Raw genomic sequence first — 121,896 nt, 5'->3', positions numbered from 1 at the left:
TCAGCAGCTCCTACGGCACAGAGAAGAAAATGCCCGTTCTTTACCAGGGCCTGGAGGGAGTTCCCTGCCCAGCTCCTGCCTAACATTTGGTCATCTTCCCCCAGTCCCGTGCACCTTACGATCCAGGAACACCAACTTTCTTTGGGTTCTGTACCTACTGCGTCATGTTTAAAGGACCAGATGCTTCTATTTGTACAGTTTCCGTCTATGGTGATGATTTCTTTGCTTCTCTTTGTTGTTTTACCATGTACACACACCAAAACAACAGTTTTGTTTGGTTTTAAACTTGTACGAATGGAGTGATACTGTATATATGCTTCTGTATCTGGCTTCTTTCAACCAACAAGCTCATGGAAGTCATCCGTGTCACATGTAGCTGTAGTTTGGTCATTCGTTGTGTGTGTGGATGACTCCAGACACCACAACTCTTCCGTTCTACTGTAGTTGGGTATTTGAGGTGTTTCAAGTTTTGGGGGAGGCATTAGAGGCAATGCCGCAATGAATATTCTTGTACATGTCTTTTGGTGCATGAAATTCTCATTTCTCAAGGGCATCTATGTGCCTGAGAGCGGAAAAATGTTACCTCCTAAGGTAGGCATTGATTTGACCAGATGATACCAACCGTTCTTCAAAGCAGCATAAGAGAATTCCTATCGGCCCACAACCTTTTCAATGCGTGGGATTGCCAGACTTTTAAAAGTTTTGCCCATGTGGCTGTGGGATACTATCTCACTGTGGTTTGAATATGCATTTCCCCAAAGACAGATGCGACCGAGCTCCTACCTAGGCTTCCTACCTTTCCAAGACTCAGTTCTTTTTTTTTTTTTTTTTTTTTAATTTATTTGTCAGAGAGAGAGCGAGCAAGAGCGAGCACAGGCAGACAGAGTGGCAGGCAGAGTCAGAGGGAGAAGCAGGCTCCCCGCGGAGCAAGGAGCCCGAGGCGGGACTCGATCCCAGGACGCTGGGATCATGACCTGAGCTGAAGGCAGCTGCTTAACCAACTGAGCCACCCAGGTGTCCCTCAAGACTCAGTTCTGACTGCGTTCCCAAGAAGCTCCTCCCTGACCTCCCAAAGCCCTCCCTCTGCCTTTGTCTGAGTGGGAGGCACCCTCCCTGCATGGGAATTAGCCGTTAACCCAACAGTCTTCCCTCTAGGCCAGGTGCTCCTCGAAGGAGGCCACTGTTTCACTCATCTCTGTTTCCAAATAAAAATGACAAACAAACAAACACGAAACCTATCCGTTTGATAGTCTGTGGGGATGCCAGATAGTATAGTGTGCAGCACATACGGCCCCAGTAAATAGCGCCCTTTGCTCCGTTTAGGGACCAAGGGAGTTGAAAGCACATGGTCTGGCTTTGGATGATGCCAGGATAGAAAGGAGAGCCAGAACTGGGGGGAGGGAGCCAAAGGCAACTAAAAGGTTGGATTTCCTCTGAGAGGTCACAGAATGGACTGAGCTGGCCCTTACCTAAAGTAACTGCATGGCTGGTGATGGGCGAGCCTAGCGGTGTCTTGACCTCTTGCACCCTGCTTAGACCCGAAGCTGAACAGACTGCAGTGCAGTGGGCATGATGACGCCCCCTCCCCCAAAACATGTCCACATCTTACTCCCCAGAACCTGGCAGTACGGTAGCTTACACAGCACGGGGGTATTAAGGTAGTGGGGGAAATTGAAGTCACCAGTTAGCTGGCCCTGAGATGGGGAGACTGGCCTAGGCTCTCCGGGTGGGCCTGGTATGATGCCAGGGGCCTGTAAATGTCAACGAGGCAGGGAGACGAGTCAGAGTCCAGACATTTGAGATGCTGCTGGCCTAAGAGACAGGGGAATGGGCCACCAATCTGGGGAAGCAAGCAGCCACGAGGGCTTCCAGAAGGAACACAGCCCTGCCGACACCTTGACTTAAAGCCAGTGAGACCAATTTCAGACTTCTGACCTCTAGAACTGTAAGGAGGTAAATACCTTGTAAGATAATCACCTCTAAATGTGTGCTGATTTCTTGTAGCAGAAACAGGAAGCTAATACGGGAGGCAAATGTTGTTTTGTGCCATAAATCTTGTATGTGCACGAGTGATTAAAATGCATTTTCTAGGAAGGGCTGTTTGAACTGGAAGGAACCTTCGAGAACGTGAAGCCCATACCCTAGCTGAACAGATGGACACCGAGGCCTCCAGATCCATCACTTCTGAAAGCTGGGAAGGCCTCAGACCTTCCAACTGCCCCAGCAACAGTTCCAGAGCTCAGGCAGGAGCCCAGGTCTCCGCGCATCCCGGCTAAGAAAGTTTGTGGGATCAGGGCCCCTGACACGAGGTGAACAACTTTTTTTTGTGATTTCTGTGGAATGCACTGGGAAATACATTCACTTTCAGAAGCACATAAGTATTACCAGCTATAAATGAGTAAGTCATGTTGTCCAGAGCTACTGGAAAATAAACCATTAGGACTAACAGTCATGGGCAAATGTGTAGCTACCCTACCTAGGCGGTTAAACACATTATCGTCTTCGCAAATAAGGACTAACCTGTGTCTGAATCTAAGCCTCCTGAGGAAACGAGCATGCTTCGGTTTGCTGAGCTTTCATCTTCCACATACATTTAATACAGAAGACTCTGCTAATCATTCTTTAATGCAGTTGTGCACCCACCAATGGATGTCGGCGGATTAGACTCACTTCCAATGAGTGATTCTGTGAACCTCCAACAATTCGACTGCAATCTATTTCAACCATAGTATTTTCCTGCAGATGTGCTAATCCTCGTTTGTGGGACACACCTTGCATATGTTTCTTATTTGCTCTGGAGGTCCCCTTGCTTCTGCTTCTGGCCGTGTCTTCCAGCCACAGATTTAAGTACTGTGTGACAAAGTCTCCCACTTAAGAACATTCCCTGCTTTTGTCTAATGCCCCAAATGCCACAAGAGTTGTCCAAATGAGCGACCCACAAATCTGCGTTCTGTACACAGGGCTGCAGGTGATGAACTACTTGGAGAGTTCTGAGTATTATTCCTACCAAAAAAGCAGACGGATAAGCTTCACTGTGTTACCTAAGTATATCAGGAAGGGCTAGGACCATAGTTCGGGAAAACTGTCACATTATCAAAAATCTCTATGACTGCAACTTATTTGAAGGGCTTTCCCAGAAGAGAGATGACTCTGTTTCGTTCCAATTGGCAGAGCTATAAGGCTATGCACTGGAAACTCAAGAGACGCGGACTTCAGTGTGACACCTGTGCACATTCGTTTCAATGCTGTGGGACTTTGGGGCAACAACGCTCTGCAAAGAAACTTAATCTTTAAAGAGTCCTATTCAGATTTTAAAAAAAAAGTTAATTTTAGTTTACTGCTTGAACTATTTAGCATTCTTAGAATGCACATAATTTCCAACCAGCTATACTATTTGAAAACAATTTTGAAATCTTAAGCACAAGAGACACCGACTATGGCTTACTTCCATCAAGGTCTCACCATCCCTTAATGGCGGCCGCTGTGTTCTGCATCCGGAGTCTAATGTCTCGCGTCCACATACCCTGGCTCTTTTGCGGAAGCTCTCCGGACTTTAAGACAGCTACGGCTTAAAATTGCCACTGTTAATACAGTCAAATGGACCATACTGCTGCAGTTTGGGGAGAGCCCTGCAAGGCTGCTAGTAAGACCAAGAGCATGTGACGTAGAGGCAGGAGAAGACAAGACACCCATTACCTCCCCCAACAACACACACACGGTTATACTCCCAGAAACAGAGTGCTATTTTAGTTAATACATTTATTACAGCAGGTCTTTAGTCATTATTGTCATGATGATTTTCATGACATTTCACAAAATCCTTTAAGCTATTAGTATTCCTTTTTCTTTTTATGGAGTGACACTTTGTTAATTTATGAACTATTTACAGCGTTTACAAAAAGCAAGAGAATGTCTAATAAAATTTCTTATACATACAAAATTTTATACATGATACTACTGTATTTGAGATGTCTTATTTGGTAGACCAATTAAGCTGTGACATAAAATAATTTACAAAGATATATTTAATCTCTCTTAATTCATTGAAAACAAAACCATATTAGCTATAAATAGTCCTTTACAAATCACTTGAAAACATTAATTGTTTTAACTCTAGCCTTAACTTTTACAAATATACGTAACTAAATGAATTAGTTCAGATATCAAATAGAACTGTATTTGAAACTTCATTTACCACTAGCACTACGACTACAAAACAAAAACAAAAAACAAAAACAAAAACAAAACGAAACTCCCCAAAAACCTGAAAACACAAACTGCCGGGTACATTTCAAGTAAAAATGTGTAGAACCAGTTTAATGCACACTTGGGGGGAGGGGCATCCAACACCACGCACGCTCGACAAATGTACATCTGCAGCTTTAATTTCAAAGGAAGAAGCTCTAGCGACAGCTCATGCATCCTAGATGGCCAGCCCTACGCTTTGGCGGATAAGCTGGTCGGACTAGAGCGATGTTTGCAAAAACATTCACCTAAGCAGCACAGTGCCCCTGACATCTTCCAACAGTGCTAAGGGCTTTTCTACAACCTGAAAATGGGTCAGAATTTCAGGCAAGCTGATAGAAGAACTTAGAAAACAGAACTGGCAAAAAGTTGAAAAAAAAATCAAATCATATTCGACTGGGCCCCATCAGTGTAATATAAAAATATGCTCCTCTTGAAAATTACGGGAAAACACATCAGATTCCAAAATTCCAAAAGAACGAAAAACTCATCTACGCAGCTATTTCTCTTTAAGCCACCACTCACGATGGTATAAAGTTTGGCAATTATTTCAACACCTTGCTTTTGGATGACGCCTCAGAGGATGAGCTCGATTTGGTTTTGGCAACAACATCTCTCACATTTGGGCTCGTTTTACACCAAAGCAACTATGAGAAGCAGCCCAAGGAAAATCCGGTTCACAAACCTATTTTTTTTCACTTCAGTTTAAAATAATGCCGTTCCAATTAGGCTCACAAAATACATATTGTAGACACAGTATTTCGAAAGAGGTCAACTCAATTTCAATTTTCTCTTTCAAAAACTGTCCTTGAAAGGTGTCCGGATTTTCCACTTGGCTAACCATCTTGGTTCCTTTCTTCTGATTGCCCTGTAGACACTAGTTTTCTTGTAATATGTATTCTAGAAGGCACATATTCAAGAGTTTAAGATTATGTTAGTTCAAGTTCTACACGGAGGCAAATGTTTTAATCTACTTTGTACAGAGGCCCCCAAGTGAAAGTCAAGTCTCTCCTTTACTCGGAGCTCTGGCGCAGCCCTGGGGCTCCCTCCTAGAAGTGAGTGTGCACGTGGGGCATCATCTGGGCAGGACCGGACGGCGAGGTCGAGGGGTCGGAGAGCTTGGCGGAGCTGGCGAGCTGCAGCTCTTCGAGCCGCTGTATATATTCATCACGCAAGGCCAAGAGCTCCACGTAGCGCTGCTCCACAGGGTTAGGCTGCTGCAAAGAAGCACAGACGGGCGTTAGAGCTTTTCCCAGGAAACCCCCGGACTGACCTTCAGCGTTGGTCAGAAAGTACAAAGGTCAAAAGTTTGGTCAAAAGTACAAAGGGTGAGACACCCAGCTCTTCGCCACCAAGACATAAGCTCATGTACACATGGCCTTGCATTTGCCTCACCATCTTTTTAAGGTTTATCAACCCAGACACGGCTCCGGTCTCCTACGTGTCCCGGCCCCAAGCCCACTGCTCTTTCGTTTCCGGAGGCCACAACTCTCCTCCAGCAGGCGCATGGCCTTCTTCCCCGTGTAGATTCGTGACACTCTTCCTATACGTGCGTATTGGGAAACGAAATACACCGTTCTGGTCTCTCTTGTCGAGGCCTGCGTTGATGGTGCTCTTCTGTATTCTGTCTGTATTGACTGGCGTCTTGACCCGTGTCTCTGTGCTCGAGCCCAGCTGAGTCCCCGAGTGAATAAGGCACGGCTCATCTCTGCACTCCCGCAGCGACCGAGAGTCGGGGCTCCCGGGCCCGTCAGCCTCAGGGGCGAAGCTCGGGTCTGCCTCTCAGCAGCCAGAGGACTTAACCCAAGAGTCTGCACCTCCCTGCCAGGGAGATGGGAGTGGGACCGGCACAGACCTCACGGGGCTGCTGGTAGAGCGAGGTCAGCCGTCATGGTCGGTGTCGCCGTGCCGCCCCTTTCCTTCACGGGTCAGTGGGGGTCTCGTGGCACTGCAGAGGTTAGACGTCACGCGGGGACAGAATGTGATTCTCCCCAGCATGCCAATTCTTTAAACTCCTGTACTGATACATACATTATGCCGGGAACGCAAACCAATCTTGAACTGGTCAGCTCAGCGAGCCTTTACCAGATGTGCACTAATGCCATCACCCACCCGGGCCAAGATACACGACACGACAGCCCCCAGGAGGCTCTCTCACCAGCATGTTGTGAGTGATCAAACGCAAGCTTCTAGAAAGCTTGAGCAGTCTATGAAGACATTAAGAAAAAGGCCAAAAGGCTACAGAAGTCCCTTCCTTTGGCACCAGTGGCTTCTGGGACCATCCTGCTTTCTACCTGGTAGGCTCTGAACCCCAACAAGGGAGTTGAAGCAGGCCGTGCCCTGGCCTTGGCCCACAGTGTGGAGGACAGCGGGCCGGGTCATGGCCTTCAGGAGGGCACGGGAGCCCCGGGGGTTAATACTATGTCTGAGCTCCCTGGGGCCACCATAGCAAATGAGCACGGCCCGGGGGACAGCGGCAGTGCTTAACGCAACGGGGGCACTGTGCTGCCTCCGGGGGCTCCAGGGGATGCTCCTTCCTCTCCTCTTCCAGCTTCCAGTGGCATCAGGTGTCCTTGGCTTGTGGTCACATCCTTGTCGCCTCCTGTCTTCACAGGGCGTTCTCTCCACAAGTGTCTGTGGCTCAAATCCCCGTCTGTTTTCTCTTATAAGGACCCCTGTCACACGACGTAGGACCTATTCCAAATCCAGAGGGATGGCATCTTCAGATCTTTAACTAAGTAATACCTCTAAAGACCCCTTTCCCAAATAAGGTCACATTCCCAGGTTCAGAGTGGACATGTCTTTTGGGGGTAACACCAGCCCACCCCAGCGTCTGCCAAGGAGTGGTCGACAGAGGCCAGGTAAAAACGCCACGCATTTCCAGTGGCACTGGGGTTTCTTTTTCTTTTCTTTCTTTTCTTAAAGATTTTATTTTTAAGTTACCTCTACATCCAGAGCGGGGCTTGAACTCACAACCCTGAGACCAAGAGTTGCATGCTCTACCGACTGAGCCAGCCAGGGGCCCGCACCGGTGTGTCCATCAGAGCTCTAGTTACAAACGTCCACAGGCTGGAGGAGCTCTCCTCCTTGCTCCTAATCCTATTCTTCCTGTAAGCCCTATTCCTTTACTGGGGCTGCAGAAGGTGAAATTTTTCAGAAAGGCACACGTGGCATTAGAACAGGAATGCTTGGGGGCGCCTGGGTGGCTCAGTCAGTTAAGTGTCTGCCTTTGGCTCAGGTCATGATCTTGGGGTCCTGGGATGGAGCCCCGCATCGCATCGGGCTCCCTGCTCGGCGGGGAGTCTGCTTCTCCCTCTCCCTCTGCTCTCCCTGCATGTGTATTCTCTCTCGTGCTCTCAAATAAATTAAAAAAATTTTTTTTTCAAAAAGAGCAGGAGTGCTTGGTAGAGCACGTTAACACCCAGCAGGTACTGTGCACAACCTGCTACTGTCTTTCGTCCATTTTTCTCTATGTATTCTGCTGCGGGCAGCTGCTGTTCTGGGCACTTGGGACCCCTCAGTGAACGAAGAGGCCCAAATCCCCATTTTTTTTTAAAGATTTTTATTTATTTATTTGACAGACAGATCACAAGTAGGCAGAGAGGCAGGCAGAGAGAGGGGGAAGCAGGCTCCCCGCTGAGCAGGGAGCCTGATGCGGGGCTCCATCCCAGGATCCTGGGATCATGACCCCAGCCGAAGGCGGAGGCTTTAAGCCACCGAGCCATCCAGGTGCCCCCCCAAATCCCCATTTTTATGGCATTTTCCTTCCAGCAGAGGGAGACAGACAAATGAAGAATACCACCAGTCTGAGTGACAGGGGCTGTTCAAGGGCTAGGAACGCTCCGGAAAGGGAGCAGAGCAGGGTTAAGAGGGGCAGGGCTGGTGGGGCGCTGCATCAGGCCGTGGAAACTACTGCAGGGACCTGGACTTTGTTGTCTGGTGAGGTGAGCTGCTCCCGGGACAGTTTTGAGTGGAGGGGCGGTGGGATCTGGGATGGGCTTTATTTGCAAGGACCACTCTGGCCACCATGTTGAGAACAGACTGGAGGGAAGGAAGGTGGAATTCGGGAGTTCAGCTGGAAGTCTAGGCGGCACCGCACGGCCCGCACCAGGCCAGCAGCGGGAGGACTGGTACGGAGGGTCTGGGGTCATATGGGTTTTGAAGGCCAAGTCCAGCGGGCTTCACTGACAGACCACATAAGGGGGTGCAAGAGAGAAGGGAGTCGAAGAGGGCTCCCGGGTTTCTGGCCAGAGCGACTAGGATGGAGTGTCCAAGAGCCACAATGGGAAAGATGGCAGCAGGAATAGGTTCTGGGGACCAGGGGATCCATTTTAGACACGTCCACTTTGATCTGCTGTGCAAGGACGGTCTGTCCTCTGTCCCCTGCGTCACCTCCCGGGGCTCCCCATCTGTGCCGTCTGCTTCCAGGCTCCACCCTTGCAAAGAGCAGGGCAAGTTCTTCCTCGATATTCTCCTCCAAAGCTGTCCTGGCTATTTTTAAAATTCCGTGTTTTCGGATGACTACCAGAATCAGTTTGTTACTATGCCAGCAAGGACAATTAGACAAGAAAAAAGAATCGGAGGTAAAAACCATTTTTGTAGATGACAAGGCTGTATAATTAGAAATCTCAAGAGAGCAGACCGAGGAATGATTCCAAATAAAGAGAATTCGGTCTGCTGATGGGTACAAAATACCCAGAAGCCATTAGCCTACAGACAAACACAAACCATTGAGAGGATATGAGGAAAGAGTCCAAAACACAAAATTATAAGAAATGAAGTTGAAAGTCAAGTGGCTGCAAAGGCACAGCCCGGCCCCTCCCCCGGACCGAACGTGGAGCCCCGCGTGTGCTCTGCACAGCACACTACAGCTGGTGAAGAGAGGAAGCACCCTGGCCTTTGGGCAGTTTTTAGGGTCACATTCCTTTTGGGGCTCCCCTCAGAAATGACTTAAGCGCCACACGGGTCAGCCTGTTTCTATGTGACTGCCCCTGTTCTCACGCTTTGGCTCACCCTTTGACGATTGCGGGGCAGACAGGAGCGCGGCACCGTGCGCCCGCGCAACAGCCGCGGGAGTCCCAGAGGAGGCTCCGGGGCCGCCCGAGGCCTCATTCAGGCTCTTAACAGGACTCGTGGGATACTTCCGCTTCCGGGATGAGCAACCCCTCATCTCAATACGTGCACCACATGGGCTTTGCGATAGCTCTTCAAAGGTAAGCATTGCTCTTTCCGTCAACTCCACTGAGTTTTTATGTCGCAGCAACGGTTGGTGGTTCTTGCTTTTAAAACGCACTCGAACCCTTCCTTCTTCTAGGCCAGAGCTCATGTGACAGATGGGCTGTATCTGCTTTTGTCGCTTTCAGTACTGCTCGTATATATACGACAGGTACCTGGTAACTGTCTGTATACCAACTGGGCCACACAACTGAACAACAATTGAACTTTTAAGTGGTTAAATATATTCCTTGAGGTTTACAATTTATAATTTAAAAAGTCCTACGTGATCCGATTTAAATCTATTTCTGTACGAAATAATGTTCTAGGGGAGATCTTTAAGGAAATGTAAAGCATTTAATTCACACATCCATTATGACATTTTTCCCTGAGCACTATCATCGGCTCATGTTCCGGGCACCCCCGTCAGCCTGGGAGGTCCTGGGGCCAGAGATGACCTCTTCTTAATCTCTTAATCACCCTCCCACCCCACCACAGCCCTGAGAATACAAAGATCCGTGTAGTACCCTCCACATTCCGAAAATCTATATGGAAAGGATAAGTTACTTTCCTTTTTGAGTAAATTTCACAGATCATAATACAGAGCAATTACTGTCTCAAAATAGAAACCTCTATCAAGAAATGTGTATTCCTATCTGGCCCAGTTCCATTTTGCTAAGCTCTACAAAAATAAAGGGGTAGATACACTGTAGTAAGTTATTCTAATGATTTTTTTCCTACTTGTCACACAGTTATTACCTTTATATGTTCAGAGGTGAATTGCTCTAAATTCCTTGAATTTTAAGAATTTCTCCAGTACAAATGGGTGAGGGGAGATTAGAGAATCTGTACAGAAATTAGCGATACTTTCTAATTACTAATGTTTTAAAAAAAGTCACAATAAATACAGAAAAGGATCAGATTATAGGAGACACTGCACATCTATATAATATATATGTATTTTTTAAAAGATTTTATTTATTTATTTGACACAGAGAGACCACAAGTAGGCAGAGACGCAGGCAGAGAGAGAGAGGGGGAAGCAGGCTCCCCGCTGTGCGGAGAGCCCGATGCGGGGCTCGATCCCAGGACCCTGAGATCATGACCCGAGTGGAAGACAGAGGCTTGACCCACTGAGCCACCCAGGCGCCCCTATATATATGTATTTTTTTTTTTTTTATTAGAAAAGGAACATGGCCCCTGTAACAGCAGTTAGAACCCTGGCAAAATGCCTGTTTCCTCTTTACTTGATATTCCAAAGGCTAGAAATTCCCTCACTGTGCTTCTCAAATCCCCGACTAAGCAAGCGAGCGTTCTCAAGCCCTGAAATTTGTCACTTTCCAAGAGATTACACATTTCCACCATTCCTGAATGGCAGAAGCCTTTCACGGGAGCAGCAGAGACCTTGAAACGAGAGTGCCGGCTTGAAGCGGGCAGTCCCCAGCAGAGAGAGAGGGCACAGCCTGGCGTGCGGCCAGCTGCACGAGTGGGATGAGCAGTCTAAGAGACAGAGCGCAGCACCCGGGCCCGGCTATCACCCCGCAATTTCTAGCGGGATTAAAGTTGGCACTTTTACAAGACTGGCCCGTGCGAACAGGCAGCTCGCCATCCAAACCACAGGAGAAGGTGAGAACCTTCACAAAGGAGCAGCTGCAAATACGAAGTATTTATAACACTTCAAACAAGTCACAGACCAGAGGCCCTTCTGAGCCCTTACACACACAGGCTATGCTTCCCGTCCGCTTCTGGATGGAGTGAAGTGGAGAGTGGAAAGCCCGAGCCTGTCTTCAACAAGATACGGACTTTTTTGCCCAAAAATCATTATTTCCCTTTTTGGTTGCTGAATGGCCAACCGAATGTACTACCTGCTGACAGATCAATTATCTTTATTTCAGAAGCAAAGGTCCTCAGTGAAGTGCACTCTGATGTCCGCTGACCTGGTACAGACACGTGAAGCAGACAGAAGAAACTGCTTTGTTTCTTCTAAGTCCACTCACTTGAAAGAATTGTCTTATGTGCAACAGTGTCCACTACTTGAAGCAAATCCTTGGCAAACAAAACCCAAAACTTTTCCAGAGCTTGCAGTTCACATTTTAGTAAAATAAAATAAAATAAAATAAAATAAAATAAAATAAAATAAAATAAAATAAGAATCGAAGTTTAACACCAATCAAAATAAGTGACTTAGTAATTAAAACCAATTTTTAATTAAAGTTACATTTGAAAGCAAGTATGATTTTTTTTAGTTCATTTCCCCTCTCATGATATTAAAACAAAAGCACTACTGAGTAACATTATCTAAACCCAAAGGCAGACTATTAATAGCACTGCCTTTCAACGACCTCCCTTCACTTACTTGTTGCTTGATTCTGGGGTTCCATCTAATGTAGTAATTCACCCAAAGCTCCAAGTGGCGCATACTGGCAACTGGATATAAAACTCGATTGATCTCTTTAGTATAGAAAGGATTTTTGTACGTGTCCTTATTACTGTTGATCAGCGACCACAAAGATACCGTTCGTTCTGTAACTTTCTACGGAGAGAGAGAAAGCAGGAAGCTGAAGTCAAAACACACAAGTACACAAACCATCTTTCAGCCCGTGGCACTACAGTTGAGCCTCAACTCGAATCAAACATTTGCGTTAGCCCCAGAATAGCTCAAAAAGCCTCATGGGCCAGTGAGTGTTCGGCAGCCACTTACTAGTATTTGCAGAGATAATGGCCTAGCTGGAGAGCCACTGTTTCTGCCAGAAGACAGAGATGCAGGACGCTGTCTCATTAAATGTAATTCACTGAGCTAAGACGACACTTCCTGGCTAGGTAAAACATCTGGGAACAGATAGGCAGTATGTTCTTTGTAATTCAGCAGAGAGAAAAACGATCATACGATCCTGTCGGCTTTCTTCATTTCTGTATATGTTAGAACTGTAAAGTCTTAACCTGTGCCTACTTGACAGCAGGGACCCAGATAGGAAGTTGTTTTTAACCAAGCATCCAAGCATCCAGATGTTCGCTCGCTATCACGCTAACATGCAGATATGTGAAAACACCTGGATAACTGACTTCACTGAATCATTACTTTCTCACTTGGTGTCCATGATCTCATGTAGAGATCCACGTTTTCACTGTTTTTTGGAGATCTTTACCGATTCTGAGCATAAACTAGAAAAAAAAAAACCCCAAAGCTTGGGAAATAAAAGGTATGATTGTTAAAATTACCAAAGGCAGACTTTGAGACTCTTCCCAGTAATGACTTCAATAAGCAAGGACCAAAGAGCTAAAACTGGGAGCTAAAAAAGAACGGCTTGAAACAAGTGACTGAAGAAATGTCTTTAACATACATATTTCATTAATGTGAACAAGAAATATGGCAGCATAAATTTGTCTTCCTTGGAATCCACCTCAAATTTCATTTACTGGTACCTTTCCGATGCCCCAAGCTATGCTGGGTTGTATTCATTTGCATGCTTGCTTTTAGTTTTATACATGCACAGAGTTTAATAATTTTTAAGAGATTTTATTTATTTGACAGAAAGAGACATGAAAGAGGGAACACAAGCAGGGGGAGTGGGAGAGAGAGAAGCAGATTCCCGCTGAGCAGGGAGCCCAACTCAGGGCTCGAGCCCAGGACCCTGGGATCCTGACCTGAGCCGAAGGCAGGCACCAAGCGCCCCTGCGTGCACATAATTTAAAAGGTCACATAGCCTGCACAGGTTTGTTATGGATAAAAAAAGAAAAAAGAAAAAAAAAACCTCAGCTATCTCTCAGCTCCCCACAAGCAACTGTGTTTGATATTTTTAAGTTGATTGCTTTGACTATCTGGTACTTAACCTCCGTATCTCTAAATAATATGCTTTCCTTGCCAGCCGGGGGGCCATGCGGCTCTGGGCACTCACGCTCTCTGTCCTACCCTGTGCTCCCAGCAGGAAGCACGGCTTTCAGGAGGCTGACATTTAGTGTCAGATTCCTGTGACGAAGCAAATACTACTCTCGGGCAGGCCCTGCATCCCTTTCTGTGACTTCTTCTCCTGCACGAATTTTGTCATCTTCCCTCCATCTAACTATCTATTCTGCGTATCCTATTATCTGTTGTTGACATTTATTGTGAATTGAACCCCGAACTCTTCCTCCAACATCTCAAACTTCTGTCAAGACACTCAGCACCTCAGGCGCTTCCCGTTTCTTCCTCAGGGGAAAGCCAGCCACACACCTACGATGGCGTCTCTGTTTCGCCCCAAGCATCCCCTGTTGCCTCTCTCCGAGCTGCAGCTCCGGCTTCCTGAGTTCCACAGTCTTCTTTCTTGTTTGCATGGAGCCAACACTCCAGGAGCTTCCAGAGAAATGGTTTGGTGTGGGAGGGAACTCTTGGTGCCATGCATGTCTGAGAATATCTTTGGTCCGCCTAAACAGCTGGCTGACAGTTCAGTGTTTAGAGAATTCTAGGTTGAAATCATCTTCCATTAAAATTCTGAAGGCAATGCTCTACGGACTTCCGGCTTCCAACACCGCCATTGAAGGATTTTGCCTTCTTGATCTGTTTCTATCTGTTTCTTTGCAAATGACCCATTCCTTTTCTGTCTGGAAGCTTGAAGGATCTCTTCTTTGTCCCTGGTGTTTTGAAACCTCACAAAGACGGGCCTTAGCTTGGGCCTGTTTTGGTCTGCCATGCTTGGGCATGTGGCAGGCCTTTCAGTGTGGAAACTTATATACTTCAACCCTGGGAAATATTCTCATATTATTTCGGTGACCTCCTGCTCTCAGGTCTCCCTGTTTTCTCTTTCTGGATGCCCTATGATCTAGAGATCAGACTCTAGGACTGGTCTCCTGGTGTGCTCACCTCCCTTCCATCTTCTACCACCGTCTCTAGATTTCCACTTCACCTTTCAACTCTTCTTCTGGATTTTTAACCTCTTTTCATTTCAAGTTGTTTTCTGATCTTTACATAGTCTTTCCAAACAATATCCTGTTATTACATCACAGTACCAACATTTACTTATCTTTCTGGGGATATGTGATACTAGCTGCCTGTCTACATCTCTCCCCTCCCAACCTGGTAACCATTCTGTCCAAGTGGCTTCTCTCCCTCCAAGCTATCTGCTATTACTGAAGAGCCGACTGGAAGCCCTGGGACCACAAGGCTCAGCGCCGGAGCCGCACTGTGGGGAACCACAGGTGCTGGTATCTTTCGGTTCTTCCTCTCTTGGGCTCCGTTTCCCCAGGGATGATTTTTTTTTTTTTTTTTTTTTTTTTATCGAGGTGGGGTTCATGTACTGTAAAATTCACCACTTTGAAGTCTACAATTCATTTGTGTCACAGCCCCCCTCTCCAGTTCTGAGAGATCTTCAGCACCCCGAATGGAATACTCAAACCCACTGAGCACACATTCTGCTTTCTCCCCCCACCATCAGCCCCCCCCCCCCCAAACACTCATCTGCTTTCTGCCCCGATGGCCTTGTTATTCTGGACATTTCCTAGCAATGAATCATGCCATCTGTGAGCTTTTGCATCTGGCTCCCCTCATGAGCATGTTTTCAAGGTTTGTCTACATGGTAGCCTGGGGCACAACTTCCTTCCTTTTGCTAGGCCAGCGTGTGGCTAGGTTGCGTTCTGTTCATCCTGTCATCAGCGGATGGACCCGGGGTTGTTGCCACCTTTTAGCTCTTTGAACATCTGTGTGCTTTCGTTTCAACTCCTGTTTTCATTGCCCTTGGGTATGTGCCAGGGAGTGGACTTGCCGGGCCACAGGACAACTCTCTGCTTAGCTTCTGGGGAACTGCCAGCTGGGGCTCACTGCCATTCACCTCACCCCCTGATAACACGCAGGTCCCCAGCCCACTCTCGTGCTCTCTCAAGAAGAACCCTCTGTCAGAGTCCCCAAATTTGGTGCCTGTGTCTCCTTTCTCATCTTCTTTGTTCCTGTAGGTTTGTGCCTTTAAAACAATGCCCTTTCCTGATGTTTTTATGGTGTTTTGGGAGGGGGACCTTCTATACCTTTAAAGTCATTCCTACTCTCAAAGTCAAAGTCTAACCCCCTCCCCCACAGAAAATGCCAGACACTCAATAAACCCTCTACATTTCCCACAAACCAAGCTATCAAAAAATAAAATTTGTTTTCTATTTCATGGAAGACACGACACAGTTAACTAAAAGGATGAGCATTTCCACTCACCTGTTTCTCTCTCGCAGATTCACAGTTGTATAAGAAAGTCCCAAACCGGCAACTATACAGATGATCCAGAATTGTAATCAAAAATCGTTCATTGAACTCAAAAGCTGTAGGGAACTAGACAAAAACAAACACGCCCACAAAGCATGAAAACTTGGGACTAGCAGAGGCTGCCATTTGCATACGCCCTAGAGCTCACTGCTCAGTGAGCGGCACAGGACCGAGGAGTTCGAAGGAGGGTCAAGGAAAGGGATCAGAGGAAAACCAGCTGACATTCTGGGTTCTCCCGAGCATACAAGGCACACTGGGTAGTTTCAGCACCGACGGGGTCTTAGGTGCACAGGCTGGTCCCAAGGCAACGGAAAAGATGAGTTGGGATTCCGTTAGGAGAGAGGACGCAGTTAAATACTGAATTTTTAAAACATTACGGAAAATCCCAGGCATAAATAGCTGCGAGAATAAAAGCGCAAACCCCACGTACCCACCACCCGACTTCAGCAATGACTCGCGTAGGGCCGGACTCATTTCATCTCTCTCTGCCCTGCGTACCGTGAGGCAAATCCCGGACATTAGATCAAAACACTTAAACGTGAAGTCCAATGTAATTTTATCCCGTACACATCCCTTACCTGTTTTGACATCTGCCATACACAGTCAATAAACTGGAGGAAAATAGGAGACCGGTCAGCGTCGGCGTGGTTTTTATCACCATGGCCTATTCTCTGAAACGAAAGGATGGAGATGATTTGTTTTCAGTTACGGGTACAAAACCGAGAAAGCATATATAACCCACAAAGTGTGACAATACAACTCATCAATCTGCTTTCCAAATGCCAAGTTTCTCAGAGAGTAAATGGTGTCTGTTTTTCCTTGGCAATATAGAAATGTGCAAAGGTTTAGGAATACCGGAAGTCAAACATAAACGTCTATACTACCCCAATGCCATCAGCTCAGCCTGCCGTTAAGTTAGCAGTGCTGAGGGGCCAACCCTCACGGCCGAAGCCTCAAGACCACGTCCAAAACAGTGCGGTCATTAGTAAGTGAAGTTCTTTCTCTCCTAAGAACAAGACAAAAGCCTCACCACTTATTTTTATTAACAATGACTCTTTCTACTTGAAAATGTTCTTCACATTCCTTCGGAAGTGTGGATGATCATCTGAGGGAGCTTGTTAAAAAGGCTTCTTCAGGGGCACCTGGGCAGCCCGGTCAGTTAAGTGGGTCTGACTCTGAGCTTCGGCTCTGGGCATGAGCTCAGGGTGATGAGATCAGGCCCTGCGCCAGGCTCTACGCTCAGCGGGGAGTCCGCTGGAGGCCTCTCTCCCCCTCCGCCCTTCCCCCTGCTCATGCTTGCGTGTGTTCTCACTCTCTCAAACAGATAACTAAATAAATCTTCTTTTCTTTTTTTTTTTTAAGGCCTTTTCAGACCTGGAAATATGAATTTTAACAAGTTCTCGCAATTTTCAAATTGTGCGTCAGGGAATAGTAATGATAGTAACAATAATAAAGCTTTGAACGAGTCTAGCGGCTCTGTGAAAGGTATTTGGCTCTAATGGCTATAATTGTAGCTGAGAAAGAATGGTCACACAGTCTCAATTTCAACCCTTCTACGCAGGCTCCTGCTCTGATTTTCAAGTCAAACTGTAAATAGGGCAGATGGAGAAAGCGGTCTCCGGAAACAACTTTGACGACCCCCAAGGAATCGCACATACTTTTCATTTGACTCCTCAGATTTTCTTTTCGAAAGCAAATATATGGCTTAACCACCAGTCTCTCAATCTCAAACATGGACATGGAACACGTCGGCTTGACTGTTCACTTACAGATGCAAATTTATGTCCGAAACTTATCCATTCTTTCTGTACCAGTATTTCAAAGCCCTCGATGCTCCGATAGAAGCTGTCCAGCATCAGCATGGCCAGGGACGTCAGCTGCGCGGTCCGGTCCCAGCCGTCGCTGCAGTGCACCAGCACCGAGCTCTTCCCCGAGGAAACTTTGTCTGCTACCTGAATGGCTCCCGTCAGGACAAGCTGGCGAAGAAGAACACGCGATTAGTAGGCAACTGTAAGATATGGCTAAAACTTGAAATAATCGGTTTTAACTCCAGAAAAGGTCATGTTTTCAAAAATTACTATTGTCTAGAACAGAAAAACTTCTGCAAATGGAACAGCAGGGGCTCTGGGGCCCGCTGCTCTTGCTCTGGGGCAATGGCATTCCGATGAGACTAGGTCATAACAAAACAACAAACTCAATGTCCACAAGTCTAAACGGCATTTCAAACCCATTTTTATGCCTGTGAGTACATTAGCGTACGAGGGCTGTCTTTGCCAATGACCACAGCCTGGGGCTTAAACCACAGGAGTATATTGTCTGGCTGGAAGGCCTACACCAAAGTGTGGGCAGGGCCTGGCTCCCTCTGAAGGCTCTAGGGAAAGACCTGTTCCAGACCTTCTCATCGCTTCTGGTAGACTTCCTTGGCTCGTGGCAGCAAGACTCTAGTCTTCACGTGGTGTTCTCCCTGTGTCTGTGTCTCCGTGTCCAAATTTGCCCTCTGCATAAGGACACCAGTCTTACTGAAGCAGAGGCCCATCCTACTTCAGTATGACCTCATCTGCACTCACCGCACCTCCGAGGAACCTAGTTCTAAAAAGGTCACACTCTGAGGTACCGGGAAGGGGGGGCGGTCAGGGTTTCAATACACGGAATTTTTTACGGGGGAGGTTTCAATTCAACCTATAGCAGTGATCATTTTTTTAAAAAACATCACCGGCCCAACAGGTCTAGTTTAGACCTTAAAGGCCCGATACAATGGAAATCCCCTTTTATCCTTTAAATTGACAAAATATGAACTATTCTGTGGCTTGTAAGTGGAATACTTCCATCAAGATAAAGTGACAGCCTTCTTGTAAACATTTGAGACTGAGAAATACTACGAAATTTGTGTATACCAGGAGTTATTGCTAGGATGTCATTTTTGGGTGACTTAGGTATTTATGGACTTATTCTGTATGAAGCACAGAGTTCACCCATCACGAGTGTGCAGTGTGATAAGACCGCACACACGTACACACAGCTGCGTAGCCATCATCGCAAACCAGCTGTAGAGCGCTTCCATCACCCCCAGAGAGTCTCATGTGCCACCTGAGGTCAAGCCCTGCTCCTGCCCTCAGACCCCGGCAGCCACTGATTTGCTTCCTATCTCTACAGTTCTGCATTTACCACAACCGTCATCTAAATGGAATCACGTAATAGGTGGGCTTTTATGTCTGGCTTCTGTCACTTGGTGTCATGTTCTTAAGGTCCATCCATGTCATAGCCTGCATCAGTACTTCCTTCTTTTTACGGTCAAGGCATATGCTGTTGTACGGACAGATCACATTTTATTTATTCACTCCCTAGCTGATCAACACCTGGTTGTTTCTTGCATTTGGTTACTACAAATGATGTTGCTGTGAACTCTAGCACGCACAGATTTGTAGGGACTTAAGTCGTCATTTCACTTGGGTAAACACTGACGAAGGAAATGGCTGGATGACACAGTAAATGGATGTTTATTTAACTTTTTAGCAAACTGCTAAGCCGTTTTCCAAAGTGGTTGGACCATCTCTCATTGCCACCGTCAGTGTACGAGGGCTCCGTCTTTTCATGTGCTCATGATGCCATTTCTGGAGCTCCCCAAGCCCTAACAGCTCTGCAACAGTCATGCATTACAGTTGTTTTCATGGACTCAAGGCAAAGTCGGACTAAGCGAATGATCTGGTAGAGAAAACTTTAAAGACACATACTTTTTGTTATTTTTTTAACTGGATTTACTTATTTAAGTCAGCTCTATGCGCAGTGTGGGGCTTGAACTCACGACCCTGCCATCACCAGTCCCATATCGCACCCACCGAGCCTCTGAAGATCCGCACCTGCATTATTTTGATATAAACAGTAACTGCAGATAAGTGCCCAGAAGGACAGGTGAGGGGACCTCCATTATTCATACAGAAGTCACTGCTTTTAACTGACTAGAGTGGCTTTAATTCTTCAAGTGTTTTAAGCATCTCCTCAAAATCCTGTTTACAAATTTAATCTGAGGCACTGCTGAGGAAAGGGCTGTTGGATGCGACTAAAGGCAGCTTCACCCCAGACACTCCCCTCACCATGAGAAAGGGAAGCGGCCTCAGCCTGTGATCTTTCAAAATATTAGATGTTTTCCCCCAAAGTATGAATTCCCACCACTGCTTCTCGACAGGAAGGCTGCTAGTTATCTCAAGAAGTGAAATTAGATTTTCAAAACCATCACTGGCAACTGTTGTGTAATCAGACGGCCTAGCGGCTGACGGGGAGGCAGCGTGTGGCGCTGGCTCCGTGGCCCGAGGCCTGGGTGTGAAACCTTCCGCCGCTTTGACCCGCCACACACTGCGCCAGTCACAGAGCCGTGGTTCCTTTCTCTCTGAAGCGGGAGGAGGAATGGTAGCCCCAGCACAGCCTGTCTTGGCCCGAAAGAAAGAATCCCCACGAAGTGATGACAAGGAGGACAGGTTCGGCGAACGCCGGCTGCCGTCTAGCTGCCTTCTCAGAAACACACAGTGACAGGTCACTTCCAAATGGGAAGGGCTACCGGGCAAGAGTGTTGAAAAGGACAGAGAAAAACCATATGCTCCAGAAACCACAGAGACATTCTACCCTGCTGGGGCTCCAGGGGCGGACTAGAATGGGGGTGGTCTTGCCTGTGAAGCTTGCCCTGTTTCGCACACAGTCGTGAGCCCACTTCGCCTGAATGCAGGTTCGTGGTGGCCATGCCATGTGTCTAGCAGCAGCTCTGGGGCTGCAAAACAGTGTGCGAGGCCGAATAGTGGGTCAGCCAAAGATGCCCCGGTCCTGGCCCCCAGATATCTGTGAATACCGCCTGGCATGGTAACAGAGACTTCGTAGATGTTATCAAGATAATGACTTCGAGACGGAGAGATTATCCTGGATCGTGGGGGAGGGCACTAAATTACATCCCACGTATCCTGATAAGAAGGAGCTGAGGGAGATTTCACAGAGAGAAGGCAGTGGGACCACAGGAGCAGAGAACGAAGTGACCTGGCCATAGCCAAGGAATGTCAGCGGCCACCCGGAACTCGAAGACAGATGCTCCTCCTGGAGCTTCCAGGAGCACAGCCCAAATGTGCCCCCCACTGATTCTGTAAGGTCCGGCTCAAGGCTACCCACATCTCTGCTCCCCCGTCCTCTGGCACGATGGGACTGAGGCCTGAGCAACCCTGAGTCAGAGGTCATTAAGGTGCCCGTCTGGCACCCCCATCACAGGTGGCCTCCTCAGAGAACACTGACAGTTTCTTTCATTTCCTTTCTATCTCCCTCTGTTTGGACAAACCTATAAAAATTGACAGGGGCCTTTTATAGCCTTCTCCATATTCTGTAGGTCCTAACTTCCATTCCACATCTTATAAAGATGGCCTGGACTCCTAATCTCCTCAGATAAGTCCCCTCGCCCCTTCTGCTTTCAAGCCCCTCAAATCCCAAAGCCCCTTTCCTTCCACTGCCTTTGCTACGAAGGCTTGTGGCATGTAACACACCACACGGTGGAGCATTAGCTCTCCTGTTCATGAGCCTGTCACCTCTTCAACCGCAAGAACCTCCTGGAAGGCAGGAAGTACGTCTCGTATCTTTTTCCATTCATGGGGTCTAGCGCGCTGCTTTGCCTGCCTTTAAGAGTGCGATAATTTCTAAAATTAAATGTTTTATTTTAGAATAGTTTTAGATGTATAGAAAAGTTACAAAGATACTGCAGAAAGTTTGCATATACTCAAGTACATTTGCCACAACCTGTGAACCAATATTAACATGTTATGAAATTATTAATAAACTTACTAACTTATTTATTTAATTTTCACCCAGTGTCCTTTCTCTAATCCAGGATCTCATCCAGGACCCACATTCCCTTACCGGTTACAATTCATTGGTTTTGCAATTTATCTTTGAGAATGACAAATTAAGAAAAAAATGAGAGGCCAAATGAAAATGCGATTCCTATCAAGTCTGAAAGTAAAATTTGACTAGAAAACAATTTATATTAATAATGCACCTATTTAAAGTAGGCTTTCTGTTTGTTTCCACAACAAAAAGGGAGCTTCTAAAGGTGTTAGTTCCCTCAGATAGCTTCAAGTACTTTTAAAGACTGGAGGGGTGTTGCTGATTTTATCAAGATGAAACACTGAGTATAATCGAAACACTAAGTTCATTCTTTAAAGTAAGTCAATTTGAAATTGGTTTCAATGAAAAAAACCCTCTCTCCAGGGCCCTGAGGGTCGTACCCAGCAACAGTTGGATAAGTTGGCTGTCTCTAAACAAATCCACGTGAAGACAGAACTTACTATTGGCAAGATGGAAAGTGACCGCTCCACAGACTGTGAAACTGTTCTGGAGTGAGATGCTGTGAAATCTTTAACTTAAAGGTAAGCACACTCTGAAGAGGTACGGAACTATCAAATGTAAGAACCTTATACGACAACTATTTCAGCTCTCACCGCTCAATTTTAGAATGGAAGGTACTGAAACAGATCCCTGTTCCACTGAACAATGACTTTCTTATTTAGGTATGGACATCTTTTTTTCAAAAAAAAATATACTTGAAAAAAAATATACAAAAAAAAAGATACTTGCCTTGATGTGTTCTAACCAGTGAGTAGACTCCAAACTGGACAGCCAGTGAGATTCTTCCACATTAGGATAGACAATGTCTTTGACTTTTTTTAAAGATTCCCGCATGACATGAATGTTATGGATGTCTAAGAAGAAAAGTTCGGTGTTATGGTATGCGTCATCACTTTCATATCCTCCTCCTGTTGCCTGAGAAACAGCAAAACATACAAATAGTCAGCTGGGTTTTCTAGTTCATCAGAGAACTTACATGAATATTTCAAGTTCTTGGTCCTCCAAATCTCCACCTTCCAGCTTGCACGCGGCGATCGACGGGACCTGACTTTCCATCCAACACCAAGCCTCAACGACATCAGTCACACACTGAGCTTGGGTGGGGGGGGGACAACAACAGAAAAACCACCCAGCAGGCTGGCAGTTTGCTGGGGATCTGTATTTGCAAGGAAAAAAAAATCACTTCAAATGTTCCATAATTACTAGCTCTTCTGGGCCTGGAAAGGCAAGAGCGGTTGTCAAGGGTCCCTTTCCTTGATGGGTTCCGTGGCGGTACTCTCAGGCAGCGGGAGAGGGCAGGCACGGCGCTGACTCTAACAGCCCTCAGCTCAGCCCCACTTGCTCCGAGACTGAGGGGAGGCACTCAACCTCTTGGAGCCTCGGAGACTGGGCAGGCTGAACAGGTTTAAAAGGAGTCACACTCCACCACAGTGGACCCCAGCCACCATTCAGTGAGCCCCTGCCCCCCGCTTATGGCCATGCCACCAGAGAGAGAGTACTATCCCCATTTTGTCACAGATGAGAGATGCTATTTAACTATCCCCAAAGTCACACGGTAATCAGTAGGACGCCACGTGTCTGAGTTCAAGGCCCACACCTCTTCTAGTGCGCCGTGACCATCTGTCCGCCCCGCGGACACCAGGGACAGAGCGCGGCACCACTTTCCAGCACGGCAGAGACACCCATTCTCCATATAAAGCAAAAGAAACGGAATGGGAGGAACCTGGCTACACTCTGCTTCACGTTTTAAAATGCCATGGAACATGTGGCCTCTGGCCCTTTAAGGAAAAGTTAAATAATTCAGAGACTTGCCAAGAAAGCAAAGTTCTCCAAGCTGAAATGGAAGGGGGAGGCATTGGACAAATGTGCCGTTGCTACATCTTGCCTCTTTTGTTTTTATTTACAACAATACAAAGAATATCTAACTTGTAACTCAGAACAGAAGGGCCAATGCATCCCATGTTTTGTGTTTTTTTTTTTTTTTTTTAATTTTCCCAGGGTTAGTCACACAAGTTTCCTATGCAATGAAAGGAAGGCAACCACTTGAATTTCAAACCTAAAGTCCTCCGTACAAGCCAAAGGTGTTGGTCTTCCTGGTCTCTAGGTAAGAAAATAGGTTTTATTTAGAAATACGTGTCTAAAGCTTATGACAAACAGCATCAATATAAGTAGAAAACACACATTCAACCTTGTTGTTTTTAAAAAAGTTATTAGCTAATGAATACCTAGACAGATGAGCCCTATTTCCCTCTCCTACCCATGCGTCAGGGCACATAACACCTCGAGGCTCTGGTCAGAGGCCCACAGAGGTGCTCCTACCCGCCCAGCAGTCACTCCCGGAAACGGCAGGTGCCCGGCTTGGGAGCAGAGAGCGAGCCTGAGTTTTGCCAGAGCTGCGAGCCACTAATGCAATGATAAGTCACCCTCGCTTGGATGACCTGCTTCTCTACCCTTATGGTTTTTAAAGAGTTAGAGCGATTTTCAAGAGATTCCCAACGCTGGAGTTTCTTTCGTAAATAACTGAAGATAACATGCAGACAGATGAAAGGCAAAATGTACTGATCGCTCCTTGCCGAAGCGAAGGACGTTACTGCCGCTCTACTTTGATTCATCACGGTCAGCTGCGGCAAAACTGAAGCAGCCTGGTGCAGGCGCTTGTCAATGCCTGGGTTTTGCTTACTTTATAATGGTGTAATATTGCTTATTACATGGGGGGGGTGTAAATTTCTAAATATCCACGAGGGAGGAACAATCAGGTCCAAAGAGAGCAGAAGTCAGAAGGGTAAAAATCAATTAGCCAAGCATAGATTGAGTTTCCAAAGTTCAAATTCTCCATCTCTGGCTAGTTTTGAAGTCTTTTCAGTTTCCTTCTCTTCAACAAAAAGGAACAACCCTGATTATCGAGTACGGCGACACAGAGGTTCAAGGGCCTGTTGCTATGGATATAGATGACTAGGGGAGAGACACAGCGGGGGAGGAGGGAACGAGAGCTTGGGTTTTTCCAGAACGCCACAGACATCTTTAAAGCCTGGGTTTTTTCCCTTCATTTTTTCCTTCCCTTCATTCCTAAGAGCACTAGTAACACAGGCATATTTCCTGAGTGTTTAAGAGGCATTCAAGAATTCTGCTGCTGTGAAGCTGGGCGGGGTGGGGGGCTAGATTCTACTATTACAATAAGCTTTAAAGTTAATAGATGAAGGTAATCACTTTATATATTTTCATATTTTAAAATAATCTTTCTAGGGGCACCTGGTGGCTCAGTGGGTTAAGCCTCTGCCTTTGGCTTAGGTCATGGTCTCAGGGTCCTGAGATTGAGCCCCACATCGGGCGCTCTGCTCAGCAGGGAGCCTGCTTCCTCCTCTCTCTCTGCCTGCCTCTCTGCCTACTTGTGATCTCTCTCTCTGTGTGTCAAATAAATAAATAAAATCTTAAAAAAAAAATCTTTCCAAATACCTCATTACAATTTTACATCATATTTATTTCAGCCTAAATGTGTACATAGAAATACTGCTTTTTATAAACATATTCAACTCTGAATTATATAGAAGGGATGGGTCAGAAACATCTAACATTACAAAGAATGCAAGATATTCATCTTTAGACTCAATTTCCTAAATGTTTTAATTCTACTTCCCAATTTACTTTGATTGCTTTACCTACAATTTCAAAATCATTTCCACTACTGAAACAAAAATCAACTGCAATTAGCGCAGAGCTGGGCCAAGGGACCCCAGGGAGCGGAGGGAACTCGGCAGGCGCGAGTGGGTAAGATGCACGATCCACGTGCAAGTAACAGTGAGCAGAGCCGCTCACACACCCTTCCATTTAGGAAGCTGCTGCATCTCTCCAAGCTGCGTGATGACTTGTTTAGCTTTCAGGTTCTTGTCTTGTGCTATGAATAATTGAAAATGCCAGAAAAGTGACGCATCTAGCGTGTCACTGAATATACTCACCTTGTTGGCCACTGCATTTACGTTGGGTCTTGCATCATAGATTGTGAGTTTAGAAATTTGTCTGTTAGTCTCCCTGATAACATCGAGATACTTCTCATCGTCTTTATTCCGTTTACCACTCATACCAACGAGGGGCTGACTGCAACGCACGATGACGGTCTTGTTTTCTGGATGAATCCATGACAGCACCTATGGTGGGTTCAGAAATTTTAAGCTATCAAGAAAATGGCCAATCTCAAAACTATTAGAAATATAAAAAAAATAAAGCACTAACCATCATGATGCTGTGAGTCCGATTTGGCCAAAACAGAAACTTGTTTACCTGTGATTGCACGGTGTGTGCCTAGCAACACACGTTTAATGAGGACTGTTCAGAGACAACTAGAATAACCAATTTCATTAACCAGTCTTTTCTTAATTAGCACATCTCACAGAGTTCTATCACTTCAAGGGAATAAAAAGCTTCTGATACTACTTCAGTTCTGTAGCCTGCCCTGGATTTCTCTGACAGAAACAAGGAAATCACCCTGGTACAATATCTTTATATAATACCAACTCACTTCTACAGGTCATCTACCCAACAGTCTCAATTCTAGGAAAAGAGAAAAAAAAAGCTTTCAGGATGACCACAGGGCTGCCAGAGTTCCCACAATGAAGCTTAGGGAGCCGTACTTTGCACACAAGCCTAGCACAGGGGCTACCTGGTTTCGAAGCTCGCGGTGCAGGAGAAACAACACCTGTAGAGGGAGCTAACAAGTAATACAATAAGAGCTATAGAACTGTCCACTTTAAGTGGGTGAATTGTTTGGTAAGTGAATTAGATCTCAAAGCTGTTAAAAAAACAAAAAGGGAGCCACAGTGTGGACTCAGGGCGAGGCACACCTCTGCCATCGCTGTAACCTGGGCACAGAGCTCACAGCCTCTGCCGCTCCCCTCTCCTGCTTCATCAGATGTGGGGGTGAACGTGACTCCATGGCCCTGCTGGGGGGATGACGGAAGAAAACATGTAACGTACGTTCGAGGGACAGGCCAGGTGGCCTGTGAAGTCAGATACAGAAAACCGTGAAAAGCAGACACAAGAACCAAAGAACTCCGTTACTACAAGGCCAAACACACTGTCATCTCCAAAGTCACCCCCTCCACGAAGGCATGACAGTGAAAACAGGCTACTGAGAAAAGATCATTACCACAGCGTGAAGGAGTCTTTGTGCCATGCCAGAGACCAGTAAAAACACCACTGTGGCCCCTGAGAGTCCAAAGGCTCAGAACTGGGAAGCCTCGGGATAAGCACTGGCTCCCCGGGACCTCCATTTTCTAACCAGCAACGTGGAGGTGACACTGGCCCAGCTTGCCTCCTATGGCCCTTGCTTTGAGACAGATAAGAGACAGGAGATCCTTTTAGGCAAGTATGAATGTATTTTAATTTTTCAGGTTTACTGAGATATAAGTGATCTACAACACTGTGTAAGTTTAAGCTGTATAAGACGTTGATGTGGTGCAAGACCACTTTTTTTTTTTAATTTCATAAACACCGCAGCAACTTTTAAATTTAAATCAGGTCCTAGGCAAGAAACTGCCGTGTGCCACCACCAGTGGCTTCCCTCCCTCCGCCCCTCTTCTCCCGGCCTGGGAATTTAAGGCTGCAGTCACCACGCCATTAACAGACAATACTTTTGTAAGCTGGTTTGCTTCTTTCTTTTCTTTTCTTTTCTTTTCTTTTGGGATCTCCACAACCTTCTTAAAAAGGATGCTTGCTGTTTGGCTCAGAGCTATAAAGAATGGTCACTTCACAACACCAACTACCGTGACTGCTTTCAAAGTATAGGGTACTGTCTTAGGCTGTTCTGATTGAGGTTAGGATCTAGAAGCCAAAGATAATTAAGGATGTGCACACATATTGCGCCACCAAAAAGGTGTTGATCGCAGCACTGTGGATAATAATAAAAGATTAAAGGGAACCCAGATGTCTCACAACAGAAAATGGATAGAATACATTACGGCACACCTACACCCTGGCATACAGAATAATTTCTTTTTTTTTTTTTCAAATAAAAATATGTTTCCATGGAAGGAAGTTTGGAAGGACATAGAGCAAAATGTTAACTGTGGTTCTCACTAGGTGGCAGACTCCTTTTTGCTTATCGGCATTTTGTAAAATGTCTAAAATAATTATGTTACTTATATGTCAAGGACTCCTGTAACTTTAAGACAAAGTAACTGAGTAACTGAGTTCTTAGAGAACACAGGAATGCATATGAGAGCAGATGTATGCATTCATGGAAATACTGATTCATGCAGATCATTTTGTCATTCAACAATATCTTATAATCGTTCTTGTCCTATTTATACACACAATAACAAGAGTGCTTTCTCATCAACTCTTTTTGTGTTTTTATATGGGCTTTTAAAAAAGAACTGAATATCAAATATTAATGATTTCACATTAAAAGCAAATACATTTTCTGGTGTACAGTTGAAAGTCAGGTGGTCAGAAGGTGTATCAGAAAGAGGATATCATCTATTATTAAATATTCTTAAGCATGGTAATCTATAAAGATACAGACACGATGGAGAGCTTAGCCTTCATTTTATTAGGAAAAATACAGGTAGATTGGTGGCTGTTATGAAGTAATAAGGACCAATAAAATGGCTAAATAAGTAAAAAGCTAAGCATTCTACTGGCTCCACAGTAGACTCTCGCTCACTCAGGGTAGCAGAGACTAGTAGGTCCAGATGGTAGCTGAGCACAGCAGACTGGGCCCAGTTGTTTCATCTCTTCTCCTGCCCTAAATCCCATGAAATTCTCTCTCTTGCTCTCTCTCTCTCTCTCTCACACACACACACACACAAACACACATACGCATGCACACACACACACACTTGACATGGTACATGTTCAACTGAATGAAGGTAAAACAAAATCCATCCATACTACCCTAGCTTAGTTCTCCTGTGGATGAGACAGTGGGCACAGAAAAGTATGTCACAACAGAGCAGAAGAGGAGTAAGTAAACTTGTAACTCTAGCCTCGTTGGCACAGTACTCTAGCAAAACGAGCTAAAGAACATATGTTCAAGTATGGAACCACCAAGAGATCATTAACATATGAACAGACACTCATAATCAGAGGAGCGAGTGCATTTTAAAAGTTGTGATTCCTATTATGTTGACATTCTACAAAAGTTTCACATGAATGTCCTTTTAAGGACAAAAAATGTCTAGACTTGGAGTTAAAGGCAAGGTGACATTAAATCTTCATTTCTTCAATCCTTGTTTTTCCAAAATCTGTTATTTAGAAAACTAAAACAAAACAATGTACTTATTATGACATGTCCTAAAAATTAAGAGGGGAAAAAATTCTCTAAATTTTTAGTCAATAAAATTTATGCACACAAAGTAGACAGTATGACTCATACATAAATATTTAAGAGCCAAAGAGAACTTTGTGAACTAGGTCCAATGATACCGTAAGTATACTGTCTGGAATAATCTGCACTTGGCTCCAGTTTGCTAACTGCATTCAGAGAGCTTGCAAATGTGATGAGGATAAGCTAGACCTACTAAAGCTGCCATGTGCTCTATGTCATTTCCAGTATGATTGAGCCGACGCTCATGGAAAGCCCATCACACGTCACGTACAGTATTACAAAGGTGAAAACCAGAAACCCTCCTCTTTCCCTCTTTCCTTCCAGCTAGCACTTGGTTGACTTATGCATTACTTAGACCCTCTCTCAAATAAGAATTAGTTTGCACTCATTCTCTGACCTTGATTGTGAGCTCTGGAAGATGGGTGCTGTCTTAGTTCTTTTCCCAGCAGGCGTAGCACTTTGCACTCAGAAGGCACACTGTGGCCTGCAATTCCAAGAGTGTTTCTCTGACCTGACTATTTTTATGGGCTAAAAGGCAATCTCTGACGAAAACATTAACTGTAGTACTCACTGGAATCCGATTTCTGGATCTAAAAGTTGCAACTCTCCTGAGATCGTCATCTGAGGCACGATATGGAACCACCAAGAGAGCAGGGTAAGTGTCACAGAGTTCATAGCACTTATTGATAAAACTTATTCTCCAGTGGTGATTGGGCAAGCCCTGTAGGAAAAAAGGAAGTCTAAGTCAGTACTCCATGACTTTGTACCTGGATTTGGCCTTGGGTCTCCTTTCTTCTTTCTAGCAGAATCTGCACATGCTTCTTTGACCACAGGGTAGTGACCGTCTACCGATTTATACTAAAGGGAGCCAAATCCATAATCCAGACAACATAAGAACACAAAACAAAACACTGGTGGTTCCCACAATTCTAGAATATCATTGATGAATACAGATTCTCTTGAATTTGAGATCTTCCTTTATTTCATGTCAAGCTATCTCTTACTACTTGTACAATAAAGATAAACCCAAGTTCATCCCCCACCTGTATACCCCACCCCCACCCCAAAGAAAAGTGCATCATGTAATTTCAACCTGTGTCTAACTGAGGATAGAAAAGAGATTGGGCAACTCCCTCTCCCTGCTCAAAACAGAGTGAATGCTTCAGTCTGCTCCAAAGTAGAAAGAAGCTAAGTTTATGAAGAAAGTCACAGAGGGGAAATAGAGGAAAACCCCTCTGGGGAGGCTCATTTCGCCACCTCCTAAAAGTTTTTTCAATCAAGTGGTTTGGGATTGGTGATTGCCCTATAGGGCTGTGTGAGAAATACAGTCATCTGCATTCTAAGCACACTGCTAAGGCGACAGGGAGACAAGGCGTACACCTCCCGTCCTGTCATTCACCCACAAAACCGTATCTAGTATGGACAAGATCCAGAGGTGGTGGAATATTCTCTCCCCATACTCACAAATACACAAATACACAAACAAAGGTGAGCTATGTGGGTGCTTGCTTTGGGGACAGACATTGTACCTTTTCCTTAGGTCTGGTCCTATAGACCACGGACCAAACAGGTGAGTCTGATGCTGAGTCCAATTAGAGAGTTATAAGTCCCATGAGAAAGTTATAGGAAGAAAAGATGAAATATAATGGCAGTCTAAAACAAGATACCTTTCAACAGTTTATACATGCATGCAATCTTAAACAGGAACTGTCTTGTATCAAGCTAGGAACACTGATCTAAAAAATAAGTCTTAATATGTCAGTAACACTCCAAAACTAAGATACAGATATTTAAATACATGATGCTACAGAGGTCTCCAAAACATGCAAAATGTTTTAATGGTCTTTCTTCTGCCTCAATAACTGACCCAGAACAGAGGTCATTAAAAAACGAGAGGTATAGATAGCCTTCGGAAACTCAACGCTCTAAAGCTGACTTCCGGAAGCATAGGACATACTACCTCATACATGGGATTTAAACTCCTGCACCCACATTCCTGAGCATCGAATCTGCTTACAAATATGCACACCACTGGTCAAGACTTAAAAAAAAAAAAAAAAAAAAAAAAAAAAAAAAAAAAAAGAGAGAGAGAGAGAAGAGAAAATCAACACAGGTCCTTGGTAGTGGAGGTGGTGGCCAGAAGGTTCTTCTCAAGTCTAGGGTTCTAAGATTTTACTTTACCTTCACTGCCTTTTCACATAAGGCAATCAGGCTTGATCTGATTCTCAAAGCTCACCCGACAAAAGTTCCCAATTATTTTAAGAGCTGTGTAGGATGAGAACTATGAAAAACTCCATCACATAACTCCAAGCTAGCCTACAGATTTGGTTAAATCAGAGGTCAAATTGTGGCTTTTGGACATAAAACACACAGGCTCTTCTTCACAAAAGTGCCACAAGAGACTTTTGTCCCTGAATAGCAGCACTGTACCACCGTGTTTCTTACAGCACAACAACCATGCACGTGGGTGAGGTTTACAGAAGAGAGCAGCAAAAGCAATTTGAATATCCATCCATCAAAGCTTTCTTGGAAAAGACATCATTACAGGGAAACCATTCTAATTCATTTCAATCTGCAAATCAGAATAAATATAATTTGAATCTAGCTGTCAGTGATAGTCAAGCTCCCAGGTACGTAAATATATAGTGACACGAATTCCTAAAGAGTAAGGTATAGAAGTTTGACTCCTCTAAATTCCAAATATTTGATTCATTTCATATGTCTGCGATTTGCTACATAACTTACCTGCCTTCTGTATTCTTCGACTGGGTTATAAACCATCCACCCATCCACGTTAAACTTTTCTTCATTTAGAAATGCAAATATGGGCTAGAAAAGGCAAAAGGAAAAAAAAAAGAATTTCAAGTTCCACGTGACGGAATTGATAGTCTCCTAATTCCATGTCCTCTGGGTTTGCCTACCATGAAATCACAACCCAAAGCGAGACTTTCAAAAAAAGGAGTAAGAGTGGGAAATGAAGACCAGATTTAAGGCTACCTTCTAGCTTGAGTAAGCATTACTTCTGAGACCTCAATTTTCTATGGCTACAAACATCTTTTCATTTGTTCTTTTTAAAAAATGATGTTCCACAAACATCAGATTTCTAGACCAAAACATACCTATCTATTTTGAACAGCATTAGCAATTGATCAGGTAAAAGCCACTTAAAAAAAAAAAAAAGAAATTCAGGAATAATCACTAAACAGATGACTGTCTCACAAGGGAACAATACCATGTTTATATCTATTTTAAAAGGGAAAGAACATTAGGAAAATTCTTAATTAACTGTTCTCAGTGAGTTCTGAATCGATGCCCTGACCTCCACGCAATGATAGGACGTGGCCCTCTCTGTGTCCCTGTGCTCACTCTGGAGGCGATATTGATGAATTTTACAGCTTCAAATGCCATCTGTATTCCAGTGAATCCTAAGTATTTCTGGCTCTCCAGCCCCGACTTGGATCTGCACACCTGGCTGTCCAAGGGACCGCTCCACAACTCCAGCCTGCCTCCAGAGGCATCTGGAAGACTCAGAAGTTAACACGTCCAAAGCCAAACCCATCCTGCTCCTCTCACAGCCTCCCCACTTCGGTCGATGGCAACCCCATCCTTCTAGTTGAGCCCAATACCTCGGTGCCATCCTCATCAGCTCACTGCCACCGCCCTGCTCTAAGCCTCAACCATCTCTGCTTGCATCACTATAACCTCCTAACTGGTCCCCTACTTTGCCTCTTAACCTCTAAAGTCAGAGTAACAGTGTCACAACCTAAGTCAGCCCGAGTCATTCCTCTGCCCCAATCTTCCTGTGCTTTCCATCTCACTTGGAGTCAAGGCAGAAGTCCGCCCAGTGGCCTACACACAGCTGTTCGCCATCTGGCCACAGTCCCTACCAGGCCTCTGCTCTCCCATCGCCCCCTCCGCTCCAGCCCCGCCGACTTCCAGTTTCGCTGTTCCCCCAAAGCACCCAGCACATGCCAACGTCAGGGCCTTTCCACCTGCTGTCTCGCTGCCTGGAATCCTTTTCCCCCATGGTTTTCCCTTTTATTTCTTTCACATCTCTGCCCAAATGTAACCTTAGTCAGTGAGACTTATTCTGACACCCTACAGAGAGACTCCATGCTACCCCTCCCAGAACAGCACCCCTCTTCTCCTTCCCATCTTATTCCCCTATTACCTACGACCATCTGACACACTGCACGTTTCCTTGTTTGTTTACTGTTGGACTCCCACTGTTCCCTGCCCTAGACCATGGGCTCCATAAAGAGAGACACCTGCTTGGGTCACATCCTGTATCCTCCGTAACCGGAATGGTATCTGGTCCACAGTAGGCAGCATACATACTCGTTGGCCCAGAGAAAATGCCCAGTCTATACAGCCCCTGTACAACCACGTTCTCGCGAAGCACCGGGTTTGGGCACTTTTTCCTCTCGGTTATCTTCCCCGCCACCCACTCTCCTCTGCTGTCGTCCTGCAACTGTGCACGCCAGCCTCCCCTCCCCTACACTACACGGCATTTCTGGAAAAGCCTTGCTCGGCAGCAACAGCTTTATGTATTCAAAAAGCCAGAGGTTTAAGGTAAAAACTGACTAGGAGACTGCTCTCCGGACTGTCTTCTTGAACTCTCTGAAGCACGGGGGCCCCCCCAGCAGGTCTCAGGGCAGGCAGTGGTAGGCCCAAGCGCTGTGTAGTCTACGGCGGGCAGGACACCAACCACATGATACTGAGCTAGCTAAGCAATCCGCCGAGGCTTCACACGGACACGGAACCCCCGGCAGTCCTTAATTATTCCTACCACTGCGGGATATGAATGATTCCTGTTACTTGAAGTTTAACGCAAAGGCGGAGGGACTTTTGATGGAAACAATCTGTAGCACGCATCAACGTGCTCTGCTGGCGACCTCTGGCACTGGAGAGCGTATGATCAGCTCCGCCCGCCACTGCGCTGCTCACATACGTGTAGACGGCGGTGGTCTGAGACACAGGGCTCCTACCCCCTTTACAAGACCCATATGCTGCTTTCTTGAAATGAGTTCCTGACTTCCACGTTGTTGTTTTTTTTTTTTTTTTTGGTTTATTTTGTTTGTTTGTTTTTAGTTATTTGCCGCTTTCCCATGCAGCTCAAGTGAATATGGCAGCCTTTTAAAAACAGAATAAAATGACTAACTTGAAGGCCAGATAAAGCTTTCTCTCCAGAAAAATTGTCATGTGTGTTAATGCCATCAGGACCCTTTGGCTTGCCAGCAGCATTTTCAATGTAACTGTTTCTCAGTTACAAATAATAAAGCAACTCCTTTCTTGCTTCACATATTCTCTTGTATCTTATATTAAAATTACTGAGGTATATAAGTTCATAAAATCATTATCAGAAGATGAAAGTTATGTAGCCCAAACCAAAATTATCTCTATAATTTCTTTTTTTTTACGATTTTGTTTATTTATTTGACAGACAGAGATCACAAGCAGGGAGAGAGGCAGGCAGAGAGAGACGGGGAAGCAGGCTCCCTGCCGAGCAGACAGCCCAATGCGGAGCTCGATTCCAGGACCCTGAGATCATGACCTGAGCTGAAGGCAGAGGCTTAACCCACTGAGCCACCCAGGCGCCCCTATAATTTCTTTAATAGGTTTGCTTTTAGGCAACTCTGAATACAAGTAATATAAAAAATTGTCATTAATAGGAGAGTGGGTCCAGTGTCCTTGTGGTAGCAACATCTCAGGCGGCCTTTCTCAAGAAAGCATTCTGGAATAACACTGCACATTCTAAATGACATCTAGATATACAGGATGAGTCAATGAACTGACATCCTTTACCTCTGAAACATGCCTCTGAGAACTCTGTGATGGAAACAACTCCCAGGTTAAGAGCTAAGAGCCGGACCTGGAGCTCAGATATTTCAGGAAAATTTATGAATCAACCAACAGCCAGATAGTCCTGGTCATGAAATAACACAGGAGCATATCAAATACTGAATTGGAGCTTAAGGTCGAAAAAATATTTTTAAAAAACTATTACTTGTTAGTTTTTAAAGAAAAACACAATTCAAACATGAAGTTGTTGGTATCTGGCTCCCCTGAGGCAAGCTTTCCAAAAGAACCAATGCGGATGTTTTCTAAAGTTGGATGTACCCAGACTGATTTCCCAGGTTATTTTCATTTTTATCTATTTTTTTTTCCTCTTAAAGATTCAGGTAAGAGAATGAAGCAAGAGTTTTAAAACAAGCTCTCAACAGGATAACATATGTGGATTATTACCAAAACTACTTACTAAGTATTAAAGCAAAGCAACAAAACCCTTCACCTGTACCTCATTATTACAGAGTACAAAATTCCCCACAAGTGGTGACTTGTGACAAGTCTTAAGCTCCTGTCCGAACACTGTTAAAACCTAAGGTTAATGGGTTACATGCCTTGAGATTTTTAGCTGTCATTGATTTTCTCTTCTTTAAGGCTTTGAGTCTTTTCGGACTTTAGCAGAGGGCTGCCATTTCCAGGGATTCCTAACTCTATCCCTGGATCGCCTGAGAGCCTCTCTTAGGGAACCAGAAGTGCCATGAAGAAAACTTTCCTTTCTGAGGATGGAGCAGGGAGCCGGGCGCGTAAGCCGGGTTACAGTGAATCCATCCTGGCAGTGACATAACTTCAGGGCCTGGGGACCCTGCAGCAGGAGTGCAACTGTGTGTGCGTGGGCAGGGGTGTGTGGGGGGGGACAGTTCCGCCTCTGGGCCCAGAACAGTTCTGCCCCATGGGGGCTTCAGGAGGCCCTCCACGGGGCTGGCCACACCCTACCTCAGAGTCAGGCTGGGGCAACAGGGGCGGGTGCCCAGGGGTGCCTGGGCCCCACCTTGCCCTCCCTCCCCACGGAGCCAGAATTTCCAGGGGTGGGGGGAGGTGGGGGTGGTCGCCCCTGTTCAGTGCCCTGATCCTGAAGAGCCACGTGCCATACAGGATACAGGACCACACTCAGGATTACAGCCCAAGGCTTCTATGTGCACAGGCTAGCTGGGGGGCTGCTCCACTATTTTTTTTTTTTAAGAAAGTAATTTTGAAATACTTAGAGATTCACAAGAAGTTACAAAAATGTACAGGGAAGTCCCATGCCCCCTTCACTCAGCCTGAGCCATCAGGAACACCTTGCACAGCTAGAGCACTGTATCCAAACCATGAAAGGACACTTGCGTGCCTACCCTGGCCTCAAGTGAGCAGGCCTGCCTTCACTTGGCTCTAGACTAGTATTTGGGCAATTCACCAATTCAGATTCCTACTAGTTAAGAGATACCATGCATGGAGACTTAAGGAAAAAAAAAAAAAGCAATCATGTGCATTTTTTCCAGGATTAAAAATAGCACAATGTAACATTTGAAAAATGTTAAAGGACAAAGTTGAGATGAAAATCTCTGATTTCACACTAGGGATAAAAACAGCTCTGACAAAGAGAATGTAACTTGTCATTTAAATTTTCATACATTTATCACTGTTGTTGTCTTGTGGGGTGGGGGATAAAACCTGAAGGACAACAGGTTTTAGATTTCATTTAATTAGCCATTATTTAAAACAGCCCCTATGTGAAGATGCACAAATTCACTTAAAACACCTAGATTGGATTTACTGCTATTTAATAGGCTCTATAAATACTGAGCAACTCGCTTAGTTTTCTTCTTCAAGGTGGGAGAGCTGTCTGTCCGTGAATTAGAGTTTCTAGATCTCATGAAGCCCCTCTCAGACAGCCTCTTCCCCCAAAGACTTGGCAGGTTGTGTCTCAGAACTGGAGGTTGGAGAGTCAGATGTGTAAAAATTAAATACCATTCAAAAGGGAGGCAGTTACAGAAGAAAACTATTTTCATAGTACCCAAGGGAATGAACTGATAAGCTATGCAGATTTAACGGTGCTTTCAAATGATGCTGCCACCAGGCATGGACACAAGTTTGAGGAAAAGCAGACCCTTTTTAGGAAACAAGCAAACTCTCTGAACACCCAGCACTAAACATCTAGGGGGCTGTTCACTCACTCCTTTCCTGATGGAATTCTGCAGTGTCTGAACAGGAACTTAAGTGGCCATTTTTAAAATTTCGTTTCTGAAATTGAAGACACCTGCCTTTTTAAAAGATTCCATCTACCATTTCAGGGTGTCGCAATGTAAAATCACCTCATTTTCATCTTTCGGGTTACACTTAAGAAACAAGACCTCTTTGTATAAGGAAAAAGAATGCTTTCATTAAAGTTGGCGCGGGGGGGGGGAGCCCAAAATTTTGAGATAGAACTATAGGAGGTAGTGAAACTTGGAAATTTTTCAGTTCAAAGTAACATCTTTCATGCAACTGCATCAAAAGTAATTTCATCCAAAAGTGTGACAAAAGCCTCCTAGGTCAAAAGCGGCTAACACATAAATGACCATTTACATCTCCGTTGGCTTCAATAATTCTCCTAGTCCTCTACCCGACAGTGCTAACAGCAGTCATTCTGCTCGTCTTCCAGGATTCACCTCCTCCAGGAAGCTGTCCTTGACACCAAGCCCCTTACTTCCCCCTCCCCTGATATCCCGCGCACAGGCGTCTGCAGTCCGTGCGTCTGTCTGTCCTCCCGACAAGCGGGCATGAGCCCAGCTCCCCGCACCTAGCCATAGGCCGGCAGGCATTGTGTAAGCGCCGGCAGAGCAAACACAGAGAGGAAAGGATGGAACGGAGGAGGGCGGAGGAGGGGCCTGACCTAGCAGACCTTCCATTTTCTAAAGCCTCAGTGGTTAAAAGAACGTTACTGGTACCTGAAGGGTGACTAATGCAAGAAAAGAAATGTTCCAAAATCAAACACAAAGAAGTGTGTGTGATAAAGGTGGTATCGTACATGGGAGCCCTGAATAAATTCCAAATCAGTGAAATATTTACATTTTAAAAAAGAAACTGAAGTTTTAAAGGAATATCCTAGGGAGAATTATTCTACAACTCTGAGCAGGGAAGACATCCCTACCAGTGATGTAAAACCCAGAAGCTATGAAAGGAAACTCCGCAGACAAGAGTTCAACCTAGCAGGCCCGGCTGCTCTCCTGAGACAGGTCCGCTCGTGAGGTTGGCCCTCGGCTGGCCCCTGGGAAGCTGGGTTCTCGGGAGAGTTCCCATAGCTCCTTAACTGATAAGAAGGGTTTATGGTGCCTCAACTGTATAAAAGTGTTTTATTTTATTTTATTTATTTATTTGAGAGAGAGAGAGAGACTGAGAGCATGAGAGGGGAGAAGGTCAGAGGGAGAAGCGGACTCCCCTTGGAACTGGGAGCCTGATGCGGGACTTGATCCCGGGACTCCAGGATCATGACCTGAGCTGAAGGCAGTCGCCTAACCAACTGAGCCACCCCGGCTCCCTGTATAAGCATGTTTTATGCTTAATCTCTGCTTTCCTCCTGAGATGCGGTGATTCGGGTACCTGCTAGGCAGATGGCGCTGCACTTTCCTGGTTGGTGACACTTCCCATGTGTTGTCTCAAGTTGTTGCTGTAGGAATAAGGGTCTCCCGTGTGACTCTACTGGGAGAAAACTCTGGAAGTTTGTGCCTGGTTTCCCCCCAGACTTTACCCATGTGCCTTTTCCCTTTGCTGCTTTTCCTCTATACCTTTTTGCTATAATAAATCACACTCGTGAGCATGACTGTATGTTAAATCTTCTGAATTGTCTGAATGAATCATTGAACTTGGGGTGGTCTTAGGGACCCCCATCGGAAAAAAAATGATAAATACAAAGATTTTTTAAAATTCCTATAGCAAAAGCCACCATAGTCAGAAGACATATGGGGAAAATATTTGCAACTCGTAATATGAGTATGGCCATTACATAAAGAACTCCTACAATTAACAAGCAAAAGACCAAAATCCCAAAGGAAATATAGGCAGAAGCTACAGACAATCAATAGAAATACGAATAGCTCAAACCAAAAAGTATTTAATTCTGGGGCACCTGGGTGGCTCAGTGGGTTAAACCTCTGCCTTCAGCTCAGGTCGTGATCTCAGGGTCCTGGGATCGAGCCCCGCATCGGGCTCTTTGCTCAGCGGGGAGCCTGCTTCCCCCCTCTCTCTGCCTGCCTCTCTGCCTACTTGTGATCTCTCTAGAAAAAAAAAGAATATTTAATTCTAGTCAAATAGGATAAATACAAAATAAAACTATGAATCCACATTTTCACCTATTAGATTAGTGAAGATAAAAAAATCTGGAAGTAACCTGGATTGGTGCAGTGGGCAGAACGGTCCCCCAGAGATGTAGTCCTACTCCCCGTGACCCATGTTACGTCACCGTGCGTGGCAAAGAGGAATTACGCTGCCAATGGAATTAAGATTTCTAATCTCCTGACTCATTTAAGAAAGGAAGAATACCCCGGACATCGCAAGAGTGCCAATGTCATCGTAAGGGTCCTGAGATGTGGAGGGAGTCCAAAGAGTGGGAATCAGAGAAGGAGAGGGACGACGGAATAAAGTTAGCAATTCGAAGGACTCCACCACTGCTTCGGCTCTGACGGAGGAAGAGGCTGTGAGCGAAGGAACGTGGGTGCCTCGAGAAGCTGGAAAACACAAGGAATGGACTCTCCCCTAGATCCCCAGAAGACACACAGCACCACACCCCTTGACTTTAGCCCAGTGAGACCCATTTTGGACTTCTGACCTCCAGAACTGTAACATGACAGACTCGTGTTTTTCTAAGCCTCCAAGTTTGTGATCACGTGTCCTCGCAGCCACAGGAAACGAACGGAGTTGGAGGGGAACAGGCGCTCTTGACGCACTGCATGTGGGGGGCGAAGCCAGTACATCTTCTTTTCCTGACAGTGGTAACAGCAGCCACTCTGCTTCAAAGGACTTATCCTACGACATACACGAGCACGTACAAAATGATGTATGTGCAAGGTTACCCACCACAGTTTACGTAGCGGCAGTCGCCCGGAGATGACCTCGGTATCCATCCATAAAGGTCATAAAGAGGGCGAAGCGGCCCACTCATCCGGCAGTAGCTTTTGGTAAATGTAAAAGCAAGGTATGGAAGAACACAGAGCTTACTCCCGCCAGGGTCAGAGGGGGACAATACGACTAACAAGTTACATGACCAGGCTTAAAGTACCACTGGGTGGACAGTAACAGATGGGCAACACGGGTCATCTGTGAGGAGGGAACGGGACGGGTGAAGGATGCTGGGAGCGGGCTAGTCTCACAAAACACCTGCCTTAGTGGAGCCGGGGTGACAAGTTACCACAGACGGGCTGGCTTAAAACAATGAACATTTACTTCTCACAGTTCTGGAGGCTGCAAAGTCTAAGGTCCAGGAGTCACCATGGCTGGGTGCTGGTGAGACCCACTTCCTGGTTTACAGAGGGTGGCCTTCGTGCTGTACGTGACGTGCTGGAGAGCACAAGCTCTCGCCCCTTCCTTTACCTGTCAGGTCAGTGATCCCATCCTGGGGCTCTCTCCCCATAACCTCATCTAAGCCTAATCACCTCTCCAAAGCCCCACCTCCAAATACCATCACACTGGGGGGCTTGGGCTTCGGCACGGGATTCTGGGAGGACAGAAACATTGAGTCCGTAATACTACCTTCTAGAGGTCCCAAGTTTTCAATTATGGACACGTATTAGCTATTTTTAAAATTATAAAGTAGCGCTTGTTGAATAAATGCCCTTTCTAAACAGAATATTCTTACTGATAACTTGGTTGCTGCTGGTTCTTAATTCAATCACTCTACTGACCTTAGTATATTATCAACAAACATTTACTGAGGACCCACCTCAGTACAAGGTATTAAGTAGAGAAAAAGATGAGTAAGACACAGGCACTGTCTTTCACAGGTCAGAAATTCTCCAAAGGACAGTGACCAGGGCACAACTACTGGTCACGAAAAGTGGAGAGCACAGATAAAGCATTTGGGGCTCCAGAGAGAATGCCTAGCTTACTTCTAGAGAGATGGGCCTGGAAGGGTAAGATGACCTTGGACATGATAATAACAATGATGACAAAAAGGCGTAAGTGGTAGCTAAACTCAGCGAATACAAGGCCAGAGTGCAGGAGGGGGTCGGAAAAAGTGGGGACAATTGAGAGGTGAGGCCACAAAAGTAAACGCATTTACACGAACAGAGAGGGAGGAACTGCCAATGTCTCGGGAGGTGGGGGAATGAGAGCCGAGTCCCAGGGAGAGGACATGCAAGGGGGGACTGGGTAGGAGACAGACAGGAAGCAGGAAAACCAGCCCAAGTACTATTCTACCACTTGAGAAAAAAAGAGACAAAAACCCTGGGTTCAGTAAACATTCAGGAAAAGGGAAATCTTCCAGTGGTGGCCTTGATTTTGGAGGAAGAGAAGATACCATGAGAAAATGGGAGCACAGAGAGCAGGTTTAAGGGAAAGAGGAGAGATCATATTAAAGGAACATTCTGGTGTCAGCTGAAGTTCTAGATTGTTAAAGGGAAACAGAAGCTTTGGATCTGGCAGGTCAGACGGGCAATGCCGGAAGACAGGAGAGGGAGAGCGACTGACGAGGAGATGGTACAGAGCAAGAAGGAGGGGGTAGAACCGACTTCTCGAGGACCCACACTTGGACAGCAGAAGGAAGCAGTGGAACCTGCAAGGAAGCTAGAGAGGTAGAGGGCCGGGCACTTCCCGTCTCAGAAACGACCGGGAGAGGCATCTGGTATAGATGCCCTGAGCCTTCTGCTGGAAGCATCTTTAAATGCTGGATAAAACAGGAACCTTTTTAAAAATGCTCTACTGAGCTAGCCAGCGAGGAACAAATACTCAGAAGCTAAATACTAACCACAAACAGGGGGGAAAAGTGCTGGCCTTTACCTCAGAGCGCTCACAGAATAGATTCTTCACAGCCTCTTGGAGTACAGGAGCTGGAGGCCCAGGGCCACCCAAGATGCCAAGACGGGCATCAGCCTGCAAACCGCCTTCAGCAGAGGCTGGCCTCCTCCCAAGCGTGCACAAGCTCGCGTGAAGGACAAGCAGGAAGTAAGCACCTGGGCCTCCGAGGAAATCACCTGTCCAGATCAGGGGTGTTGATCGAGGGAGAAAAAAAAAAAGTCTCCACTGCTGTCCCCCACTGGCAATCTGTAGCCACAAAGCCGCTCTGCAGAAAACTTGGATGGTCAAGAGCACATCAAACAGGGAATCTAGTTTGTAACTGCCCCACGCCGGCAGTGCCCTAAGATGCCCGGCGGAAGGAAACGTCAAACCACCTCCGGTCCTGGCCTCTGAGTATTCCCGCAAAGGTCCGAGGAATAGGAGTTCAGAAGCAAGAAGCACAAGACATTTCGGGAAATGAGGCACTGCGAGCCAGCAGGTAAGAACTCGGCAGAGCAGGCCCGGCCGAAGAGCGCCACAGCGGATAAAGTCAAGGCCACAAGATGACACCCCGGGAGCCGGAGGGCACTCCGGGTATCAGACCACCTCCCACTTCACGTGTTTTACAAACATCCTCTTGTGGCTCCTCAGTAGTTCAAAAAACCTTTGAAAGGAGAGGTGGCTTGCGTACTTGCAGGGTCTTGAGTCCCATTCAAAAGAACAGCTCCCCTGGCGTGGGAGGGTGAGAAGCAGAAGAGCTCTGTAGGGAACGGCTGCCGAGCCGTGCGGGCAGGCAGAGCACGCTGGGCTTCTGACCACGGAGGGCCCCGTGGGGCCCGTCCTGTGGGCAGCACAGTGCCAGGAGAAGGGAGGGACTGAAAGAGACTGAAAGAGACCAAGAGAGACCAAAGAGAGACCGAATGAGACCAAGGAGCAGGGCCTGGAGGGGGCAGGAAGCACGGGGAGACCCTCAGTCGGCCACTTACTGCTTATCCAAGAAAAAGAGTCCTAGGCAAAGCTGCATCTAGGCTGAAAAGCAGGTAGGTGTGGTGTGTGTGTGTGTGTGTGTGTGTGTGTGTGTACATGCAAGGTACTGCTTCTCATTTCAGCTGCCTTTTGAAAATGAGCTATTTGCTTTTATCTATTCCGTGGCCACCCTAGAAAGTCCAATAAATTTCAGGCTGAGATTTTTAAAATCTCAAAGCAATTTAAAAAAATGTCCCCAGTTTTGGACTGAAAACGGAAGGGCCGGGGAAGAGCACCCTTGCTTTAATTGCCTATTCACAGGATCCTCTACTCTCATTTGGGCAATTGAAGAGATGTGCGCCCCCATCACCCGCTTCGGTAATTTTCATGCAATCATTTTTACAAGCAGGTACACTTGGACTGGAGCCAGAGTGGACACAAGGTGGAAATGACACAGTGCTTAAGTGGTGGGGGCAAGTTTTGATGTGGTTCACCAAAGTTAGGCAAAAAGAAGTGAGCGGCTAAGATTTTGAGAAGCGAAGGCAGCAATCTCAAATGCCGGCATGCGCAGCGGTACCCTCTCCTGGAAGGCACGGCGGCCGTCTCGAGCACCTGGCCCCCCCGCGCTGCCCGCCGCAGTTAGCGCCACGCCATCCATCTGCGGAGGGCTGCTGGTCTCCGCAGAAAAGCCTCCGACGCCCAGCTGTTTCTCGCTCTCAAAAGCACAGCCAGTAGTCTGCTCTCCTGTGCCTATTCCTACCACCCACCCAAAGGTCAAGTTTACCAAAGCAAACAAAACACCAAAAACCTTTGCAACCACACGAGTGCTAATGAGCTCACAGTGTAACAAGAGGCAGAAAACACTGTGATGCCCAAGAGCTTAATCCAGAATGGCACAGGAAAGTACAGAGCGCGAGGACATACACACCCAAATGCGCCGCACTACTCTGGAAGCGGGAGGCCTGCCCGGCGTCCAAAGGTGGACCGAAGAAACAATGGGAGGCCTTTTCTAAAGACGATCACTGCTGCCCCTATGTCACATTTCTAGTTAAGATGCTTTCTGCACTTAACACACTGAAATTTAAGACTTCCAACCAATCCTTTATCCAAGTACAACCAATGGTTTCTTAATAAGGATAGAAACCTTATCCACATGGCATCCTTCTTTTACGGGCCTTAAAGTGTCTCACATATTATCACAATTATTTTATTAATATTCTGGGGGGAAAAAGTGTGTTGGGGCAATCATCCTTCTTCTCTGCACCTGCTGGGAAAATGGTGTGCAACTGCATAGTGGACATTCAAAGGACACTTAACTGTATGCCAGGAACTTGTACACAGTTTATGTTTAATCCTCACAAAAACTCTATGGGGTGGAGATGATTATCCCCCATTACAGATGAGAACACTGAAGCACGTAAATATTACACGGCTTCCCAAGTTGTCAAGCAGGTAAGTGACTGAGCCAGATTCAGACACGGGCCGCTGGACCGCCCAGCATGTGCCGTGAGCACGCACCTTGCTGCTAAACTCTGTAAACAAGTCCTCTTCCTGGCTCTCGCCCATCCGTGGCTGCCCTGAGTGTGGAACCGCGCCCCAGGCTCCATTCCTTCCAGCTCTCCACTTCCCTATGTGAGGCTCCCCACTCCATGATTTGTTTTTCAAATTTTATTTTTTCCAGTGTTCCAAAATTCCTTGTTTATGCACCACACCCAGTGCTCCATGCAATCCGTGCCCTCCTTAATACCCACCACCAGGCTCACCCCATCCCCCACAGCCCCCCTCCAAAACCCTCAGTTGTGAGTTGGGGGAAATCGGAGGGGGACACAAACCATGAGAGACTGTGGACTCTGAGACACTCCATGGTTTTTGTCAAAACTCAAGCCCTTCATTTCAACAAAATTCAAGAAAGTCCATGCAAATGCTTACAATTTTAAAAAAATCACTAAGATAATATGCAGCTCATTTAACATTTTCAATAATATTAACCAAGTGACGTTTTTGAAGACAGTTGTCAAGACAGATGAAAGTGCCTTTACTGACCTAAATTTACTCAAGCCCATTTTATTCTATGTATTTGAGCATTACCTAAAAGGTTGTTTTTCAAACTTTCTAGATTAACATAAAGCCATACACTTTGTACCACGACCACCTCCCTGCACACACACACACACACACCACACCTCTGAAACAATGTCTGACAAAACCACATGTGCCCATGGTACGTATTGTGCTCTTAGTACTTCTTCTTCTAGGCCATTTAAAAATGCTGGTTGCAACCTAGTAAATGGATTTCATGATTCAGTAATATGTTGGGATTAACAGTTAAACACTCATCTGAAATTTATATTCTCTCTGGTTATCCCAACTGGGTGGGAAATGAGCAAACAATAAAGGAAATCAATGAAAGAACTACTCTGGCATTGAATGAGCTGCCCCAACAACTAATTACTCTCTTTGGTAGCTCTGTTAGGCTCTAATCAGATCTATACAGTTTTCGTTCTCGCCTTTGAAAAATTACGTCAGAACCATTGACACATTTCTTTTTTTTCAAGACTTATTTATTTTTTGAGGCAGGGGTCAGGGCAGAGGGGAAAAAAGAGAGAGCACCTCAAGCAAACTCCCTGATGAGTGCAGAGACCGATCCGGGGTTCAATCCCAGGACCCCAACATCAGGATCTGAGCCAAAACCAAGAGTCAGACCCTTAAGCCACTATGGGTCACCCAGGCACCCCAACATTGTCACATTTCTTATGAAAAGGTATCATTGACCTAGAAGTAGTGTTGAGTCACAAGGTAGTTTGTGAACTTGGTACAATTTCTAGTGTTCATAAGACAAGATAGAAATAAAGCAAGCAAAAACACTTGGGCTGAAGTAGAAAATGTTATGGGAACAACGTCCAAGTCTGACTGGACCGACAGAATACGGAAACCAGCAAATTAATAGGCTAGGGTTGACTATGTGTGGCTAACCTGCTCAAGTTCAACTCAAAGTTTAAGTCCCGACTTGAACACACTGATTGGTGAAAATGCTAATGGGTAAGGAGGCCAGACAGAGCCAAAGGGAGGGTCTGAGAGCAAAAAGCCCACTCGTACACCATTCACCCTCCGGCTGGATTCGGAACCCAGCTCTTCCGGCTTTCAGACACCATTTCACGGGTACAACAGCAAGCTTACTTCTGCCCTCAAATGCTTACAATTAAAAAAAAATCACTAAGATAATATGCAGCTGATTTAACATTTTCAATAATATTAACCAAGTGACGTTTTCGAAGCAGGGCCGTTTGTCCTGTTTGATGCAATCCGGCTTAGGTTAGGCTTCCAGGAAATCCCTTTCTGGCGCACTCTCGCACTCCCCACGGTGGCAGTTTGAAAACTTTTCTTTCTCTCCTGTCTCAGAGGAATACTTGTTCCTTCTCCTTTCCCAAACTGGGCTTAACCCCATCCGTCTCTGCCTTGCCTGGGATCCTGCTTCAGAAAGATCCCTTCTCTCTGTTGCGTCAAGAAGAGGCAAGGCTCCGCACAGATAACATTCATTCGCCTTCCTCAGCTTCTAAGCGAAACACTGGTTTGGACTTCTCTGTTACACACCAGTGTTACTTACCTAACCTGGGACCCACGGATGAGCTTCAGAGGGGATGGAACCCTAAAATTCTATGTCAAGTTTTGTACTTAAGTGCATTCTTCAGGGGATGAGAAACTATAATTTGTGTCATGTTATCAAAGGAATGCATAGCTCCGAACATACTAAGAACCATGATTTCAAATCTACATCTCTAGACCCTTTTCTGAGGGGCAAACCCAAAATCGCTGCTGTCAATTCTGTCAAAAAGTCACAACGCTAACGGCCACACGAACAAAACACAGAACTCCCCATCCCTCCCTCCTCGCCCTGTCTTCCACCTGTTTCCCCAAACAAAATCCCCGTCTGGCATTCCTGCTCTGTCGATAGCGCCCCATCCGCCTCACCACTCAACCCGCAAACCCCAGAGGGAAGGATGATTCATTCAGCTTCTCTCACCAAACTGCTGGTCGTCCTCCACCCCGCCTGGCTACCGGCACCGCCGGGTCCTAGGTCGGGCACTGTGGACCTCTCGCCTGGCCCTCGGACCGCCCCCACCTTCAGGCTCCACAATCTCTCTGCTCCGGCCTAGTCATCATGAGCTTGTGTCCAGTTCTCACTCACTCCAAAACCGTCCGCAGGTCTCCACCCCGTCTCCGGTTATTAGCTCCTTCCCTAGCCAAGCTAAGACCATCCACCGCAGGAGCCCAGAGCTCCTCATCCCGACGCTCCGACCAGAGAGCCCGGCCACCCTCGTGAACACCCCGCAGTGTGCCCTGCTTTCCTCCGCTGTGCCAAGGGTCAGGGTCTCGCCTCTGCCTGCAACTCCACTTCCTCCACTGGAAAGGATGGCCATCCTTCGAGGCTCAACCCAAATGACTCAAACTTCATGCAGGCTTTCCCATGCAGGCTGGACGTGTTCTCTTCTCCCTGGGACTCCCCAGTGGACTTCCTGTGCATTTCTCTTACAACATGAAGGTAACTCTTCCATTTGGGGGCCAGACACACGTGTCCTAGCACTTCTGTCACATCCCCGAACGGGACTAGGTATTATTCCCTCAGCCCCTCCTCCTGCTCCTCGTCTGCTCTCCCTGCTCCCCGGCACCACCCAACACAGTATCCCGAAATGAAGCTGATTCATGAGACAGTTGTACACGGTGACTTGAAAAGCAGGAACAGACAATCCAAAAGCCATGGCAATAGCTGATCTGTTTCTACCTGTATCTTGTCTTGTTTCAGTGACTAGTTTAATTTTTTTTTTTTTAGAGATGACTTTGAGTGGTTAAAAGTAAGGGGATATAATTTTCCAAAACTTTGTATAAGCAATCTGGCTGACATTTTTTTCTCAAGTTTGTCACTTCCCAAGGAAGAAGCAGGGATTTCTAGTGCAGGCACAAAAACTGATGCCAGGAAGCGCAGACAAGAAGGCAACCCTGTGCTGACTGCTCCAGCGACAGCGCCCCGCACCCCCAGACTCTGGTGCTAAATCCACGACATCTAGAAATGTGTCCTGTATGCTTCCATAAAATGGATTTTTCCTTCACTTGCTACTAAACCTGAGTTCAATGAAAAAAAAAAGCCATCATTATACAACCCCCATGCATAAGTCATTATGGTGAGGTGAGAGAGAGAAATAATGACAGTTCCCCGCCTTGATAAGCCCAGCGTATAGCAGGGGGCCAGGCAATTCCTACATAATTATTAGTAAGGCGGACTGAGGGACGTGCTCTCACAGAGGGACCTGCAAAGCCAGAGGCAAGACAAATCCTGCAGGGGGAGGGGGGGGTGGCACCACAGGTATATAAAAGGACTTAGGGCTCAGCAAGGCAGTGGAGGATGGGCTTTAAAGAGACAAGGAGCCTGCAGGTACAGGGGACAGAGAAAGCAGACTCCGCTCTGAGAAAGTTCTGTGTATATCGGAGGAGCACAGGCAGTCCTGTGTGCTTGGAGTGTACAGTATAAGCTGTGGGAAGTCGCCGAGTTTGTTTTTGTTTTTACGAAGAGTGGGGCACTGTGACGTGATTGCAGTTCAGTGACAAAACCACTGGCAGCATCGTGAAGGACAGAAACTGAAAGAAGAGAAGCCAGTCGGGAAGCGCCACCTCAAACAGGAAGCCCAAGGAGAAATGGGAAGAACCATGGGGGAGTCACTGATGAGGAGAATCTACAGGATTTGGAACAGATGAGGCTCCGGGAGGCAAGGCACAGGGACAAGAAGACACTTGACTTTAAGTTCTCAAACCTGAGCAACTGGGGATCCTGCTCACTGAGCTGTGGCATGTAGCGGTGAGGGGGCTGGGGGAGAACAAGCCTGTGAGGCTCGAGGACTTCCAGAGGAAGATGTCCGAGAGTTAGGCTGGTGACGCCCACCAGAGGCCAGTGTCGGGGCTGGATTTCGAAATCAGCCACACAGCAGTGACAGCTTACGCGATGGGATGAAGCGAAAGCATCAAGGCAAGCAAGTAAGGTGAGTGGGCGGCTGGAGGCGACCACCGTAGAGATGGCCCACGAAGGACAAGACAGGAGCCGTGGAGACTGGGAAGGGCAGTCAAGGTAACAGAACAACACGGAGACCAGGACTGGCTGGAATGGGGTGCTCCAAACCACTGAATGCCGGGGCAAGAGCAAACAGCACCAAGACTGAAGTGAGCCACTCGATTTGGCCATTAAGAGGGCCTCCGTTCCAGGAAGGGGCCTACAGTGAAGCCGGATACCGAAATGCGTTGGAGGAATGAATAAACCAGAGACAAGAACAGACTAGAATGTTCTTTCCAGAGGTGTAGTTGGAGGCGAGAGATGGGCCAGTAGTTTAGGAGAAAGCAGGTCTAATACTTGACTTTTTAGAGGAGTAAACCCTAAAAGAGACAAAAGATGTCAGAGAAAGGGGATCTTACAAAAGACGGACTGAGGCCTCTGCTTCTTCAAACCTGCTGTGTGAGCCCTTCTTCAAATTTCTGATAATTTGGGGCCAGATACGCAAAGCTCAAGAAAGAACGTGTTCCCTAACTGAATTTTCATGGATAAGACTTACATTCTCACTTTCATAAATATTCCAAAGATGTGTTCTCATAAAACTGTTTTGCCCTAATCGTTAAAGAAATTGTTAAGTACTGAAATAGGTTTTACATCACACATTTCATCAAAAACTGAGAAAAGGCTGAAAATGTGTTCAACTCTGTATCATTACATTTGTTTTAAGCATTACATTTGAATCTGTAATCAACACATGACTCATGAGGAGTACTTCCTAAATCTTTCTAGACCTCCAGTCTTTGTATAATTGTCCCTTCCATCAACCATGAATTTCCTTTGCCCGGAACAACTGCTGATGAAATTTGGGAAGAGAGAAACCTTGTCTCACCAGGAAAAAAAAAATCTCAGGCCCTTATCACCAAAATACCTAAAAGACAGCCTCAGGAAGAAGGGCTGCGTTACCAATGGTCCCCTTCATCCCCTTCAGTCTGTGCAAGGGCATGGACTTATCCTAGACTCACACGCATATTTTTTTTTTTAAAGAATTATTTCCTTGTTCTTCTCTTGTAGGCAGTTGCCTCCAAGTCCGTTTAGAGCCAAGCAGGGGAGAAGGGGTGGGGAGAGAGGATGCAAGCAAGGCCTGGTGGCCGAAGGAAGGTCCCCACAGTCCGCCTCACGGCCTCCTGGCTTTGCAGAGGATGAGCCAGGGCTGGGGGCGCGCGCGGGGAGGGAGAGCACAGGCTGCCATGGGTGACGCTTCAGTCACCTGGGCCGGGCCATCCCACACAGACTAGCAGAGGAGAGGCCTGCTCTGCCTGGGAATGCTTTAATAAACACCCTGGCACTCACGGCAGGCCGGGGAGCGCGGCGCAGAGAGTAAATGAAAGGGGAGACACCCGAGAACCTCCCGGCGCTGCAGAGAACCCTGGAATTTACCAGACTGTGGGCCAAGGGGAAGGCGTATCTTGTGAGGATCTCAAACATATCCCTTCTGCTGTGGCCTTCCTGTTTCAGCGCGAACCTCAGGTTTCTCATGTCCTGGGGGGAGGAGGGGAAGCAGAGAAATTTGACAGTTCAGTCTTCAGATCAAGTGACAATCCTTAGCAAAACATCTCTTCAACTAAAGGAGCGGAAGATTCACTTACCTGGAAGGGCAGTTAATCTAGATTACTAAGAAAATCACTTTGTTTTTGTGTGACATTTGGAAATATCCAGTTTAAGAACACCTCAAAATACTCCCATTGCGGTCATGAATGTAAAGACAAAGCAACTAGTGTTAAAGAGAAGACAGAGCTAAAATCATTTTCTAACAAGAAAAATCAAACCTGGCCTTGCGTACCATCTACGGTGTCTCCTTCAACTGGTTTCTGTGGTATTTTAACTATTGAAGAGTATTTTATTCACAGAACTTTTCAAGTGCGTACCTGCTATCACATGTGAGCTCAAAATTGTCAAACATGTCACGAAAAGACGGAAGCTCTCTCCCTCTCCCTCATGCTCCTCTCACGTCTCAGTCTAACAAATCAGGAAATGATTGGCACCGCGCTCTCATCCAGGTGACGGAACATTGTTCTTCCCATCAAGCTGTCTTGCACAGTGTTCTACACAGACCACAGAGGAATACCCTTGTGCTTTCATGAACTAAACACTAACACTCAAAACTGGATTCTAAAAGGGGCTTTCAATACATATCTCTTTGCTAAGCAAGAAAAACTTCTCATACACTGAAACCAAACCAAAAACGACAACAACAAAAGCTCCCTTAACTATCAAGTTGCATCACCTATCAAATATATAACGTTCTGCCTTCCTTTTAAAGCCAGAGTTGTTCAGGTTGTCTCCTGAATCAATCACGGTACTGTGATCGAGTGGCTGAACAATCAAAACACCAATTCAATTCGGAAAAATGAGCTCCATCCTGGACCCTGGGGGACTTCGGGAAGGAGGCGGCTGGGTTGGTCCCTGTCCTTTTGGATGTCACGATCTTTACATTTTTTCAGTGTTTTTTAATGTAGCATCTCAGGAGCACGGGTAAAGCTCCCTAACCCTTTGGCACAAAGGACTAGCAAAGGCCTTGCTACATACGGGGCATCCCAGAATGCCACTGGCAGCAGAGGTGGTACGAAGAACTAGACCCGAAGACCTTGACCGAGTGACCCAAGACCGCTCGCTCTCTATACAGATGGCACCTTCTGGGTCTTGCCACCTCTAGGATTCTGTGCTTTCATTTCTAGAAGCACAGAACTGAATAAAATCCAAAAACCGATTCACAACATATTCCAAGGAAACCGGGATATTAGCTGTTGGCTCATGATGCAAATCGGTAGTCAAATGGAAGGGAATAATCTTCAGGGGGATGACACACCTCCAGAGGATTTTACAACTGAGCCACCAGCACAGCGCTGGGCAGCCGAGGCTCCATGGGGCTCGGAGACCTGTGTGCAACTTTCCTCCTCCCAGTCTGGGGTCAGCTGATAATTCCGCACCATCACTGTACGACCACCTGGCCGGAGTTTAGACCATTTCTAGATAACCATTTATTCTGAGCCATCCGTGATTCCAATAACTGCGTTCTGTGTGCCAAAGCGCAAGTGATTCAAGCAACTTCTGGTTGCCATCTGATTCAGATGTAATTAAAGGACAGAAAGAATTACTACCTCATCTTGCCAACAAGAAAATTGAAATGGAAAAGGCAAATGACTCACGGGCGGCAGCTCACCAAATCTACGACAGAAATATGAGCATATCCTAAGTGGTAAGTTCCACCTGGTCTCCTTAAGGCTGACTCGTCAGGGGAGGGCCCCTGAGAAAGAGCCTTGCGGCCAAAGAGCCTCACAGCCCCACCTCGGCCTGTCTGACAAGTGGGTCACGTGGCGATGCACCAAGCCTCGCTGTAATAAATGAGTCCGAGTGAACAACCCCCTGCCACGCAACCATACAGAAGGGCTGCTTTATGGAGACATCATTCCTATAACGCATCTCTAGAGAAACACCACCCATTGCGGCTGACCTCAAAATACCACAGCCTTTAAAGCGAGTCAACAGGGGCGAGGCATGGAAGACGACAGGAGGTTTGTTGGTGGTTAAGGTTCAGCTTCATCTCTCCCGCCCCTTAAGGCTCCAAGTTGTCAGCAGGGGCTGGTGCGGTGCCTGGGGGTAAACATTCACATATTCAGAGCTATCTCGTCCTCTGCTGCTAGAGGACATCCACCGGGATTTACAGCCCCCAGCTTAAAGGCACTGCTGACCAGCAGAAATCCCCACACCCAGAGCTAGTAGGACCAGATCTGTAGGGTTTAGAACAACCCGTCTCCCTGGAGCAACATCGGTCTTAGGGCTCTAGACCCCAGCTGGGGCTGACCTCTGCGAGACCGCCCCGCCACAGCAGCTTCCTTTTCTATAACCTTCGGGTCTGCTTCTGAGGACATGGGACTTGCCTCTCTCAAGGAGATAAAGGAATGAAGAGGCTGAGCTCCACCACTGTTCTAGGCCGTCATCTTTGGGCTCAGCGCTAATTCCAAAAATTACAGGTCTGTGTAACATCTGCGAGTCATGCCTGGTGAGTTGTCCCGAAGCCCCTTGTCTTTATAATAAACAGCCAAAGGGTAAGAATGTGCTTTATCTTATTAACTTTGGGGACACTGATATTTAAATACAAATTCTTTCTATTGACAAGACAACAAACAGCACTTTGAAAAAAAATTGTTAGAATGAAAGTCACTTTCAAGGTCGTCAATGTTAGCAACCCCATTTCCCTTTAAGTACTATAACATAACGCTCTACTCCCAGGGATGCCTTTACGCAAAGTGCAAAACTTTACTTCCTTCAAAGTAAATCCCTGTATTTCTAGGCCCCAAAGTGAAGACAGTAGCTGGGATCATAAATAAGGCATTTAAGGTAGCCTGGATTAAAACAAAAACCAAAAGAAGCCAAAGTGGGTAGTGATAGAGAATTTCAGTTCAGGCTTAATGACCACAGAATCCTTTGCTTTGTGATGGAGTGTACTAGTCCATCTTCAGCTTTTATAAACTGGAGACAGTAAAACGAACATACCATATTCATTATCAAAACAAAACTATAGGAGATGAGTTTTAAGAAATCACAGTGCCTGAGCCAAGGTCAAATCTCCCAGATCTAGCTGTGAGAACCACTGAGACCTCCACACCCCTTCCAGCTCCTTCTGGGACTGGACATTATTCTATTCTATTATTATTCTATTCGGATTGTACCATCTGACTTGTAATACCTGCAAAGGACATATTCTTGCCAGAAGGGTTATCCCGTTGTCTGCAAAATGTATTTGGATCCCAACCTTGACATCTGTCGGGTAATCTCAGCTCAGTGACCGAACTCTTCTTAGGCTCAAGGCTTCATAAGGATAAAATGGAGACGCCACCTAGCACGTGTGTGCACCGACACAGATGCTCAATGAGCAGTTACTATTACAGCTGAGTAAATGGTATTATCATTAAATCTCTGCTACCCACTGTGCCAACGCAAAATGGCAGGCAAAACATTACCTCTGAAAACTCAGCAAAAGTTAAAAAGGTTGTTAGAGGCATATCCTATTCACGGAGGGTAAAATCTCTCGCAATTTTCTTTCCTTTCATGGTGTGAAGGTGTCCAGCTGGTAACACGTCACATAACGGGACACTGGGAGCAGACTTGGGCAAAAACTAGAAAGTGAGAAAATTCTATCCATAAAGTCTTCTTCCCATCCAGTCAAGCTGACAGAAGGACAGGTCTGAGTCCCCGCAGGTCTCTTCAATAGGAACTACTTCCCCAGGAGGTTTTAGAAGCCTGATCATGAGGGAAGGACCATTCTTGGGCCTTAGATGAACCAGGGTCTTTGATTTTTTTTTTTTTTTTGTAAACCCCCATTAACTGTTACTCATCATTCAACACTAATGTGTCTTTTTTCACATAAGAAAGTACTGAATCTCTTACTTTACAAGTAATATCTAGACCATAGGAATTTTCGCCTCTACTTGTCGCGCCTCCCATTTTTTCAATTCTGGAGATCACACCCAGAGGAACATCAAGTATTAGAGCAGAATCCTGTAATGGACAAAAATGCAAAAGTCAATATTTCCGTCAGTATCATTAAAACACCAAAACCACTTTCAAAAAACCATATGCTTTAGGGTACTTTTACCTTGGCCCCTTTTACCACTTTCTATGAGCAAAAACAGGGTACAGATCACACATGAAAGGGCAAGCATGAGAACAGCCAGTTACGCAACCAAGACGCACCCCAGAACATCCGCGGCACCTACAGAATCAAGACCAAACTCCTAGGGACACAATTCCAGGGCCCCGTGCTGTCACTTTCAGCTGGCCTCCGCAGGCTTCTCTCCCACGCCGGTGCACACTCCCAACTACGTGACACCCTTCACTGTTCCTCAAGCACAGTCCACAGTCAGGCCTCTGCGCTTCCGTGCATGGTGTTCTCTTTGCAGAGGGTGATCTTGGTTCCCCAACGACCAAATGTCTCCTCATGGCTTAAGCCCTGGTCCGGCAAACACCGCCTCTAACAAAGCTCGGCTTCCTGAGTAGACAGAACACAACCGACCACTCCCACCTCCGAAGTTCTACAAGGCTTGGTTCAGACTGCGGCTGCGCCACGTGCTTTCCCGTATCTGCTGGAAATGCACAGGTCCGTGTTCTCCCCACACCTGGAACCAAACATCTGGAAGTAGTGCCTAGCTGAGGCCTGGGTGCATCTCCCACCCGAGAAGGGCCTGGATGCACAGCGGTGTCTCTCTGTCATTCCTCATCCAATGATGAGTGCAAGGGGTCCGTACAGGTGCTGGCGAGCCAGAATCACATTCATGATGTCACACCACAGTCATCACGAGCTGCCAGCAGCTGCCATGCATGGAGTGAGTTGCCTGTGCCAGGTGCTGCGACGGGGGCTCCGCACGTGACGGGGGCTCTGCATGCCTCATCACTTGGATTTTATCCTCCCAGCCATTCCGGATGTTGGTGTAGTATTCCCGTTTCCCAACGTGGCAATCGAGGCTTTAGAAAGCTTCAGTAACTTGCTTGGTAAATAGGGGGAAGGGTTGAGATTTGAGCCAAGGTCTGGGAACACACATCAAAAGAGCCAGACAAATGGTCCCAGCCTTTTGACTGCATAACTGCATTCTGAAGAGCTTATCTTACAGCTACTGCACAAGAGGACGAACAGTCACATGTGTGGAGATGCTCAGCGGAGCCAGAGGGGCCATCAGCATGGAGAAAACAACGTCACTCAGCTTGAAGGACGAAGCCTGCAGCGCCGAAAATAATCACAGTGCGTGGAAAAATAAGCTTACGTGGAAAAAAGCAGCACACAAAATACACTGACTACAGTAATGTAAGATACATATCCACATGGACAAAGATAAGGAGGCCTACAGAAATTGGTTAAGTCCCATGTTTTCCTGAGTGCTGTGATGACTTTGATAATAAAGAGAATACTTTCAAGGTGCTTCTTGAAGTTTTGTTCTTTAGAAGATGTTCCTTTGGGGGAATACAAATAAAGTTTGGGTTCTACTTGAAATCCTTCTCCTTTGTACAGTACAAAAACTAAGCATTTCTTTACAGAGCAGAAATATAGCTCATGGGTATTCTAGAAATTCAAAAAGTCTAAGAATCAGGTGCATCCATGCTATGGCCCTACTACTCAGCTACACAAACACAAGGAATTATGGATGCACACGACGCCACAGAGGGCTCTTAAAGGCATCATGCCGAGTAGCAGACAAGGCCAATTTCACAAGATCACATCCTGTAGGAGTCCGTTTATGACATTTTTGAAGTGATAAAATTAGAGAGATGGAGAACAGAGAAATGGTTGCCAGGCGGTGTGGGGAAAGAGGGTGTGATTATACAGGGGCAGCAACAGTCGCAGATCTCGATGGTCAGTGCATGACTCCATGATTTTATACATGAGATCAAACGGCAGAGAATTAAATGCAGAAACCCACGAGAAAATGAGTGCACGAAACAGTGGTAAAGCTCAAGTACGGTCAGAGTCTCAGTTAACCATACGGTGCCATTAATTTCCTGGTTTTGATCAAGCAATATAGTGACTGGAGAAGCTAGGTAATGCAGTAGTTTTCCAAGTTCTCAAGCATTCATAACTATTTCAAAACAGAAAGTTAAAGAAAGCGCAAGAGCGCAGTCACCGTGGCATAGGGAAAAGAGAGCGAGCTCCTACACTGAACAAAATTGGTTCAAGCAGAGTTTTGACATTTATTAGCTGGACAACCTCTGCAAGCCACGTTTATCTGTAAAGTAGGGATGATTATAGATCACAGACTTAGGCCTGTCACATGGTAGCTAGAAAACAATGAAATTCATTATTATTATCACAAAGAATAGGTTTGTGTTTGGAAGACGTAACTGTGCTCTGCGAATGCAGCAGATCTGTGCACTCTTGCAAGCAGCTACGGGTCTTTCCCTTTGTACCCCCAAGGAGGCATTTTTTAGTTGTGGCCGTGGGGTGAGACACCTCACTGTGTGACTGAAAGCCAAATGCCTAGAGAAAAAAAAAGACACTGCTCTATATGTAACTGTGTACATATACAGCTGTGTTTTATAACGTGTTTACTTCTCAATACAATCTAGTTATTAAAAACATACCACCAGGAAATCTGTTCTGTTTGGATTGAGATTTACAAGTGCCCAAGTGTATTCCTAAATGTCAAACTTATACCTGGAAACACACAGATTAGACACTAAATAAAGGTCCGATACTCTAAGATCAACATGGAAGCAAGAATATAAACAAAAAAGATGAGACCTTACCGCTCTTTGTCCTCAAATAGAGAAAATTCTATAGCTCTGATAACCCTGACCCAACACAACCCAGAAAATGGGACATCTGAGGACAGCTGGCCAGTTCCTGACCACAGGCGCCCACAGCTTAATGAGGCTCCTTGCCATGCTCTCCCCGAATGACAGGTTCAAGATCAGACAACCCAGCAGGCCAAACTGGAAGATCCAGAAATAGGAAAATTAGCTTACCTCTGTAGAAACCTGAGTTGTTACTATCTAAGTATCATTAAATATTGAAGAACTCTCAAAGGTCCTTTGAACTCAAAATTCTGCACCTCTAAGGATCTGAAATAGTAAACAGAACAATCTAAAAAGATGACTTCATTTACCAACTCTCTCGAGTGTTTACTGAATAGCAGAAACCATCCTGGATACTAGGAAACACAGAGATAAATAAGATACAAGTGCTGTGCGAATGGGAGATGGGACACGTGTACCTGAAGAGCCGCGATGCCAGGCTCCAAGTACCAAAAGCCATCAAAACAAAGCAAAACACAGCCCACGTCCAGACTAACAGGATGAGACATCAGAGGAAGGCAGAACAATTTCCTATTGATTGGCTTTCCTGAAGGTTCTGTGGCAACGGCAATGTTACAGACGAGCCTTACAGGACGGAATAATAGCAAGTGACAGTGACATCAGCCACACATGTGGGAAAGCATGGGAAGTTTATAAAAAATAAAACACAACACTTCAAAACAGCTGGTCAGGCTTATGACAGGGTGGCAGGGGAATTCCTTGGGAGCACCCCAGGGCTTGGATCAGGGTGACTGGGATCCCTGGAAGGTGTTTCGAGAAGAGGAGCGCAAGGACAGACCGGTGCTTTCTGAAGATCCCTTTGGCAGTACTGAGCGCTGTGCAGTACCAAGGAAGGGACCACACCCAATCCTGGGAACCCTGGAAGCTACTGATTTAAGGCAAGTTGAGAAGACAGGAGAACCCGAATGTGGAGTGACCTAAGAAGGAAGCAATAGAAGGAGACGTGAGCCACTGGGGAAGCATCGGCAAGGACCCAGATTTAGCCTAGACAGGAGATGTGATCCCAGCAAGAGATGGGAAAAACACAGAAGGGGGCTTTGGAGAAAGATGAACACTGTCACTTTGAGACACACTGGCTTGAAGGTTATGATAAATTAGTCAAGTACAGATAACCAGGAGGCAGCTGGAATTACAGAACTGGGAGAGATTCCAAAGGTCCCTCAAACTCCAAATGTCCCGAACTAATCACATGATGTTTCTCTTCGCATCTCAGTGGCTGCTGCTCCATCTGTCCCATTACAAAGGCTGGAAACCCCGGAGTCATCCTTGGCATCTTCTCTGCTATCCCTCATCCCGTCTCCCACATTCACCCCTTAAATCTATCTTACCTCTTAAATCTATCACCCCCTCTCCAACTTCCCCGGACCACTGGAACAGGCACAGTGGTCTCTTTGCACGGACTGGTGCTCCCCTTGGAGTCTGCGCTCCGCACAGCGGCATAGGCGATCGCTGACAGAAGTCAATCCGATGTTATCATTCCTTTGCCTAAATCATGTCCAAAGTTTCTTGCTGCTCAACTCCAAACACTTCCATCCTTAACAGGGTCTACAGGCCCTTGGTCAGCTGCCCCCCCCCCACTGCCCACTCATTCCTTGCTGTTCTCGCTGCCCCCAACCCAGCCCCAGGCTCATCTGTTCATGTTCCCCTTGGTCTCAGTGCCTCTAGCCATTCCCTCAGCTGGTCCTCCCCACTCAGGCCCTGGCAACCATCTAGGTCATTCCTATTCATTCTTCAGACCAGAGGCCAAACACCATTTTCTCAGAACCATCTCCCAGGCTCCTCGAGCAGCTGCATTCCTGTACTACTCGGTCCTGGGCTCCTCGCGCTCGGCACAACTTGTTGTCATACCCCGTGTGATTATCCGATCACTGTCGGCCCCATCAGCACGGAAGCTTCATGGGGGACAGCCTGCGCCTGCCGTGCACACCACTAGCTGAAACCACAAATGGACGATGCGGAATGACCGAAGGCTCTAAGAGTAAAAGACGAAAGGAGAAAAGGCTCAAGGAGGGGAATTTGATTTTGGAAAAAAGGCAACGAGGCCCCTCCTCTCAGATGAGGAGGAGGAGAACACGGGTGGACACAGCAGCAGGGGGTGAGGAGCGCGGTTTCTGGGAGCTCAGGGACGAGGGCTTTTAAGTGCTCCGCGGAACAAGACCGGAAGCCGGCTGCAGCCCATGGAGGGTGGCTCAGTGAGGCAGTCGGGGAAGGAAGAAGTCAACCTGAGAGGAAAAAGAACTGCCCAAGGACGGGGAGACTCTGAGGCCTGAAAGCCTGCACTTGCGAGGGAACTAACGCATTAAATGCATGTGACTTGCACAGCAGGGCCCAGTCACCCACAGCCTCTCAAATCTGGGCACAGCGGGCTGGGAAGGACACACGGCAACAAGGGGCGAGGGAAGCCAAGGGGCCCGCGGGCATTGCTTCCTCTGCAAACAGCGCACATCCTACAGCAGCGGTATAAGGAGCTTAACACAATACCTCCGGTCCGACCCCAGGTTCCCACTGAAGTCCTACCTACAGACACATGAGGATGTTTTATTACAGTCTTTTTGTTTTTTTTAAAGATTTTATTTATTTATTTGACAGAGAGAGAGATCACAAGTAGACAGAGAGGCAGGCAGAGAGAGAGGAAGGGAAGCAGGCTCCTTGCAGAGCAGAGAGCCCGATGTGGGGCTTGATCCCAGGACTCTGAGACCATGATCTGAGCCAAAGGCAGAAGCTTTAACCCACTGAGCCACCCAGGCGCCCCTTATTACAGTCTTTTTAGCCTTATTTCAGCCCCTTTGAAAGGAAAAGAGGTGCGAGATCTACTAGTCCGGAAGAACTTCAAGAAGGACAAAATCTCACAAATCTCCATTGTGTTTTCATGAAAAGAAAAACCCTCCACGAATCCTGTTGGTAGTCCCTGTAATGAACTGGATGCACCCTCCCCCCCCCCGGAAAGAATACAGATCTGCCTCTGAGGGCGGCATTCAAGGCTCGGAGCTGCAGCCAGTGAGAGCAACCACCGAAGCTAAGCGCCGCCCCACCTGTGAGACGCCCAGCTCGAGGTGGCGGACACCTAGTGCCGGCTCCCAGCTCATTTCAGAACCGAATGTCTGAGAAGAATCTGACTGACACACAGCCGCCCTTCCAGCTCACCTGTCCAAGCCCTGTCTGCACGCTGGTAAGCCGTCGGAAGGCTAAGTAAACAGACCTCATTTTTCTAGTCCCTCGAAGAAATACCTTACCAACTACGGAGGAATGTGAGTGCCATCTTTACAGAGGGTCTTAAACGGTACTAAAGAATCTTCGGGTGATACTCTGCCTGAAAAATGCAATCATTATGTTCCTAGCTTTTAGAGACATCTCGCCTTGAATTGAATCCAGGAAGAACACACTGTTTCTGACTTACCGTCAGAAAATGATGGTAAGTTATTTGACGTTTGTCATCTCATCAGCATTACTCAGTCGGAAGGCCTAAAAGCCTCCACTCTGCTAGCTACCACACATCGGCCACAGCCCGTTCTAGTTTCAGGCTGTGTGGAGTGACCGCGAGCGAGAAATACCCACTTTCAGATGGGATCGTCTCTGGGGCAAAGGGGCGATGGTTTCTTTATAAAAATCCTATCTTAAATATTTCAAAATAACTTTTCAAACGGGGTGGGGATGAATGTGTGCTCTAGGTGGGGGAAAAAAAAATGGCCTGAAGGAAAGTCCGGAGGAGAAAGCCTAGGGCTTCAGGAGCAGTCACTGAGTAGGGCACCTGAGCCAGAGCATGGGCTGGGCACACCGGAGAGAGGTGGGAAGGCGCCGGGCCTCCTACTCCCCAGCTAAGGCCTGGGAGCTGAGGGAGGAAAGGAGCCCCGGACAGCTTCTGAGCACGGGGACGGCACAACAATAAAGATGACTTCAGGAGCCAGAAAGCAGGAAGTGGGGAGAAGCAGCGGGCAGGGAGGCCGATGTGTGGCCCCTATGACGGCCCGGACAAGACCTTGGACTGAAGGGGGGGCACATGTGAAGACTGTGGAGAAAGGAAGACAGGGGCAGGGATTCCAGGGCCACTGGGGGACAAGCAGCACCAGCCCGAGAAGCGAGAGCGCCAGAAGAATGCACTGGGGAGGGAGGAAGCCAGACTCCCGCCTTGGCCCATGCATCTGGGGTGCGAGGCGAAAAGCCCAGGGCTCTTGAGCAGGCAGTAAGAAATGAGAAAGCAGGGAGGCGCCTGGGTGGCTCAGTGGGTTGAACGTCAGACTCTCGGTTTCAGCTCAGGTCCTTATCTCGTGGGTCATGGGATCGAGTCCTGCGCCTGCTTTGTGCAGCGTGTTTGGGGATTCTCTCCCTCTGTGCCCTCTCTCCCTCCTAGCCCCACCCCTGCTCTCACTCTTGCTCTCGCAAAAATAAATAAATCTAATAAAAAAAAAAAAAAAAGACTAGAAAGGGGCCAGAAGAAAGGCAGCCCTCAAAACCCAAGAAAGCCCAGGAGTGACAAGAGGACGGCTCTGCCTGTCAGTGCAGCCAGACGGGGGAGGGCACGTGAGGAGGGCGGCCAGCAGGCAGCAGTGTCCTGAAGAAGACACCGCCGCGGGCGGAGGAAGCCCTGCGGAGGAGCAGCACGAGGGAGAAGCTTGCTGCCCTGCCCGCCGCCGCCTGGAGAGTGGAAGGAGGAGAGAGGGGCCGATCAGACTGACGCATCCACAGAACGGGTTCCCACCCTGGCTCCCAGCAACCTAATGACTGCCCTCTGTGGCCTCTGCTCATTCATCTGCCCGGGGACCGCCCCCTTCTTTTCCGAGCCTCTTCTCTTCTACCGACACCCACCAAAGCCTTCGCTCAGATTTTCTCCTGCTCCCCGACCCCGGTCCCACCCCGGGAGAATGTTCGTGCCCCTCAGTGCCTATCTCCTTGTCACATCATCTTCTCAGGTAATTGTGCGGATGTATGCAGCTTGCACCAACACGGACGTGCTAACAACTTCACCAGCTTCGGAGTCACGTTTCCAAATGCTTCGGAGACATCTCTTCTCAGTGGCTGTACAGCTATTAAGGCCACATTTTCCAAGAATCTCCGGGGGCTCATCTCCGATGTGTTCCTTCTCCCGTGAGGTCCATTTCAAAGGCAAAGGATCACAGGCATCACTCTAGACTCGGGTCCATCCTCCAAATCCCGCCTCCAAATGGCCATGCCATGCTCCCGAACCTTCTGCCCTCTTCTCTCCTGGTTGTGATGACAGCGGTGCGAGGCCCCAGCTGCCCACCTGGGCGACTAGCTTTTCTATCACTCTCCCAGCCTCCAGTCCCCCTCCCTAATCCACCAGACATGCTGCAACTGGTGTCCCTTCCAGAAAGCCACACCCATCACATGGTTCTGCCCGTAAGCTCTGCGCTGCTGACCTGTGACTTGCGAGACTCTTGGGGCCGGCTCTTCTTCAGGCTTCAGCTCCTGCCACCCCACGTCCCCTCCACCCTGTGCCCCAGATCCGACAGACCACCCAACTGTTGCCACCGTGTGTGGTGGTCTCCGCATTGTCACACAAGTGAGAGGGAAACGCCCTACCTGACACGCTCCTCCCTCTCTCCCCTCCTGTCCAGGAACCTGTTTCCATTCTTCAAGACTTGCTTCATATATCACCTGCTCCACAAAGCACGCTATGACTCATCACTCGGTGAGTCACGGTCTCCCTCACAGCCTCGCAGTGTTATGCAACCACTAAAGGCTTTGTCATATCACACCCCAATTAGTCGCCTCTGTGTTGTTCGTTCACCGAGCTCGGAGTTAGTTCACCGCGGCATGCTGAAGGTTCCGGAATAAAGTTATAAGCATCTGAACGCACAAAGGGTTACTTTGCCTTTCTCACCTACTATAGCAACTGAGCCCAAGGTGTTTCCTAGAAAGGAAGCTGAAGCCGTCTTCCCCCTGGTAGTCTACGGATTACAGAGTATTACATGCCTAAAGTGCCCCCACTGTGGTCAGGAGATCGACCCCAAGCCAAATTCCTGAGCCCCCTCAAGGTCAAAGGGGGGCGATGAGACTTCCAAACTCCAGAGCAATGGTGGTATCTGAGATGCCTCAATTTAGTGAGGTCCGCATGGCAATCGAGCCACAGCGATGAAGCCTGTTCCCTCCCGAGTTCGCTCACAGAATATGTTTTTACTGAGCTCCTACTGTCTGTTGGGCTCTGTGCTAGCCAGGCACAGAGGACCAAAAGGACTCAGCATTAGTAAAGGCCAAACACAGACAGACAAGCATCCCTGGCCTCATACAGCCACGGAACAAGGGGAAGCAGTGCAGGATGGCAAATCGGAGGGGGAGACAAGTGCTCAGGAGAAACAAACAAACATGGAAAGGAAAGCGGGACAGGGGGCAGCTCTCGGGCACTGAGCACTACCAGAGAGGTGTGGAGAGAGGCTCTGCGGACCCAGAGAGGGAAGGGCTCCTTCCCGGGAAGCTGGAGGAGGCTCCGAAGAGGGTGTGGCCATTCAGGTGGGTTCTGAAGGACAAACAGTGGCTTCCAGGCCCGGTGAGAACAGCAAAGGCAATGCACTAATACAGAGGCAAGGAGGGGGCTCCCGTGTTGGGAGAAGGGAAGGTCATGGTCTTACGACAGCACCGGCAGCAGCAGGAATCGAAGCAAGAGAAGTCATGAGGCTTTTTACGCCACGTGGGGGACAATGGATTTCATTCTCTGGGCCATGGGGAGCCAACGGAGCTTTAGACTGGAGAAGCTGGAGGCAGCATGCAGGGCAGAGTGGAGAGGGGATGGCCATGAAGCAGGGCCACACTGACAATCCAAGGAAACAACCACTGTGCCTCTACTGTCCTGGGGAACGGGGCAGGCAGGAAACCTTGCCCTTGACACCCCGACGAATGGGACAGCGGACTCCCCAGCCAGACCGCGCTCCCACTGCAGTGTTTACCTACCTGAAACGAACAGGTGTCTGCTTCAAAATGCCAGTAAGAGGACAGCTCTTTGTCAAACACAGTTTGCAGCAGAATCCACAACTGATGTTCTTATTGAGGGCTTTAACACACACTATGCTGACTATGTTTTAAGGTTTTTGCATGACCTCTTATGTGGCTTTCTTTATAGGATGTTTTCTGCCATTAGCTTCTTGCTCTTATACTTGGACTAAATGTTATAGCCAATTGGTCAAAATGTTTATGTGAAACAGTAGAAGAAGAAACAAGTTAGTAGTCAGTGTCTAATGGGCCTTTGACGTACCCATTCAGTGCTAACCCCCACCTCCTACCGTGCCACAGGAAAACCAGCTAAAGCTTGCTATGTGCTTCCCCAATTAATTACCAAAGTTCCCCGTGCTCATTCCAAGTGGAGGGGAGAACACAGAGCATGCCTGAGTCCACTCTCCAGATGTCCCAAATACTGACACATGTGCTGCTATTTCCTTCCGGCCTCTTTTCTACAGACTGGTTTTTTCCTGGGTTACGTAGCTGAGATCATACAAACTTGTCATGGCACCATGGTTTTAAAAATTCCCCCAGCTCATCATCAGTGACAGCATCAAATGGCACCGGGCACGCGTGGCCGGCCAACAAAACAAGAGTCTCAGAGGGGAAAGGCACTGTAACACTTGCTTTAATTCTCATTTTGGATGACTCTTGCATATATTAGCATAAAATCTCTCAATCTGTCCCAATTTGACTCTTGGGAGCCATACATTCCAAGGCAGCTCTGTCGTGCCTCCCTTCCATCTTCTTTTCTTCAGATGAAACTTATTTTGATCAGTGCTCATACTGCAGCCCCTTCGCAAGCCGGGTTCCCTTTGTCTGAACCCTCGCTGGTTTGCCAATGTCCCTCTTAAAACATGGCACCTGGATTTGCACACAACACTTGAGACGGGACTACTGTCTCATTCTGCTGGCTATTACGTTAAACTTTTGTTAGCTGAATCTATAGGGATATTAGCTTTGTCATAGATCATGCCCAATTCCTGGATTGAATAGGGTTAAGCTTTGTATAAAGTAAATGTTAGCTACACGAGATGTTGTATCAATTAGGTTCACTCCGATACCCTAGTCCATTAAGACAGTTTCAAATCTCAACCCTGCAGTCTAGCACAGTCTATAACTCCAACTAGATGTACCACCACCGTTTGGCCCATGTTTCTTAGTCATATGCCTCAATTTAATCAAGATAAGGTGTTAATAACATAGTCATAAAGAAATTATGGGGTAAAAGCAAAGACACACAAGCTGGAGTCCCCCAACAGTCTCTATATCGCCTGTGCATAAACTGCTGTTGGGCTACTCTTCCACACACCCTAGACCTATCCATTCCTCCTCGGACCATCCCCCAAGTACAGCTACCACTTCAGGCTGGCCCGGACAATGGCGACCCACTGTATCTACTGTAGGTCCTTCGGCAACAGCCACGGCAGCTCTTCACTCGTCTCTTCGCTTCTGGAGCACCTCGTCTCCATCTCTCATTATTCCACCAGTGGCACATTCCTTGAAATGCTAAGGCACAGATTTCATGGCCATGGAATGAAGAGGTAGAAATGGCACTAAGTCATCCCATAGGCATTCGAGTGCTAACCCTCTATCTAGTACTATGTGACCACTTGGAAAGTTCTGGAGCAATGCGCCTTAACAAGGGATTCGCGTCAGCATCCTCCTCTGTGAAGTCTTAAAACTTACAACTGTACCTGGACTATGGGCCTGGACGCTGTGACACGGAACACCTAGGGTATCTGTAGTGTCTGTTAAGCTTCTGATAAAGAACCACTATTCTCTACTAACTCCTCCCAACTAGTAAATAGGTCCAGTTACCAACCCCTCCCCAGTGTTCAGAGGACGAAAACTTCTTACTTTTTAAATCCACCCTATTCCTATGTATGCAGGTGTCAGTCATGAATGAGCTCTGCATAAGCCAAAAATTAAGAGCCAAGAAGCGAATACATCCCCCATGTTAATCTGATCCACAGGCAATGCTGCCAGGGAGAAGAGACACAGTTTAGCATTATCTTTAACAGTTAGGGTCATCTTTATGGTCTTAGATTCTACTTACCGTTTCCAAACTTCTTAAATAAAGACGATAATTTGTGATGTAAACTCTTCCCTTAATGGGGCCATTGAAAGGACATATGTAAATAACTTCTTTGTCTATTAAGATAAAAAAAGTACCCTAAAATAATGGAAATATATACCAAGATACACAACAAATGGCACTCATTTAATATCAACTATGTGGCTAAGAATAACTACAGTAAAAAAAAGATCCCTAAAAAGGTCAAAAAGCGGGCACTGGCCATGTTTCTACGTTACTGTGCCAGGTCAGGTGGGGCTACAGGCACTGCTTCCCTGAGCTTGACCAAAATGCTGGCACCACTAGGGGCAAGGTGGTAGCAGCTGGAGAGCAGAACTGAAGGCGGGGCTGCTGTCACTACCCCCAGTGGTTGTACAGGTAACTAAGGAGCTATTCAACCAGAGGATGGCCCTTCGGGCAGGACAGTCTTGTGGACTAACCACCAGATAGGGCTTGAGGATGGCCAACCTCTAATCGCGCAAACATCACGATGTTTTAAATAAACGAATGTCAGTGGTAGAACTATTCCTACAGTCTATTCTTTCTAATAGTCCAGAGAAGAGTTTTTAGCTGGATTCATTTCGATCATTTAAGGGATAGAAAACAGATGGCCAAGAGCATAGTACATCTTTAGTAGACTCAAACATAAGGAGAGACTAAATCAGGAGACTTAATTTATTATCATAAAAAGATCTTTCTGTTATCTTTCAAGGATGTCCTTGAATGTGTTAACAGCTTTTAATTCTTCTTAACAATTTTGAAATCCCATTCTCCTCGGGTGTGAAATGAAAAATACCCAGTAAGGCGACTTCATGCAAATTCAATATAGGACTACCTCAGTTAAGCTTTTGAACTGAGGCAGAGAACCAAAATTTCATATATGAAGGTCACCCAAAGTAAGCCATCCACTTTGCTCTTATCCAGAAATCAGGATGGATGCATGCCACTGGTTTTCAAGACTAGCATCATGTGCAAGTCTGTGGACATGGAAGAGTGTCTCATGGTGCATGGCTAACTAACTCACAAAGGCACCATGTCTTACACCATGTTTTAGCCACTGAAGCTAAACGATCCAGACTTCAGTGAACACACCAAAAGGTTCCCTGAAACGATGGTAACTTTATTACCACCCAATACGTGCTAGTCTGAGGCAAGGGTGTTGACCCTAATATAAAATGTGAATGCCCACAACATCAGCATTTGGCTTAGAAGCTGCCAGATCCTTCAGTATCCTTAAGTCAGAATGATCTGGTCCTTCCAAAGTACATCCCTTCCTCTTAGGGTGAATTTATCATGAAAAAATAAGCCAACAATTGAAATACTGCATCAATATTACTAACTCCAGTTATCAGACAAATGAAAGCTATTTAAGCCAATGTGGTCTCCTACATTACAAAGAAAAGACTACTTAGACATTAAGTCTTCATGTTGATCATTTTAAAGCACACATCCTAGGTTGGAAAACCTTAATATTATTTTGTTCTTATAACCTCAAACCATGAGAGGATAGACTTCCAATGATGGACATTTGAGACAAAATCTACTCCCCACCACCGTAAGTAATTCTCAGTCTTGGGCAGAGAGGGAAAAGTATCAGTACCCTGGACAGCGTGAAACTCTTCGAAGAACTCTGTTCAAGAAACTAAGGCAAAGAGTTCTCCTTATGCTACCACTTTCAGACAAAGCTCGCCTGTGTGCCTAAATCTGAGTTCTAAAGAGAAAGAGGGATTGAAACCACCTGTTCCTGCTGGGACTCTCATCGAGTCATGCAAATCCTAACTTCACAGGACCCTTACCAGTGATGCGAGTTTCTCCTGGAAGTCGAGGAACAGCCTCACTGAGGTCCCGATTAACTCCATCCCTAGAAGTCTGGAAATGAAACAGTGACATCAGAAAGAATGACATTACATTTGCCCAGATTTTTAAGCGATGTGGAACACAAGCAATCAAAAATATCCTTTGTAAAGAAAAAATTAGAGTGATATTTACCATTACAGAAAAGTGGTACAGAAAAAACAAACCACCAAAAAATACAACTTAGCGTCAATATTCATTAGCTGTGTTACATTTTAGTCTGTAAATAATATTAGCACACTTTTCAGTATTAATTTTTAAATACCCTTTCCAGGCGCTTTACAGTGAACAGTGTTCAGGAAAGTGATAAAAAGTCAATATTAAGCATATTCTATAGAAACACGCATACTTCGGCAGCTTTTTTTCATATTAAATATTTAGTCATCTTACGTTAACAGCAGAAATGAAATCTTCATTTCAAGGGGGCCTTAACTGAATAACAGTAATTACAGACTCTTCCTATAATGTCAGAAAATTATTTCTTACACATCAGGTTTCTTATTTTACTGAGCTCCTTCCTCACATAGGTCACTGTATAAGAGGAAAGGGTGGCGGAGCATTTTTACTAGGAGGGCAATCACTTCATGTGCAAAGTTAGTAGATACTTCCCTCTGAGGGTTTTTGTGAATATTAAATGAAACAAAATGCACAAGTACACTTTTGGGAATTATCACGGGCTATGTAAACATAAAGTATTATGCAATAAGAGAACTGTGACTACGTATTTAACTAAGATATAAGCTGTCAAAGTTGGGTGCCCTGCTGGATTTTTAATTGTTTTATCATGTTTATTCAGGCGCAAAATAAAAATTCCTAGCCAATTTTCAATGTTTTGGTGCTTGCAAGTTAAGCATTTTAACTAGGAGGGCAAGACCGATTGTTGCCAGCCAGGAATGCCTTCCCTGATGGTCAGTGAAACCACACAACTTACATGCATGAGAAGACTGGACAGAAATCATCAGCATCCTTTAACACTGCCTCTCACTAACTAAAAACAAGTATAACAAGCAAATGTAATACTCACTATACCTTTTAAGGACCACAGTTTGGGGTCCGGAGAATTAGGTACAATTCAACCACAAAATTGGGGAAACAGGTCTTTGATTAACACAGGATAACATGGGATTAATACAGGATATATTTTATATTAGAGTCACATTCCACAAGGCTTAAAATCAGCTTCACGAAGTAACTCTTGTGTTCAGAACTGATCCTTGACCATAACAATACTATTACAATAGAAACTTAGAAAATCTTGGGGATGAAAAAGGTTGTAAACATGACACCCAAAGCCGAAAACATGAAATATGAAATACTGATAGATGTGATCAAATAAAAAAGTTAAACCTCTGTGTTTCAAAATCAAAATGCCACAAATATAATTAAAAGGCCAATGATAAGCTAGGAAAAAGACCTGTAATGCCTACTATAAAGAGCTGATTATCATAATATGTAAGGAACACTTATGAATCAATAGAAAAGTATCCTCTCAAACACCCCAAAAAGCAAACAGGCAAAGGACATGAACAGCCACTTCAAAAAAGAAATACAGATGGACAATAAACACTATTCTTTTAAAAAAAAAAGCCACCCTCATTAGTACTCAGGGAGGTACAAATTAAAAGACACTAGCTGGCTCCCTTCTGATTGTTTAGGCATCCCTGTACACTGCTGGTGGGAGTGTCAATGAACCTTCCTGGTAGATAATTGGTAAATGTATCCAAGGCTTCAAAGGGCCATGAATAAAGCTTGTTTTAAATTCACCCCTTCCTTTCAATATATGTTTCAAAATCGTCATCTAATTACACAATTTTCTCCTCCATACCTTGAACAATTTTTTTCTTAACGCTGTACTCATTTCGCTCACACAACTATTTGATCACCATAATTAGAACATAAGGCCAATATTTGGGAAGGTGTGAGGAACTGCTCAGTGGGCCCTGGCTTTCCAATACCTCCTTCAGAAAGCTTTCAAGGCCCAGAGATTGCCTAGTATCTTAAATATAATGTCTGGCAGCAGTCCACAAAACAGAGGTTCTCAAAAATGAAGTTACATGAAAGGATTTACAAATGCAAAACTTACGTAGCACATATATGGCATTTTGTCTTTTCTGGAACAAGGTAGGATAATAAAGAAAACCACATATACTGAAGAATGTACATTATGTAAATAATGAAATTAATAATTCAATAAGACCGAAATGACCACCTAACAGGCAACTATGAGAAGAGAAATACAGAGAAAGGGGTGCAAATTAAATCTGAAAACTTACCCTCTTAATAGACTCATTCTCCAAGGAGTGTGAATTATATTTAGAAGCTGGTGCAGAAGCCATATTGGAAACTCTAGCAAAAAAAAAAAAAAAGACAACATTCAGTATCAGTGGAATTTGTATGCGATTTCCAACAAAGCGGCATCTGAGATTTAAATATTGCAACTGAGAACAAACAGTACTCTGCTGGACAGGCCCCATTTCCATAGTAGTCTCCAGTGGGAACGAGACACACAAGGGACTAACCACAGCACACAGCACAGGTCACATGAAAGAGTTCCAGCAAAGGTACTGGGAACCAGGCAAGAACAGGAAATGGCAGCTAAGTGTACTTGGGGGAGCTCAGTGGGAGACACTATGCACACTCCCAGAATGGTTATCTGTAGAGTTCAAACTGCCACCTCCAAAAATGTACTGCTTAGTAATTGTGCACCAGGCCTCAAATTTCCCCACTTCTTAATTTTTAAAGATAATTTAGAAGCAGCCAAGCAGATTAGTAAAAAGGGTAGACAATTGAAGTCACACTCTTTTCGCCTCTAAGAATTCAGCCTTCTCCAAATTGAGGCAATTTAAAGTGGCATGGACTTGATGGAAATCAAATTAGCAAGATTTGATTTGATCAGTATTTTCCAGGGAAAGTTTATCCTTCATTTAAATAATGCATATTCATCACAATGCAGGCATAAACGAAAGCATCGTATTCAGAACATACACGATATTTTAATACAGGGATTTAGATGTGTGAAGACTATTGCAACAACAGAAAACTAACTGATGCTTTAGTTATTTTATTTTTCAAAGTTAATGACACAAAGAGACCCGTATGAAGTCACTGGGAGGTGAACCGCAGCAACTAGGTGATTATGGACATTTATTGGATCTTTTTGCGGGGCTCATTAAAAAAGCAACCACGCAAAATCTGGCATGATGAATATTAACACACGTTTGCACAAAACCTAGTGATCTGAAAGCTGCACAGTGCCAGTCACTGTCCAGAAGTAAGGCCCAAGAGAGGTGACAAAGATACAGGCAAGGGTGACCAGCAGGATAATGAGGCAAGAATGGCAATGTAAGGACAACCTTAGAAGATCAGGACTGCCAGGCATCCCCCAGCAGAGTTCAGCTCACCAAGGACAAGGCCAGGCATCCATCTGGGTCATGGCTGCATCCTGGCACACAGCTGGCACTTGTAACTATTTGGTCAACGAATGATTATATACAAGACACACGATATTGTGAAACATCATAATGGGGTAAGCTTGTACACTGGTTCACCAAATCCTAAAACAATGGACCTAGGGTGCTACCCTGAGGCTTAAAATTTTAAATTATGGCAAAATAAAATGTTTCTTTATAAACTCAAACCTGCAACTATTAAGAGATAGCACAACCTAAAATTAGAAATAACTTCTTAGAAAGATTAATGAATAATTTGAGAATTAGTGAAATTCAGATCAAAGCTCAGAAAAAAAATACCTTTGAAAGACCTTCAAGTTCACATCCAAGCGAAATAACTCATTATTCTCAGAGACAGCAGAATGGATGAGACAGACTAGTGAGAGCAAGTCAGATGTTTCTGCCCTGAAATTAGTCTATGCACTAAACAAGATTATACACTTGGGGGATTTTCTTCAGTAACAGATATGAAATTACTTTTTAATAATCAGACATCATAGTATTTAAAACGTTTTAATAATAATAAGTCAATGTCTTCAAATAACATTAAATTACTACTGTTGAGTCAATATAAGAAATTTAAAATGCTGGGTTATACAGTCAATCCAGTCTTCACTTTCCTGTTCATGTTTAGAAGTCTCTCATTCTCACATAAATAAATAAAATCTTTAAAAGAAAATAAAGACTTCAATTTAAAATGAACTAAATACAACAGAGGAAAGTCCTCACATCCCCCTTAATTCTAACTACCGAACAAGATACAACAACTAACTATACAAGTCACCCTTTTCAAGGGACAATTATATAAGGAATTATTATATAAGGAAATATATTCCGGACATTTATATAAGGAATCATATACAGTTCACCCTTAAACAACAACGGCTTGAACTGTGTGGGCCCACTTACAAATTTATAGTAGAGTACTGCAAGTGTATTTTCTCTTATGACCACTTAGTAGCATTTTCTCTAGCTCACTTTTATTGCAAGAGTACGGAACACAGACAACAGACAAGCTATGTGCTAGTCAAATCTTAACATGCTTACATGTGCATTTTCAACTGCATGGGGGCTGATGCCCCAACCCTCGTGTTGTTCAAGGCTCAGTTGTAATAGGTGTAAAGTCCTGATTTTTTAGAGTTACACCAGACACCGCTACTATTAAAAGTTGAATCAACACAAATCTGAGAAATCCAAGGGTCCAAGTAACATGGGTCGGTTCCATGAGGCTCCCTTTAAAATGTTATAGGCGAAACTCTCTGTCACACCGTTCCAACTGCTCCCTGAGAGGCACAGAAGCTGGGACGCCATAATGACGGAGAGCGCGGATGTCAGGGTCAACTCCGTTCAAATCCTCGCTCTGTGACTCACTATGTGGCCTTAGGTGGATGACCCACCCTCCTGCTGTTCAGGCCTTTGGCTGCTACTGTCTCCGTGTTTTTGCAGCACAGATGGGCGAAATGTATAAACTAATACATAGGATGGGCTCACAACAGGGTTGCTATGGTACATACATTAAAAAACTTTTCGCGGGGCGCCTGGGTGGCTCAGTGGGTTAAAGCCTCTGCTTTCGGCTCAGGTCATGATCTCAGGGTCCTGGGATCGAGCCCCACATCGGGCTCTCTGCTCAGCGGGGAGCCTGCTTCCCTTCCTTTCTCTCTGCCTGCCTCTCTGCCTACGTGTGATCTGTCAAATAAATAAATAAAATCTTAAAAAAAAAAAAAACTTTTCGCATTTTCTCAATTATGGAAGGATATTTATTGAATGCTGACATCGTAACAAATTATTCTACAAATTAGTCCTGACCCTATAAATACTAGGTAGAAAGTTAACTAGCACAGGGATAGTGCGTGGCTGGTGGTGACCTAGTTATAAAGCTTCTCTTTAAAAAGTGCATGAAAATACCCTTTTTGATTATATTTTGCTCAGGACCCCTAAAGATCGAGTTTTCGTCCTTCTTATTTACAAAACATTGAATTGAAGCTACCCTGGCTTTAAAATGAAATTGAAACTTAATTTCTGTATCTCTAGCTACACACACACACACACATACACACACACACACACACACACACATTGCAGGAATCTAACCAAAGGTAGACATCTCTCATTTTTGATCCTGAATAAAACTTCTGTCATGCTCACAGCCCAATCCTCTCTCTGTGACAGAGAAGATGACCAGATGAGCCCAGAGGATGTGTGAAAAGGCCCGGTGCCAGTCAACGGCAGGGTGGGTCAGCTCTAGCCTAGGCCTCTGTACTCAGAGTGGACTGTCCACCTAGGGAAAAGTGCTTTCAAGTGTCTCTATTTTGAAGAAAGCACGCTGGATGTGACTGGTGCCAATCCCAGCAGAAAAGGAGTTTTAGACTAAGGAGTAGTTAAGAAAACTCAACCCATCTAGGCAAACAATCATTGGGGGCCCCGAACTCCTTCAAAGAAAGCTACAAAAAGGTGGCATGATTGAATCAATCAAATGTGAATATCACAACAGAGCCTTAATTGGATCTCTCTTCACATTGGAGACAGCTGAACTCAAAGGTCTCTGCTGTCCCTCTCTTTGCCCCTCCTACGCTGTCCTCGGCTCTCTTCCGCCCTCCGACGGTCTCCCACCCCCCACCCTTCTTTCTCTGCGTCTCTCTGTCCCTCTCTTCTCCCTAGCACTTACCACCTTGAAGATAATGCGCTCTTTCTGCCCGCCTGCCCGCGGCAGGTGGGGGCTCCGGTTGGCTGTCCGTGCCGCTGCAGTCACAGCGCCCGTGGTGGAGCCTGGCACCCAGCAGGTACTTAGTAAGGAGGGGCTCAGTGAATAAATGGACTGGGCAATAAAGAGTTGGCCAAAGAGCCAAACCATTGTTCACCCAATATTTCACGTGAGCCAGAAATTCATGCAAGCCTAAGAAAATGGCAGAACAAATCCTTAGCTAATCAAGACGCTCGGGGCAGGGTGGCTCTGGGCAGAAGGGCGGCCCCATTAACTGAGCTGCTGTGCAGAAATTTGCACCACAAACTACTGGAGTGCTACTGGTCCCCACTACAGACTTTTCCCAGGAAACAGACCTTCCAAACTCAAGTATGGAAACTTCTTCCACCACACCCGGCTTCCAGACTAAGAACCTAGTCCCCAGTCTGTTGCATATGAGAAACGAAATTCTAGAAAACACGTGCAGCAAACATAACTACAGACACTTTCAAACAAATGTGGGCCATATTTACTCTTATTACAGAAATCTAGAAAGAGTAGAATCAGAAAACAGTTTTCTAAAAACAAACAGAGTTTTGACCTCCATCTCATAGGGCCTTTGTAAACAAAATCTAAACTCCAAGGAAAGCTCGAGTTTGCATGGTCACCTCACTGGAGACCAAGGGCCCTCAATTAGCAGTCTTTGCCAACTTTCCAGGTATAAACAGTGACAAAAACAGCCCTTCTGTTTGGATTTGACTCAGTGTGCTTTCTTACTCTGTGTTGACCTGCAAATGAAGGTTTTTTTCCAAAGATTTTTATTTATTTATTTATTTGACAGACAGAGATCACAAACAGGCAGAGAGGCAGGCAGAGAGAGAGGGAAGCAGGCTCCCTGCCAGCCAAGCATAGAGCCTGATGCGGGCCTTGATCCCGGGACCCTGGGATCATGAACCCATGAAGGCAGAGGCTTTAACCCTCTGAACCACCCAGGCGCCCCCAACATGTAAATGAAGTTTAAAGATAGTCTTTCTCTAGAGGCTCCCTTGAAAGCTGTGGAAAGCTACCTAGTCTGAAAACCCACTTCTGAAACCTGCCAGTGAACAAAGGTGGTGCTTGGCAGCCTCTGGGTCCAGAGTTACAAATGTTTCTGAAGGCACCCTCTTTTCTTGGAAGTCTGTTTTTGAAAAAAAAAAAAAGCCACAAACTTAGGACAGTGCCACTCAATACCACGAGACCCAATGACCCCTTCATTATTAAAGCAAAGTCCTGTAGACCCCCTTTGCTAGCCTGAAACAAAAGTCATAGATATTATCAACCTAAACACAATTTCAAAAAATCATCAATATAGTACCTAAATTCCAGTATAAAGGAGGAAACAAAAAGACAGTGATTTATAATAAAATAATGCATTTTTCTTTTCAAAAATTTATTTTTTAAAGATTGATTTATCTGTTTGAGAAGGAGAGAGTGGGTGTGCGTGTGAGCAGGGGGAAGGGCAGAGAGAGGGAGACAAGCAGACTCGGGGCTCGATCCCAAGACCCTGAGATCATGACCTGAGCTCAAACCAAGAGTCGGAAGCTCAACCACCCAGGCACCCCTGAATTTTTTTAAAAAATAATGTGTTTTTTCAATACATTACACTAAAAATAAAAGCACCCCCATTTCCAATTTGGCCTCTAGGGGGAGTGTCACCCCCAATGAGAAGTACTGGAGAGTTCCCTTAGGTACTTCGATAGCCCATACACACAGAATTTACTATATTAACTTATTCTGATTTTTGCATTACAGTCGCTTTGACTACAGACCATATAGGAGGCAAGAAAATGAAAAGGATGCCGTGAGAAACCACTCTGCACGGAAGAGGAATGTTCATATATCAACAATTGTGAGACCGGATACATGATCAATTCAAGTTCCGTATGTGCTCAACCCACATGAAAACAAATGATGCTCTGTAAAACGAGTTTATTTCACTTTTATACATCTTCCTTTGCACAGAGGTTGGCAAACTTTTTCTGTGCAGGGACAGATAGTAACAATTTTAGGCTTTGTGGGCCATATGGACTCTGTTCCGGCTCCTGAACTCTGTGTCATAGCATTAAAAGAGCAAACGGCAGGGGCCTTGCTGGCTCAGTCAGTAGCGCATGCGGCTCTTGATCTCGGGGGCATGAGTTCAAGCCCCACGTTGAGTGTTGAGCTTACTAAGAAAATAAGTAAGTCAAACAGCAAAAGGCAATACGGAAATGAAGGGCTATGCCTGTATTCCAGTAAGATTTTATTTACAAACACAGGCTGTCACCCTCTGCCTTAAACTATTAAAATATATGATTTCTAAATGAGCTTTCTCTGCCCAAAGTAAGTAACAATCGTGTCTTTTGAAACTAAAATATAAGCTGTTAGCCACCCCCCCCCCATCCGTAGCTTATACCTTATAAAAGTGCACTCTGACCAGCTGCCAAACTGGGTACTATGGTAGAAAAAAGAAAAGGATTCTGTGTTCAGACCAGTTTGTGTTTCAAACCCCAACACTGTCCCTTGATCAATAACAGTTATGCACCGTTGGACAAACAACAGTTCCTGGTCTGTGAAGTGGGCACGATACCGCCACAGCAGACGGCGACATGGAGGCATTCAGATACCAAGTGTCCTCGTCCTCCAAGAGGTGTCTGATGAACTCGAAGTGATTCCTCAAACTGGTGCTAATATACTTGGTGGCATTTTCCATAAAACATATGATGTCTGACACTGCCTAACCATTCTGCATTGCTAAAAGCTTTCTAAAATGATCCACCTGATCTTGGCAAGGCTCTGAATAGCCTTAAATTAGTTCATCCTCAAAGCATGCCGATTTCCATTAAAAATATAGAAAAGCAGAACACTCAACTCCTAGCCCAGGGAAACTTTCCACAGGATCCCTAATACGAGGACCTCCCCTCACCACATTCTGTTTTGGCTCAAGGATCTAGAAACATCCCAGAGGTTTCTCAGAGTAAATCTCTGTTTATTCCAGAACAGTACCTGCCCGCCAAGCCAGCTGGCTTACTGTTCAAACAGAAACAAGCCACCCGCTTGCCTCACAGTTCCTTGGTCTCAGCCACAGCAAATCTCAGAGCTAAAGGGCCTTCATTTTGAGGATTCTTCTTTGGAAAGTATAAAATGTTAAATAGTATTTCATTTAGAAACTCACCCTTTGTGCCAGTTTGATTTTTACTATTCATTTTATTTAAAAAAAAAATTTGAGAGACAGAGCAATAGAGCGTGAGCAGGGAGAGGGGCGGAAGGGCGGAGGGGCAGGAGGAAGGACAAGCAGACTCTGCACTGAGCCTGAAAGGGGGCTCACCTCGGGGCTCGATCTCACCACCCCGAGATCACGACCTGAGCCGCAATCAAGAGTCAGACACTTAACCAAGTGAGCCACCCAGGCGCTCCAACTATTCACCTTAAAGATCACAATACACTTATTTCTACTTCTTCAAATGTTGCAAAGACCTCTGGCTGAAAGCAATACAATTCAGACCCAGTGCAGAATGCTTTCTGAATCATTTGTTCCGGTGGTTAGTGACGGATCTGAACCGATCCCCTCGCCCTGTTGCTTGGTTGCCCACATGACAAATGGCACATCTTCAAGACCGCTGACCGGCTTCAGCAGCGGGAGCTGTGGCCGTGGCCATGGCCAACAAGGTAACTTTCAAAACGCTTCTTGAATTGAAATCGTTACGCTACATAAACTCTTAGAAAAGTCGACTACCAGCAGGTTAACTTTTTTAATGTAAAAAGGCTACCTAGTGATATCGCCTACATTTAAACAAATCATTAAATCCACCAATGGATTTTGTAACTGTCAAATACCCACCAGTAAACAAAGTTTTAAAAATAGGAACAAGATCAAGTTCCCCGTCCACCTGCCAATTTCAGAACTCATGAGCCCAGCTAATGTGCTGCATGATACAACTTCATTGTGCTGAACTATTTTTCCCTGTGAGAAACTACTGCAGAAAGGTCCATTTTCAATTAGTGAGTGAAAAGTCCCTTCTCAAGCCAACATTAAAACTGTAGTTGAAAGTCAAGAGTAAACGTATGGAAAGAGTCCCAACCACAGTAGTCACGAACATGCCGGTCCGGCACATCTTACTCTCCAAGGACCTTCTCGGACTGGCATTCCTGACAAAGATTCCTCCAGCTGGGATCAGTGGTGAAGGGGGAGGAGGAGGAAGGAACTAAAGAGCAGATGTGCAGGTTCTAGAAAAAAAGGGAGAGAATGAAAGGCCGGAGATGCTAACCTTCCACTCAGAACAATTCCTCCAGGCACTTTTGACCAGAGGAGGAGCGGGGCGGCTTTGTTGGTACTAGGTCCTTAAGTACCGCTTCAAGACACAGGAAGCTTTCCCTGACTTCCCCGGGGGCACGTACACACACACACACACACACACACACACACACACCTTGCTTCTCTGTACACCGTCCAGATTTCTAATATTCCACTTCTAAGACTATACTGAGGCTATACTATCCACTGATGACTTGTACTGTTCGATCTGCGCTTCGCCAGAGCGAGGGCTGTTTCCCCTTGTGGCGCCGGCATGCGGCAGCCTGGGCACTCAGTCTGCGAATCCATGAAGGCAGTATCACCCGCACAGACTTTCGTGACTTTGGAGATGTTAGTCTTCAGCTATTAAAGGTATGCCGACTTCCCTCCCTAGGGCCGATGTGTGAGTTTAGAACTCCTTTGCATATCTGTGTCATTTTTTGTCAATGTAAATAACCCTGAATGATGTTGCTTTCGGCCTTTTACACATAAATGGAATCATTCCACATTCTTCTGCCCGTTGCTTTGCTCGCACGGCATGGTCGGGAGAGCCACATCATGCAGCCGTGCGGAGCTGTGTGCCCCATATTTTCACCGCATCGTACAAGTCCGTTGCTCCACACTGTCTTCCGAACTGGTTCCAGGTTTCCCTATTACAAACCGTTCTGCTACAAACATCTCATAAATGTTATGTCTCCCACTTCCGGCACAGTTGTAGGAGAACTGCAATGGTATTTTTTTTTTTTTTAAGATTTATTTATTTGACAGAGAGAAATCACAAGTAGACAGAGAGAGAGAGAGAGAGAGAGAGGGAAGCAGGCTCCCCGCTGAGCAGAGAGCCCGACGCGGGACTCGATCCCAAGACCCTGAGATCATGACCCGAGCCGAAGGCAGCGGCTTAATCCACTGAGCCACCCAGGCGCCCCTGCAATGGTATTTTTATATCAGATTTCCCAATACCTTTGTCTGATTTGCTGTAAATATATTTTTTAATTATATGGAGAAGATGAATAATGGATGAAAATACAGGCAAACCGACCATTTGAGATGAAATCTTAGAGTTATCAATGCTCTGATTAGAGCAGCAAGGGGGGAAAAGGCAAATTAACAGGTGCAGTCTCTGAGTTTCCTGGGGCTACTCTAACAAAGAACCACAAACCAGACGGCTTACAAGAGAAATTTCTTCTCTCGAGTTTTGGAGGCTGAGTCTGAAATAAAGTTATGTGCAGGGCTATGTTCCTTTGAAGGCACTAGGCAAGGATCCTTCCTTGCTTCTTCCTAGCTTCTGGTGGTCGGCAGTCCTTGGCATTCCTTGGCCTGTAGCTACATCACTCCGATCTCTGTCACACAGAGCTGTCCCCATATGTCTGTGTCTTCACATGGTCTCCTTCTTTCCTATAAGGACATTAGTCATATTGGATGAAGGGCCCACCCAACTCCAGTATGATCTCAACTAGTTATACCTATAAAGACCTTATTTCAAAATAAGTCCCATTACAAGGTACTGGGGGCTAGGTCTAGCAACATATCTTTTGGGGGGATGCAATCCAACCTCTAACAGGCAAGAAATTAACTAGAGAATTAACAATCTACAATACAGTCACATCAACGTATGGTTACATTCGGAACAATTTAGTCTGTCTGTCCATCTCTAAAAACTCACTAAATACCCATTAAATTAACCAGCACTAAAATATTAATACAGCCTCTGAGAAGAAATAATGAAATGACACCAAGCCCACTATTTCTGAGACACTCCTTGCTCTGTGTATGTCATTACTTCCAAAGAGGTCCAAAATCAGTTGATAATTACATACTGGGCAACTACTCTGGGGCACAGCAGGAAGTTCTAAGAAGAAACAAAGATAGATCTGCAAGGAGCTAGCAAAGGAGTTGGGGAGATGATTAAATATAAGTAAAATAGCAATAAAGACAATGAATATATAGAAACTAAAGAGTAATAAAGCCAATCATACAGGTGGCACTGCACAGGTAAAAAGCAAGGTAGAATATTCGCTCATGGATAATGATCATGGCTTCCATTTACCGACCCCCTACTTTTGTGCCAGACACTGTTCTAAGCACAGAGGACCTCATTCAATCCCCCCCAACAACCTTATAACCCTACTATTACTATCTTCATATCAAAACATCCCACCCCAGGGAACAGGAGGGTTAAAGAATGTGTCCACTGAGAACTGTCAAAGTTAGAATTCAAACCCAGTTAGTCTGGCCCTCTTGCCCACTAACGGATATTGGTGGCTCTGGTTCTCTAGCGGACGGTCAAGTGAGGAATGCCTCATGCTTTCACAGCTGGATACAAAGGTTTTCTTGGAATTCCATCTCTATGTGAGAAAATCGGATGGTACAACTAGGAACCCTAGCCTCCATTTTACAGAAGAGTAAAGAAACAGTGCCTCCTCCCCCACGCACATGTGTGGGAGGCACTGAACCAGTACCTTCCTTCTTGGCTGCCCACTTCGATAGCACTTTGTATCATGGAACAGTGTTTTCAGAGTATATCGGAAAGATGGAAAAACTTCATTATTAGCAGACAAAAATCAAATAAAGACCCCATGAAGTACAACTGTGATGTAAGGAGGCGTCGTTAAAATGCCTATGAGGGCATATGTAGCTGGAGTTCTTCAAAGCAGTCGCTTTCGCTGGTACGCCCTTATTCCAGTAACATTGCCACTATTCGACGTTGGGTTTTTTTTTTTTTTCTAAAGATTTTATTTATTTGGCAGGCAGAGATCACAAGTAGGCAGAGAGGCAGGCAGAGAGAGGAGGAAGCAGGCTCCCCGCCGAGCAGAGAGCCCGATGCGGGACTCGATCCCAGGACCCTGAGATCATGACCTGAGCCAAAGGCAGAGGCTTTAACCCACTGAGCCACCCAGGCACCCTGTTTTTTTTTTTTTTTTAACAAGATTTTATTTATTTATTTGAGAGAGCACATGTGAGAGAGCATGGAGGGGGCAGAGGGAGAAGCAGACTGCCTGCTGAGCAGGGAGCCTGGTGCAGGACTCGACTCCGGATTCGATCCCAGGATCCCGAGATCATGACCCGAGCCAAAGGCAGAGACGCTTAACTGACTGAGTCACCCAGACGCCCCACCACTATTCACAGTATCCTTCCAGTTCTTCTCTTGAACTGCTTTTAGAGTTTAGAGGGACATGAGACATTGTCTCATGACTCTTACCATATCTCAGTTCTTCAACGAAAAGTAATGCTTCCCACAGCATGGGTGCCCACTCTGTTTAACAAATGAGCCTCAAAATTATTTTGGCCTGAAGCCAAGTGCCCAGTCCTCACTCAAAGATTCAACACCACTGAGGATATCTTTTAAGTTGCCAGAATATTGGGCTGGATAGTCTGCAGTTTCCGGTCCCTTCTCTACATGGGCCAGAAGGAAAAAGCACAAGTGAGGTTTTTCAATGTGGCCAACTGTTGCAAATGCTATGCATGATACATCTTTATTGGTCCTAATTTATAAGAGCAGGTTGACCTTGAAGGTTAGCAGAGATCAGCAGCAGGGCTAGCTAGCCTGCCGAACAGGCAATTTGCCATAATAGTTAAGAGGAGTGTCCAAAGGGATCGCCAAAGATTGGCTTCATTAGATGCCTGAGAGACTCAGAAAGAGAATGACAAGCAGTGACCCCGAGTAGGGCAATTAGTCACAAATACAGTGGTCATTCACCCATGCTGCACAAGAAGGTGAAGGCCTGAATGCATGAACACACATCCACTTCTCAAACGTGGCACTATTATTAGCAGGGGGCAGATTTTCATAGATGTGAGAAAATAATCTAAGGAAAAAGGCAGAAATAAAAAAGGCAAGGAGATAAAGAGAAGCCAAAATGAGTGTGAGAAGGATAGCAAAGATGAAGAAATACCAGTACTAGAACAATGACATATATGCATCTGACGGAGAATTTCCATGGCTTTTGAAGGAGCAATATATGCTGCTCTGTAAATGAATTAAAAAAAGTTCCCGTGCTCCAGAAGGAAATTCTGTTATCAACACCAGGAGGAAAAGCTAGATAGTGATGGCTGGTAACGGAGAGTAATCTGGTGATTATGTCGAGTCGACAAGGCTATTCGTGACGTACACTATCCTCCTAAAGATTGTATCTGAGACATGGTTTCCACAAACATAATGCAACATCTAATCATGATTTAAAAAAAAAAACCCTCAGCAAACTAGGAATAGTCAAGAGCACCTATGAAAAACCTACAGCTAATATCATACTTAATGATGAAAGATGGAGTGCTTTCCATCCCAAGTGTGGGAACAAGGCAAGGGCGGTTGCTTTTATTGCTTGCATTCCATAGCTCTCAGAGATCCTAGCAAGTTTTTAATAAGGTAACAAGTCTAATCCTAGCAAGTCTAATAAGGTAAGAGATAAAAGTCATAACATATTGGAAGAAGTAAAGTCATATTTGCAGACAACATGGGCACGTATGCAAAAAATCCCAAGAATACTATAGAAGAATTATTAGAACTGGTAAGTAAATTTAGGAAGGTTATAGGATATGCAGGTCAACATTAAAATAAATGATATTTGTACTGCCAGCAATGAACAAATGGACATGAAAGTGTTAAAAATCATTTGCATAATATAAAAATATGAAATCTTTAGGGATACATTTAACAAAATGTGTATAAGAACCATGCATGGAAAACTATAAAACACTGCTGAGGGAAATTAAAGAAAACCTAAATACATGAAAATATATATCCTGCTCAAGGATCAGAAGACTCGATATTGTTATGATGGCAGTAACGATCTAGAGATCCAATGCCAGGTCTATCAAATCGCAATGGGCTTTGTTGCAGAAACTGACAGGACGATTCCAAAATTTACATGGAAAGGCGAAGGACCAAGAATGGCCAAAACAACCTTGAAGGGGGCAAAAAAAGTTGGAGTTACCTCCATTATCCAATTTCCAGGCTTACTAAAAATGCCTCAGTAATCAAGATAGTGTGATATTGGCAGGAATAGTTAGCCTTCTCCAATAGGCAGTTTGCCATCATAGTTAGAAAAATGTCCCAAGGAATTGCCAAAGACTGGCTGCAAGATTAGACCCATTTTTTGAAGGTCCTAGCAACAGTCGATTGATCTCCAACAAATGTACCAGGGTAATTCAGTGGGAAAAGGATAGTCTTTTCCACCAATGATGCCGGAACATTTTGATAACCACGGTGAAAAATAAGTGAATACTGACACTTACTTCACAAAATATACAAAATCAAGTTGAAATGAAGCATAGAAGTACCAGTTTTAGGGGCACCTGGGTGGCTCAGTCGGTTAAGCATCTGACTCTTGATTTTGGCTCAGGTCGTGATCTCAGGGTTGTGACATCATCGAGCCCCATGTCAGACTCCGCACTCAGCGTGCAGTCTCCTTGGGATTCTCAGCCTCCATCTCCCTCTGCCCCTTCCCCTCCCCTGCTTGCATGCGCTTACTGGCTCGCTCTCAAATAAATAAATCAATCTTTTAAAAAAGTGTTAATTTTATATTGCTGCATAACAAACTTAGTAGCTATAAACAACACACATTAATTATCGTGCAGTTTCCATGGGTCGTGGGTCAGGCGCTGACAGTGCAGCTGGATTCTCTCCTCAAGGTCTCACAAGGCTGTAAACTCAAGGGAAGGGGATTATACAGGGAATGAACCTGGGGGAGTGGGGAAGACACAAGACATCTAAACAGAAGTGCTAAAACTACAAAAGTCCTAGAGGGAGACATGGGAAAATCTTTGTGAAACTTAGATGGGGCAAAGATTTCTTAGAACACAGAAAGCATAAGCCTTAAGAGGAAAAAAAATCATAAACCTGACTTCATCAAAATTAAAAACCTTGCTCTTTCAAAGGCACAATTAAGAAAATGAAAGGGTAAGCTGAAGTCTGAGAGAAAGTACTTGCCAATCACAGATTTCATAAAGGTCTTATAATCAAAACATATAAAGAACTTTGTAATTTAGTAAGACAGGCAACCCAATAAGAAACAGGCAAAAGATTTGAGCAGACATGTCACCAAAGAAGATATACAAATGGCCATGAAGACATACTCAGTAACTGTCATTAGTCATTAGGAACATGCAAATTAAATTCACGGTGAGCTGCCATCACGCACATACTAGAATGGCTACAATTTAACCAGACACACAATAACACGAGTTGATGAGGATAGGGCCCAAGCAGAACTGTCATACTTTACTTTGCCAGTGGGAACACAAATTGGCACAAGCACTTTGGGAAAGAGTTTGAAGGTTTCTTGAAAAGTTAAACATACACTAAGCACACTGCCCACCAATGCCACGCCTAAGTATTTACACAAATGAAAACACAAGTCCACACGAAGACTTGTAAGCCAATGTTCATAGCAGCTTTATTCACCAGAGCCCAAAACTCAGCCAACTCCAATGTTCATCAACTAGTGAATAAACAAACCGCTGTGGAACACTACTCAACAACAGAAAGTCACCAGCTGTGGGTCTGTGCGACAACATGGATGAATGTGCAAAGCATTATGCTGAGTGAAAGAAGCCAACCACAAAACACTATATAAACCTACCCTCAACACGTCTCAAAAAAACTACTGGTCTTCAGACCACAGCCTCTAACCATAATGTAGTGAAGTTAGAAATCAGTTCTAAAAATACCTAAAAATGTATTTGCAAATTTAAAAAAATCTATTCCTGAGCCCAAAGGTGAATGAAATAATCACAACAGAAATGAGACTATACTAAAACTAAAGAATAATAATTCTAATGTTTTGAAACATCCAAACCACAAAATAAGTCCAAAGAGAGGAGAAAATAAAGTGATTTCCAGAACATATTTTAAGTGAAAAAAAAGAAGAGAAAAGAGGCTGAATAGTGTATATAATATGCTTTTTCGGTGTAAGGGGGGAATGTAAATGTGTGTGTGTGTGTGTGTGTGTGTGTGTGCACGCGCGCACAAGCATACAGAAGAAACAGAAGACTGCTCACTTTGGCAACACATATACTAAAATTGGAATGGTACAGAGAAGATTAGCATGGCCCCTGCACAAGGATGACACATGAATTTGTGAAGTGTTCCATATAAAAAAGGAAGAAACAGAAGAATAAACTAAAAACTGATAATGTTGATTACCTGGGATGGCATGGAGGAAACAGAATGCCTGGCAAGAGGCAGGGATGGAAGTAAGGCTTTTCGGAATACACGCTGATGGAAACTTAACTTTAAAATTATATAAAGTTTTTACTCATTAAAAATTAAAAAGAAACTAGAGAATAAATTATGTTCATTCATTTGCACATACTGACAAACACCATGCTGCATAACCACAACTGACAAACCTCTGGTAAGACTAAGAAAAAAACAAAAAGATGACATAAACAATATTAAGATTTAAGAATGGAAAGATGGGGGCGCCTGGGTGGCCCAGTCAGGGAAGCGTCTAACTCTTGGTTTCGGCTGGGTCCTGACCTTGGGGTCCTGATCTCAGAGTCGTGGAATTGAGCCTGGTGTCTGGCTCAGGGCAGAGGCTGCCTGGGAATCTCTCTCTCTCTGCCCTCCCACTCCTCCTCTCTCTCTTTCTCTCTCTCTCAAATAAACAAATCTTTAAAAAATAAAAAGAATGAAAAGACACACGTAACCGCAGAAATGGCAGATATTAACATCTTCCCACACTGAATCCACCAGGCCCAGGTGGCTCTAGGGGCAAGTCCTACCCAACATTCAAAAATTCAGGTCATTTCAATCTTACAGCAACTTCCAGAGACGAGAAAAAGGGAATGCTCTCACTCGCTTTGCAAGGCTAGCAAACCAATACTAGGCAAGGACAGTACAGGAAAGCCAAATCTCACTCTCAAATACACAGATGTAAAAATCCAGAAGAAAATACTACAGATCAAGCCCAGCAGTAGGAAACACCCTGGTGTCACACCAGCAGGCAAACCAGGTTAATGCTACAACCTAGTATTAGAAAATCCCTTAAAATACCCCATCAGCTTAACAGGTCCCAAGAGGGAACAAAACAGAGCTCCGTAAAGGCAGAAGAGGGGTTTGATATCATTCAACACCCGCGCAGGCCCAAACAAATATACACTAGAGGTGTACCTACACAAAACCTAAAGTAAACCTAACTACCTTGTGGCGTAATAGGGAAAACATGGTGCCTTCTCAAGTGCGGCCCCTGCGCCCCGCCCCACACTCCCTGAATCAGAAACTCCAGACTTGCCGCCAGGGAACCTGCCATGTGGGAAACGCCCACAGGTGCTCCTGGGGCAGCTGGTTACCCAAAGTCAAGGCGCCAGTGACGAGGCCTGGGAGGTGCGGGACGGGGCGTCACCTGGGAGCTCACCATAGCTGAAGCCGGCAGGAGAGCCCGGGAGACCGAGTCAGAATCCACGTTTGGACCCAGAGCGTGGGTGGTTCTCGGCCCACCCAGGTGGGAGACTTGCTTCTACAGCAGCTGCTCTCGAGTTAAGCGAAATGCACACGTTTGCTCTCCCCCAAGATCAAGTGCATCTGAGCATCAGTGGGTGGGCCCCCCCATTGGGTGCCCCCCCCCCCCCGTAGCAGGTCTTTAAGGCTCCCGGGAGATTCTGTTGAGCGGCCGTTGTGGCCAGCCGCTGACCTGCAGTATTCCAGCACATGGAAACTTCTATTTAAGGACTCCGCACCCTCCTGGGGTGAGCCAGAGAAGAAGGCCCTGATCCTCGAGTTCTCTGAAGAGACACCAAGAAAAGAGCCTGCCTTGCACACCCACGCCGCTGGCGAGTTCTTCATTCTTCAAACTGGAACGGGGAAGCCACGGTCTTCAGTGACGTATGGATATTGTGCAGATTCAAATGGGACACACATAATCACAACGGCCAAAGGTCTGCCACAGGCTACGTGGGTCGTTAACACAAGTTACTACTGAGGCAAACCCCGCCTCTCACTGCTCTCCAAGCTCTCACTGCTCTCCAAGCGCTGACAGCAAATCTGATGACATCATCAGCAGATCGAGGCCAGGATGTATTTTCAAAGCTGCACTGTCCAACATGGGGCCGCTAGTCCACATGGCCCCTGAACACTTGAACTACGGCTAGTCCAACGTAGGGGGTGCTGTCAATGTAAAGTTCGTGACAGATGTTGACAACTTCGCACAAAAAGGCAGGGGGAGACCTCTCACTAATCATTACACTGATGTGCATGTTGAGATGACAATATGTTGGATATACTAGGTTAAACATATTATAAAAATTGACTTCATCTGTTTCTCTATTATGAGACTACTAGGAACATGGGTTACACATGTGGCTCGAATTATCTTTCGAAGGGACCACAAGGTCTCGAAGGATCGTGGGGAAGCCAGGATGTGAACTACTACTTAAGCCAGCCTTCTCAAACTTTAATTTATGTACAGATCACCTAAGGATGTCATTAAAACACTGAATCTTGGCTGGGCAGATCTGAGTGGCCTCATATTCTGCACTTCTCCCTAAGCTCCCAGGAGCTGAGGAAAGCCAGGAGCATCAGGAAAATCAGCAACAAGGAAAAACTGTTTTGTGGCATACAAGTGATGGGGACCTCTGGAGACATGACCGTATCATGTCAGAGCTGATAATAGCAAAGAAAGGAAATGGCCAGCAGGGTTTACTTGGCCTCAACTTTAAAAGCTCAGCTGTTCTGCTCCCAGCAGGAACTCCAAAGAGGTGAGGGCCAGCTCCATTTGCCATCCATCGAGGGACTCCCTTTCTCTCTCAGATATGGAAGCATCCGTGTGTGCATGGAACACGTCAGGACCAGAAAGCTCAAAACGGAGTGTTCACTGAAGTTTCACGTATCCTGCCCGCCACCTAACTAGTGTCGATGGTAGTGTACTCCTTGGGTCTCCCTGAAACTAAGTGTGGATCTTGCTTGTCACTGTGACCCACCAGCACTACTGACAAGCCAAGGCTGGGGGTTGCTTCCCTGCAGGTGCATTTCTTCTTTTTGCAAAACAAAAAGAAAAACAAAACCAGCTCGGGCTGGTTCCCAGACTGCTGGAATGAACCCTGACAGCACAGTCCCTGTTCTCCTGATTCCCCACCTAAGTCATCTCAGGGCTATGGAGGAACTTAAGGGTTAGATGAGGGCATTTCGGGTGCCACCATCTAATGCCACAAATCCCCTTCACGACCAACTCTGCCTCAAGAGCTCCCCTGAAGGGGAATGCATAGCGCCAGGACGTAGCAGCCCATTCCTTCCTAGGACGCAGCAGCTTGTTCTGTTTGTTTTTTTTTTTTTAAGATTTTATTTATTTATTTGACAGAGAGAGATCACAAGTAGGCAGAGAGACGGGGGGGTGGGAGCAGGCTCCCTGCTGAGCAGAGCCCCCGATGTGGGGCTCCATCCCAGGATCCTGGGATCATGACCTGAGCCGAAAGCAGAGGCCTTAACCCACTGAGCCACCCAGGCGTCCCCAGCTTGTTCTGTTTTAAGAGGCTCTGGCAACAATGCTTCCTTCTCGGAAAGCCCAAGGACATGATATCAATATATAACAATTAACACAAGCTAAACAAAGGACATCACTGCATTGTCAAGGTCTGTCCTCAAGGGAATAAGGACAGAATGAGTTACAAACCAGTTACTTTTATTTTTACTTCCAATGATTACCCTTCAACTTCCCTCACTTCTTCCGGCCCCCAAAAACACCAACAAGCAAAGCAAAAATGAACCTATTCTAAAAGTGTGCATGACAATAGTCCAAAAAGCCAGAGGTTGGGAAGGCAACGTGTGAGACCTCTCCCATCACTGGACTCCAAGAACTTTCTTGCTCATTTGCTAATTGACCACAACAAGGCTGAGTGAGAGCTACGTTTCATCTGGCAGTCAGGGGATATGGTCTCTGTACATACAACCGAATTTGTTGAAATGAACACATCCAATCAACTCTGAACTATATCACCTCCTGTCCAGTTCAAGTCAAAGAGCATTTACTCAATGTCTGCTGTGGAGGGAGGGCCAAGTTAGGCTTTACTTGCCCAGGACAAAAACGTCTCCAACCTCAGCCCCCTTTTGCACAAGCTTGGAAGATGAAACAAGCAAGACTGAAATCTGCAGGTATAACATATCAAGACAAAGAGTGGAGGCAGGGCAATACTGAACGAACAAACAACTCCAATTAACAAGAAAAGAGCACTCGGTTCTGTTGGAATGTGAAAGGCAGCAGAGACCTGGAGAGCAATCAAGGCCTTGCGTGTGTTCCCATCCTAAGCCCCTGAGTGAGAGTATCCAGTCTAATACGGACGGAGGAGATTGGCAGGGCCTCAGGCTGCATTAAGGAGCTAATGTAAGGTGCTGATTCGAAAAAGGAAAGATTTTCATTCTGAAACGGTTCAGAAAAAGGCTGGCAATATTCCTTGGTACAGAGATTGCCTTGCTGTCGCCCTGTGACGGCTGGTTATGCAGTATTACGTTTTAAGAATCAATAAAATGGAAGCTCGTAAGAACCAATGGCTCCAGGTGCATCTGACAGAGGCAATCAAACACTTGCATACTTCCAGGCTGACAGAAGAGGGAAAGCAAGGCAGAGAGGCCACACCTACAGCTATGGGGGAGGAAGACCAAGAACAGGAAGGACTCTGCTCTCTTACACCAGTTCTCCCAACAGCAACGGCCTATATAATTCATGTAATAATTATTACACGAATGTAATAATAATAACGCTGCCCAGCCTACAAAGGGGCACTGATGTGTATTCGATTCTCTGGAAAGTTCTGGGAGCTTGGCAGGGCTCACTGCTCTGTCTTACAAATGGGAGAGGCAGCAGGGGTGAAGTAAAATGACTTATCCAATGTCACAGAGTTAAGAAGGGGCAGAAATGGGACTCGAACCTGGCGTCCGGAATCCAAACTCAGGAAGCTTTCAGCCACCTCACACCAACCAAGGGCTCCTTAATGATTCCTTGCTCCTCAGACAGAAACAGAAAGAAAGTGCTAGTGCACGGTGCCAGTATTCTAAAGAGGTGCTGGCTGCATTCTTAAAAAGAAAAGAATGAGATTGTCCAGGTGCTCAGGTGGAAGACTACATTGTAAACATTTAACATGAAAAACTGTCCTCCAACTATAGGGGGGCAACTGGGTCTCACTTGACCAACTCTCTGCTGGGTCTCCTGGTACCCTCCTGCTTTCAAAGCAGAGGAACTAGAAGAAGGCCTTTCTTGCTCTAGTCATGTTTGTAGAAACAAACAAAATATGGCCTCAAGTAATTTCTGAGTCCAAATAGCAAAAGGAACTTAACACTGCGGGAACTGTGGGCACTGCTGCCATTGTCACCTGAAACTAAAAGCTCGAGTCAACCATGAAATGCAGAGAAATGGCTAGGAAAAAAAAAATCACACTTACTGGACATCCCAAAGTGTATTAGGACACGTCTAGAATCATTTCTTTTTCTTTAAAAGCAAACAATGGGAGGGGTCCCTGGATGACTCAGTCGGTGAAGCACAGGACTCCTGATTTTGGCTCAGGTGATCTCAGAGTCCTGGGATGGAGCCCGGTGTCGGGCTCCACGCTGAGCAGGGAGTCTGCCCAGGATTCTCTCTCTCTTTCCCCGTCCCTCTGCCCCTCCCCCCATTTGCTTTCTCGGTCTCTCTCTCAAATAAATCAATCAGTCTCTAAAAGCAAACAAGGGAGTTCCATGCAGTTCTAGTCAGTAACAGTTAACTTTTCTTGAGTGCCTACTATGTGCACGACACTATTCTAAGCGCTCGGAATAGATTATCATTCAGTCTGGCCAACATTGCTTTGAGGCCGGTGCTGTTTGTGTTATTATTCTCATGTTACAGGTAAGGACACTGAGGCACAGGGGTAAGTAACTCACCCAAAGTCACACAGGTAATATTAGAGCCAGGACTCAAGTCCAGAGTCAACACCTTACACGCAAATAGCAGCCCCTGTCCCTCCCCCATCTGCCAAAAAAGAATAATGAACTGAGAAACTAGAAAATAAAGCAGAACTTCAAAGAGGTCAGATGCAGGGAAGGGGAATTACTAAAGAATAATGAAAGCAACCTCTTATTCTTCTATAAAATGAAAAAAAAAAACTGTAGAAATAACATAAAAAACTCTGGCCTTTGAAATCCTTTGGCCACCAGTTCAGAATGTCGCCTACTAAGCCTTGAAGACGCTCTCCTTTTCTCTTGATTTTGGAGCCCTTAATGAGAGCAAGAACCACATGTTCTTTCAGTGGTTTTTAAAGTAGCTACATTTTGTTAGTCCTCCTTTCATTTTGGAACAAAGAATATTTGAGTATTTTTTAATAACTTTAGTCATTTTTCAGAACCTGTAAAAATGTAAAAAATTTGCTTTGAAGCCATTGGACATACAGCATGAGAGAACCGAAAAGGTACTAAACAGACGAACTTTCACAGTAAGCCATCATGCATGCCATTTGACTAGCCCTTTAGTTTTTAAAAAGTTGAATGCTTCTTTACGCTACAGCTAACATCAAATAAACTTGTCTCTTTACAAACCGCACACCCCTAAGAATGACCACGGTTTCAGGTGGTAGGTTCTCAGTATACACCAGAGTGCAGGAAGAAAAATCCCTGTGTAAGGTAGCCTGAGGCAGGCAGACACTGGCATGAAATCAACAAGGAATACAAACCTCAGCAGAGCTGTCTTTTTAGCAAGAGTAAGGGAACTACTGAGACAGGGAGTGATTGGAAGGTCACCTCCCTAGGTGTCAGAAAGCACTTACTGTTTGCATGTAAAAGAAAAAATGCAAAAATGAGGCTGGGGTGAATTTATGATCCAAGAGGCAATCACTGGAGAAGCAATGACTCCATAGAACCTCTTTGATTTAGACAGATTTACTTTTGGATTTCATTATTTGCTTTAATGGAGCAGCAGCTGACACTCTAAAACTAACAATTCAGTGTAATTCCTAAATCAATCTCAAACATGCCAGCCTGTTTTATTGACATTTATTTTTATTTTTATTTTTTTTTATTGCATTTAGTGACTATTTTTCTGCATAGCACTCTTGTCTACTAGAAAATATATCATTACTTTTTTATTGTTGTAATTGTTGTCTGCTTCCCCACACATAAGTTCTGTAAGGCAGGGACTTAGTGGTGCTATTTGCTGTCTTCACCGTACTTGGGACGCCGCAGGCACACTATGGGCATTCTGGGTTTAAAGGGTAAATGAAGACGCTGACAACTTGGTCAATATATGTTAGAACTTTAAGGTAAGGAGACCCAATTGTTTAATAGCATTTAATAACTAGAATCTAAAAGACCCAACGAATCTTCTCTACGTTCAGTGGCTGAAATCTACTCCATGGTGCGGCATCTCTCAAGGATACATTTGGTTTTGTGAAACAGCCAAAAGTCATTGAGTCAAATCTGGTAATAAGTGATTGTGCCCAAAATATATGTCAGATGAAAGCAAAATGTGTCTATAAACTAACAAGCCTGTCTTATTTGGCTGGTAAACTGGTTTTGAAGGAAATTCAAAATAGTTTGAACTACAGCAAAATCAATGGCTTAATCTCAAGGCTCTAAGGTGGAGACTTCACAAGGAACCAAACTAAGCTGTAATAAAATAAATAAAAAAAATTAAAAAGTGCCCGGGTTCCACAGAAGCCAAGATACTCCCCAGAGACCTGACTCATGATATAAGCTTTGCCATTAGGTTGCCCAAATCCTGGGTCCTATTATTATAATATCATACAGGGTTACACTCTCTGGGCCTCAGTTTCCCCATTCTGGAAACGAACTACTATGAACTTCAAGGTCGAAGTCAATTCTAATATGCCATGATTTCATTATTGTGAAGGTCTATTATGTCTATTTAAAAACCAGTCACAAGTCACTCCACCTCATACTTTGTATGCGTCTATAAAGCACGCAATATAATCTTTACAGCAGATTCATTTCATATTTGCTTAGGCAAAAACTAAAATTAGTTTTCACTTCCTGAGCACAGCAAAAGACAGTTAAGGGAGGCAACCCGGCAAAGGGCGCTTGCTCGTGCCTGTGCACACTTCCGACTGCGTATCAGGGAACTAACCGTTCCCTCTCAGATCGCCTCTCAACTGTTGCAAAAACAGATAAACCTCCCGTGCGTGACACTGAAACTCTGTTAGAGAGACCCCATGGGGCTTCCCGGCCAGAGGCAGGCTGCGGCCGCTCCGCAGGACCCACGGGGATGCGACGGGCACCCACCCCAGGCGGAGGGCCAAGGCACGGACCAGCCGCGGCGCGTCGCCGGGGAGGCAGGACGGCAGCTCAGCCCGCTCCCGCCCCAGGACAGGGAAGCAAAGTCCGGGGAGCGGCCGCGACGCCCCCAGAGTCCCCCGCTCGGGCCCGATCCCAGCCCCGACCTTCGCCCGTCGCCGGCCCGGGACCCTGGGCGGAGGGAACAGGAGGAAGCGGGAGACACCTGCCTGCAGCTCCCCGGCCTCACTCAGCCCTAGCCGGCAGGGACAGCGAGGCGCTCGGGCGAACCTCCCCCCCCACACACACACCCCCGCCATCTACACCCGCGGGTATGGCGAGGACCCGCCGGCCCCGTCAGCCCAGGGAGTCCCAACTTCCTCTTCCCGGCCCCCCACCGCAGGTCCCCGCAGCGGCCGTCTCTGAGCCAGGCCTGCCGCGAGCGCGCACCCACCTCGGGGTCCCGGCGCCACCGCCGTTGCCAGGCTGCTCGGCTCCCGGGCCCCGCTCCGCCCCCTTCAGGGCCCGCCCCCTGCGGCCTCCCCGCCTCTGGCCACCGCCCGCCGCCCTCCTCCGCGCGCCGGTTGGCGAGGGTGCGCCACGTGACATGGGTGAGACGGGCGGAAGGCGCCGGGAAAGCCTCTGCGGGCGTCCCGAGGGGCGGGGCTCTTCACCCTGGAGGCTGCTGGGAAGCCCTCTTTGAAAGGTCCGGCGCGTGAAGGCATCTGGAAGTTGTAGTTCTAAATGCGATGCCAGGGGGCCGGGCGCAGACGCTAAGGAGCCGCCCCCGCGAGGGAAGTTGGCGTAGGAGCCCGACGGAGGCCGCTAGGAAGCGTAGTCCCAGGACTCCTCGGAGTCCCCTTGTTTTCCTTCAATAATGGGGAAATCCACGGGGAAAACCTCTCTGGATGAAACTTCAGCAGATGTCACTAAATGGAGCTGTTACCGGGTGCGGATGGGGGGCTGCGTGAAGCTGAGATACCATTAGGGGAAAAAAGAAGGGGTGGCACTGACGCGGGCGCGGAATCCACAACTCGCGAAGCGAACGAGCCGCTGAGGTGTATCTCGTGCTGCGTCAGCATCTTTCCAAGAACTCTCTTGAGACTTAGTGAAAGAAAACATTTCAGGACTTAGTCCCTTCTGCTTTTTTGAGGTTTGGGGGCAGACGACCATTAACACAGTAAAAAGAAAGGAAAAGGGGGAAAAAAAAAAACCCAGAAGGAAGACAACTTCAGGAAGAGAATTCCGTGTGTAATGAAATAAAACAAGCTTAACGTGACAGAGAAGAATAGGTGTGATATTCCTTGGGCTGCACATTAATTTACAGATAGATAGATAGATAGATGCACAAACACACACACACACACAAACAGTTCAAGTAAACGATGGTAAATAGGAGCACTTAAACATCTTTTTGCTCTTTAGTTAGTACCCCAGCATCTAAAAACAATGTTTTACCTGATACTAGTGTGTGTATTCATATTTATATACAACTATATATCACTATATGTATACACACAATACACACACATACACACACGCACTAAACTTACTGCAGAGTCCAGACTTAGGTGAGTAACAAGGCCCTTCAGAGTCCAACCCTCCTACTCTCCCAATGTGCCTCTTCTCTCTCCTTGCTCCAAATTCTGGTCTAATCACAGAAACCTTCTTTCTGTTCTCTGGATGCACCATGTTCTTTCCTCCTTCCAGCCCCCTGCGCTTTTGCTGTTTCTTTCTGCTGGGTTGGCCAAACTCCTGGAAGGGCAGCAGAAGAGCACTTGTTCCTGGGCCAGGAAGAATTAGCCCTCCCAGAGCCCTTCTCATCGCACTGATGTGATCATTTGCTTACATGTGGCCTTGCCAACTCCCCTCACATTCATTGCTGTACTGGATTACAAAAAGCACTCAGTAAATGCTTCTTGATTGTATGAATTGCATGCGAGAGCAGCTCCCTGCTGGGCTCCTGACTGATGATCTGTGAGTCCTGGAACGAGGGAGAGGCGGATGGAGAGAGGGCAACCGCCGGAGCGGGGAGAGCTTGCCTACAGTAGGCACAATACTCAAGGATGAGGCTGAAGCCCTCTGCTCAACAGGGACCTCAGAGCAAGGACATTGCTCAGCCTAAGGAGGTTACCCCAGCTCCAGCTCTGAAGGACACAGCTCAGGCAGAGAAGTCCAGTGAGAATGCCAGTGTCTGGCCTGTGGAACGCAGACAGTGACCCCTGCCTTGCGCTGTGGGTGTGACAATCAGCTGAAGGAAGGGGGGTAGCTCTTTGACCACCTTGCTATGGAGGAGGTTGTGGTATTGTGGTTTGTTGTTTTAAGATTTTCTTTATTTATTTATTTATTGAGAGAGGGAGCACACGTCAGGGCCAGGACCTGGGCTGAAATCAAGATTTGGACGCTTCACCAACTGAGCCACCCAGGCACTTAGCCCCCAACCTTTTGAGAAAATATTGAGTTACATATTTGAGAGAGAGAGAAAGAGAGCACGAGCAGGAGGGCAGAGGGAGAGGGAGAGGGAATCTCCAGCAGGCTCTACACCAAGGGCACAGCCCAACACAAGGACGGATCCTAGGACCCCAAGATCATCAGGACCTGAGCTGAAATCAAGAGTCAGTCACTTAACTGACACCACCACTCCAGTGCCTGAGTTCGAAGTATGAGTGTGAGTATCTGTTTGTGGGTTCTCCAGGCTTCCCTGCATTTTACACACACACACACACACACACACACACACACGGGCACATGCACATACACCAAAGGCATGGGGGTCTGTTGGGGAGTGGCTGGTTCCAGGACAATAGGAAGGGGGCAGCAAGAGACGGGACATAATGCTGCTTCTTCAGTAACCTTCCTGGGTAGGACATCCTGCACCCATTTCCCCCTCGCCAAGGTCCCCCAGCTTTGGCTAAGACCTAGGCCAAAGAGACCTCCTGTCCCTGGGGCTTCAGCCTGTTCTCCCAAATCTGGGCAAGTGGAGCAGACAGGACCAGCAGGAATCTACATCCATGGCCCGGCCAGGCATACCTGCGCCCCCCACTCCCAGCCTCCTGGGTAAGAAGCAGGCCTGAGAAAGGCAAAGTTTTGCTTCCTGCTTCTCTCCAGCATCCTCACACGCGGCCCTGTGCTGATGCTCTACCCTACCAGTCCCCACCCTTGTTGTAGGCTGGGGACTGCCACCACCTTGTTCTAGCAGGTTCATTACACTGAGCCCAGAGTGGAGGAAGGGAAGGGGCATCCTTGTCAGGAGGAGCAAACTGTTGGTCTTGAGAAAGTTACTTCTAATCATTAGCTACTGCCTCTGAAAAAAGGAGTCAAATGCCAGTTCTCATGGTCGCTGTGTCCTAGCATAGTAAGGATCCAGGTGAAGGTGGTCTAGAATGTCAAGGCAGCAGTGTTCCACAGGCTGGCCAGTGGGAAGAGAGGTGGGAGAAGGTGGGAGAAAGCCCCTGAACTTCCCAGCTCTTCCATGTTTGTTAGGTATGTGGCTTTGGGGAAGTACATCTCTCTAAACCTCAGTTTCCTCCTCCGGGAAATGGGGATATTAGTACCTAATTTTATAGGCTTATTGTAAGTGGCTCCACCTCCCTCCTCCTCATGCCTACCCTCCCTCCCTCCCCTTTTCTTCATTTCTTTCCTTCCCACTCTTTATTTAAAAAGTAGCCTGAGAAGAACGATGCAACCACTTTGGAAAACAGTTTCACAGTGATTTATAAAGTTAAAAGTACACAGGACCCAGAAATACCACTCTTAGCTATTTATCCAAGAGACATGGCAGTGTATGCTCTCAAAAAGACTTGTATACAAATATGCAGAGCAGCCTTTTAAAATAGTAGTCAAATAGATAAACAATTCAAATTCCCATCAGCTGCTGAACGGCAAAACAGTGATATGCACAGATAATGGAATACTACTAAGCAATACAAAGGAAGGACCACTGATACACACTCCCGCATGAATGAGCCCCCATAACCATATGTTGAATGAAATAAATAATATACAAAATATTATACACTGTATGATTCCATTTATATTACATTTGGAAAAAGGCAAAGCTACAGTGATAGAGAGCAGATTTGTGGTTGTCTGGAACCAGAGATGTGGGAAGGGAATTGACTGTAAAGGGGCAAGAGGGAAGTTTTAGGGGTGAGGGGAATGTTCTATACTTTGTGACGGTGATTACATGATGGTATACAGCTGCCCAAACTCATTAAACTCTAAACATGAAATGAGTAAATTTCATTGTGGATAGGTTATACTTCTATAAAGCTGAGGTTTAGAGGCGTGTGGGCAGGAGGGTGAGTAGCCTCTGGTAAGTTTCCGGTAAGCCCAGAATTGTCAGTCTGTTTGTGTTTGGTTGTTTGCTTGGTTGTTTTTAAGAGGCCCTGGTTTTTGAATGGGAGAAGGTGGTAAGGCTTACCCTACACATACCGAGGGTGTGCTACAAGGCAAGAGATTGGTTGGGGCTACGGAAAAGCCCCACTGGAAGAAGATGGTGGCCAAGCCCCATGGGGGTGAAAAGGGGAGTACTTACCTGGAAGGTGAGTCTGAACAGAGGGAGCATGACACTTGTAGACTCTAAAAACCAGAAGTTTCCCCCATCTTCTCTCTTTGACCTATGAGCACACACATGGAGGGGCTCCAGAACACCCAAGGGTCAAGCTGGACTCTGTTCACAGCAGAGGAGAGCGCTCTTGCTTCTTGCTGGTGTTTGCCTTCTACTTTCTCATAAAGCTCAGTGTTGAGTTTGGGACCTCTTTGGAGAGGTCCTGCTGGTCAGCAGGGTCTATTTTCCCAGGTGCTGTAGAAGTTCCATCCAAGTAGTGGAACGTGAAAACACATAAAAGAGAAACACAGATTTTTTTTTTTTTTTTTTTTTTTGGTCCCAGGGCCTCTTGGACACAGAGGCTAGACATGCAGAGATTATTGTTATGACATCACAGGGTTTCCAAGGGCCAGCCTTGTTTGTATCCCTCATCATTAGATAAATGTAGGGTGTTTAGGGATGATTTTGAGGTCTAGTCTACAAGCAGCCTGGTGAGAAAATTGCCCCAGGTTCAAGTCATATCACAAATCAAACCAAAGCAACTGAAAAGAAAGACCAACTCACAAGATGCCCACCCTCTCTGGCCAATTATGAGTTTTTTTTAAATCTCAGTCTTACACTAAAAAATTTTTTGAGGAAGGAAGCCCTATGAGGAACTGTTTCATGATACATTCGAGTGTGTTTTACTCAAAACAGATTTTTAAAAAGAGCTTTATCTTTGACTTTGAGGGGGCTGCCTGATTCATGTTGAAGTGCATAGTATGCTATTTTGCAAACTCTGAAAGAGTTGGATACCCAACATTAAACTTGAAACAGAATATGTGAGAAAGGAAGAAATGAAAGAGGAAAAAACCCAAATGTCAGCAAATATTTGTTGAGCATGAATGACATTTTGTTATTTAGATTAATCAGTCAAAAAGAATAAAATACTTAAGAATAAACTTAACCAAGGAGGTGAAAGATTTGTACACTGAGAACTATAAAACATTGCTGAAAACAGTTGAAGACAGAAATAAATAGAAAGACATCCCATGTTCATTGATTCAAAGATTTAATATTGTTAAAATACCAGTACTATCCAAAGTGATTCAAAGATTTGATACAATCTTTATCAAAATCCCAATGATGTTTGTTTTGCAGAAATAGAAAAATGCATCCTAAAATATATATGGCATGTCTAGGGACCCCAAAGAGCTAAAACAATCTTGAAAAAAAGAAAAAATGTTGCAGGTGTCACACTTTCTGATTTAAAAACATATTACATAGCTATAGTAAACAAAACAGTGTGGTACTAATATAAAGAGAAAATATAGACCAATTGTACAAAATAGAGAAGTCAGGAATAAACCCTTACATAAATGGTCAAATGATTTTTGATAAGGGCACTAAGACCATTCAATAGAGAAACGATAATCTTTTCAATAAATTGTGTTGGGAAAACTGGATATCCATGTACAAAAGGATAAAGTTGGGTGCTTACCTGACAACATATACAAACAGTTAACTCAAAATGGAGTAAAGACCCAAATGTAAGAGGTAAAACTATAAAACTCTTAGGAAAACACTGGGGAAAGGCTTCTTGATATCAGATTTAGCAATGATTTATGGGCTATGACACCAAAAGCTTACGTAACAAATGTAAAAAGAGATTAGACTACATCAAAATTTAAAACTTCTGTGCATCAAAGGACACAACCAACAGCGTGAAAAGGCAACCTATGGAATGGGAGAGAATATTTGCAAATCACATATCTGATGAAGGATGAATATACAGAATGTATAAAGAACTCCTACAACTCAATAATAACAACAACAACAACAACAAATCAAATAACTCAGTTTGAAAAAACACCCAACGAGAGTGCCTGGGTGGCACAGTCCATTAAGTGCTGGACTCCTGGTTTCCACTCAGGTTGTGATCTCAGGGTTGTGAGATCGAGCCCCACATCAAGCCCCACATTGAGCCCTGTGTAGGGCTCCGTGCTCAGTGTGGAGTCGGCTGGAGATTCTCTCCCTCTCCCTCTGCCTCTGTCTGTCTCAAAAATAAATAAATAAATCTTCTTTAAAAACCCAGCAAAGAACTGAAATTGACATTTCTCCAAAGAAGATATACAAAGGGCCAATAATCACATGATAAGGGGATCTCTGCCACCCATCATTAGGGAAATGTAAATCAAAACTACAATGTGATACCACCTCACACCCATTAGGATGGCTACTATCAAACAAACAAAACCCAAAAAACAGAAAATCACAAGTGTTGGTGAGGCTATGGAAGAATGGGAACCCTTGTGCACCCTTGGTGGGAATGTGTGAAGTGTGCAGCCACTGTAGAAAACAGTATGGTGTCTCCTCAAAAAATTAAACATAGAGTGACTATATGGTCCAGCAAGTCCACTTATGGATATATACCCAAAGGAATTGAAAGCAGAGTTGCAAAGAGGTATTTGTATATCCATGTTCACAGCAGCATTGTTCACAATAGCCAGAAGATGGAAGTCACCCAAGTGTCCAACAATGGATGAATGCCTCACAGAGTGTGGTCTATCCATACAATGGAAAGTTATTCAGCCTTAGAAAGGAAGGAAATTTTGAGACATGCTACAACATGGATGAATCTGGAGGACATGATGCTCAGTGAAGGAAAGCAGCCACAAAAGGACAACTATAACATCATTCCACTTATTTAAGGCCCCTAAGTAGTCAAATTCATGGAGACAGAAGAATGGCCATTGCCAGGGGCTGGAGGAAATGGGTATGGGAACTTGTTTAATGGGGACAGAGTTTGTTTTTCAAGATGAAAAGAATTCTGGAGATCGGTCATACAACAATGTGAGTGTACTTAACACTAGTGAACTATAGACTTAAAAGTGGCTAATATGGCAAATTTGGTTATATGTGTTTTATTACAGTTGTTTAAAAATATTAATTAAGCCTCCACAGTAATCTGAACTAAGAGGACCAAGAACCTAGACTCCGTAGTTCATCTCAGATGTGATTGATTGTACCCTGCAAGGGGTTAGCCTCCACCTAGGACAGAAGGTCTTGTGTCCCACTTTAGAAACAAAGCTTCCCCCAGGGAGCCAGAGGTAAGCAATTGTCCAAGTCCCAGAAAGATGAGGGAAGGAAGAACACGGGTCCTTTCCAAGATAAACACTACTACCTCTTCTTTGTGTCACTGCCAAAAACTCATGGGCGTTGTTGGGGTGGGTCCTTTCCCAGAGTGACTTCCTAAACCCTTCCTCTCCACTCAGAAGAAAACATCAGGAAAAAGGCTGGGGTATGCAGGAGAGCAACATGCAATGGAATTGCCCTAGAAACTGCCTCCTAGGGGCTCCTGGGTGGCTCAGTTGGTTAGACATCTGCCTTGGGCTCAGGTCATGATCTTGGGGTCCTGGGAGTGAGCCAACATCAGGATCCCTGCTCAGCAGGGAGTCTGCTTCTCCCTCTCCCTCTACTCCTACCCTCTACTCATGCTTTCTCTGTCAAATAAATAAGTAAGCTTAAAAAAAAAAAAAAAAACTTCCAGATGGAGCCTCAGCCGCTTCTCCAACTGTTAACCCTTGCCTTGGTCGGGGCCCTGAGGGAGTAAAATACTTAATGTTTCTAGTGGCAGTGTTTCTAGGGACACCTGCAGACCACTCACGTGCCTTTCCTCAGCCACGGGGCTCATGCGAACAAAGCCGAAGTGCCAGGAAATGAGAGGGTTGGCAACTTTTCAGACAGGGAATGGAGCTCTAGGAAAGCCCTGCCTGGTCTCTGTGCTGCAGGCGGAAGCCCGCTTAAGCTAAGCTCCCCTTCCCCAATCCTGAACCTTCATCCCTTTAACCCCTGCCCCCCAACACAGAACATTGCCTGTGCTCTCTCTCTCTCTCTTTCAACAGCTTTATTTTATTTTTTTAAGATTTTATTTATTTGAGAGACAGAGATCACAAGAGGCAGAGAGGCAGGCAGAGAGAGAGAGAGAGAGGAGGAAGCAGGCTTCCTGCTGAGCAGAGAACCGATGTGGGGCTCGATCTCAGGACCCTGAGATCATGACCTGAGCTGAAGGCAGAGGCCCAACCCACTGAGCCACCCGGGTGCCCCTTTTAAGAGCTTTATTGAGATAGTGTGTACACAATAAAATTCACCTATGTAAAGTGTACAAGTCAATTTTTTTTTAGCGTATTCACAGAGCTGTACAACCACACTATCTAAATCCAGAACATTTCACCAGTCCCCAGAGAAACCCCATACCCATGAGCATCCATTCCCCATTTCTACCTCCTGATTATCCTGGGGCAACTACCATTCTACTTTCTTTCTCTATAGATTTGCCTATTCTGGACATTTCATCAAAGTGCAATCCTACAATATGGGGTATTTTGGGTCTGGTTTCTTCCACCAACATCACTTTTTCAAGGTTCACCCATGTTATAACATGAATCATTACATCATTGTTTATATATACACACACCACACTTTGTTTATCCATTCATCCTTCAGTGGTCATTTGGGTTGTTTCTATCTTTTAGTGAATAATACTTCAAGATCACTCATGTGCAAGTTTTTGTGTGGACCCATGTTTTCATTTTTCTTGGCTACACACTGGTTGAATTGCTGGATCATATGGTAACCCTATGCTTGGCATTTGGAAGAACTGCCAAACCGTTTCCCAAAGTGGCTGCACCATTTTTCATTCCCACCTGCAGTGTATGAGGCTTCCAATGGCTCCACATCCTCTCCAACAACTGTTAATTGTCCTTTTGATTCTCCCCATCCTAGTGGTGTGAAGTGGTACCTCATTGTGATGGCTTGGATTTGTACTTCTTGATGACTAATGATGGTGACCATATTTTCATTAGCTCACTGGCCATTTGCATATTATCTTTGGAGCAGTGTCTATTTGGATCCTTTGCTCACTGTTGAAAACTGAGTTATGTGTCTTTGTGTTAAGGAGTTGTAAGAATACATATATAGTGGATTCGACCCCATACATATAGTGGATTCGACCCCACTATAGAGAAATGATTTGTAAAAGTTTTCTCCCATCCCCTGGATCATATTTCCACTTTCTGGATGGTTTCTTTTGAAACACAAATGCTTTTCGCTTCAATGAAGTCTAATTTATCTATTTTTTTCTTTTGTTACTTGTGCTCTTGGTGCCATATTGAAGAAACTGTTGTCAAATCCAAGACCATGAAGGTTTGCCACTGTTTTCTTCTAAGAGTTTTATAGTTTTCGCTCTCACGTGGAGGCCCGTGGTCTACGTTGAGGTACCTTTCACATACGGTGTGAGGTAGGGGTGCGACTGCATACTTCTGCTTGTGGATATCCAGTTGTTGCAGTATTATTTGTTGAAAGTACTGTTCTTTTCCCATCGAGTAGTCTTGGCACTCTTGCTGAAAGTCGGTGACCATACGTGTGTGTATTTATTTCTGGGCTTTCAATTCTATTCCACTGATTCACATGTCTATCTTAATGCCAGTACCATACTTCCTTCTTTCTTTTTAAACTCTCTGGGTTTATTGGGAAGACCACCTCAGAAGGCCCCTAGTATATCCGATGCTTTCAAGTCCCCCAACCACTCTCAACCCCTCTTGTTACCTGGCCTACCTAACAACTTTTGAAGACAAATGAATAAAGTGATCCTCCCTCAATTACAAATGAGGAAACCAAGGCTCAGAGAGGCTGCAGGGAGCTCAAGGTCACTGCACTGGTAGACGGCAGAGTGGAGCACACAACCTCAGTTGCTAGCTACAAAGCTCCCTCCTGGACAGCCACCGGCATGACTTTGAAGACATGCTATTTGACATTTTTAAATAAAGGCAGTTTCCAGCCCTACTTTTCCTACCCTAGCTAGTTCATAAAGGTGTTGATGTAGCTCAGATAAATTTTAAAAACCTTTCATAAATTCGCAGTGACTGAATTTATGGGAGTAGTTACTCGTTGTGCATTTCTACAACAGCTCTCCCCTGAAATCATCCAGATCAGAGGTTGAAATGGGCCATTTCCCACATCCTCTCTCACATTGCAGCTATACTGGGCAGGAGACTACTATAGCAATATCATCTTACTTTCCCAGTGGAACAGTCGCTCTGGGAGGGATCATCGTCCCAGTCGTGTTTGTTGTCCAGAAAGACCCCAATATCATGTGGTATCCCTTTAAGGAGGGAAGCAAATAGTATTCAGGTATTGTACAGCCACTGAGTTATGTTCCTAAATTAAATTAAACACTCTCTCAATAAGCAGGCATTGAGAACCTCTGATGTTCTAAACACAGTATGAGGCACTAAGGGGCGGCACAGAGAAGATGAGGATACAGCCGAGACAGGCAAGAACTGACAGCCTCACAGGGAACGACAAACACTTAAAGGAATGTGCTTTTTCATTCAAATTGTGCACCAGGACACAGACGTGGTCCCCAGCGCCACAGGTTAGGGGTGAGTAATAGGTTACTGTAATGGACATGAACTCCCCCAGCTAGCTCATCACAATCTGGACTACAAACCACACAGGACACCAAAAGCAGTGACCAGGGCACTGGGTCAGTTAGGGTGTTGGGGAGGCATCGCTGAGAAGATCACGTCTGAGCTGCCATGACGTAGTAACTCCCTGGGAACCCAGAGGGTGAATGGATGACATCTTGGAGGAGGTAGGGTATGCTTCCCAGAGGCAGGGATGTTTGGGCTGGCCTTTGACCAGACATGGAACACACGGTCCACACCAGGATACTTGTGAAAAGGGGCACTATTCACTATTATGCTGGGACAACAAGTAGAAGTTGGGACTGGCCCTGGTAACCCTGGAGGCAGGATCCCTGCCCCCCACCCTGCAACCCAGCCAAAGCACATGACGCCCAGTGTGCAGAGAGTATTTAGGGAACAGAGCAGTGGGAGGGCGGAATAGGGGGTAGAGGAAGCGATCGGGATGGAAGGTGAGTGCGTTCCTTTCCTCTGCGCTGCCAGGCTGCTGGTTACAAAGCACAACACACTGAATTGTTTAAGCAACAGAAATTTATCCTCTCATAGTCCTGGAGGCTGGAAGGCTGAGATCAGGTCGTTGGCAGAGCCCTGCTCTGCGCAAGGTGCTAGGGAAGGAGCTGAGCTGGGCCTCCCGGCAAGCTTCTGGTGGTTGCTTCACTCATGACAGCAGAACTGGGATCTTCACATGCTGTTCTCCCTGTGCGCCTGTCTCTGTGTTCAAATGTCCCTTTGTTAATAAGCACACCCAGTCATATGGGGTTAGGGTCCACCCTAATGACCTCATCTTAACTTGATCATCTGAAAAGATCCCATTTCCAAATAAAGTTCCATTCACAGGTACTGGGGTTTAGGACCTCAGCATCTTTTGGAAGGACACAATTCAGCCTTTAAGAGCAAGGCAGAAAATGGTGACAGCTGCCAAAGAATGCCATGCTAGAGGGCCCAGACAATCCTGAAGGTCATGGGGAATTACTACCACTTGGCAAGCTGGCATGCAGCACGATCTCTTTCAAAACAGTAACCCTAGCAGCCCAGATCCTCAATTTAGTCCAATTAGACATGGACAATGCTTTTTCCTCGCAGTTTCAAACATACCTTTTTAGTATTACACTTCCCCTCTGGAAATCAAAGAAAACAAAATATGCATCCCCAAAACAATAGGGTCCCTTTAGTAGAATGGGTATTTCCTCACTCTCAAGCCATTTTCACCACCCGGCTTGCAAGACGACAATTGTCTCTCAGTAAATGCTTGTGGGGTGGAATAAAAAGCTGTTTAATTTTCCAGAGTGAACTTTAGGGGTGGTTGTCAATGGTGCTATGTGCAAGGTATCACCAGTGCTTAAAAATTTCATTTGCCTCTGATTCTGACCTACAATACGGGTTTCCACATGGCTCTTGGTGCCCTCAGATGTACCCTGGGGACTGGAGGAGGCTGGGTGGGGCAGACCAGAGAGGCTTAGCTCGGACTGTTTTTATACTTGTTGGATGTGTCTGAAAAATACTTTCTGTAAGAAGTTGGGAAAACCTAGGACTTTGTGCCCACTGCCAGATTCTCTCAGCCAAAGGGCAAGTCCGTTTGGGCACTAAATGAATTTCATTATATTCATTCGTCCAACAACATTTATTCAGTGCCTACTTTGTACCTGGTACTTTTCTGGGGATTGGCATAGAACAGTGAGCAGGATGTTTTTGTGGCTATCCCTTCAGAGAGAAGTTTGGTGAGAACAGAAGCTACTTTTTAAAAAAAGATTTTATTTATTCATTTGAGAGAGAGAGAGAGAGAGAGAGAGAGAGAGAGAGAGAGAATTAGCAGGGGGAGAGGCAGAAGGAGAAGCAGACTCCCCACCGAGTAGGGAGCCTGATGTGGGGCTTGATTTCAGGACCTGGAGATCATGACCTGAGCTGAAGGCAGATGCTTAATGACTGAGCCACCCAAGCGTCCCTTCGAAGCTACCTTGAAGCACATTTTGCTCAATCAGCAACATCCTCCTAAATAATACCTAATAAAGATAATTCCCAAAATGTCTACATTAGTGCAAAATTCCATTAGGAATGTGTAGTGGGTTGAATAACATCTCCCCAAAATTCATGTCCACCCAGAACCTCAGAAGGTGACCTTATTTGGAAATGGAGTTTGGGCGGATGTAATTAGTTAAGGATCTTGTGATGAAATCCCCCTGGATTTAGGGTGTGCCCTACGTGCAATGATTAGTGTTCTTAGAAGAAGCCAAGAGGACCCAGAGACACACAGAGAAGACCATATGAAGACTGAGGTGGAGATCGGAGTGATGGGGTCACAAACCAGGGAGTGCCCGAGGCTACCAGAAGCTAGAAGAGGTGAGGAACCATGACCCTGCCATCACTTTGATTTTGGACTTCAAGCCTCTAGAACCAAGACATGACGTTTCTGTTGTTTTGAGCCACCCAGTTTGTGTACCTTGTTCTGGCAGCTCTAGAAAGGCTTTCCATCGAGGCTTTCCAGACCCTCTATTCAACCTTCTTTCAGAAGAGGAGGTACAGACTGCACAGTACTTTCCCCACACCTCAGGATGAACTCTAGTACCGGTGCTGCCACCCCAGAGAAACTGGCTGCTTTCTCACTTCTTTGTCCCTCGTGCCTTTTGGCTTCTCAGCAAGGGCTGGCCACGAGTGCTGGAGTCCCGCAGCTCTAGAAGGCCACCAGGAGAAGTCTCGACAAGAGCAGGACGACAAGTTGGGATGGTTTCTGCTCCCCTCCCCTCCTTTCTTTTTTCTTTTTTAAAAAAGATTTTATTTATTTATTTATTTGACAGACAGAGATCACAAGTACGCAGAGAGGCAGGCAGAGAGAGAGGAGGAAGCAGGCTCCGCACTGAGCAGAGAGCCCGATGCAGGGCTCGATCCCAGGACCCTGAGACCATGACCTGAGCCGAAGGCAGAGGCTTTAACCCACTGAGCCACCCAGGCGCCCCCTCCCCTCCTTTCTTAAGGCAAAAAGGTGTCACACACAGTGGTTTCAGCAGCAGCTCTGGCCCTTCGGTGTACCGCAGCCTAACCATCCGAGGCTGGCCACCATGACCTTGGTGGATGAACATGAGCCAAAGCAGCCCCGTTCCCATCTTCCCACACCACACCGTCCACGCTGCACTCTCTACCTCCAGGCAGCCAAGACGCAATGGGAAGTGGGGCGTGGTCAAGCCCATGCCAGTAGGTCCAAGCAGATCTAACTGGGGAGCCACTGTTGGGAAACCCCAAATGAGAGCTCTGCCTTCAGTGACATGCGAAGAGAGAAGAGTGGTCACTATGTGAGCAAAACACCTCTAGCTCGACTCCCACTGCTTCCAGGCTGAGGGTCATTTATTAGCTCTGTTTCTGACAAGGGTGTCCATTTCTTGAGTCCTGAACCTATCTTCCCACTTATTATCTTATTAAATTCTCATCACTACCCTGCAAGGTTAGGATGACTATTAACCCATTACAGAGATGAGGAAACGGAAGTTCACAGAGGCTTGGGGGGGACCTTCCTAAGGTCACACGGCAATTTGACCAGCAGACTCTCCACGGAGCAGGGAGCCCTACCCAGGGCTCCATCCCAAAGTCCTGAAATCATGACCTGATGCAAAATCAGGAGTCAGAGCGCCCCTGGTCTTGGTCTTTTTAACGTTCACCTTTAAGACTGATGGGCTGCTTTCCAAGGCCTCCAACTTCTGGAGTGAATTTATGAGACCTAAAAAGAAGGCACTGATTGCCTCAATCATCCTTGGGGGTGTGCCTGCTTCCAGAGAGATCTGGACTTTTCCAATAATTTCCCCTCTGAATGCCTCGAATTTGTCAAAAAGCAAACAAAAGCCCTGAGAGTTTGTCATTTCTTCCTGCGCACAGTGGCTAGCATTTTTATTTTAGGCCACATTATGTGGACTATGTATATTTGTGTGTGGGGCCTTGTATAACCCGCGTCCAGAGAACATTGGTGTCCAGGGACCCCGGATCCCCCTTCTCCGTTTCCCACGATTCTCCGCGTTTAGATAGCTGCTGGGCTGGGTTAGGGTCATCAAGTGTAGTTCATAGAGCCTCAGTCAAGGAGCCCCAGTATGGGAATAAGTCCTGGCAACTGTCTTTTAGAGGTTCCATTTGCCCTGCAACCAGCAAGGGGAGAGCTCGCAGGACAAGCACGCCAGGTCCGCTGAAGGTAACCTTGGAGAGGAGACTAGAGGAGGCACAAGAATCAAGAGCACGGCTCAAGGGCAGGGCCTTAGGGTGTCAAGAGGGACAGCCGCCTTGGGCGCTGCTGAGGTTCCTGGGGCCACACCTGCACCCCAGAAGCCCTGAGTCCTTGTTGGGGCAGAACCAGTTCACACTCCCCTCCCCTCCTGGACACAGAGCCTGCCCCCTCTAGTGCCACCCTTGGGCTCCCTTTTGCATCCGGCACCCTGAAGGGGGGGCAGCCGACAGGTGGCCAATGAGAACAACTGATTCCACACCGGGAGTTCTCAGGGCTCTGTGCCTGCTGTGGCGCTCTGGAGCCCTTTTTAGAAATCCTCCTGAAAGCATCTAGCCCTCAGGCCGCTATTCCTTGGGTGGGACTCATCATACTTCCTCTGTTCCGTCCTTCCCCTGCGGGAGGCTGCCACTCCTTTATCACGCTGAGTGGAGCAAACCACAGGCTGGACACCCGTGGTCAGCACTTGCTCTGCGGCTCCAAGACGCTGGGGAGACGCTCAACTGAGGGGAGCACCATCCTGGGGACTCTGATCGACGCTAGGGCTGTAGTCTGGTCGCAGGTGAATCATTATTATTTTACCCTTTTGTTTGCTTATTCATAATTCCACTGTGACCAGACTTCCTATTGAAACTCCCATTCCCCCACCCCATTCAGCAGCCCCCTGAGCCACACCCCCAGGGCAGCCAATCAGGCCCTGGCCCGCTCTGGGGACGAGAAGACCCGGGTGTTGGCGAGCAAGTAGGAGCTTTGCCACCCTTCTCAGCGAAGGGCTCTGCTCCCACTCTCCGCACAAGGCTGGCCTGCTCCCACGGCCTCCTTGGGGCGCACAGTCACGCCTCCCCCAGCAGCACTTACTGGCTTCCAGTGTAATTACGGGTTTTCATGCGGTGTTCTCGCCTGGGCTTGGAGCTTCTTGCGGAGTGGTTCATCTTGCTCCGGCTCCTCCACCCTCTCCCTTTCCGTAGGGTGCCCCGCTGCATTCGGGGCTCAGGGCGGGGTGAGCTCAGGGACGCCCTAAGAGTGGAACATCCGCTAGGACAAACGCCTCTGCTCACATAGGGGGTAACTTGTGACAGGCGAGGCCTGGCGTGTCTGGCTTTATCCACTAGAATGGGCAAGAGCCTACCTGCTTCCCTCCCTACTCTGTGTTCAGGGCCTGGCGCGGGGGCTTGACACCCTAAACCCGCGTTGCCCGACTCCGCAGTTGTGTTCCCGGTGACCGAGGCCCACGTCTCCCAGATGGCCGGCCCCGGCTCCCTCGGGATGAGTGAGCTGGGGTGCCGGCGACCGCCACCACGGGCTGGAGGGAGAGGAGTCCGCAGGGCAGGGAGCGCAGGGGACTGTGGGCACCGGGCGCGGGGAAGGAGCGGCCCCCTCGGGAGGGAAGCGAGCGGTGGCTGAGCCTAGGGGAGCGATCCGGGCCGTGTGCCGCGGGAAAGGCCGGGCGCTGGGGAAGCTTCCCCGTCCCGGGTCCCCGTCCCGTCCCGTCCCGTCCCCGAGCGGGCCAGGGCGTGAGGGCTGGCTTCCAGCCCGCGCCAGCGGCGGGGACCGGGGTCGGGGCGGTGCTCTGGGCGTTTGGTGGCCGGCGGGGCTGGCGGTCGAACACGTGACCCGCCCGGCCAATAGCGAGGCGGCCGGGGCCGCGGTCAAGGGCCCGGGGTGGCGCGGAGGCGGGCGGCGGCGGAGCCGGGGGCGTGGGGGGGGGGGGCGCTTCAGGGCGGGGCTGGGAAGGGGCGTGGGGGGCCGCGGCCGCGCGCCCGGGAGGCTGCCCGGCTGGCACGAGCCCAGCCCCGCAGGGCCGCTGCGCGGGTGGGTCGGGCACGGTGGCGACTGCCGGGAAGCCGGCGGGGACTCCTCCCTAGAGCCAAGGCCCGAGGGAACGGGACGCTCCCTGACTCCCTGGGCGGCCGCAGCGGGAGGCGGCCCCTCAGACGCCCGCCTGGGGACCCAGCGGGGCAGGCCTGCTACCCTCACGCTGCCACCCGCCAGGGACCCCACCCCCACCCCCCTGCGCCTGCCTCCCCGTCCGGGGAGCGCCAGGGGGCAACTGCCTCACCTAGCCGGACCCCGGACCCCGAGAGAGCGCCCGATGGAGGGAGAGGGGCCGGAACCCTAGATGAGTTTAGAGAGGGAGCGCCGCCGTGGTTCACGGTCAAGGCTGTATCTCTCACCGCACACCTAACACGTCACGTCACTCCTACTAGGTGCTTCGGCGGGGTTTGCTGCTCAAGAAACAAAGGAGGGATGGAGGAAGCCAGGAAGCCTGGCAATTGTAGCTGAGGCTGAGGACTGGGGCTCTGGCTGCCTCCCCACCGTGGGGGCCCCCACCAGAGGGCCTGTGAGCTCTCAATTGCGATTGCAGTGTGGCTTTTAAAACCGGGCCTTGGCAGAGGAAGCTGTATGTTCTCTCCTGCTAAGGAGGGGTGAGTCTGGGACAAATAACTACAGTGTTCACTTTAAGAGGACACCGTAAGCCCGAGCGATTTGATAAAAACAAATCTCAGCGTCCACTGTTTCCAGCATCACTGTCCTCCCACTGGCACTCTCTGCTCTGGGAGTGAACCTTGGATCCCTACTTCCATGGACTACCGCATGGGCAAGGTTCTACAGTTCTACAGGCCAGCATCAAAGGCCTCCTTATTTAGAAACCCCTTGCCTCCTTCTGTGGAGGGCCACGGACCCCTCCCTCCCCAGGACATCCCCGAACACTGGTGCAGTGGTTCCACCCTCTGGGCACAGTCCTGTATCCTGGAATCTGAAAACCCTGGACTGAAATCCTGGCACCCCCACTTCCTAGCTTGTCTTTGAGCCTCTTTGTCTGTATCTATAAGATGGATGACCATAATGGCACCAGGATTATTCCAAGGCCCAAACACAATGTCTCCTATAAAAGTGTCTAGCACGGAAGTGGTCCTCTGAATATGGTAGTCCTCGGGCTCCTGGAGGGTATGGACTGTACCTTCTTTTCTCCCCACTCTCTCTAGCTCTGAAGCCTCCCAGATAGCTTGGTGCGAGTAGGCACTCCAGGAAAATCTGTTGTCACACTGCCTTCCCTGACCAGGACTGGTTCCCAAACTGGGTAGGGCCAAGTTTGCAGGCTGCTGCCGGGTCTGGGGGAGGGAGGCTGACCAGTCTGGCATCGTGGCTCCAAAAGGACCCACCACTGAGACCAAGTGCTTTTTGAACTGGGTACGGAGACCTTGCTTCTTGGGAGCTGAACACCCTTCAGCTGTGTCAGTAGGACAGCACATACAGGAGCAAACATGTTTGGTTGGCTGTGTCCCTGGTTCAGTGCCGTCCCACAGGATGGTTGCTTCTGGAGGTCTTGGCGGCCGAGGCTGGAGCTCAGGCAGGCTTTATCCCCTGCTGCAATTTGCCTAGTGACCTAGATTTGTGGCCAGGCGCCGGTCTAAACTCCTGCCTGGTTTGGATGGCGCTAGGGTTTCCAGTTTTAGCAAATAAAAATACAGGATGCCCAGTTAAATTGAAATGTCAGATAAACAGCGAATAGTTTTGTAGTAGTAGAAGTGTGTTCCGTACAATCTTTAGGACATACTTACACTACGAAATTATTTCTTGTTTATCTGAACATCCCATGTAACTGGACTCCTGCATTTTCCCTGGCAAACCTAGCTGGAGTTTATCCAGCCGCTGGGGATTGGAAGGGCCTCGGCCTTGCGGGGTAGAGTGGGAGGGACAGCTCCCACCAAAGGCACTTTGAATTGATGTCAGAACAATGGCATGGGTTGTTCTGTTTTTCTTTGCATAGAAAAAGAGCATTCCATGTCACTCAAAAGAAAACAGAACGGTGAATTACAGCTCTCTGCCTTGCTCTATTGATGTTGACCCGGAACATGCCTGGACTCTGAAAGGGATATTGACTGGTAGACAAGTGGCCCTTTCATTTGTTTCTGCAATGCTCCTTCCAGGGGTTGGTGCCCACTTCCCTGTGGCCCGTTTGGCATACACCCGGGATGGGGTGTGCAGTGGCCATTTGCCTCTCCAGGGACCTCTGGATCCTCCAAGCACAAAGGCCACTTAATTGAGTGGCCTGAGCCACAGACGAAGGAACACAAATAAAAAAGGAAGGGTTGGTCAGTTTCCCAAACACCTCTGCAGCCTTGGGCCCTTTACGTGGCACAACCTTGAATCCTCACAACTCTGAGAGGCCCTGTTATTCCCCCTTTACAGATGGCTAACCTGAAGCCCAGACTGACAAAATGGTAGGTGTGGGGTCATACAGCAGGTGCGTGCTGACGCTGGTGTTCAGACTGTACTCTCTGAATCCAGTGCCTTAACTCTTCCTTTTTGTCCTGGCACGTGACCCTTGTGTCCACCAGCTTGCTTAATCCCTGCTCCAGGCCTCAGTTTCCCCATCCATTAAATTGGGGTGGGGGGAGATAGACGAGGTGATCCTGGAGATGTCTCCCAGTGATTCTCTTTTTTAAAGTTAAGTAAATTCTACTCCCAACATCGGGCTCAAACTGTTCAGCCAGCCAGGTACCCCCCAATGATTCTCTTTTGATAGAGCTTGCCAAAAAGATGAATTCACTCACCATTTTCACGCATGCGCTTGTCACCAGCAAAGAGAATCCTGAGGATATTCTTTGGCTCAAAGCAAAAGGCTGACCAACATTCAAATGGCAAAGCTTGGCCAGCAAAACATGTGGGCTGCCTGTTCCCCATGGCCTGGGCCTGGTGGCTTACAGCACTTTCTGTGCAGGCCAAGGGCTACTGCATGGAGCTCCTGGTCTCTAGGCCTGGGTAGGAACGGGGCGTTAGGATTAGCTCCATGCCAAAAATACATGGGACATACTTGTGAGTTATGAAATGCAGGCTCAGCCTCTGCATCCGGACCCGACACTCCCACAGACAGCAGGAGAACAGAGGGAAAGGCTAGCTCTGCTTTCCCCTCCCAGACCTACAGAGACCCAGCAAGTAGCCAAGACTCCCCACAGATGCCGCCAAGAACCTGCTCTGCAGCAACTCAGCGGTGGCCTGACCAGAGCTGGCTGGTCAGGGACCAGGGCTGAGGACCCGGAGGTGCTGCTCTTTCCGACAGGGAATGGTATCATTGTTTCCGTGTTTATCACTTCCTCCTTCTCCTTCCCTGTCGTTGGCGGCTCACACAGAGGGTCAGTGCCCTCCTGTGAGTCCCTCGACACCCGGGGCTCGACACTCTCTTGGCCTGTCTCCCCCACTGGGCTGTGAAGATGGAGTCCGAGTCCTTTTCATCTTGTCCCTGTGGAGTGATCTTGCCCCAGCTCTTGGGTGACAGACTCATTACTTTCAAGTCTCAGCTTAAATGTTACCTCCTCAGAGAGGCCTTTATTAACCTCCCTGGCTAACACCCACCTGCACAGGGTTATTCTCTTTCGATGTCTACATGGCACTAATCACCGCAGAAATCAAATCATGTCTTTTTCACGGAGATGAAATTCACCTAACACAAAATAACCATTTTAAAGTGTACAAAGCAGTGGTATTTAGTACATTGACAATGCGGTACAACCTTCATCTCTCTCTGGTTCCAAAATATGGTCATCACCCCAAGAAGAAACCCCACGGCCATCAGCAATCACCCCCCTGGGCCCTTGGCACCCACTAGTCAGTTTTCTGTCTCTCTGGATTTGCCATTGTTGTCGAGGTTCACTGATGCTGTGACACGGTGTCAGCGTTTCATCCTTTTCTGTGACTGAATGATATTCCATTGTGTGGCTAGACCACATTTTATTTGTTCACTCGTCAGGTGATGGCCAGTTGGGTTCTCACTTTTCGGCTCTTGTGAAGAGTGCTGCTGTAAACATGTGTTCAAGTTTTTGTGTGAATGTATGTTTTCATTTCTCTTGGTTATATACCTTAGAGGGCAATTGCTGGATCAAAGAGTGGCTGTATGGTAACCTTTTTGAAAAACGGGCAGACCATTTTGTATAGCGGCCACGCCCTTTCACGCTCCCACCAGCAATGCACGGGGTTATTTTCCACATCTTGATGGTAGCCATCCTCGAGGGTGTGAGGTGGCGTCTCTTTGTGGTATTTGCTTTTATTTCTTCTTGTCCTTCTCCCTGAATGTGGGTTCTAGGAGGCTCCAGGAGGCCAGGAGACCATGCCTGGACCGTTCTTGGCCCATGGTAGGTTCTCAAGATGTGGAGGTCGAGTCAATGCCCGAGTGAATTTGTCTTTGCTGCATCCTTGCCCAGGGCCTGGCGCGGAGAAGGCCTGCAGTGGCTGCACGTTATATGTCCTGACCCAGTGGCCCTGGGCTGTGGCCTGGCCCCTAGGGCAAGAGACTCTCAGGACCATGCAAAGGGAAGAACCCTCTCTACCTGGGTTGGGGCTCAGAGCAGCAGTCCTGCCTTCATAGGATCTGGAGTAACACAACAGGGGTTTAGCTCACGACAAGGACATCCGCTTCGGGTGGGGATTTAGAGGAGGTGAGCAAGCAAGATCAAGGCACGTGCCAAGCGCACGGGCTCACCGACCAGCAGCTTGGCTGCACTCCGCCTTCATAATTCCTCCTGCCACAGACTCTTGGGTAGTTCCTTCCAGTCTGGCTTCCCCTCTTCATGCCGCCCCTTTGGAGACCAGGCTCTGGGTTAAATGCCAGGGGGAACGGAACCTCTTCAGATGCAGCTCCTGGTAACTGTCCTTCAGTTGCCACCACGGACTGTGGGGGGGGGGGGCATTCCTCGTACTACCTGGAGGGGCTGGGGCCTGGCTCTCCCCCGCTCCAGGGCGGGGCACGGAAGGAGCCTGTCCATCCTTGGGCACATGGCCCCACACCGCCCACAGGTGTAGTGTCTCTGCTCCCTGGGCACAGCAACAGGCCTAGACATGCAATGGGCTTTTCCAAAGGCCGTCCCTGTGAAACACTGGCAGTTTCTCCAGAAGCTGAGGGCGCAGAGTTACCACATGGCCCAGCAATTCCACTCCTGGGTCTATACCCCAGAGAAGGAAAAAGAAATATTCGAATGCTCACAGCACCATTTCTTATGGGAGCCTAAAGTGGGAAACAACCCAAATGTCCATCAGTGGTTAGATGCTTAGAATGCGGCATTGTCGTACAATGGGGTATTATTCAACTATAAAAAGGAAGGAAATATCAAATCATTGTGCTGTACACTGAAACTAATAGGAAGCTATATGGCAGTTGTATCTAAATAAGAAAAAAAGAATGAAGTACAAATATGTACTACGATGCCGATGGACCTTGAAAGCATTATGCTAAGTGAAAGGAGTGAGATCCAAAAGGCATGGATTGTACAACTCCATTTATGTGAAATACGAAGAGTAGGCAAATCCCCAGAGACGGAAAGCAGAGTACAGGCTGCCAGGGGCTGGGGCACTAATGGCTTGACGGGCAGAGGTTTTCCTCTTGGAGTGGTGGAAATGTTCTGGAAATAGCTTACAGCACTGTGTCTGTGCCCCATGTCACTGAATCGTTCCCTTCAAATGGTCATGTAAACTTCGCCTCTCTTTTCAAAACAAAAAGCTGCATTCTCTGCCGAATATCCCTTTAGGTCCCAGGAGTGCAAGTCCTCCTCAGGTTCCGTTTCAGCCTTCACCAAGTGAAGGCTCACTTGGTTCTCACGTGAGCCCACGGTTGTCCTCCTGCAACTTCCCCTTGCTGTTCTCACTCTTGAGAGGGGTCACCAAATCAATGTGCACTATTTGCACCCCTTGTGGGCCAGGATTCAGAAAATGTGAGGTTAGGGACCTCTGTGGCTTTTCACACCTGGGTAACCTCCTGCCCCAGGGATTTCTGGGAAATCCGAAAAAAAGAAAAAAAAAGAAAGTGTAGGAAGGCTCATGCTCAGTTTGGCGGAAGAGAATATCAAAAAGCGACCTTTGCTGTGGGATGAACACAGTCATTTCAAGAACAATCTCTGCTCCAGGCCTGCAGCATGTGGAATTATCCAGAAGTGTGGTCTTGACTAGCGGGCAAATGTTCAGATGAGCGCCGGTGCTATGCTGGGTCCTGCTTCTCCCTAATGCTCTCTGAAGCTCAGGGAGTCTGTGAAAAGCCTCAGAAAGAACAATTAGGCTTTCAGGGGCCACTTTCCCTTCCCAGGGCAGGTCCCAGGGTGTACAGGTCGCTACAGACCTCTGATCAGCCTTGAGCTGGGAGGTCCCAAGGCTGGGCTGCTGCTGTCCCCCTGCTCAGCCCCTCTCAGCCCAGGTCTGCTCTGAATCTGGAACACTGCTACAGATCCAGTTTGGAAGCACATGGGGACTGGTCTGCATGCTGACTAACAGCCTTCAATCATACCTCCCGATGCCGGAGAGATCTTCATAAAGTACGGATCTGCACAGTCTGGCTCTTCTTTAAAACTCTCCTAGGCCTCCCCATTGCCTTCTGGGTCAAATGGAAGATCCGTAGCGTGCATTTCAGAACGTCTGTAGATCCTAGGTTCATCTGGGCTCCAGCCTCTTTCCCTGTCACTAGCTGGGCGCTCTTCCCCCGCTCCTCTTTCCCAGACTCGAGCTTGATAACGTTCCAGCCACAGCTTACACATCTGGGGCGGAAGGTGCAGGGAGGGGCTTCAGTGAGCCAGGTACTGGAGTCCAGAGGGGCCGGGGAGGCACGAGGCTTCTGGAAGAGGCAGCCGGTCACCCGGAAACATAGTCTGGAGGTCAGGACAACGGGCTGGGTCCCTGAAGCCAGAACCGGTGTGCTCCAGGTCGGCCTTGAGCTGCCCTCGGTGGCCTGGCTTCTACTTTGTAGCATCTTAAACTTGCCACCCAAGGTCCTGTCACACTGCTAGCAACTCAGCCCTGTGGACCTTCCGGACTTCAGCTTCCTGGCCTTCGCCCATCACCTCAGCTTGCAATGTCCTTACGCCCACTTTACAAATTTGAAACAATAAGGAAAGTTATTAACTCATAACAGGAAGTCCAGAGGTGGGACAGACCCTATGATACAGTCAAGCCCTCAGATTTTTTTTCTGCCTCTCTCCACTGTCACCCACAGCGCTCCTCCTGAGGCCGGTTCCCCTTGGGTCCCTAACACGGCTGCCAGTAGCAGCTCTGGCCTGTGGGATTCCTTGTTTGCATCCACTGGGTGAGAGAGCCACTTAGTTCACAGGCCGGCCCCTGGATCCGTGACCGTCCCAGCAGGAAACGTCCTGTGCATTTTGGCTTAAATCTAGGTTCTCTGTTGTCACCAGGAACTGTGGAGCAGCGTGTGTCACCAGCTCCCCCCCCCCCCCCGCCATCCTAGGGCCCCAGGGCTACCCCAGCCCCTGTGCCTCCGTCGTCACAGACAGCACTGCTGCCACTGTGTGGTCACCGGTGTGTTTTTACCGTTGGCTCTGAGAGGACGGGTGGCCCCAGGGCCCGCGTTGCCTCATCTGTTGAGGGAAAGCGAGGGAGAGCGAGTGAATGGGGGTGGTGTCCGAGTGGGGGTGAGGGGACAGGGAGGCTTGGAGCGGGGAGCGGGAAGGCCGCCTGCCAGAGTCAAAGCAGGCTGTGCCCATGGGTGAGGCCCTCCTCCCGCCGCAGCGAGCCCTGGCTGGCTGGAGCCTGGCCGGGCTGTGGCTCCTTCAAGCAGCCGGGCCAGCAGCGGGCCCGGCGCGTCCTTCCTCCCCCACCCTGGCCTTTCCTCTTCCATCGGCCTGTCCTCGCCTCACCCTCTGCATCTGACGCCCCACATCCTGGTGCCCTCTGTCTGCTCGCTACCACCACCCCAGGGTCATGCTCGCCGTGCCCCTGCCCTGCACAAGGGGCTGCACCAGGCACTGCATCTCCAGCGAGCCACGCGGTGACCTAGGAATCATCACCCCGATCCCCGGGGGGCTGCGGGCTTGGGGCGCGGCTGAAGGCTCGCCGGGAGACAGAGCCAGCGTCAGTGTGCAGTGTGGGGCCAAAGCTGTAGCCGCCTCTCTCCAGGGAACCCCCTGGGGGTGCGCCCCTGCGGAAAGATGGATCATAATGGAACTGCTGGGCACCGGGGACGGGAGCCCGGCCTCCGTAGCTCCCTGTCTCATGCTCCGTGGACTCCAAGACCGTTTGGGTTCAAGTCTCAGTTCTGCCCCTCACAAGCTTGGTGCCCTGAGGGAGTGGCCTCTCCAAGCCCCCAGTACCTTGCCTGTAGTGAGGAGGGGGAGAGCACGGAGAGTCCTCACCTGTAAGGATGTTTGGGAGCACTGTGCGGTCTGCTGCGAGGTGAATGACCGCAGACGCCTGAAGAGCTGGTCCTTACCATTGTGTACCCTCACGCCCTTTCCCCTCACGGCCCTGTGACCGTAACCTGTTGTCACTTATACCCCAGCTTCAGAGGATGAATGAATCAACCATCTTCTACCAAGAATATCTTCAAGGGCAGGAGAGAAGAACCATGTAAACTCCACCAAATGCCTCTGATCCTCTCGGCTCAACACCAGCATGCTTGTCACCGGGCACTGGGGACACGGAGGAGGCTGGGCTCTTGGTGGCTGAGGTAATGCAAGGCCTTGAGCCCTTCCAGGGGCCGAGAGCATACACAGGGCTGGCCAGGGGCAGCAGGAGGCTGGCTGGAGGAATAGGTACAGCTCCGGGAGAGGGGGTGAGCAAGGCGGGGCGCTTTGGGGGGAGCTCTGACCCTCCTGACCTGTATCCTGAGAGCTGTGTGTGAGGAGACACCTCCTGCTCCCTGGGGAAGGGGAGAGTGTGAAAGGGATAGTGGGTTCGAAAGGCAAGCTGGGATCCCTCCAGCCTGTGACCTTTTCCTGGAGGGTCCGTTTTACTCTCAAATTGGGGCAAATAGTTCGTTGAACTGGTAAGTAATGTAAATATCATCTTGTCATATTTGAACAAATATGGATATAGTATGCCCTTGAATGCAATCTTCCTATGGATTTTTTATAGCTATAACATAAGGCATCAAAAGGGCGACTTTGAGCTGTGCCCCCAGGGGACCCAGAGCACCCTCGGGGGCTGCATCCCAGCTCTTCAGTTGTTAGGAAGACCCGGTGGGAAAACTCAAGAAACCCAGTGTGTTGAGGGTGGGGAACGCGGTGACCTTAGGCGTTAGATGGACGTGAACCCCCATCCCACTTCCTTCCACAGCTTGAGCTCCCTGTTGATAAGATCGCTGGGACCTTGGGCAGGCACTTCTGATATCTGGAGATGAGGACCAGAGACTAAGGTGGGGAAGCAGGCCCTGCTCAGACCCCTTCCCCCGAGCCTGTGTTGGGCCTGCTCGGTCAGGAGCTGGGCTGGGAGACTGAGCCCCACAACTTCTGCCATCTTCTTGCTAGCTACAAGAGAAGACAGGGGCCTTCGGAGCTTTGGGGAGTCTCGAGAGAGGACAGGGGCTTGAGGGCATGGGAGGGCTCTAGCTTGCATAATGAGCGCTGATTCACTACCCCTGCCCTCAGAGAACCACCTTCCTCCTCTCCATGGCCATCTCAGCCTCTGGGTCAGCCTTCCATGGGCTGGCCTCTCCTTGACCCCGAGAGGTAGGCTGACTCGACCTGACAGCTCATTCTGCTCCCTTGGCCCACTCCAGGTCTCTGCATGGGGAAATCATCATTTGCTGGGCCCCGCAGGGGTCTGCACAGGGCCTGCATTCCTAGTCCCTAAGTATTTGGATCATCTGTTCAAGGTTCCAGAGATCTTCTCACTGGTGATGCTGGGCTAGGGAGGGCTCAGGAATGTACTGTTTCATTCATAGTCCTGGAGACTAGAAGTTGGAACATGAAGGGTCAGTAAGGTTGGTTCCCGCAGAGGGTTGTGCAGGAGTTTCTGCTCAATGGCTCTGCCCTAACATCTGGTGGTTTTTTTTTTTTTTTTTTTTTGATTTTATTTATTTATTTGACAGAGAATGCAAGGGAGCATGAGCAGGGGGAGCAGCAGAGGGAGAAGGAGAAGCAGACTTCCTGTAGAGCAGGGACACCAACGCGGGACTCCATCCCAGGACCAGGGAATCATGACTTGAGCTGAAGGCAGACTCTTAACCAACTGAGCCACCCAGGCATCCCAATAGCTGGTGTTTTGCGGGCAATCCTGGGCTTCGAGAAACATCCCTCCATCTCTGCCTTCATCCTTATGTGGTTATTTTCTCCCGGTGCACACATCTGTGTCCAAATGTCCCCTTCTTACAAGGACTGGGTAATATTGGATTAGGGACCCACCCCACTCCAAGATGACCTCAGCCTAGCAGACCTAATTCCGTTGACGATGATGGGCCCGTTTCTAAGTAAGGTCACATTCCGAGGACCTGGGGATCAGGCCTTCAACATACAAATTTGGGGGGAGGGACAGAATTCAACCCATAACAAAAGTCAAATGGAAATTCGGGTGCGTCTGATGCCAAAGACCACCTTTTCTCTCAAGCTGCTGGTGCTTCTCACATTTTGCCACCGAGTCTCCCCAGCGATGCAGTGTCTCTGTCGGCATCCTCCGGAGGAAGCAGGGAGAGGGATTCTGAGTGATCAGCCCCGGTACTGCCCTCCCAGGTTATCTTTGCTCAGGGCCATCTAGTGATATTTCACCTGCTTCGGTCTCCTGATGCCTGGAAGCTTCTCACCCCCACTGCCGCCCCAGGCAAGCCTAGGGTTGATTTAAGCATCCCCAATTTGTTCTGGACCCCTAATCTTGGTATTCCAGGCTTTCATCCAGATGGAAGGCCTGGGAGCTCCCACGCAGGGAGGACTCTCATTGGTCCACTACCCAGAGCCCCTAGTGGCTCCCAGGTTAGGCTCCCATGGATACCCTCTCTGCACTTCACCTGTCCCCGGAGAAATTTCCAGCATTCTCTAGACCGGCAGAGATGCTGTTCCAGCCCAGGCTTCTGGGGTGGCTGGAGGCCTCCAGATTGCATTTTGAAGAGCAATTACTTGGGGGACCAGGTGGAACCCTTCCCTGGAAAGTGGCCCCTGGCCTGCCAGAGGCTGTCGGTCAGAGCCTGGGGTTTCTCTGATTGCCATTTCTGCATGCTGCCCGCACATTGTGTTTGGACTCATCTCAGGAAAGTATGCTCCAATTTAATGCCCTTCAGCCGCACTTTCACACTGCTCAAACCTGTTTCTGTGTCATAGTGTGAACACCGAAATGCCTTGATTAGAATAATCAATTCTGTTTAAGACACAGCCTCCCTGGAAATGCAGGCTCCCGCCAGGTGCCCAGAAGAGTCCTGTCTTCGCAGCCACATTCCCCTGGACCTCAGGACAGCTGTGTGC

The 121,896-nt window shown here is 46.9% G+C and overlaps 1 protein-coding gene and 1 non-coding gene across 9 annotated transcripts; one reads left to right on the top strand and one right to left on the bottom strand.

Annotated features, from left to right (window-relative positions):
- Positions 1–3,739: 3,739 nt before the first annotated feature.
- Positions 3,740–110,278, bottom strand: MTM1 (myotubularin 1). Of its 8 annotated transcripts, XM_059156456.1 has the most exons (17): positions 109,863–110,278; positions 109,592–109,750; positions 98,060–98,326; positions 70,177–70,249; positions 67,846–67,918; positions 66,032–66,126; positions 54,109–54,219; positions 50,098–50,199; positions 31,614–31,697; positions 29,440–29,589; positions 25,501–25,689; positions 22,277–22,462; positions 17,446–17,652; positions 16,255–16,347; positions 15,629–15,742; positions 11,816–11,992; positions 3,740–5,462 (listed from the first exon to the last, which is right to left on the bottom strand). In XM_059156456.1, exons 4-17 carry the CDS (start codon positions 70,237–70,239, stop codon positions 5,295–5,297), a joined length of 1,812 nt encoding a protein of 603 aa, XP_059012439.1. In that variant the 5' UTR covers positions 70,240–70,249; positions 98,060–98,326; positions 109,592–109,750; positions 109,863–110,278; the 3' UTR covers positions 3,740–5,294. The 8 variants fall into 8 exon arrangements, with proteins under 8 accessions (XP_059012439.1, XP_059012438.1, XP_059012440.1 ...); XM_059156455.1 differs by having other exon boundaries at positions 109,592–110,278; XM_059156457.1 differs by lacking the exons at positions 98,060–98,326; positions 109,592–109,750; positions 109,863–110,278 and adding an exon at positions 93,977–94,059 and having other exon boundaries at positions 66,032–66,148.
- On the top strand, positions 85,330–85,436 carry LOC131822277 (U6 spliceosomal RNA). Its single transcript, XR_009350158.1, has one exon. It is a non-coding gene; the product is annotated as a U6 spliceosomal RNA (small nuclear RNA).
- Positions 110,279–121,896: the final 11,618 nt, after the last annotated feature.

This window comes from Mustela lutreola, chromosome X, assembly GCF_030435805.1.
Source record: "Mustela lutreola isolate mMusLut2 chromosome X, mMusLut2.pri, whole genome shotgun sequence".
NCBI classification, from domain to species: domain Eukaryota; kingdom Metazoa; phylum Chordata; class Mammalia; order Carnivora; family Mustelidae; genus Mustela; species Mustela lutreola.
This window is presented reverse-complemented; position numbering and strand designations above follow the sequence as displayed.

Coding starts and splice junctions, on each gene's coding strand:
- MTM1 (XM_059156455.1), bottom strand. CDS start 70,239: ATGGCTTCTGCACCAGCTTCTAAATATAATTCACACTCCTTGGAGAAT. Junction 66,127..67,845: donor AGGAGAAACTCGCATCACTG/GTAAGGGTCCTG, acceptor TTATCTTAATAG/ACAAAGAAGTTATTTACATA. Junction 17,653..22,276: donor ACTGGTTAGAACACATCAAG/GCAAGTATCTTT, acceptor CTTCTTCGCCAG/CTTGTCCTGACGGGAGCCAT.